The 125,239-nt window shown below is 43.5% G+C and overlaps 1 protein-coding gene across 3 annotated transcripts; it reads left to right on the forward strand.

The window, feature by feature from the left end:
• The first annotated feature begins 19,319 nt into the window (after positions 1-19,319).
• Positions 19,320-117,145, forward strand: LOC141994192 (H(+)/Cl(-) exchange transporter 5). 3 transcript variants are annotated; one of them, XM_074964370.1, is made up of 13 exons: positions 19,320-19,433; positions 62,840-62,992; positions 93,453-93,604; positions 95,950-96,049; positions 98,719-98,906; positions 100,115-100,237; positions 100,813-101,019; positions 102,342-102,422; positions 103,946-104,488; positions 107,302-107,488; positions 110,693-111,091; positions 113,575-113,791; positions 114,500-117,145. In XM_074964370.1, the coding sequence occupies exons 2-13, from the start codon at positions 62,857-62,859 to the stop codon at positions 114,588-114,590; spliced, it is 2,424 nt and encodes an 807-aa protein (XP_074820471.1). In that variant the 5' UTR covers positions 19,320-19,433; positions 62,840-62,856; the 3' UTR covers positions 114,591-117,145. The 3 variants fall into 3 exon arrangements, with proteins under 3 accessions (XP_074820471.1, XP_074820470.1, XP_074820472.1); XM_074964369.1 differs by having other exon boundaries at positions 19,346-19,502; XM_074964371.1 differs by lacking the exons at positions 19,320-19,433; positions 62,840-62,992 and adding an exon at positions 83,429-83,582.
• The last annotated feature ends 8,094 nt before the right edge of the window (positions 117,146-125,239 follow it).

Genomic DNA, 125,239 nt, shown 5'->3' on the forward strand with positions numbered 1-125,239 from the left:
AGAACAAGCCCCGTAGACATCGAAATAGTTTAATTCTTGATGAGTTGGAGAATTTAAGTCAAAGTGTCCCTGAAAGATCTAGCTGAAGCACCAGGGCAGATTGGAAACCAGTCCTGCATTCTTCACACAGAGAACAGGGCCAGAATAAAACAGGAGCTGAGGTACAGAGCCTATCTCCTCTAGATCATTGGTCCCACTGCAGGTAGATGGTAACTGAAAGCTGGCTGTTTGGGAGCCTTTGTGAAGTGCAGTGTTGGGTGTCAGGCTAGTTTTTAGAGACTGGTCTCCACAATCTATTCAGCCCTTGACCTCTCTGCTGAGAGAATCGGTTATGGTGGGGTTTTGGAGGTGTGAACACAAACGGCGCTCTCACCCCGAGCGGTGGTCCCTTCATTGGTAGGCCAGGGTAGTGGACTTGTGTACTACCACGGCCAGTGCAGCACTTGTTCTAGGGACTTGAGTCTCCAGCATTATCGATCTGGCACCTTTCATCAGTGCTGCATGCACCAACACCTACGCTAGAGCGTATGGGCTCAAGGAAAGCGTCTTTGTTGCACCTCAAGAGAGTCTCACTTGGCATGCAGTGAGAGAAATAAGAACATGCTGGAGACTGGAGTGGGTACCTCATCCTGAAACTACCCAGTGTGAGTAATTTCCTGTGTGGAGCTGGGAAAGCAAAGTGCTCGTATGGCCACACGTCCTCCAGCTCTGTGCTTTCACCATGTCACCATCACAGCTTTCCTCGGTGGAAGTGGCAGACCTCAGCAGCATCCAGGGAACAAGGGAAGCCCCTGGGGGAATGAGCTTTCAGGGGGGTTGAGATTTTATATGGAAAGTAGTACACAGTATGATTTGTCCTATTAAGCATGCAGCAGTCTGGGTGATCTTGTAATTCACATGGGGAGACAGCATTCACTGAGAATCAACTATACATACAATATAATGAGGGCTAATTTAGCTACAGCTAATCAGGAGAAAGATCTTGGAGTGATCATGGATAGTTCTCTGCAGACGACCGTCCACGCAGTGTGCAGCGGCAGTCAAAAAAGCAAATGGGATGTTAGGAATCATTAAAAAAGGGATAGAGAATAAGAAGGAAAATATCTTATTGCCCTTATATAAATCCATGGTACGCCCACATCTTGAATACTGCATACAAATGTGGTCCCCTCATCTCAAAAAAGATATACGGGCATTAGAAAAGGTTCAGAAAAGGGCAACTAAAATGATTAGGGGTTTGGAACGGGTCCCATATGAGGGGAGATTAAAGAGGCTAGGACTTTTCAGCTTGGAAAAGAGGAGACTAAGGGGGGATATGGTAGAGGTATCTAAAATCATGAGTGGTGTGGAGAAGGTGAACAAGGAAAAGTTATTTACTTGTTCCCATAATATAAGAACTAGGGGCCACCAAATGAAATGAATGGGTAGCAGGTTTAAAACAAAGAAAAGGAAGTTCTTCTTCACTCAGCGCACAGTGAACCTGTGGAACTCCTTGCCTGAGGAGGTTGTGAAAGCTAGGACTATAACAGGGTTTAAAAGAGAACTGGATAAATTCCTGGAGGTTAAGTCCATTAATGGCTATTATCCAGGATGGGTAAGGAATGGTGTCCCTAGCCTCTGATTGTCAGAGGGTGGAGATGGATGGCAGGAGAGAGATCATCATTACCTGTTAAGTTCTCTTCCTCTGGAGCACCTGGCATTGGCCACTGTCGGTAGACAGGATACTTGGCTGGATGGACCTTTAGTCTGACCCAGTATAGCCATTCTTATGTTCTTATGTTCTGATGCTGGTATGTCTGAGACTGGCTAGACAGTGCACAGAGTCAGCCATTAGGGCATGGCTTGCCAGGGAAGGGGGCCCTCAGGGGCCACTTGTGAAAGGCGCAGATCTTCAGAGGGTGTCATTCTAGCAGGGCCTGGGGTCAGGCTTCTTGGGTGGGGCTGCATGGAAATCTGCTCTAGCCAGAGGCGAGCAGCAGTGGGAGAAGGGGACGGAGAGAGACACTTGGACACTAAGGCCAAAAGAGAGGACAGCAAAGAGAGAGGAAAAGGCAATGTGATTTGAAGGCTGCATATGGAACAGCGACCTGGAACCATGGAGCTGGGTGATAACGATCCCTCTCTATAGGGCTCTGATGCCTCGTTCTCTGGAACACTGAGTTCAGTTCTGGATTCCTCAGGACCGGAAAGATGTCACAAAAAATGGAAGCAATTCAGAGAAGAACAAAAGTAATGAACATAAGAATGGTTATTCTGGATCAGACCAATGGTCCATCTAGCCCAATATCCTGTCTTCCGACAGTGGCCAGGGCCAGATGCTTCAGAGGGAATGAACAGAACAAGGCAATTTATCAAATGATCCATCCCCTAACATCTAGTCCCATCTTCTGGCAGTCAGAGGCTAGGGACACCCAGAGCAGGGGTTGCATTCCTGACCATCTTAACTAGTAGCCATGGATGGAGCTATCCTCCATGAACTTATCTAATTCTTTTTTGAACCTTGTTATAGTCTTGGCCTTCACAACATCCCCTGGCAATGAGTTCCACTGGTCGACTGTGCGTTGTGTAAGAAGTACTTCCTTATGTTTGGTTTCAGAGTAACAGCCATGTTAGTCTGTATTCGCAAAAAGAAAAGGAGTACTTGTGGCACCTTAGAGACTAACCAATTTATTTGAGCATAAGCTTTCGTGAGCTACAGCTCACTTCATCGGATGCATACTGTGGAAAGTATAGAAGATCTTTTTATACACACAAAGCATGAAAAAATGGGTGTTTACCACTACAAAAGGTTCTCTCTCCCCCCACCCCACTCTCCTGCTGGTAATAGCTTATCTAAAGTGATCACTCTCCTTACAATGTGTATGATAAGCAAGTTGGGCCATTTCCAGCACAAATCCAGGTTTTCTCCCCCCCCCCCCACAAACCCACTCTCCTGTTGGTAATAGCTTATAAGTGAGCTGTAGCTCACGAAAGCTCATGCTCAAATAAACTGGTTAGTCTCTAAGGTGCCACAAGTACTCCTTTTCTTTTTTCTTTTTACGAATACAGACTAACACGGCTGTTACTCTGAAACTTATCTAAAGTGATCACTCTCCTTACAATATGTATGATAATCCAGGATTTGTGCTGGAAGTGGCCCACCTTGATTATCATACACATTGTAAGGAGAGTGATCACTTTAGATAAGCTATTACCAGCAGGAGAGTGGGGTGGGGGGAGAGAGAACCTTTTGTAGTGGTAAACACCCATTTTTTCATGCTTTGTGTGTATAAAAAGATCTTCTATACTTTCCACAGTATGCATTCGATGAAGTGAGCTGTAGCTCACGAAAGCTTATGCTCAAATAAATTGGTTAGTCTCTAAGGTGCCACAAGTACTCCTTTTCTTTTTCCTTATGTTTGTTTTAATTCTGCTGCCTATTAATTTCACTGGGTGACCCCTGGTTCGTGTGCTATGTGAAGGGGTAAATAACACTTCCTTGTTCACTTTCTCCAGACCAGTCATGATTTTATAGACCTCCATCGTATTCCCTCCTTAGTCGTCTCTTTTCCAAGCTGAACAGTCCCAGGCTTTTTAATCTCTCCTATGGAAGCTCTTTTGTGCCCCTCATCATTTTTCCTGCCCTTCTCTGCACCTTTTCCAATGCTAACATATCCCTTTGAAGCTGGGGCGAGCAGATCTGCACCGAGTGTTCAAGGTGTGGGCGTACCATGGAAGAAGAGGGCAGGAAAGCATGAGTTTCACGAGGAAGGGTCACATGGACTGAACAGCTGATTCGGGACCGCAGTGGTGAGTCAGGCCCTAGATATGTGCAGTTTGGCTGGGGATGTGCGAACCATCCACAAGCATCTGAAGAGGGTGACCCTTCACGGCTGGAGCTGGATTGTTTAGGGCGGTCCATGGAGTGAGGGTAACTGGGAGCAATGGGATGAAACTGAGCAGAGGAAACCTCTGTGGAATCATCTGCCAAGGGAAATGACGGCAGCCCCATTGCTTGGGACATTTCGGCCTGGCTTAGTAGTTGGGGATATACCGAAGGGAACAATTCTGCAGTGCCCAGGAGGGAAGTGGCAGACTGGATGGTTTCTCCTCATGGCATCCCATGGGAGTTGTGATCACGAGGCACTCGAGCTAACAGTGCTGGGACCGCCAGGAGGGACTGAAACCTGGGACCCCTCTGCATCTGCACCAGCTCCATCCCCAAACTGAGCAGGTACCCGGAAGAATCTTGCCCTTTGGTGTGAGGCAGTGCCGGAGACAGCACGGCCTGCGGGAGCTTTAATGCGGCTGTGCAGGGACTGGTTATAAACTACAGCATGGGCTCTGAAGCCTGCAGTAACCCCACAGTGCGTGGGAGTGTTTGGGACTGGAACCAAGACTGTATGGTGCAGCACCCAGAAGGAGAGCACTGGAAAGAGGGCGTGAGTGGGTGTGAGCTATACTCTGCTCCAGAAAGAGAAGTGGTCACGGCCACTTGCTCCACCCTCGGCTCTGTCCCACGGCAGTTCCTTTGGCTGTCCTGAATGTGCCACACTCTCCTGCAATGTGTCTCAGTGTCCTGCTCCCCCAGATGATCCTGTGACAGTCACTGCTGCCGCTGACTCACTTGCCATAGCCTCCTCCCTGGCTCTCTCTCCAGCCGGAGGGGGTTTGGACGGAGCCGTGCTCTCCCCACAGCTTGGCTGTGACCCTGCTGTGATGAGCAGTCCCCTGATCAGGAGAGAGGAGGAACATTGCTCAGCCAGGCGAGTCACAGCTGTCACTTGGACTCAATGTTTCTATTGCTAATGGGGAGAGATGAGTTGCAAGCTGGGTGTGGCCACCCCTTCTCCCCACTTTCTGGCGCTTACAGTGAGCCACTTTAACAGAGGAGGGGTTGGGGCAGAGGATGTAAAGAGAGGTTGCTGCGGGGTGGGGTGGGGATGGTTACATCTCACACGTACACATCCCAGCTGCTAATCTACCCCTCCTATCACATCCCTTCCCCAAAGCCACGCCCTTCAGTCACATAACAGCATCCTCCTCTGGCATCTCACCCCTTCTCCCCGGTGCCAGTCCCCAGACACCCTCTTTCCTTCCTGGAGAGATATGATGCCAACAGCCTGGATTTGGGCTCAGCTATGGCACGCCAGCTGGTTTACACGGCCTAGAGATAAACAATGCCTTAAATAGTAGGGAAGATGCTGAACACTGGGCCGCTGGTATCACAGACCGACTCCCACAGTCCAGGCATTGCTGCTGTGTTATGTCACGCACCCTGATTTCAATCACCAGGCTCTAAGGTAAAAGTAGATGCAGCCCTATCTCCCCATCCCATGCCATCCTCCGGACAGCCTAGGATTGCAATAGGAAGGGGTCTATAGTAAGCCTCGGTGTATTAGAGGAAGATGATGAAGGGTTTTCAAAGGGTACTTCAGGCAAATGGCCTCTGAGCAGAGTGGGTTTGATATACAGCTGCCCTGCCTGGCCAGGAGGATCCACATTTCACACCGTTCCTCTGAGCTCCCAAAGAGCTGGGGGCTGGGAGTTCTCCCAAACAGGTGTGGTATTGCGCCTTCATCGCATCCCACCAAAAAGACACAGGAGCACACGTGCTGACTTTTATTTTCCTTGGTGGGCGCTCTACCCCCGCTTCTTCCTAAGGCCCCGCCCTCACTCTGTCTCTTCCCGCCCCCGCTCTGCCCCCTCCCGCAAGCGCCTCCCGCCAGCTGCCAAAGAGCTGTGGCTGGTGGGTGCTGAGCACCCACTATCTTTTCCCGGTGGGTGCTCCAGCCCCAGAGCTTCCCAAATGACAGGAGTTTGCTCAGTGCACAGGGCTAACCCAATCACCACAGCTCAGGGGCGAATGCATTTCCCCCTGGGGTGTGCTGGAGTGGATTGTGGGCAGGGGGAGAGGATCACTTGATTTTGGAGCACGGGGCATGGATCATCTGTTAGGGGGAGTATCCTATATAAATGATTTCCCATGATCACAGCAGAGGAAGGGGTATTTGTGACCCTTGATCCTTCCGGCCTTCTCCCTTCCCCCTTCAGCTCCCCTCTTACTAGCAAGGCTGGAGTCTGACTTCATCCGTGAGGAATCCAAAGGCACAATGCAGCCTGCAGTGCTGCTGAACGGTATCCTGTCCCCTCTCCTTGCTGGGTCATTTCCACAGATTGTTTTACTTCGATTCTGCGGGGCCCGGATGTCGTGAGTCCCCCCTGGGAACTGTGGTGATGCGTGATGCACACTGCATGGTATGACGGTAGTTCACTCAGACTCGGCGCGCGCTGCTTACCCCGGGGCCTAGGACAATAGAGTGGAAAGGCCATTCAGCCACTCCTGGTCTCTTTCCCACCTGGCTTTCCGCTGCCACTTTTACTCCTACCTTTTCCTGCTTAAAGGGACCTTAGGCCCAGATCCTCCAAGGTGTGCAGGTGCTTAACTTGCACTGATTTAGGAGCCTAAATACCACTGAGGGTCTGGGTTGTAGTGCTGGCGAAAGCTGCTGGCTTGGCCACCCTGGGACTGGACTTCTGCAGTCACAGCACGTGGGCAGAAAGGGCAGCAGTGGTGCAAGCGGCCCTCACAGGGAGGGAGGTCAATTCCCATTCCGCCCTGGGCCTCTCTGCTGAGACTGCCTTGAAGGGACCAGTCTGTGCCAGTCTGGATGATGTGCGCTGGGAGCCAATGTGGGCCCCCAGCTCATTTCCTATTGGCCACTGAACAGCCATGAGCTAGGAACAGCTTTTGTCCTCTGCTGATCTAGGCTGGACTGAGATCAGTGACGGAGAGGTTGACACTGCACTACCGCAGCGATAGGTGCTGTATGAAAGCGTAAGGTAGATAAAGAGGCAGTAGGTTCTATATCCTCTTTGCTGCCCTGTTCTCGGGCTCCCATGCTCATCCAGGAGAAAAGAAGAAGAACTGCTCCTGTGATGCTAATGAACGTGAGCTCTTCCTTGACTGTCCAACGCCCTCTTAGATTGGACCCAAACTCAGCTCTGCTTTACTTCTTGTACATTCCTAGGTACACATCAGAGCTCTCTGTCATGGTGGTGGGTATAAGAGGCCAGGGGAGGCTAAGCCTCCCTAAACAGCCGGCCCACTATGTTTGATGCGCACTGCTGCTGAAAGGGTGCCGGGGCCATGGCCCTGCCCACGCTCCGCTCCAAGGCCCCACTCCCACTCGTCCTCTTCCCCCAGAGGCCCCGCCCTTGCTTCACCTCTCCTGGTCCCCGCTCTTCCCACATGGGGGTCTTGGGGAGGGGATGAAGAGGCGTGTGTAAGCAGTGAGGGGCCGGCTGGCTGGCTGGCTGGCTGCCCAGTCAACAGGCAGGCGGGTGGGGTGGAGGGCCTCGGGGGAAGAGGTGTGACAGGCAGGTGAGGGGAACCTCAGGGAAAAGGGCAGTTGTAGGGTCGGAGTGGGGGCTGGCCTTGGGGCGGGGCCACAGCCTGCAAAAGGAGGAGTCACGTGCCACCCATACTTTCTGTCCATAAATAGTAACCTTGTGGAGCACAGGGGACTGGTTATTTCTTTTTCCAGGGTCCTCCACGGAGAATATTCCAGTTTACCCTCCCCTCAGCACACACTTAAACTTCCCATCAAGGTTGTGAATCACAGGGAATTCCCTTCGGCCAGACAGGGGGCTGGATCAGCAATGCCAACCTATACCAGCCAGCAGCAGCAGGAGGCTCTCCATTGCCCATAGCTCGGGGTGCTGTTTCATCAGTCCCAACCTCTGCTGGCGGATTAGTGATTTCGATTCTTGACTCAGATTTGGCTCAGAATGGAGGGGAGTAGCCGCAGAGCCCCCAGCACCATGGATGGACAACTCAGCTGGGCAGAATGTTCTACAGTGCAAATGCCATGGGGGAGGGGAGATTTGCAGGGTTTTTGACAAGTTTGCAAAGCGGTGACATCAGTGTGACAAGGCCAAGCGCTTACTATGAGTGTGTGGGGCTGGGTCTGTAATCAATGGGCACAGCGCTCCAGCATCCACAGTAGCTCTTCTCTCTGCACACCAGCATCGAGCCGCACACTTCCGGTCTCCTGCTATTTCAGTGCTTCCCTTTTACAATAAGCGGTTTCCTAGCACACTGGAGGCAGAAGGGGTGGCAGTCGGGCAGAGGTTGCCGTCACATGATTTAGTTCTATCTTTAATGTTGAGCCAGGGGAATTTTTCTCTTAAAACAATGCCCAGTCCTTGGATAGGAAAATGCAGTGAGAAAGTTGCCTTTGACTTCCCATCCTCAATACAGCCTCACTGTCCACAGACCACAGGGATGAGGCAAGGAGACCCAGAGCTTCTGTTAAAGCTCCCACATGTAGCTGTATAAGACCTTTGGTGAAATGTATATCTCATCCGAGTAGGGAGCGGTGGAACTAGTGTAATTCCTGGAGCTGTTTGGAAAATGGCAGTTTTTTCCTCCCAGGGAAAATTTCAATGAAAATGAAACTTTTTTGTGTGTTTTCACTGAAATTTTGCACACTTTGTTGGAAAACTGAAAACCCAACAATCCAAAATGTTTGGCTGAAATTTCAAACATTTCCGGTTGCCAGGTTTGGGGTTTTCAATGAAATCCAAATTTTGGGGGGCAATCAGGCACTTTCCACACATTTCCATTTAAAAAATAAATTAGCAGCAAATGTCCAGCCAGCCCCAGCAATTCCAGCTCCCCCCACCGTGCACACAGAACACAATTGCATGACAAATATTGACACTGATCATTGTCCATTTCCATGCCTTTTCCTCTGGGTGCCTATTGTTCCTGAAAAGCAAATGGCGAAGAGCTGCCCCCTGTTTAAGGGTGAACGGTATTAATGCTCACACACACTGCTGGTTGTTTGCTTCAAATGATCTGACCACTGCCCTGACAGCTTTTGGGAGTGGATGCCTGTCACAGCATGGCCTTGCCCTTTAAGGGAAGTTAGGCTCATCCTCACCTGTGCCTAGGTGTCTGCCTCCCAGGTGATGGGTTTGGGACTGGGCTGGGGGTTGGGTCAGGTGACCAGGCATCATGTGATGGTAGCCCCAAGGTGGGGCTTCCTATATGAGGAGAAGAAAAGGGGAGATCCAATACTAGGGAAGGTCTAGCTTGAGAGTCTTCTGGTGGAGCTGGTAGAATGCATCTGCTTAGATCTGAGAGTGAGACGGGACCTGATTCAAGGGTAAAGAGGGGAGAGACCTAGAGGAGATGCAAGTTCAGATTATCCCAGGGCAGAAGCTCTTTTTATCACAGAGAGGGAAAGGCTAGGCTAGAGCTACCTGGAGGGAGGGGTTGGAGGAAATTAAGAAGGCATTAGGAGACTGGTGAGCCTGGAGAAGAAGACTGGGCATGTCTATTGAGTTAAACTTTTTGCATGTTAGTAAATCAGTCCCCAGAAGGGGAGAGTAATGACAAAGTACCAGCTGTGGTGGTTTTGTTTGGCTCTGACAGTGAGGCAACTGAGGCAGCAGCAGGGCGTTACCTCTGATGAGGTAAGGCCTTGTCATGCTGCCACTTGTGAATGTGTTATTCAGGGCGTTGGTGAATTCAAAGCTAATTTTGTGTGCTATGGAGGTGGGTGGAGGCCAGGACTGACCTCTGACATATTGCCTTTCGCTGGAGATTAGGAATGTTGTGGTGGTGATACGGTCTTGAGCTAGGAAACTCTGGCTCCTGTAACATTCTCCACTGGCATGTCCACGCTGGCTGCAATGATAACTTCAATATTCTAGAAAGATCCTCTCCATGTTCCTGATGAAGACTTCAAAACCATCAAATAGAAATGTCTCCCAAACAATTGCAGGAAACCCAGCGCATGTTGCACCATTGAGGATGTCTATTCTAGGCAGACTCCAGAGGAGCTGGATGGATTCAGTAGAGCTGCCAGATCTCAGAAGTGAATGCTGGGTGTGGGCTGTCAGCAACAGAGCTGTGCAGACAAAGGTATTTCCGGTTTGTGGAGCATTTAGATATTTTGACATTGGTTTCAGAAGAAATTCAAAATTTTCCACCAGAGGGACAGCCCACGGGTCCCAGACTCAGTGGCAGTCTGCATGGTGGAGCTTCCTTGGAGTCCGCAGCCCACTCCACATGGCTTGCTCCAAACCCTGGAAAATCAGGACTGGTGAAGAGCCGGGCAAGCTGGCAGGAAACCAGGCAGGTTTTGAAAGCTGCCTGACAGGCAGGGTTCCACTGGATCCCTGTCTGGTTTCTGGAGGAATGTTGTCAAAATCAAACCCTTCCTGCAGAACCTTTCAATTCCAACAAAACTGTTTCATTGGAATTTTTCCAACCAGTTCGGGGGGCAGCGTTGCTCACTGCACCCTCCAAGGTAACGGCAAATAATCCCCCCCGGTAGCTGCTGGGGCAAGAGACGAAAGACCTCTCAAAAGGCAACTTTATTTTAGCATTGCATTTTAAGAGTGGGGCCTGATATGAGGGGCACGGGAGACAATGGGAGTTGAGGATGCTCACTGCATGGCAGGATCAGGCCCTTGGAACAGAGGGCTGGCACGTTGATATAGGCTGCATGATGCCATCTTACACCTCATTTCTTCACAGTGATATCCCTACTCCCTCTTCTACTGCAACAGTACACTACTATGTTTATTTCCTCCTTCTCCAGTGGTGAACCTGGTGAAAGCTGATGGGCTGACTCACCCACCAGTGCAACAGATAAAGCTCCCAAAGGAGGCCGAACTTCAATCTCTTTCTTCAGGGATGGGTTTATTTCTCAGACACCACAACAGCTCCTTTCCCAGGACCCAGGGACTCCTGAAGGCCTGTCTCAATGGGGCTGCTTTTTGGCCTTTCATCTAAGAACCAGGGCCTAGGTCCTCAAAGGTATTTAGGTGCTTCACTCCCATTGAAATCAAAGGCTTTGACTGATCCCTGGCCTCCCAGGTGGAACAAGGCTCTTAAAGGGCTAGTGGCCCTGTAACAGGAAGCTTGTTAAAGTCAGTTTGGGGGAGAGAATGGATCTGAAAAGTAATCCCCTCCCACCACCCACTGTCCAGATCCCTCACCCCAGCGATAGCTCGCCAATCATTTCTCTGCAGCAAAAGTAAGTTTTGAAGGGAGGGTGTTGACACTGAGTCCCTTAAGCTCATGGTTCAGAAGTGGGCTGGGATCCAAAGTGTTATTCAGGCCAGAACTAACCAAGCAGCTTCTGAGGATCACATTGTTATGAAGTAATCCAGTTCTGCCCCCAGTGCCTGGGAGAAGTCACCTGCTTCCCTGTAATGAGTGTCAGCGGCATCAGGGCTGCACTGTGGGAAGTTACAAAACAGGATCTCAGCAGAAGTCTGCAGCATGTCTCACTTCTCTACATGTTCCTCCCACAAAGCGCCTGGAATTTCCACTGAGGGGAGGCAACAACTAGGGTAAGTAAAGAAACTGAATGGGCCTGCGGGTCACTTGGTTACTGAAATGGAAACCAGAGCAGAAGAGACCCACTGATTCTAACCAGGGCTTGATTGTTTGGGCCAAATTCATCCTGGGTGTGAATTCCTTGGTGTTCTTTGTCCCCCACAGATCCTGGGATGCCTGTCTCTCCTGCAGCCAAGCTGCATGCACCACATTTTGGGAGGGTCTTTAAGCTATCGTTCTGTGCTCTTGAGCCTTTGGTCCTGCAGGGCAAGCCGGAGGGCTACTCTAACTTGTGCCAGTTGCCAACAGCCTGGAGGGACCATGATGGCAGATGGGAATAACCAGGGTGGCCCATTTAACCCAGTATCCTGTCTCTGACAGTGGCCAGCACTGAAGGTTTTAGCAGAAGGTGTAAGAATGCTATGACAGGTAGATATGGGATCATCTGCCCCTGCATTAGTTCACCTCCTAATCTCTGATTGCCAGAGGTTGGTTTAAGCCCCGCAGCATGAGGTTTAGTATCCCTTCCAAAATTGTTGTTGGCAAGAACTATTATAATTTTGCATATTGTATGTGCATTAGTATTCAATTCCATCTTGAATTTTGCCAAGTGTTTTGCCTCGACAATTTCCTGTGGCCATAAACTCCAGAGCCGAATTAAGTGTTGTGTGAAAAAGTGGTGCTCTGCTCACAAGTTCAAGCTCTCAGCAAATTCCAGAAAAACTGAATGTTTCTGCTAAAATCATTGGCAGTCAAATAGCTCACAAGTATTTAAATGATCATCATTAGGTTTCAGGGTTAACACTCCACTCCAGGGATTGGGGCAGTTTACATCTCTGAGCTATTGTTTCAGGCAGGGTTGCAGGGAGGTTAGTTGTCAGTCCTTCTAGGTCAGGAATTAGCCCTAATGAGTTGAAACAGGGATTTCCTAGACAGAAGAATGGCCCTTTTGCGACAGTACAAGGTTACAGGAACAGTCCATGTTAGCCTCCTCACCCAGCATTCCTCGTACTCCCAGGTCCCTAGCTGGGTACCTGTGCAATTTGAAAGGAATTCCTGGCTAGCACAAAACAGGGACTGCTAGGATAGATGGCATGGAAACCAGTTGTACACGGGGCCTGGGAAGGGCTATGGAACCTTTTTAGGGTTGCCACCTTTCTAATTGCTGGTAACTGGACCCCTAAGACCTGTCCCTGCTCCGCCTCTTTCCCAGAGGCCCCACCCCTGCTCTGCCTCTTCCCTCAAGGTGCTGCCCCCTGTCATTCATTCCTCTCCCTCCTTCCGCCGTCACTTGCTGGATTATCTCAAGGAGCCTGCCTGCAGATAAGAGGCAGCCCTGGTTAGGCAGGGGTTGTACGGGTTAATGACCTGGCGCCTCCCCACACCCCATGGTAATGAGACTTTTGGTTTGGGTGCCATTTAGGGTTGCCAGGTCCCCTTTTCAACCAGACTTTCTGGTAAAAAAAAAAAAAAAAAAAGAGGCACCTGGCAACCCTATGGCACCTGGACACAGAAGCCAAAAACCGGACTATCAGGGTAAAACCTGGACGGATGCAACCCTAAATCTTTCACCCTTAGGGCACCAGATCAAACCCAGCTCAGTTTAGTAGGCCCAGTTGTTACCAGCTGACTGCCTGGCAGTCTCTGTGAAATGAGTGGGGTGAGTGTGCGTGTCTGTCTATTTCCTGGTGGATAGGCGTCCCCATTACAAACATCACCGTTCCAGCTGAGTGTCGTTGATAGCAGCACACAGGCCATGGGCTGAATGGGTTATGGTGGCTACTGAGTCCTCTCTCCCTCTTAAGCACGGGCCTTCTAGCTCAGGGCTGAGCGTGCCTTGCTGTTGTTTAGGGGGTAGCTGTTGTGGAGATGACTCACCCCCATCAGTCTGCCAGGGCTATCAGTCCAGCATCTCTTGCCCACACAGATTCACTGTCAATCAGTTTTGCTGGAATGACTGCGTTAGTACGTAGCATCTATCTGGGGGGAATTCACACCAGAAGTGGAATCGGCTCAACAGAGAGAGATCAGAACAGGGGGTTGTACACTCTGCTGCATTATTACATGGCAGCCCAAGATCATGCAGGGGGGAATGCAAGTAATGTGCACTGGAAACCAGCAAGTTGGTATCAGGCTGGCTGTTTCTAAGAAAAGTGTTCTGGAGTGGAAGCGAAGAACAGGTGTTGTTTATTTCCTGACACTCACCATTCACCACTCCTCCCCATTCAGGGGGATCCAGCTAGGGAATGAACTTCCAGTGGAGAAGAGGCAAATCCAGAGTGTGACTATATTTAGTAAATGTGGCAAAACTCTCCTCTTTGAAAAGGCCTTTCCACAGCACTGACACCCCCTTCTGCCCCTAAATCCCAACCACCTAAACCCTAGCACAAGCAGAGTTCTGACCCTCTAAAGAGAACAGAGCCAGAGACTCCATGAAATCCACTAGGGACTTATTGCTATTTATCATACATGAAAGGTGCTCAGATGCTATGGTAATGAGCAGTAGGTTAAGACCCTTACATTCTGAACCTTGGGGCTTTTCAAAGTCACATGGCATTGGAGCAGAAACCGTTGAACCCTAGGACCAGCATGTCATTCTCTCGCAGGAGCAATTATGCCATTGAGGTGACCTGGGGGACCAATGCGGGTCTCCAAAAAGACTGCAGCAAGCTGGGTCTGATTGCACAGAGAGAAAAGAAAGCAGCAGATAAGATAGGTGCCCTGACCCAATTCTGTCTCAGTCAACACACACAACCACGGCACCATGCACACACAAGTTATCCCTGTAGGGAGAAACAGCTTTAAGAGAAAAAGACCTGACTTTTTTCCAGTTCATGCTAGGGATGTAAATACCGTTTCAAAAGTTAAACAATTAAAAAATATTTTGTTTAAACAGTTAACCGGCTGGGGCTGATCCGGATGGCTGGTGTTGCTGGGGCAGCTCTGGCTGGTGCGGGGCTGGCCAGCTGGCCTGGGGGGTTAACAGTTAAGGCGGGTTAACCGGTTAACATTTTACATCCCTAGCTCATGGTTCGTCAACTGACTGAATTCTAATTGCTTATTTTTATTATGACTGATGCTGTAAAGGGCAGAACCCACTGGATTTTCAGTCCCCAGGAAGAGTAAGAAAAAACTCTTTGACTTGTAAACAAAACTGATTTCCTCTGGAATCACTGAGGGGTGAGGATAAAGACTGAGCCCCTTGATGACCTACATACAGAGTCATTTTTTGACTGTCCTTTACCACTGCTGCTTAGTTATACAATATGCTGTGACCTCTGCAGCTGGTAGGCAGCCAGAGTTTAAAGGTATTTTCCTCTGATCTCTCTCTGGGGACAAGCTGTAAGTTCAGACAAGTGCTTGCTCCAATAAAAGGGAAACTGTCCAAGCCTCAACTGCAGCAAACCAGATCTTGTGTTGAAAGCCGTGTTGCTCACCAGACAGCCCCAGAGAGAGCTTTGTATCTGTAAAAAGAAAAGGAGTACTTGTGGCACCTTAGAGACTAACCAATTTATTTGAGCATAAGCTTTCGTGAGCTACAGCTCACTTCATCGGATGCATAATTGGTTAGTCTCTAAGGTGCCACAAGTACTCCTTTTCTTTTTGCGAATACAGACTAACATGGCTGTTACTCTGAAACCTTTGTATCTGTGTTACAGCTGCCCTCTAGTGCCAGGAAAATATATTTGGGTTAGTGCTGCCCTCTCCTGCCAGATTTGGAGGATGAGCTGTGCCGATTGGGAACTCCTACAAATGCGCTTCCCATCATGCCCACAATAAAAGTCTGCTGGAGCCCAAAGCTTGGCAGCAAGAAGCATCTGAACTGTATTATGATGAAAAAATAATGAGGAGTCCTTGTGGCACCTTAGAGACTAACACATTTATTTGGGCATAAGCATACAAATACAGGGAAATTTAATAGCAATCAAACCAGCACAGAAGCTACTGTGCTGCTTGTGGATTCATTTATTGGGGGGGAGAGGGGAGGGATAGCTCAGTGGTTTGAGCATTGGCCTGCTAAACCCAGGTTGTGAGTTCAATCCTTGAGGGGGCCATTTAGAGATCTGGGCAAAAATTGGGGATTGGTCCTGCTTTGAGAAGGGGATTGGACTAGATGACCTCCTGAGGTCCCTTCCAACCCTGATATTCTATGATTGCCCTGTCCATACAAACCTTCACTGGCTTCTGTAAAGCTCCTGCAGGATTTCCAGTCTGTTGTGCTAGAGAAATCACAGAGCTTGCTACAGAATTTAGATCCAGCTTGCTAAATAGTCCACAAGGCCCTGGATCTAAGGGTCCTGCAGAAAGCACCTGGGAGGGCTACTGCTTCATGGCATTCCAGTCACTGAGACTAACTTAATAATTATAACGAAAAGAACACCAGCAACACAGATGGGAAGAGGATATTTGAGAAAGTCATGGAGGCTGGAGAATGTACTGTGCTGCTTGGAAACCCACCTCCTCAGCCACCGACCTGGAGAAGCTGAGGAACTGGAGAGAAATTTCCCGAAATCAGAGGAAATGAAGAGAAATCCACCTGCTTCTGTTGCGTCCAGTATGAAGTCCTATAACTGCAGCTCATTCAACTCATTCAAACAAGACCTGTGTAGACCAGGCAGCTGGGAGCTTCCATTCAGTTCCTGCTGGAAAGAGGAACTCGCCATCAGAGTTGATCACCATGTTTCATCATCACAGAGACAAAAAATGTCAAAGCTATTCAACCAAGTGTGGAGTCACCCTCTAGTGGCTAAATGCTACTATGCAAATTATAGTACAGTCCTGCTCCTGTGTGTGTGTGTGTGTGTGTGTGTGTGTGTGTGAACTTTAATATATGACACCCAATTTTCTGACAATCTGGCCCTATGAAAGCTGAAGTTAATTACACATTAGACTCTGCATAACCCTCTTTGTTGCCTTTACCTCACTGTATTGACAACTATCCATTCCATTCCAATAGCCTCTCTACATTCAGTGTCATTGAGTTAAAGAGAAAATCTGTGTAGCTTGTATGTGCTGCAACATTATTTAATCACAAACACATCTGTCCAAATCAGGGTTCCAGTTTTAAAGTCTTCTATTGTCAGACACCCCAATATCTCCTAGCAGCCCGTTACAAGAAGAAACATGCACTAATTTGCAGCACTTTACAGGGGCTTATTGTATACCCTAAGCTTACTATAAAGCATCTGACTGGTTGCTCTAAGTTGCCTGCTTATTCTCAGACAGTATAGTAATTCTGGCCCAAATCCACATTCAGTGATGTTAGGAGTCCTAAAAACCTGACCCAGAAGATTATTATAGTTCCCTCCTCTTTTCTTTACAATATTTTTTTTCTTTGATCCTCTCTCCTGCCTCCCAATGTGCTCATAAAATGGAGAAACAGCATTGGAAAGAAACAGGTATGCTCTTTGCAAGTCACCATGCACAGTTCTGCCAGTTTCCCTCCATTGCGTTCTGCAGCCGTCCTCTGCTATTCCAGCTTGGGGTTCCCCACACACTGTTCTCCTGATACCCCTCAAACTGTAGCCCACCCTGCTATCCAGCCCTGAGCTTCTCCCCTGACCCACAGCTCTGCCAGTGCACCTCAGTCTCGACCTGATGCATCTCCTGCTATTCCAAGAACACGTTTGGTCTTCCAGGACAAATTTTCAAAAGGCAACACCCGATGCAGAGCGCACAATGGCTGATCACTCTGTGAACAGTCCCAGTACTTGAAGAATTTCACATCTGGCAAATGCTTTAGGATGTCAGAAATATGAAAGGTAATTCTGTTCTATTCTATGGGACAAACAAGACCATTTGGAACCTTCCATTGGATCAGTATATAAATTTTAATGTGTATACCAATATTTTGCTCTTCTCTAGCATCTTTCCTACAGGCATCTCAGAACACTGTACATGCATTAATGAATTTACCTCTTGGGTATTATAATGAATTTACCTCTTGAGTATTATAATCCCCATTTAACAGATTGGGAAACTGAGGCACAGAGTGGCTACCCACATTCTTATAGCAAGCCAGAGTTAGGGATGGAATCTAGCTTTCATGACTCCTAGGCCTGTGCCTTAAACATAAGATCATCCTTCTTCCATTTAAATTTTCTGGCCCAAACTAAGCAGTGTGATCTAGTGAATAAGGCACTAGACAGGTGGACGCAAGTAGAGCCTGACAAAATTTTTGCACTGTAACTTTTCTCGAGTGAAAATAGCATATTTGGTGCCACCGAAACATTTAGCAAATTTGGGTCAATTTCACCAAATAGTTTCATTTAAAAATTAAAAAAAGCTCCTAATACAAAAAGCTCCACGAAACCAGTGTTTCATTTTGACACTTTCAAAATGAAATGTTTTGATTTTTTTAATTTGAGATGACTTTTTGTTGCAAAATTTCCTTTACTTTTATTCTTTGTAATATGAAAACATGCTCAAAATGGAAATGAAATGTTTTCTTTCACCCCAAGCAAATTTTTTAGCTTTTTGATATGCCAAATACTTTGAAAAAGATGGTTTTCAAGTTTGACCCATTTCCCCCCCAGTTTTTTGAAATTGCTAGTAAACCAAAAAATCTATTATTTGCCCAGCTGTAGTCAGGGCACCTGAGCATGCAGGCCAGAGCCATAAGCTGCTTCTAGCTGGGCAAAGGAAGCCCAGATAGAGGGTCCACAGAGAAGGCATAGGATGGGAACTGTGAGAATATGTGCAAATTTATATTATTATAGTGACACCTAGAGGCCTCCGCTGAGATCAGGGCCTCATTGTGCTGGGCGCTTGCACACATGTAGTACTAGACAGTCCCTGCCCCCAAGAGCTTGCTGCCAGAGACAGTAACATCTGCAGTGGGGCTTAGGTCTACCTAACTACTGTCCACGGAGTATGAATTTTTTCACAGCCTTGAGTGATGTAGCTAGGTTGATCTAAGTTTTAAGAGTAGACCAGGCCTGAGTTATCAGCACATTGTTTTTATACTACACTGTAGTTGCCTGACAAGTTGTGACAGTTGTTGGTCTGGCACACCTGCTCACTGTGTAATGAGCATGGCAGGGCAGCGCACCAAGCATGCAAAGGAGGATGGGTGGCAGTGAATCTCAGAGGCCTGGTGAGTTGTTATTACAATGCCAGGGCACTCTGAGTGATGTAAAGAAACTCTGAGAGAGTTCAGGTGTCTGGGAAGAAGCTCTGGAGACAGTGGGACTTCTCTGGAAACGGGTGAATGCATAGGTGCTGGAACTAGCGGTGCTGGGGTGCTGCCGCACCCTCTGCTTGAAGTAGTTTCCATTATATACAGGGTACATAGTTTATAGTTTGGTTCATTGGCTCTCAAAACCCCCACTCTACAAATTGTTGCAGCACCCCTAGCTGTATGGTCTCTACCTCTGGCAGAGTGACTGATTTTTAACCATTCCAGGGTAGGGTGAGGCTGGGGATATGTGGACAAGTGGGACTGCCGGCGAGCTGTACAGTGTCTCATTTAAGCTGGAGACGGATTCATGCTGCATCAGCAGAATGCAGATGCTGGGGGGGGGGGAGAGGGAGAATCTGGATTTGGCTCTTTATAAAGCTAGAATCCAGCTGTGAAATTTGGCAGAGGTTCCACCCATCCTGCCCTGTGCTAGGCCTGATGAGAGACAGTTCGGGCCCTGAGAGCTCATGTAAGCTGCTCCCCCCGCCATTTCACTTTATTTACACACATGTTATGTTTAGGGAGCACCCTGAGCTCGGCCCCAGTACAATTATCCCCCCTTTGCCTGTGTCCATAACACCCACAAACTCCTATCCGCCTAACCCTCTCTACCCCATGATTGAGGAGAGAATGGGATGACGGATCAGACGCTGATTCCTCTGCTATACACCAGGCAGGCTGCAGAAGGTGCGTGAGCATGGTGCCTCCCTGCCAACAGCAAAGATGGCGGCACAGCGGCTTCACGGGGCGCACTGCTGCTGCGCCAGCGCGCCTCCCTTCCCCCCCGGGAGCTGGCGGCAGCGCGCTGGCTTCCTGAGAAGGGAAAGTGGGTGGTAGCGCCCGGGATGGAAGCGCCTGCGACGGTCACTTGAGCCGCTTCCCACCCCCGCCGCGAATGGAGTCTCCCTCCTGCAGGTACAGCGCTGCGGGGAGCCGGGCGGCCCGCTGAGACACGCCTTCCCGGGGCCGCTGGCCCCCCGAGAGGTGAGCGCCCCGCTGCGCCCGGCCTCCGAGCAGCCCCCGGGGAGACCCGCAGCCGGCCGCTGGCCCCGGCAGGGTGCTGGGCATTGTGGAAAGGAGGGGGAGGGGCCCCGGGGCAGGCGTTTGGGGGTGGGGGGAAGCTGGAGGGGCCCCGGGGCAGGCGTTTGGGGGTGGGGGGAAGCTGGAGGGGCCCCGGGGCAGGCGATTGGGGGTGGGGGGAAGCTGGAGGGGCCCCGGGGCAGGCGTTTGGGGGTGGGGGGAAGCTGGAGGGGCCCCGGGGCAGGCGATTGGGGGTGGGGGGAAGCTGGAGGGGCCCCGGGGCAGGCGATTGGGGGTGGGGGGAAGCTGGAGGGGGTCTGAGGTATTGGAGACCCCCTTCCCCTCTGGCCAGTGCTGCCTCTTCAGTGACCGTGCTGGCATGCGGGGTGTCAGCGCTGCAGGTTCCCTTCTCCCTAGCAGAGGGCAGCAGGGTCCAGGCGTGTGCTGGGCAGGTTCGGCGGCAGTACGGTCTTCGAGCTGCGCGTTATCTTGAAGCTAGCCAAATCCCTCTGCAGATGCTGTCTCAGCAGCGAGCTTCTGTCCCTGGTAAACGGCCCAGGTCGATCACCTGGTATCGTGTCCTTCCAGATGTGTCACAGAGCTGGACTGGGATCTTCAGTGGTGCTTTGTGCAGGGGGGTGGCTTAGGCTGCTGTAGGTGGGGTGCTTGGGGCAAAACCAGAGTGGCCTGTTGAAAATTGTCTTGTCACATGGTGCTAGCTGTTCATGAAAGGGTGTCAGATAAACAGCTATGGATGCATCACTTGCCTGATGTTCTTTTCCAGTGTAAGCAGCCATTGTAGTTGCCACAGGGTTGTCATGGGATCACATATGGGCAAGTAGGTTGTTTTGCAGACCAGCTACCTGCTTATTCACAATCATATTGGCAATCTCTTAAAGTGGTCCCCATCACTGAAAAGTTTGGGGCCCATTTGCTTTATACATACTTTGAAGTCCTCTTAAAAATATAAGACCTGCAGCAGCTTTCTGGTTTGCCTGGGCATAGGGAACATTTTGCATTTACAGTTCAGACTCCATATAGTGTGTCAGAAAGGGTGTGGCTCTTGTGTGAATTCTTACAGGAACCAAGTAACTGCTTCTAGGATGAAAAGTTTTAGCTGTAAATGGGACTATGGGGTCTTGTGATAGGTTCCCAAGTTCCTTGGTCCTTGTTGAGCAAAGCGGCAAAAAGGACATTTATGAAACCTTTTTTCATTTGTCTCAAGGTGTAATATAGCATCTTTCATTTAACATATGCCTAGACCTATATATCGTAGGGATATGTACTGCCTGCTCTTGTAATAACTGTGTGCTTGCTATATGAAACTGATCAGCAGTAGTGAACATCCTTGTGGAATTCATGGATATTTTGCCTCACCGTGTTCTCAGGACACACAAAGCTCAGTTTGTGGTGGGCTGTACTTTAAAAAAAAAAAAAAAAAAAAAAAAATTAGGGCAGGGAGACAGTTATGAATGTTGTTCTGGTGGAGAGCTTTACCAAATAGGAAACACTGCAAAACCTTCCTAAAGGTAGTCAGACTCATTTAATCTCCTCTGGAAGCTCATTTAACAACTGAATCCCTTCAGCTGAGTTCTTTGTCCCCAGCTGCCTCAAGATGCTTTCAAGGCTTTGTGGTCTGCAACTATCTGGTTCATATATGGAACTGTGGTCTCTAACAGGGTCCCAATACATTAATTTCTTTGAAGGTTAGCACTGAGGCTGTAGACTAGCATCAGAGGCAGGGTGGGAGCCCTGTGGAGGCACTGAGGCACAGGCTTGAGGTGTTTACAGCCTAAATCCTGGAGAACGCTGACAGCTGCAGTTTGCACGAGCTTGAGCCTTCACACTGTTTTCATGTTCAGATTCAAATGTGGTGAATTGCAATAATTCAATTTAGAGATGACAAATACATACGTAGCTGTGACTGGTTCCTCATCTGGAAGGAAAGGGCAGAGTTCGCCAGCAAACTAAAAGAACGTTTTCGTCACTTATGCTGCCTGGTTGTCCAACTTTTGTAAAAGAAGAACTCTCAACCAGTGATATGCGTCAGCAAGTCTTTGGTATTCAATAGCTGCAACTCTGAAAACTCAGGGGTTCAACGTCTAGTAGTGATGCTTGCACTTGGAAGTGCTGTGAACTGGTATTTGCAAGTGCTGCTGCTGCTGCTACATCAAAGAAGCGTGGTTTGCTAATACAAGTGCAAGCATCACTATTATTTCCACGTGCAGCTATCACCAAGGGACAGCTCTTATAGCCTCTGGCAAGTCGTTCATGGAATTTAAGTGGAGTTATACTTTAAGCACTGTGGTATTGGATCCGAAGTGAGTTTGAAGTACAGTGTGTTGAGATTCAATTAAGATTTATTGAGAGCTAAATGTGTAGCCACATTTTTTGTTCTCATTTTGACAAGGTAGATTTGCTTGTACGGTAAGCAAAGGTTACTAGTTTACACTGAATGTAAATTAGTTTATAAATATAATGCAGTGATGCTTAACAATAGCTTGTTTAACAATGTTTCTTTCAAAACAATGTAATGAATTTGTAACCTAGACACAAGTTACATTCATCTATGCGTCTTTAACTTCGGGAAAATAAAACAACCAGTCAGTGTAATTAGGTAACCGAGAGGCAGTGGTAGAGAAGACTACCATATTCCTTGGTGCTTAGAACAATGATAGCAATACAGCAGGAGATCCTGGGTTTTGTATGAAACATTGGAAACAGCCTTTCAATTGATGCTTCTTTTTAAAGCAATCCAATTTCCTTATTTTTCTGCACCCCGAAGAGTGTGTAAGTCTTCTGCAGAGGTGGCATTAGCAGAGGAAACTGAAGTGCCTTAGGTAAGGAATATCATAAAGACTTTACGTTTGTGTATGGCTGGCAGCAGAATGTACTCTTATTGCTATGAAAATGCAATTTGAGCGGTTAAACCCTTCATGGGTTTACAAATGAGTTTCTAGGTCACATTTTTCCTTTGCAGTTAAATATTTCACCATTTGCCTCTCCTGGGCTGTGGGATGACAGATTGTAGCAAGAAAGGATTTAAAACTTTCTCCTTTTAGATTCTTGTCTAAGCATAGTCTTCAGAATAAGTGGTGTGAAAATTGAATATTTCCTTTCCTTCACCCCCAGACAAGTACGTAAAGTTATTGTAGAACTTTAGGTAGTGAAGCTGTTTCTAAGCCAGGCTTTATTTAGGGAGTGAGGTCTAATAAAGACTTCATCGTACATAACAGAGTGAAGAGCTAAGTTTAAACTAAACAATAATATGTTGACTCATCAGTTAAAGTTTTGACAGAGCTTCCCTTAAAAGATTTTTTTAAACACATACACTCCTCTTTGGGACAGGTCACTTTCTGTATACAAATTCTCACATTCAGTCTTTTCCCAGAAGAAATTTTGTTAAAAGTTGGTCAATCAGATCAGGAGTCTGTTATGGGACTTTGAATAAGTATGTGTTGTATTCTATAAGTTTAAAAACCTCTTGTCCTCTGATAATTCAGACTGCTTGATATCAACACTTCACACTTGTTTTATGCACTTTACCACAATTGGAACTAACAAACAGGATATTTTTTGCCCTGTTGAAATATGAACCGTTTTAATTTATTACAAGTTGACTTTTCTATAGTCTCCACATTTTAAATTTCAGTTGGAGGCCTGGCAAATATCACCCACTTAGGGCTTATCTACATGGTGGGGGAGTGCATGCTATGGGGTGTGATTTCTAAAGCACACTAACCTTTTTACATAGACCAATTAATAGACCTTTCTGGTGTGCATTACAGGTTCCCTAGTGCACTTTCACATAGCGCTGTTTGAAATGCATCTGATGAAGTGAGCTGTAGCTCACGAAAGCTTATGCTCAAATAAATTTGTTAGTCTCTAAGGTGCCACAAGTACTCCTTTTCTTTTTGCGAATACAGACTAACACGGCTGCTACTCTGAAACTTGTGCTATGTGAAAGTGCACTCTGGAACCTTTAGTGCACACCAGAACGGTCTATGTGGACCAATTAGAATCATAGAATATCAGGGTTGGAAGGGACCTCAGGGGTCATCTAGTCCAACCCCCTGCTCAAAGCAGGACCAATCCACAACTAAATCATCCCAGCCAGGGCTTTATCAAGCCTGACCTTGAAAACCTCTAAGGAAGGAGATTCCACCACCTCCCTAGGTAACACATTCCAGCGCTTCACCACCCTCGTACTGAAAAAGTTTTTCCTAATATTCAACCTAAACCTCCCCCACTGCAACTTGAGACCATTACTCCTTGTTCTGTCATCTGGTACCACTGAGAACAGCCTAGATCCATCCTCTTTGGAACCCCCTTTCAGGTAGTTGAAAGCAGCTATCAAATCCCCCCTCATTCTTCTCTTCTGCAGACTAAACAATCCCAGTTCCCTCAACTTCTCCTCATAAGTCATGTGCTGCAGCACCCTAATCATTTTTGTTGCCCTCCGCTGGACATTTTCCAATTTTTCCACATCCTTCTTGTAGTGTGGGGCCCAAAACTGGACACAGTACTCCAGATGAGGCCTCAACAATGTCAAATAGAGGGGAATGATCACGTCCCTCGATCTGCTGGCAGTGCCCCTATTTATACAGCCCAAAATGCTGTTAGTCTTCTTGGCAGTAAGGGCACACTGTTAACTCATATCCAGCTTATTGTCCACTGTAACCCCTAGGTCCTTTTCTGCAGAACTGCTGCCTAGCCATTCAGTCCCTAGTCTGTAGCGGTGCATGGGATTCTTCCGTCCTAAGTACAGGACTCTGCACCTGTCCTTGTTGAACTTCATCAGATTTCTTTTGGTCCAATCCTCTAATTTGTCTAGGTCCCTCTGTATCCTATCGCTACCCTCCAGCGTATTTACCACTCCTCCTAGTTTAGTGTCATCTGCAAACTTGCTGAGGGTGCAGTTCATGCCATCCTCCAGATCATTAATGAAGATATTGAACAAAATGAGCCCCAGGACTGACCCTTGGGGCTCTCCGCTTGATACTGGCTGCCAACTAGACATTTAATAATTAACAGGCAAAATGTCAGTATGCTTTAGAATTCACACCTTTGCAGTGCATACCCCCACAGAGGAATTACCCCATTGTGTAGCCTGACTCTTAATCTCAGTGTTAAGTATCAGTACCTCTACACGATGAAATAGTTTTCAAAATGTAAACTGATCGTTATGTTTGGACCATAAACCTGAAGGTGATTTTTTTTCCCCTCTCCCAGAGAATATACACTGATTGATCTTGCTTATTTTTCCTAAAATAAAATCAATCACCTCCAGAACTGTGGTTTCAGTGTCAGAATCTTCACTGCCCTACATGGGGAAAAATGGTGACCAAAGAGCTTAAGGGAAAAACATAGCATCATAGTATTCCCTGAGTACCAGGACAAGCAGCTGTCTTTTGAGCTACCGCCACACTGTGTTGTCATCTCTCCTGCCCCACATTGTGCATCATGTCTGACTTGGAGGGGCCATATGTGGGGATGACCTTACCAGCAATGTAGCAAATTTTGATGTAGAGTCTTGGCCTAAAGCTGGTTCCTGAGTGATATCAAGTCATTCACAAAGATGATCAACCAGCCTTCAAAAGGTAATGATTTTCACTATTGACTTGGGTTGTATTTCATGTAGTGACCTAGAGGTGAAAGACTTTGTGTCCCATAACTAGGGCTTTTGTTTTCAGGGTATATTTAATTTTGTGGGACAAGGGTGGTTATTTTTAGCAATTTTTGAGTTCTAGGTAGATGTCCAAAACTTTGGTGGTTTTTTTTTGTGGGAGGGGCGGGCTTTCTCTTTGTATATACTGTAATGAGTAACTGCTTTAATTTGCCTGATTGCTCTTTAATGTAGTTCTGTTTCACCATCAGGGTCTGTGTGGAACAGTTCATATGCAAAATGTTGGTGCAGTTCAGAAATCACACCCCATAGTGTGCATTACTGTCGGTGTAGACAAGCCCTTAGATACAAGTAACCATTTCTGATGTTTTTCCTGGCATTTATTAGATAAATGTCAGTTTCTTTTTTTGTATTGTGGGTCTTTTATTGGTGTTACCGGTTAAAACCGAAAAGCAGATGCCTTACCCAAAACCCATCCCTGAAGCCTTTCAGTTTCCCTTGTTCTCTTCTAAGCAAGTTCACTTTTATTTTTATGCTACAGTGATAGCATAAGAATGAAAGGAGAATTCACTGAACCTGTGGAGGGGAATCTGAAGCAAATGAAGTGTGGTAAATGCCCCCCTTTTAACACATTAACCTCTCTTAGTATAAAGAAAAGGAGTACTTGTGGCACCTTAGCGACTAACCAATTTATTTGAGCGTGAGCTCATGCTCAAATAAATTGGTTAGTCTCTAAGGTGCCACAAGTACTCCTTTTCTTTTTGCGAATACAGACTAACACGGCTGTTACTCTGAAACCTCTCTTAGTATAAATGTTCCAGGTGAACACTGGCTATCAGACTAGAAAACTTGGAGTAACAATTAGATCAAACAGCCCCCTGTAATGTGGACTTTCAGAGTAAACATACATCTGATCCTGCACTACAAATCAGTGTCAGAGTGCATCTCAGCAGCAGAGAAGAACATTCTGTTCTCAGTTTCTCTGATCCTGTGGGATGTGCAATAATGGTAGTGCTGGTGGTCTTGTAAGATCAGCTGTCTGAAGAGAAAATCCCTCTGAAAAGGGAGCATGTAGGTTTACTTAGCAATATTTGGGGTATGGGTGAGTAAGGTTCACCCATTAAACTTTGGATATTGTCACTGTCTCATTAAAGGCTATACCACTTCTTACATGGCAGACTGACTAATCTCAAAGCACATAATTCAAGTCTCTGTGCAAGCACTCAGGGACAAAATTCAAATGCCCTGGGACCAAGTACCAAAAAATCAGGGATAATCTCTTGTGTGGGGACTGGGGACACTCTGAAAGCCCTTAAGTGTGCTTATTTAAGGAGGTCGTTTTAAAAGGAAGTGAAACTGATACTGTATTTTGTGCTGTTGAAGTTCCTATCTTTAAAACCTTCCTTAATGTGATGTTGACCCAAGAATTATTTTTGCAAGATCAGGGACTTTCCTGACATCTCTTTTTAGCGAACAGTAAATTACAATTGTAATTTAATATGTGAAGTAGAAAATCAGATTTCTTGGATGTTAGCAGGACTGTTGCTATATCAAATGAATAAAGCATTTCACCTAATACTCTAATGCAAAATATGATCACCAAGCTGTGCTCCAAAGTTGTAATACAGGTAGCACTTACAATACAGTTGATTGTGTATTCTTTTGTATAGCTCCCAATGTCCAAGGAAAAGCAGGGAATAGATATCAACAGGGAATCTTAATGTACCCAGTGTGGTGATGCACTATTTTGGAACCCAGAAAACTATCTTTTAAGAGGGCTACAAAGAAATTGGCCCATCTGTAAATACCAGGCCAGGTTTCAAATTACACAGTTTTCCACTGAGTTTTCTCTTTGTAGTTTACTTGTGTTTCTGTACGTAACTTATTGTCTGTAACAGCATCATATGTCTTCACCTACATATGGAAGAAATGCTTGTGGGTATAAACAGAGGTTTCAGAGTTTTCCTGAGTCTGCACACAGCTCTGGTGCTGCTGCTCATAGATTTGCCAAGTAGAGTGAAATTAACAAAACTCCAGTCTATTTTACTGTTACTTCTCAGAATCTTTTTGGCAGAAGTGAAACATCCTGCTGATTTTGGTTCTCTTTGAGAAACCGCTGAGCAACAGCATCAGAAGGAGGTGCTGGAGTTATTCACAGTAGAAAGAGGACCCAAAACCAGACTAGGATGGGGTAGCGTAGCAGAGACCTCTTTTCCTCCCACTTTCGTCCTTGCAGCAACCATTCTTTGCAGATGAGATGGCTTTATCTGTAACTGGCCCATGCCTGAAACTTTCACCTGCAAGTTATTAGAATCACCGCAAATCTCACCACCTTTTGAAATATAAACTGTATATCTTTGACCTTACCGTCACAAAATAGCAAAATAAACTGATCTGGGAGTAGAGGATGAAGAGTAGACTGATCCTTTTGTTTACTGATGGAATGTGTACATGCATTTAGGTGAGAGTGGTAGAAATTTGTGGCTAGGACCTTCCCTTCAAAGTGGGTAGGGGCTCTTGATGGGGTGAAAGAGGCAGAAAGCTCTTTCTCCTTTTCAGCACTGAAAGAGGGGTGAAGCTTCAATTTGATAAATGTCTACTAGCTAGATGCTGCTACAGGTGGAGCTCCCAAGCAGATCTAGGGTTATCTCTCCACTAGAATTCCCAGCAGCTGTTGTCAAGGTGCCTGTAACTCATTGTAGCATGCCCTTTCCCTAGTCTTCTGTATCTGCATTTGGGCTAGTAGGTTCTTTTTCTAGGAAGTGCCTGGCAAATTTTTCAAGCCATGGTTATAACATTGTCCTGCACTATTGCCGGGTAGGTTGGGCATAAAATTACTGTGCTTTCTGTGGCCACTTAACTTAGTGAAGTGAGCACTAAAAGTAAAGTTTACGTATCTTCTGTTTGTAAATAAATGTAATAAATATTCTTATTGCTTGAACAATAGTTGACTTAAAAAAATAATCATTATATCTTAGCCACCACATCACACTCATGATGAATTGCTTATCCACTGTGACCCTAAGGCCACTTCATAATAGCTTTCCAAAATACTCTCCACGAAGTGTGACCTATGTTCCTGGCTTCTAACTGTACAACGTACATCTGGATGTGTTAAAACATGGTGTTCAGAAGAGTCCAGTTTTCCAAGCAATTTTGATTGCTCGTTAGAACTGTATCACTTGCAAACTTCAGCAGCAATGATTTTTTTAGTTTTATTTCCAGATAATTGATAGAGCTGGAATAGCACTGAACCAAGAGCAGTTCTCTGGGCAGCTTTAATAATAAAAACACTTACTGGGTGATGTAATTGTAAATGGGGAATTTTTCCCCCATGCCAGTGAGTGGTGTGCTTATTTCCTATAACAAAAAGTAGTGGAATTAAAAAAGTTAGTAAACCACCATTGTCTCTCCATTACCAAACTTGATTTCTGTTGTCTCATATTGGAAGTACTACTTGTAGCAAGTTATTGGGAGGTTGTACTTCACTGTCATGCTGGGTTTTTCCTTTTTCCTTGCATAACAGCATTGATTATTCCTTCTATTACAATAGAAATTATTTTGCTAACTCAACTGCATTTCAAAACCAGAGTCATTACATTTTTGGGTCAAATTATGAGGCAGTGTTTTTGATCTAAATAAATACCTTGAGTAATTCCCTAGCCTCACTCTCCCTGATTGAGATTTGATTCAGTTTTATTGATTTGTGCAAAAAATAAGGTTGTGTATAGCTAAGGGGCAAGGCTGCAGCCCTGGTATTTCAGAAAGTGGTACTGCTTTCTGGTAGTATAACTATAATACTGATATGTCACTGGCTTTGATCTTTGCTAGCATTTTCAGCTGTGAGGCACTCCTGCAGTTGTTGCATTGCAACCTACAATTAGGAAATTGGGTCTCTCTCTTACTAGATAATCAGTTGCTGTTCATGTACAACTTGTTTAAATACAATGAATGGAATGCATTTATTTGCAAGATTTAAAGATGGGGAAGAGGGTCTAAAACATTGGTTGATTAGATTGCATAACTGAAAAGATTTTTTTTTTTTTTTAAACACTTGGTAGCTAACCTTTCATTTACTGGGCTAACAGTTGAGGTTAAGGACTCCAGGAGCTTGATGTCAGATGGGTCATCGCCTTTGTCTGGCTTTTCCATTGTTGTACCTGAAGTGTTAGCAGTGGGCATCACCCAAGGGGCATAGTTGAAATACCGATACGTAGTCAATATTCCTTACTTCAGATACAGAAATGATACATGCATACAAATTGGATAATCACATTCAGTAAATTATAACCTTTTCAATGATATTTTACAAGACCTCTCTTGCATAAAGTACATCTGTTATGTCATATTCATATCATAAGCATATTTTAATAAAGAATATGGAGTGAAACATCACAACGTACCATATTAAGGCTGTAGAACAGGGATACAATTAATATGCATAACTTAATATATACACATCCCATATACCCAGCTGCCCCTCTACCTAGCCATTATTATTTGGGCAGCTTCTTGCGGGTGTCTTGGAAGAAGTGAGTCTTGAAGGAAAGGGTAAAGTAAATTCTAACTTTTCATTTAAAAATCCGTCTTTGCAAGAGGCTGTGTTCTCTCGTTATGCTGTTCTTTGTATGTATTCAGTCTGGAATGCAAGCAAAAGTTTTATAGCAGCTGATGTTACCATCAGGCTGGTTTTAAAACTAATCCAGCTGGTTTCTTTCTCCCTCAAAACCACCAATAAACCAGGTGCCAGACTACAGCAGAAGCCAAACTTTTTAGCTCCAGCTAGCAGTCTTGCTTATTCCCAAACATCATATGCCAAACCACCCACTCTCCTTAATACCTCTTTGTAATCTCCTGTTTTGCATTCAGCAATGTCTGAGATGTGGGTCAATGTATGGAAGTGTGGCGGAGACTGCAAGAATTTATATTTGCAGGGTCAGAGTGGCAGTACATTGGATTAAGTAGTAACAGGCCACTGGTAGAGTAGAAGGTGACACCTTTGGGGACAGACTTATCAACAGTTGGTAGTTAGATTTCAGTGTCTAATGGCAAGTCTTGGGATGGGATACACAAAGTGTGTATAATAAGTATTTTGCATCATGCTCTTAATTATTCACATTTGAAATGTTGATTGGCACACCTTTCATAATGCAGAGTGGATTCATATACACAGCTATTGCAACTGTGCTTCTAAAGTACTATAAATCCTGGTTTTGGAAGATTAGATTTTGAATGTCCCTCCTGAGGATGGGACTACATACGGTTTTTCAATTTCTCAAATGTAGTTTGGAAAGTGATCAAAGACAAAACAGATGAGGCAGTTCCTAAAAAGACCCCTGTGAGTATACTACTTGATACAAACTAATCACAATAAGGTAAACTTGGGCATTTGGCATGTAAGGTTAATACAGGGAATTGGAAATCTCATAATCTGTTTTACTCTAATATATTATGGGCTCATTATTGTCATGGTGCAGAAGTTTGTACAGTTCTTAAACAGTTCTGTAGGCAAACCTCTTACAAGTGTCAAACAGAACTAAAACAAATTAAGATCTTAAGCATTAATACTACTCAGTGTTTGCTGTAGTGGGGTTGGCAGTACCTAAACACCATCAGTCATCGCAAGTAATTTGAGATTTTTCTTTGAAATATCTGGTTTGATTTTGAACGCCTGGTTATTTGTGAGATTGGGGTGTGTGTGTGGAAACAGAAGGGTCTTAATGATCTTCATAGCTTCTTGCCCCCCACCCTTAAACCTTCAAGGATCCATATCAGTGGTGGGTAACCTGCAGCCCATCAAGGTAATCTGATTGCGGGCCGTGAGACATTTTGCTGACCTTGACTGTCTGCAGGCATGGCCCCCCGCAGCTCCCAGTGGCTGTGGTTCACCGTTCCTGGCCAATGGGAGCTGTGGGAAGCGGCGGCCAGCACGTCCCTGGAGTCAACGTCAGCAAAATGTCTCATGGCCCACAATCAGATTACCTGATGGACCACATGCGGCCCATGGGCTCCATACAGCAGCCTCTGGTCTTCTGACCAAGGACTGGATGCCTCTGTAATTGGCTTTAGGGAGGGAGGTGTACTAAAGAGCAAGATGAAGCAATGCCTTCCTTTCTTCCCAAGGCTTCCACAGCATTTCTGCTTTTAATACTTTGTATCCTTGTTCTATAGAGCTTGCTTTGTCAGTGCCAGAAGTCCAGTTTTAGAAGCCAATTGACTAGATTTAATTCACTTGCACAAGAGTGGCTCAGTATTTCCATTGCAGTCAAAAGAAGGGTGCCATCGATTGCACCCATGTACTATAGTGATGGGAGCCATTTGGGGTACGTCTACACTGCAGTGGAGAGCGAGATTCCCAGCCTGGGTAGCACTCATGCTAGCTTAGCTTGAGCTAGTGGGCTAAAAATAGTCATGTTGATGTTGCCATCTGGGCAGCTGCTGGGGCTCTGAAGTCCACCTGACTCTGAGTCTCCACCAGAGCTGCAATGTCCACACTGCTATGTTTAGCATGCTAGCTGGAGCCCTGCTTGTGCAGGTCTATGTACCTGGACTGAGAGGCTCACTCCCTGCTGCAGTGTAGAGATACCCTTACATACCTAGATCTACACCTGGGTGGTTGGAAATAGGCAACTTCCTGTTTTGCTACATTTGAAGGGTTTTATTCAGTCCATGTTCCTTGTATCAAGTTCTTACTACAGCTGTGTTTAGTCCAGTTTTCTCTTCATTGGTTTCTTAAGCTTTAGTAGCAAGCTCTTTAAGAGAAGTAAGCATAGTAAATGAACCACATGCAGTGTTCATGACTTAGTCCTATGGTGCAAAAAATGGGCAAGTCTTTTCTGGATTAATGCAGCGCTTTGGGCAGTTTCAGGCAGCCTAGAACTGCATCCAGAAATACCTGTTTACAGTAGATTTCAGATGAGGTGAGACTATTGGTGGGGTCAATAGATCAATAGGCTTTTCTGTGACAGAAAAGGGTGAGAATATGATGTTGGTGAAGGGAAAATCCTTTGCTTTTTTTGTTTTTTGTTTTGTTTTTAAACAGCATTATGGTCTGTTTCAGAGTAACAGCCGTGTTAGTCTGTATTCGTAAAAAGAAAAAAGAAAAGGAGTACTTGTGGCACCTTAGAGACTAACCAGTTTATTTGAGCATGAGCTTTCATGAGCTACAGCTCACTTCATCGGCTATGCATCCGATGAAGTGAGCTGTAGCTCACGAAAGCTCATGCTCAAATAAACTGGTTAGTCTCTAAGGTGCCACAAGTACTCATTATGGTCTGTGTAGTGCTTTTTAGTCAAAAAGGACTGTTCCCCACCCCACCGAGCCTGCATTTAAACTGGACATAATTCAGTGAGGAACAACAGATAAGGATTACCATAGCGCAGCAGTGAAACATTATGAAAAGTGATTTCTATTGAGTATGCATCTTATTGATCCCCTTTTGAGATTTGGAATTACTTTTAATACAGTGGAACCACAATTATCCAATTTAATTGAGACTGGGGTCAAATCAAAATGATTAAAAATCTGGATAATCTGGAGAATGGGCAAAGAGCTTCAGCCCTGGGTGGTGGGGCTCGGGCTGCCTGCCCCAGGCAGCAAGGGCTCAGACTTCAGCTGAAACTGGAGCCCTGCTGTCCAGGGCTGTCTGCCGGAGCCCCAGTTCGGTTAATATGGAGAGCTGGATAATGGAGGCTGTGATGGTATGGACCCCTTGGGAAGTCACCTGATGTACTGAGATACCACTGAGTGAGTTTGTGTGTGTATGGGGATGGGGGGGTGAGAAAACCTGGATTTGTGCTGGAAATGGCCCACCTTGATTATCATACACATTGTAAAGAGAGTGGTCACTTTGGATGGGCTTCAGAGTAACAGCCGTGTTAGTCTGTATTCGCAAAAAGAAAAGGAGTACTTGTGGCACCTTAGAGACTAACCAATTTATTTGAGCATGAGCTTTCGTGAGCTACAGCTCACTTCAATTACCAGCAGGAGAGTGAGTTTGTGTGGGGGGGGGCGGAGGGTGAGAAAACCTGGATTTGTGCTGGAAATGGCCCAACTTGATTATCATACACATTGTAAGGAGAATGATCACTTTAGATAAGCTATTACCAGCAGGAGTGTGTGGTGGGAGGAGGTATTGTTTCATGGTCTCTGTGTATATAATGTCTTCTGCAGTTTCCACAGTATGCATCCGATGAAGTGAGCTGTAGCTCACGAAAGCTTATGCTCAAATAAATTGGTTAGTCTCTAAGGTGCCACAAGTACTCCTTTTCTTTTTGCGAATACAGACTAACACGGCTGTTACTCTGAAACCTGAGATACCACTGAGTCTATCTGTTCTGCCTGTGATGACCCCCTTTAACCTGTCTTGCTGAGCCAGGCTCTTGAAACCTCCTCTAACACAGTGGTTTTCAAACTGAGGGTGGCGACCCGGTACTGGGTCGCGGAATGGAAGGCACTGGGTCGTAGCGGCTCTGGTCAGCACCACCGACTGGGTCGTTAAAAGTGCCATTGACGGTGCTGCACAGCTAAGACAGGCTAGTTCCTACGTGTTCCAACACCGTGTTGCACCCCAGAAGCGGCCAGCAGCAGGTCTGGCTCCTAGGTGGGGGGATCATGCGGCTCCTCATGCTGCTCCCACCCTGAGCACCAGCTCTGCACTCCCATTGGCTGGTTCAGATTGTGCATCTAAAAATCTATGCAAGGCTTTTTTTAGAGATGTGATTTTTATAATCTTCAGCAACATACTAATAAAATATTTTTAAAGCAAATTTTAAACTAAGATCCTGTAGACTAACATGTTCTGAGTAAATATTACAGTAATGCACTCCTGTTTTTGTCACTAAAGTCAGAAACTGATAGTATATACCTAGGGGTTGGCAAATGCCTGTGAAATGGCTTCATTACCACTTGAATGGCTCTTTAACAGTTTCAATCTTGTGCTAATAGGTCTGGCAGGCTAGAAGGCTTTTTCACTTTTAAAAAGAAAAGGAGTACTTGTGGCACCTTAGAGACTAACAAATTTATTAGAGCATAAGCTTTCGTGAGCTTCAGCTAACTTCATCGGATGCATACGGAGGAAGATATAGTGGGGAGATTTGATATACACAGAGAACATGAAACAATGTTACTAGATTCCCTCCAGAGGAAGACTCACTAGGCTGCAGCAGCTAGCTGTGGGAGCCTGCAGGAAGGATCAGAACAGGGATAGAAAGAGGCGGTAGGGTGGACGCTAAGACCCCGGGGTGCCCCAAATTTTCGGGCACCCTATGCAGCGGCGTATGCCTAAGGATGGCCCTGCCTGTGGGCGAGAGCTGCGCAGAGCCGCCTTTTCACCATTTCTGGGGTGCAGTGCATTCCGCGGTGCCAGGACAGACTGGAAGCCTGTCTCTGCACCCGGGCTGCACTGCTGACCAGGAGCTGCCAGAGGTAAGCTCGCATTCCAACCCCACGCCCCAAACGCCTACCTCATCCCTGAGCCCCACTCAAATCCAGAGCCCCCCTTCTGCACCCCAAACCCCTCATCCCTGGCCCCACCCCGGAGCCTGCACCCCCAGCCCAGAGCCCTGACCCACCCCTGCCCCAGCCCAGAGCCCCCCCTGAACCTCTCATTTCTGGCCCCACCCCACAGCCCACACCCCAATCTCCTCATCCCCAGCTCTGTTGGGTCACGGACATCAACAATTTTCTTCAACTGGGTTGCCAGAAAAAAAGTTTGAAAACCACTCCCTAACAAAGTGGTTCCCAAACTAGGGGTGCCGCTTGTTCAGGGAAAGCCCCTGGCAGGCCGGGCCAGTTTGTTTACCTGCCGTGTCCGCAGGTTCGGCCGTGGTTCGCTTTTCTCGGCCAATGGGGGCTGCGGGAAGTGGCATGGGCCACTAGCCGCCTTTCCCGCAGCCCCCACTGGCCTGGAGCGGCGAACTGCAGCCAGTGGGAGGCGTGATCAGCCGAACCTGCAGATGCGGCAGGTAAACAAACCGGCCCGGCCTGCCAGGGGCTTTCCCTGAACAAATGATGCCCCTAGTTTGGGAACCACTGCTCTAACACACACACAGGCAGGGCCATACCCAGCTGCAGATCAGCTCTGGGAAGACTCAGTTTAAGGGACTTGCTCCAGCACTCAGATGTCCACCTCCCTTGGAGTACAGACCCAAAGAGATATTCACCTCTTCCCGTTGTGTGGAAGAGAGTATGCACAATTTCTTACTCCCCCACAGTTAGAAATCACATAAACTGGGTTATGTCATAAACCAGAAATAAATTTATTAACTATAACAGGTGTATTTTAAGTAGTTAAGGAGGTAGCAGCCAGAACAAAGCAGATTACTAAGAAAATAAAACAGAGCATGCAAACTAAGTTTAATACACGAAAGCAACTGGTTACATGTGAGTTCTCACCCTAAATATGGTTCTAATAATCTTTTTCACAGGCCAGATGCCCTTCCAGCCTGGGCCCAGTTTTTTCCCCTCCTGTTCAGTCTTAGCTGTTTCCAGTAGTCATCTTGGGTGAGGGTAGCAGGGGAGAACTGATGACCTGGATTACGTCAGTCCCCACCCTTAAATAGGATTCGCATAAGGCGGGAGTCCTTTGTTTCCTAGTTTGACCCCTCTTCCCTTACAGTGGAAAGTTACAAGAAGTCCCAGGTAATGTTTTAGTATCAGATGACAAGACCACCTGATTCTGTAAGGCCCTTGTAGCCGTTCTTCACAGGCTGACCCACACGTTGACAGAAGACTAAGGGCACGTCTTCACTGGCAACGTTAAGCGCTGCCGTGGCGTAAAGCGTGGCTTGTGTAGTTGCGGCATAGCGCTGGGAGAGAGCTCTCCCAGCCTGCTTAAAAAACCACTTCCACGAGGCGAATAGCTCCCAGCGCTGGTGCACTGTCTAGACTGGCACTTTGTAACGCTGAAACTTGCAGTGCTTGGGGGTGTTTTTTCACACCCCTGAACGAGAAAGTTGCAGCGCTGTAAAGCGCCAGTGTAGAGAAGCCCTGAGCTCTTTTACAATCCATTGTCCTTGTGGATGGGCCATCCACCCTGTCTGGCTTTTCTATTGTGGTACCTGAAGTGTTAGCATTGGGCATCACCCAAAGTAGCATAGTTGAAAAACAGATACATAGTCAGTATTCCTAATTTCAGGTACAGAAATGATACGTGCATACAAACAGGATAATTGCATTCAGTAAATCATAACCTTTCCAGTGATCTCACATGAGCCATCTTGCATAAAGTATATCTTGGTTATGTCCTATTCATATCATAAGCATATTTTCATAAAGAATATGGAATGACATGTCATACCTCTCCTCTGAGATTACTGCCAGAGGGTTGGTCACTGACCAATACAGAGGCAGTAGGCCTAAAATCCCTTTTTGGCTTTGGATATACAACCTCCAAGTGTTAGAGACTGGGAGTGGCTAAGTCATTATGCAAGGTAGCCTATCTCCCCTTGTTTTTTTCCTACAAACCCCCCCCCCCCCCCAAGACGTTCTGGTTAAACTTGGATTATTGCTGTGCACATTGTAAGATGAGCTATTGCCAGCAGGAGAGTGAGTTTGTGTGTGTGGTTTTTGGAGGGGTGTGTGTGTGTGGGGGGGGGGTGGTGAGAAAACCTGGATTAGTGCTGGAAATGACCCACCTTGATTATCATGCGCATTATAAAGAGAGGTTTCAAAGAGGGATGGGCTATTACCAGCAGGAGAGTGAGTTTGTATGTGTGTCTGTGTGTGTGTGGGGGGGGGGGAAGGGTGAGAAAACCTGGATTTGTGCTGGAAATGGCCTTCCTTGATGATCACTTTAGATAAGCTGTTAGCAGCAGGACAGTGGGGTGGGAGGAAGTTTTGTTTCATGGTCTCTGTGTGTATATAATGTCTTCTGCAGTTTCCACGATATGCTATGCATCCGATGAAGTGAGCTGTAGCTCACGAAAGCTCATGCTCAAATAAACTGGTTAGTCTCTAAGGTGCCACAAGTACTCCTTTTCTTTTTTCTTTTTACGAATACAGACTAACACGGCTGTTACTCTGAAACCAAACATTGTAATGTCATTCACAGGTGTTCTTGCAAAGTTCTGGGTGTCTGTTCCCAGGGTGCCAGAAAACATTGTGGTGCTTAGCATTGTGTACATAATGTAGATGTCACTATCTTTTAAAGTGTAGGTGTCTTGGCGTTTAGCCACAATGTCATGAGGTGGTGTGCCTCAGTTTCCCCTTCCCACAGCATTCTAGATTGGTTATGCTTTCTCTGCTCTGCCAAGCTTTAAGGATTTTCTTGTTACCGCTCCTAAACTGTACCAAAGATTTTTCCAAAAATCATGCATGTTACACATAGTTACCACTAGTATCAAATTCTTTGTCTTAACCCCCAGTGTGTGTAGTAAGAGACATAAAGTTACCAGCAAATTCATGACAGAGAGGCACTTTGAAGCATGATTAGACCCATTAAATTGACATCCTCTGCATCGATTGCAGCAGCATCAGTCTCCCAGTAGTGAAGACAAGCCCTTAGTCTCTTACTGCACTATACCCCTTCCGCTTCCTCGCTGCTCCCTTCCCGTAGCATGCCCTTCCATTTCTGGTCTGGTGAGCCACTGTCCTCTTCTCATTCAAATTCCTCTTAGAACTCTCTTCTTGTCCTGTAATAATGGTGATGGTGGTTGGGGGGCACAGATGAAACAGACATGCTTCCTAGGGGTACCCAGGGTTATGAGGCACTATGCTACTCCCTGCCCTTAGCATGAGGCATCCTTGTCTGTGCCTGCTGGCGTCACTTCCCAACTCCAGTGGCCACAGGCAAGGCAAGCCTGCCCCGCCAGACCTCACAGGCCCTGCTGTCATTCTACAGGTGAACGATAGGCACATTCTGACCCTTAGGTCCTCCTTCCATCCTTTGTTTCCAAGTTTGGAAACAAACCACTGCTCACTGGACAGTTGCAGTATTCGTGGAGCCACCGCTTCCAAAGAAGCGGAATACCCCAGTTGACCCGTTTCATCTCAGAGCACTGCTCTGCCAAACTCATAGCGCTTAGATTGACTTAGTGTGAAATCAGAAGTTTATTTAACAAATCACAGAGATTCAAGTAGCTGCAAGTACACATATTAGAAACAAATGATTACATATAAAATAAAATCATAACATGCATTCTCGAGCCTACACTAATTAACAAGATACTCTCATGTCTAATACTCTCAAAATCTCTGCAGCACTTTACAGCCAGGCAGGTTGCGACCCCTTGTTTCATGAGAGAAGCATGCTGTTACTTTGCCTCCTAGATGAAGGATTCAGTCTCTTTGCACTCCAAGATCTGCCAGATCATTTTGCAATTTCTCAATACACATCTGGCTCAGTATCAAATAGACATACAGTGTGAGGTGTACAATACACCATACCCAAATGGACAGACAAGGAGATAGGTGTCCATTACCTTCTGCTCGAAAGGAACATCTCTGAGGTATGTCACCTCCTGGTGACCTGTCCTAACTCCAGGATCTTAAGAGCATAATTTTCAGTATAGACACAAAACTCCTTAAATATTGTCGATACAGACATTTCACAATGATTATGGTGACCAGTGGGCTACTGGCTGTTTGCAGAGACCTCCCGTGCCATCCTTTGAACTATTATGCAGCTGTCCAACTCAGGGGATTCATGTACGACCCTATGCATCCCCTTGCCCTTTCCCAGTTGGCATCAAGGGGTCCCTGGGTCACAGTCTAGACATGTTAAGCCAAGTGAATGACTCAAAAGACATGCAGCAGGCACAGCGTGACAGACTGCAGTACGGGTTTCTCTAGGCACATGGAGGTGCATAACTGGATGTGTGTAAAGAAGAGAGCTTGGTTAGAGGATAAAACAGGCACAGCTAAGTAACCTGAAAAGTATAATTGGTACAAGTGAATGAAGAGAGGATGATATCTATGTACTAGAATACAGAAAGTCGGTCTCAGATACCTGGTCTGGGATAACAGGTGGTGGAGAATGTGTGCTTTAAGGGTGTAAGATGTGGACTGGTCAGATTGCAGAGTTTAAAACTGTTACCTCTACAGCATGTTTTGTTTAAATCAATTGTCTCACTATTCTTAATCTCGTTTGCATACAAAGTGTTCTTTCCCATAATATATGCTTTGGTGAGGGCTGGAGATCTCTGGTTGCATGGGAAACCCCTAATGTCTGTGGGCAAGAACAGTGTTTATGATGTGCTCTGGAAGTAACCTATTTGTGAGGAGGCAGTGCAGAGCTGAATGTTTTAATTTTGTGGGAGAAAAGTATCTTCTACCATGAAATCCGCTGGTTTGCTGAAGGTGTGACTGATCTGACGCATTTCGGGATGTCTTTAGCAAACCAAGTAGTCCCAAAGGGATTTCAGAGTGAGGAAAATATTTTAATTAGGGCTGTCAATTGCCGTTAACTCACGTGATTAACTCAAAAAAATTGTGATTAAAAAAATTAATCACAACTAATCGTACTGTTAAACAATAGAATACCAATTGAAATTTATTAAATATTTTTGGATGGTTTTTCTACATTTTCAAATATATCAATTTCAGTTACATCACAGAATTCAAAGTGTACAGTGCTCACTTAATTATTTTTTATTACAAATATTTGCACTGTTAAAATGATAAAAAGAAATAATATTTTTCAATTCACCTCATACAATTACTGTTGTGCAATCTCTTTATCATGAAAGTGCAACTTACAAATGTAATTTTTGTTTTGTTACATAACTGCACTCAAAACAAAGCAATGTAAAACTTTAGAGCATACAAGTCCACTCAGTCCTACTTCTTGTTCAGCCAATCGCAAAGAGAAACAAGTTTGTTTACATTTACAGGAGGTAATGCTGCCCGCTTCTTATTTACAATGTCACCGGAAAGTGAGAACAGGCATTCGCATGACACTGTTTTAGCTGGTGTCGCAAGATATTTACATGCCAGTTGCCCTAAAGATTCATATGCCTCTTCGTGCTTCGGTCATCAGTCCAGAGGACATGCTTCCATGCTGATGACGCTCATTAAATAATGCGTTAATTAAATTTGTGACTGAACTTCTTGGGGAAGAATTGTATGTCTCCTGCTCTGTTTTACCATCATTCTGCCATTTATTTCATGTTATAGCAGTCTCGGCTGATGACCCAGCACATGTTGTTTGTTTTGAGAGCACGTTCACTGCAGATTTCACAAAACGCAAGAAGATACCAATGTGAAATTTCTAAAGATAGCTACAGCACTTGACCCAAGATTTAAGAATCTGAAGTGCCTTCCAAAAATCTAAGAGGGACAAGGTGTAGAGCATGCTTTCAGAAGTCTTAAAAGACTTCAACACTCCAATGCAGAAACTACAGAACACTAACCACCAAAAAAGAAAATCAACCTTCTGCAGGTAGCATCTGATTCAGATTCTGAAAATGAACGTGCGTTGGTCTGCACTGCTTTGGATGGTTATCGAGCAGAACCCGTCATCAGCATGGACTCATGTCCTCTGGAATGGTGGTTGAATGGAATGGTCCTCTGGAATGGTGGTTGAAGCATTAAGGGACATAATCTTTAGCGCATCTGGCATGTAAATATCTTGCGGCACTGGCTACAACAGTGCCATGCAAATGTCTATGCTCACTTTCAGGTGATGCTGTAAACAAGAGGCAGGCATCATTATCTTCTGCAAATGTAAACAAAACTGTTTGTCTGAGCGATTGGCTGAACAAGAAATAGGACTGAGTGGACTTGCAGGCTCTAAATTTTGACATTGTAGAAAACATCCAAAAATTTAAATAAATGGTATTCTATTATTATTTAATAGCACGATTAATTGCGATAAACTTTTTTAATCACTTGGCAGCCCTAATGTTAATGTTGTTTTTTTGCAGAGAACACTCCCAGAGCCTGGTTAGTTAGCAGCTTTCAGCAAAAGTCTGTATTTAATTTTCATTTCACCTTGGGAGTTTTCCTTAAAATAGTTAGTCACCCCATCCATGTGAGAGAAATTCTGTTAATACTCACTGGTTCTTGCCAACCATCTGGAAATCTCCCCCTACAACGATATTTCTAATTGCAAAGGAACAAATTGGAATTCAGCACCCAGTTCCTATTGACAATTCTATGGGAACTGGATGCCTAATTTCCCTTTGTGCCTTTGAAAATATCTCTTAAATTCTCTCCCAGCCCATATTGCATTAACAAGTGCTTGCTGACTGCAAGCCAGAGGGCATGTTTACAGTCTTCTAAGGGTTAAAAGGCCTCATTGAGCCTGCTGTATATGTTGTCTGTGATCATTATGAATCTCAAAATATGCTGGTCATGTGAAGAATCCAGAGGATGATCTTAATGGTTATTTTACTGGAGCAGATCGTTCACCCAGAGCTAGATAAATACATAAAATGATTTGCCTACAGGCTGATATTTTCTACAAAATTAAGACCAGGTGGTATTTTATGGTACTGACCTAAACTTCTAAGATATTCATGGAAGTCCTGGCAACTCTCAGCTCCAGCAGGCCAAGTGTACCTGCCCCTTTCCACTGCCAACAGAATAATTTAATGCAGCAAATTTAATGCAACCAACTTAATGCAACATTTAAGATATTTAATTATGCAACCTTAAGCCAGGTAATGCAAAAGTTAAGGTTCCTACAGCAGTTAACTCTGCCTCGTTGCACTTCCAGTATATTTTGTGATATACTTCTTTACTAACAGGAAGAGAGTCAGAATCGCATCTGAACAGAGAAATATACATGTGCAATACATCTGAGTTAACATGGCTGTAGTAGCTTTGCATTTCTTGACTTTAAAGCTTTGACTATGGAATCATAATTATTTTAATTTCCTTGTTTTTGAAGCGGGAAAAATGTTGTCTCTTAGGCAGGCAAGTCATCCTTCATCTTTGGGGCACGGACCCTAACATATAACTTTTTACAGTTTACGGTACAATGGAGCTCCATCCCAATCCTGATTGGAGTTCATGGGAGATGCTGTAAAACAAATATTCAAGTAGTAATCTTCATCCTTTGCTGCTCCTAGTGCTTGGCTGGAAACAGTTCTCTTCAAGACTAAATTTGCAAAGCAGCAGCGTGTCAATTTACAGTGCAGTGATGTATTTTGGAAATGGGAAACCCTCTATAACTAGAATCCCAAAGTTCTTTAAATTTAAGAAGAGGTTTTTTAAAAGTATGTTTATTTAAACATGCATAGTGAGCCTTGAAACCTGAACCTTGAAGCTTAGATTTCAACAGAGCTAATAAAAATACTTAAAGGGCATTTTCAGACAGCAGTAAACCTGAAAAAAAATAACTTGTATGGAAAGCGTACTTGACCAATATTGTTTTTCTTCTTTTTTGCTGCTTGAAGACTGTTCAGTTTTAAGAGCTTCCTCTCCTGCATCCCAAGATTCCTTCTATTTATAGGAAACCCATCATCACTGTTTATAATCTCAGTATGTTGTGATAGACATTATTGTGACAAACCCCTGCTGGGACGTCAGAGTTGAATGTATCAAGTGAAACTGGGTTGTGGAGGAGGGAGTAAGCTTTGATTTTAAAATGCACGTTGCTATGATAATTAGTGAACTGGTAATGGTTTTGTGGTAAAATGGAATGAATATTTTTGAGCAAGTAAATAAAACAGGAACATTTTTATTCTCGTTGATTTATTTCATAATGACTCATCTGTTTCATGCAATACACAGGAGTGGCATGTTAATTTCAGTTCGGGCCAAATTGACTGCAGAGTTGCAAACTCCTGAAATTTAGTTGTCATAGAAACACTGATATAACCTTAGCTGTTCAACCTTGACTACAGCGTCATTGTTGTGGACCCGTGATACTTTCACTATGTGCCATTCTGATAGAGAAAGCAGCTTACTTCCAAGAAATATTATCTTGGTCTGTAGGGTTCTCTTGGTTCCTTGAGCTCTTCTACTAGGGCATTTAAGTAATGCATCCACTAGTGCAATTTCAGTTCAGAGCTACTTTAATAAACTTTGCCTTCAGAAGTAGAAAGGGGCAATTTGAGACCTTCTTCCAAGACTTTGATGTTGTAAAGATGAATAATTTTGTCTCTGATCTTGTCTTAGTATATCAATGCTGATGCAATTATTTTAATGGAAAATGACTTTTTTTTTCTGGCATGTGAACTGGAGGGAAATAACCAGTCTTCAGAAACTATTACTCCTTTTGCATAGGAGTTAAATGAACAGCAGGATAAATTCAAGGAAATATGGTCTCATCTTCCCTGGAAACTTGATAAACAAACTAGTAATCTTGCTGTATTGTGGAGTTTTGAGGTATCCTCGGTAAAGTTGTTTCAAAGCTGTTAGCTTCTTCTGCATGTGAACATTATAAACAGTCGTAGTGATTGTCAGGAGTGACTTTCATGATTGTTATCACTGCCTACGTGGGGGAGAGAGGCTATTGGTTGTGTCCTTTAGAATGGAAATTTCATTACAAACAAGAGGATTTAGCCAGAAAAATACAAAAACTATCAAGGCTTGTAAAAATTTGTTTCCGATTAAAGTATTTGGCAGCCAGATACTCCATTAGAATCATTTTTGGAATTGTCCAGCAAACTGGATTTTTTATTTTATTTTTTTATTTTTTTTTTGCATGTCAGTAGCAGCCTAGAAAGTGGGTTTGAAGTGGGAGTAAAAGCATTTAGACATGGGAGACAGATATTGTCAGTGTAGCAGTGAAGTTGTAGGGCCAGGAAAGAGTTGAGTGGGATGCTGCCCCAGACTGATTATATATATATTTTTTTTTGTTTGGCAGACTTATTCAGTTTCAACCATACACATTTTCTGGCTCCAGCCACCTACTTCCTGGCCTAGCTTAAAAAACTAACTATTTTTTTATATATATATAATATAAAAACTATCATTCTCATAAGAGACCAGAGTCTCTTATGTTACTTAGCTTTGTCGGCTGGGAACAAAGTAATCAGTGTCTTCCTTCCAAAAACGCCCACAAAACTGAGTTGCTCTGGCCTCACAAGATTGGCTAATTCACTCCAGATCAGATGCCAGATCTTAAGGTCTTCAGTGTATGTTGCATGTGGGAGAAGTATTTTCGGTTTGGGTGGTGGGTGGAAGGAAGCTATGTGGGAGAGTCTGCCTGTGGTCACCTCGGGACTGTCTTAGGGGCATGGTCTTTCAGTGCCTGCTTTCAGTGTATTTTTCAGCTTGCTGAGGAATGCCATTCACATCCTATCAGTCTGTGCTGGTGACATTCAGTTCATGGAAAATAATCTGTTAATTTTTTGCTGTGACCCAGTTTGAGCAGCGTAGGTGCCTGCCCGTCACTGAAGACAAAAAGTTGATGTCTTCAAATGGAGAGTGTGACTACGAGTATCAGCTCTGAAAAACACTTGAGAAATCTCATTGATTTCTACCGTGTTTGACCGTAGAGGAGGAGGAGCCAGTTCATCAGTCCACATTGCTGGAACCAGGTCACAAGAATTATATTTTGGCTGCCTGGGGCTGTTGCACAAGAGAACCTCCCCCAGGCGGTGAGGAATGCTTCAGGTCAGGAGTGGCCAACCTGTGGCTCTGGAGCCACATGCGGCTCTTTGTAGAGGCACCGACTCCAGGGCTGGAGCTAGAGGCACCAACTTTCCAGTGTGCTGGGGGGGGCTCACTGCTCAACCCCTGGCTCTGCCACAGGCCCTGCCCCGACTCCACCCTTCCCCACCCCCTCCCCTGAGCCTGCCGTGCCCTCGCTCCTCCCCCCCAGAGCTTCCTACACACCATGAAACAGCTGATCAGGAGGTGTGGGGAGGTAGGGGAGGCACGGGGCTGCCGGTGCAGTGCGTGGGAGGCGTGGGGAGGGGTGAGGGAGCTGATGGGGGGGCTCTTTGGCAATGTACATTGGTAAATTCTGGCTCCTTCTCAGGCTCAGGTTGGTCACCCCAGCTCCAGGTGAATGTTTGAAGCTTAAATCAGTTAAATCTATACTAATTGTGGCCAAATGAATCCCAGGTGTAAGTGGCAATGTTTAAGAAATGTCACCTAGCAACTCTGTTCTACCTTGTTAGGTGTGAGGCCTAAAATAAGTTACATTGGATCTTTATTGTTTAGACTAGTAAAGGCTGGCATTTTGAAACTCCTGTAGGTCCTTGTCACTTGGTCTTTAATGTCAATGATTTACTTGGGTTGGCGAAATAAAAGTTTGGCACACCAAAAGCTCATTGGCAACTCATCAGGAAACTGATGTCAGATCTAATCTGCATATGCATCTGCTAAATACAAATGAATCTTGCCAAATGACGTTGGCTATTAGTGCAAAGAAGGTGAATCTCCAGGAAAAAACTTTGTGGTGGTACGTTTGAAATTTTAGGTGCAGAAAATATTTTAATGTTCAGAGACCGACTTAAATTCACAGTGGAAATTTCACCATTAAACTTGCTTTACCTTTTCTCCTCCTTTCCCATTGACCTTAGCTCTTGCAAGAGGTCTGATTTGTACATGTACCTTATGAGCTGCAATACTTGATCAGACAGGGGTTGCAGAGCCTGTGCTCTCAAACAATCCCAAAATGTTTTGCAAACTACTTATTTACAACAGCCGTGCAATGCTCTAGGCTTGTAGCTAACTTGGATGTGTGAGCAAAATATTAATTCTTTCATCACTGTGGTGAGCAAATTTTGTGCCTGCACTTGCCAATATTCATGATTTTAGAAGGCTGTTGAATGGTATGATGTAATAAATATGGAGGGCAGTATCCAGCTACAGTGCAGAACAATGCACAGTGTTGCAGGTAGAAGAAACTTTAGCTGGATCACTGGGACAAAATCCTCTATCACGGGATCTTTTTTGACCATGCAGAGCAAACAGGACCTCTGCTTTTAAATTTCATAAAATGGGGGAGGGGAGTATTTAAATTGATTTTAAGATATGGTAACTTCCAGTTATCCAGTGTTCTCAATTACAGTATTAGCAGAGAAGCTTGGTCATTGTTTACACAATACTTGCTAACGAAACAAAAGGTCCATTGATCATAGTTCTGCCTGGCAGTAAGGGAAGTGACAAAAGAAAATTAAACATGAAGGGGGAAAAAAAGGAATGACATGTTTTGTAGATTTCAGAGTAATGAAATCTATTACATCCGATGAAGTGAGCTGTAGCTCAGGAAAGCTTATGCTCAGATAAATTGGTTATGTTTTGTAGAGTAGACTCTTGCTTAATATTAAATATTTACTTCAGCTTGAAACTTAACATCTAAAGATTAAATCCAGCAAACTTTCTGTGACATGCTAGATAAAATGTGGGTCAGGATTCAGATCAGGGCTGGGGAAAGCAGTTGTAATCTACCAAGCGCTTCCCGTAAACCAAACATTAGTGATTTGAAATGGCCCTCCCAGTAGATTCTGCAGACCATCGCAATATGGTCATCCCTCTTCTTATTTGGTATGTGCTTCAGGCAGTGATATCAGCTAACTGTTGGGTCTCTGCCTTGTGTGTGTTGGTCAGCAGTGAAATAGTTAATGATGTTGGCAAGTAAATCATTAGGCTTCAGAATTAACAACCAAATGAGATGAACAGGGGTGTTTTCCATCTTTGTACGCTTTTAGGCTGGCTGGCTATGGAGTTGAATATCAGTTTGCAATCTGTTCCTAATCTGAAGGTTCTCTTCACAGCCATGGATTTGTCTAGTTCTTGGTTGTATTGCAGCTCCACTGAATTAAAATTCAAGTTACAGCAAGACTAAAACCTGTAGTTTAGATGAATCCCATAAGAGTTATGGATTTAACTTTTTTTTTTTTTTTTTTTTTTTTACAGTGAATGCTCAGATTCTAGAGCTCAGGGTGGTAGCCTCCCCCCCCACCCCCCCCAGAAATTCAAACCAAACAGCAACAAAAAACCCTGTTCAGAGCCAGCAGAAACCAGCATAATTTGACCCCAGTTCTGGCTAAGTCAGGAAGCAAATACAGTCTTCTGTTTATCACAGTCTGATGATGTGTCTGCTGTAGCCAGGAAGCTTTCTTCTATGTGGATATAAAGCAAAACATGATCAACTATTAGTACCCAACAGGGCCGGCCCACAACATTTTGGCACCTGAGGCAGGGAGCTCAAATGACGCCCCCTCGCTTGGGCCAAAACTTTAAAACTCTGGATCCGAGTGGCAGCCCCATAGTCTGGCACCTGAGGCAGCCGCCTCAGTTCACCTCATGGCAAGACCAGCCCTGGTCCCCAAAGATTCATTAGAGTAGGTTTTCTGCCTTTCTGAAGTAAGAGTTACGGAACTTGCCAGGGAGGTTGGTGAACTAGAAAGCTTCCTTGATTTTTAATTGGCTAGAAAAGTATATTTCCAAATTCCAATCAGTAAACAGGAAGTGGCCTAAGAAAATCATCTACAAGATCCTGTCTTTCTCAGAGGTTACTAAACATGAGAGAAAGTGGATAGTGAGGAAAAAATGAAAGCATTGTGAAATGTTCCTAAGTACAGTAAAAGCTTTAGGCTCTCTCTGTGCCAGCACCCTGAATCAATGTTGTCATGGCTAATGTTTCTGCAGTTCGTTTTATTAGCCAGACTATGAATTCATAGTACAAGTTCTGTTTGTTCATCTTCTTGAGGATTTTTTTTTGTAGGAGGTACTTAAGAGTGATTTGGAGGAGAAAAAGATATAACCTAGAGCCTATAACTTCTAACTTCAGTTAAAAATAGTGTATACACAATCTCTTTCAAACAAAAAGATTAAATTCAAAATATGGGCAGCTAAATCTAGCCATTTGAAAATTGGGCCACTTCTATTTAGAGGGGTTTAGCACCCAGCATCTCAGTGGGTGCTCTGCACCTCTACAAAGTAGAACATTTTTATATGGATGAGGAGTACTTGTGGCACTTTAGAGACTAACAAATTTATTTGAGCATAAGCTTTTGTGAGCTACAGCTCACGACAAAAGCTTATGCTCAAATAAATTTTAGTCTCTGAGGTGCCACAAGTCCTCCTTTTCTTTTTGCGGATACAGACTAACACGGCTGCTACTCTGAAACCTGTTTATATGGATGCTTAGCTTTAAGAACCAAAGAGTAAAAACTTTGAACTAAATTTCCAACAGATACACAAATTGTAAGTAAAGTGGGTATAAATGTACACCGCAAAAAAGGATTGCTATGAATGTTGGTAGTTCACAGCTCTCAATTTGATGTTTCATGTGTTGTGTGTTTGTGTATCAACATGTAGCTGTAAGAACCTTTGCTTTTTAACTTGTAAGAATTGGAACTATTGGCATAGTAGTTAGAAAGATGCCATCAATTTGAACTCTAGTCAATGTAAAAAAAAAAAAAAAAAAAAAGTTATTTTAGGGACTGCCTTTCCTTGAATCTCCCTATCAGTTTTTGTGCTTTTTAAAAAAAAAAAAAAAAAAAAAAATTCCTACTTGGGGTGTGTTTTCCCCATGCATATATGAAAGGCCCACCTAGAGCTCACCTTTGCAAGAAAATTCGATGCTGTTGGACTATAACATCATGTTAGTTAAGGTGACTCCTCCTGACTGTGTTGAACATGACATTGCAGCCAGTGAAAATTGGGACCATTGTTTAACAATTTGCCAATAGAATTGACCCATATTCTGATCACATGTTAAACATGATAGTCCCTGTCTTCATTGACTGCAATTCATATTTAATATTGTTTTAACACACCTTCTTAAAATCAGGCTCCAACGTGACTTTTCTTTCTAGTGAAGGTAAAATGCAGGGCAGGAGGATGAGTGACTGTATAGGGGAAATGATGTAACTGACTAGGCACAAAGTAAATAAGATGGGTGGTAGTGGGGAGGAAAGATGGGTATTCTAACCTCAGGTGTACTAATGGTTTTAATCTGAAGAATAATAGGTACATTTTAGACACAATGTGACTAAGCTGAATATTCCTTTTAGCCATTCACTTCTAGAGGGGTCAGCTCAGATCCTTAATGAGGTCAGAAGCTCAGTGACTTTGGCCTCATTTCTGTGTCTAGAGACTACTTGTATATATTGCAAAATTTTGTTGCTTGTCAGAATTATTACTTTTAGAGCCTTGCTTGTGGTTTGAACCTATCCCAGTGTAGAAATCCTCCCCAGTTCCTGGAGGGGGAGTGCAGCTACAGCAAACGGGTGTGGAAAGCACTCTGATTTAACACGGAATACCCAAATTGGTGAAACAATTCGTTTTAGTATGGTCAGGATGATCTCTTTAATACCAATGTGTAGTTTAAAAACAACTCGTCCTTGGCACTTTTGTGTGAAGCAATAAGCATTTATCCCCGTTTTTATCCATGGAGAAACTGAGATGGAGAAATTATTAATTGCCCAAAGCCACTAAAGGAGTCATTTTCACAGCTAGGAATAGAATTCTAGAGTGCTGGCTTCTAGTGCCAAATTGTGTACACTCTGCTGACAGTGCTGCCTTAATTTTCCTAATCTTTCTGTTCTACTGTAGATCCTGAATGAGGTAATGGCACATTTCACACAATGGCAAATGTCTTTGCTTTCATTACAACTTTAATGTGGGAGTATACAAGAGAGACTAGTAACAAGTTTTTTGAAGTGCCTCTTTCATAGAAACAACTCTAGTCCCTGGTGATAAATTTTCCTGAAAACTCTGATCCTACTAGAATCCACAGGGCTCCAGGTGAATCTTGATTTGCTTTTAACTGTGGTCGGTGGGTAGAGGATCTCCATTAGATAATCACTTCTTGGTGTATTTTTAAGGGAACCATCAAGCACTGATATTTATTTGTCCTTTCCCCTCATTCTTCCATCTGAAAAACAGATGTTTCTATGATCCCCAACCCTTTCTGTTCTCTCTGTTTGTTTTCTTTAAGCACTTGGAAAATAAATTCCCACTTGATTTCTGTGTAAATGTGCTCATACTTGGGGATTAAAAGCAGCCCATGTAAAGTAGCTGTGGTTGGGAAAACTGCCAGAACTTTTCTTAAAGGTATTGGATAGCTTACTAAACTGATATTCTTATCATTGAGGCAAAAACTCCAGCTGACCATCCAGGTGGATTGTTGGAAAACTGCTTGTGTGTGTAGTCCACATTACTGGACTTTTTTTTTTAATGTGGTGTGTATGTTAGGTGGGGTTGGGGATGTCAGTTTTTGAGAGAGGTGCAGTGGAGCAACTCCCGCACTACTTAGAGTCCTCAGATTTCCTCAGCCCACTCTAGGTAATTGTTTTTGGCTCGTGTACAAGACTGCAACTACTTTGGTTGCGTCAGTGTCTGATCGCCTAGAAACTTGGGGCCCTGGTCCCTCGTAGGCACTATGCTAATACAAATAATAGATAGGTGTCTATATAGATGTAAAAATGATCAGTCAGCAGCTTTTGGTACCACTGACTTGTGAGGTTTAGTGTGGATGTAGTTAATGTGGAGTGTAGTTGCTGTGGCGTGGCTCTACTCTTTATGAGAAGCAGATTTTGGGCAACTGCTCTTCTTCTTTTCTCCCTCTCCCTGTTTCCTCCAGACTAGAGTGCTCTCCTGCAAAGTAGCTTAAGGTCTATTTTGGCCCTTCAATGTGTCTTCTAATTACCTCTTTTAGTCATTGAACTGTATGGGTGACATGAGTTGTGGAAATTCCTGGCAGGGCAGTTGGATTTTCTCTCTCCCCCCCTCCCGCCCCCATTTCTGTGTGTTTTTTACTCTGTACTGCACCTGGGGAATTGGTATGGTGTCTTATTAAATTACCATTAAAAAAAAGACACCAAGATATGTTGCTGCTAAAGATTCACTCTTCTGTCCTATTTAATGAGTAACAAATACCTAATAAAACAAAGGGGATTTATTCAAAAATACAAATAATAGGCAGAAGCCAGGCATTGTTAAACAAGAGTGAGGCTGAAAACCGCTCTCATGGCAATAGTTGCTCAAGTGTGCTGCTGCAGGGGCTGAATGGCACAGGGCTGTGAGAAGCAGTGATGAATTATTCGAGAAGAGCTGAAACTAGTATGCAAATAGAGAAATCCACTGTCCATCACATGTGCAGTAGAATTTGTCCTATTTATTAATGTCCCTGGGATGATGCATACTCAAGTATCTGATCATTATATACTACGTAATTAAAATCTTGCACATTAGGTTAGGCACGCAGAGATAAAGCTGTCCCAAATGCCGTAGAACCAAGGGGATCAGCCGTCTTGCATACACACGTATAACTTTGTAGCATTGATCAGGAAAGCACAGAGGGGTGTGTTGTCTTGATGGGACAAAACCACATCTCACAACATGACCTGGGGTATCCCAGTGTAATTACAGTTAATCTTTGCATATGTTTGAAAGTGCAACAGTTTGTAATGACTTGCACTGAACTTGTTCAAATGCAAAACAAAATTGAATTTTTTACCTTCATTTTGGTTACATAACTGATACTTGCCTTTTGTAGCCATTTCTCCACTATCTGTCTGACCACTCTGGGCAGCCCCAAGGGTTGCTAAATCAGCTGCCTTGTGGAAAGTGCACTACAATGCTTGAAGGCACTTGGAGATGTAGATTGGTGGCCTCACATTTCAGACTTGACTTACTCACCATTCGGAGGCCTGTCAGTCAGGTCTTCGTAGTATCTGAGCCCAGGCCGAGAGCTTCCTTTCCCCCCATTGACAGAGCTGAACCAGGAGAGGCCATCAAACTCCATTTCGCTCGTCTGAATTTGAAAGTAAGCAACCTTAATTTCCCAACAGAGAGAAGGAAGGGATGAGATGAACAGACTTGTTACAGTAGTAGATGAAGGGGTGGTTCTGCTTTCCAGAACAGGAAAAGCTGGGTAGCTAATGGGTGGCAGGTTAAATGCCTTTTGTAATTATGAACTTAAAATACAATAGAAGAGAAACATGTATGGTGCCAGTGTTGAACAAACCACTAAACCGCCAGGGTCAATTAGTTTATTCTTAAAGAAACTGAATCCGTTGCAACACATTTTATGTATTAAAGGAGCAGTTTTGTTTTAAAAATCACTTCAGATTTTTTTGCTTATACTATAATTAGAAGTAACCTGTCTCTTTTCAGTTTCTTTCTGTCCAGCAACCTTCCCTGCTCCCTCTGTATAGTCAGTTTCCTCTGTGTTCAGAGCAGTGGTGGGGAGGGGAAAAAAACACTTTCCAGCTCAGGATAATGTGATTATAAAACCACGAAGGTCTAGTATTTGAAATGACTTTGACTTGTACTTTGAAACTGGTTAGATTTCAAGTTGACAGGGTCCCTTTAAGAATTTTTCATACTATGTTATCCCTCTAGTATACAGTATCTTCATGTTTTTGCTACACCAGAAGATATTTGTAGTACAGTTCCTCTTGGCTGAGGAGGTGTATGTCTGAGGGTGGTAGATAAGCTTCACAAAGAGTAGTCTTATTTCTGGGAAACTCGGGTGTCTATCCTGTCACAAGAATTTGCTGTTGCGATCTGTTCTACTTTTCTAATGGTCAGAGTAGTAGCAAAAGAGAGCACTTGTCCCAGTCCAAGGGCTAAGAGCCTTTTATTTGACTTGGCAGTGATACAGTACATAAAGCTCTTTAGTCTGAATCTTGTTATAAAACTAGTCTGGCAGTGTCTAGATGCTGCAGAGTGTAACCCACATTATTTTAAGACACTCAACTAGATCAGTATCTATTGGAATTATATTTGTACTCGGTGCTTTAATTTAGATAATATCAATGAAATTACAGTGAGGCACTGTTCTCCGGTTACTGCTTGATGCAACCTGTATGTACAGGGTTTAATTGATTAGTGCTTTGGGAAGAGTTAACTAAATATCAAGTAAAGGGATCATGAAGTAGTTTAGGAGCAATTTAGGGTGCTTTAAGAATTTTTTAAAACGTGTCACTGAATTTGAAGAAATCCATCTTTTTGCCTGTTGTCATTCCCCTCAGCATGGTTGCCAATATACATAGAACAGCTTCATCATATTCAGAACCAGGGAGCGAATCGGCCTATAAACAGAACAGGCCTCATCCAGCGCCCACTTATGCCAGCGGGAAGGCTCCCTTTGGATTGGCCCCAATATAAGTGACTAGTCTAGATTCACTGTCCAAACTGAGCCAATGTATCATAATCAGTGACAACTATGTAGAGCTACCAGGTTGCTGTGATCACAGGTATGGCTAATTTATTTTAATTTTTTTTTATATCTACCTTTAAATTTTGTTGTGGGTCATTACTTCTTTATCAAATTTCATTTTTTAAATCAAAAGTAATATCTAAATTAAGGTTGCATATAAGGATCTGAAACTAATGTGTGGTTTTTCTCCCCTGTTATACGAGAGTCCAAAATAACTTATTTTGATGAACTAGCTCATTCTTTGAGGTCCTTTTGTAACGAGTTAAGTTTTCAGCTCCGAAAATAAGCATTTTATGTTTGAAATCACAGCACAAGTGTAAGTAGCAGTGTGACTGTGTTGCTATAAATCTTTGCTCTGCTGGCTTCAGGCCGGGTACTGTAAATATTGGCACAGTAATCCAGTGATGGTATTGTACTTTTTTCTAACTATTTGCAGTCAGAACAGATTTCTGTATTGTTGATATTTTCCTTCTTAGTGTTTGCATAGGGTTTTAAAGTAATTTTCCTAACTATTTGTGGTACAATATACATATCCACTTCAAGAGGCGGTGTGAGCTTTGAGATGAGGGAGCAAGAGGAGAACACAGGATTCAGGGATGAGCCAAACTGGGGGGTGGAGCGAGTCAAGAATTCCTTGTTAGGTGCTCTGATGGCTGATTGGTTTGGAAACTTACATTTGAATTGTCTTGGACTGTAAGAAAAGTACTGTCTCTCTAATTATCTGGATTTTCAAGTGAAGAGAACTGTAGGTGGTGAACTGTCACTCCTTTCCCCACCAGAAGAATGTCTCATGAAAGCAGCTGATCAGGATTAGAATTGTTCAGTTCTCTTGAAAGACATTTCTCTTCTCTGGCATAATTTCTGTGTACTAGCTCTGGAGCCAAAGTCAAACCTTCTATCAGATGGAGGAAGTGTGTGTTGGGAGCTGCATTTGAAATGTTCGTAGTCAGTAGAACTGTTTCAACATATTCCTTTGTTTAGAGCATTGGCCCTTTAAGGTTGGCTTTACAGAAGTGGATTGACCGGTGTGAGCTTGAATTGGCAGTTACTTCACTCAACCATATCAAACAGCTCTGTTGGGATTCTGGTACAGAAATAAAAGGAGTACCAGCCCTCAGACTGAGGTGGCAGCTGGAGTAAAACAGTTGAGTAGGGATGGGAAACAAATTCATTTCAGCGCTTGGCACATGATTAAGTATGAAATGGGAAGGAGAAAGAGATTGGGAGCCCCGGGAATTGTTTTTGACTTAACCACGTCCCTTTGAGTACTTTTAACATCACAATGAAGACAGAAAAGGACTAGAACATCCCAGCTACCTTCGAGACACCACTGACTTCCTGAGGAAACTACAATCCATCGGTGATCTTCCTGATAACACCATCCTGGCCACTATGGATGTAGAAGCCCTCTACACCAACATTCCACACAAAGATGGACTACAAGCCGTCAAGAACACTATCCCCGATAATGTCACGGCTAACCTGGTGGCTGAACTTTGTGACTTTGTCCTTACCCATAACTATTTTACATTTGGGGACAATGTATACCTTCAGATCAGCGGCACTGCTATGGGTACCCGCATGGCCCCACAGTATGCCAACATTTTTATGGCTGATTTAGAACAACGCTTCCTCAGCTCTCGTCCCCTAACGCCCCTACTCTACTTGCGCTATATTGATGACATCATCATCATCATCTGGACCCATGGAAAAGAAGCCCTTGAGGAAATTCCATCATGATTTCAACAATTTCCATCCCACCATCAACCTCAGCCTGGTCCAGTCCACACAAGAGATCCACTTCCTGGACACTACAGTGCTAATAAACAATGGTCACATAAACACCACCCTATACCGGAAACCTACTGACCGCTATTCCTACCTACATGCCTCCAGCTTTCACCCTGACCACACCACACGATCCATCGTCTACAGCCAAGCTCTGCGATACAACCGCATTTGCTCCAGCCCCTCAGACAGAGACAAACACCTACAAGATCTCTATCAAGCATTCTTACAACTACAATACCCACCTGCAGAAGTGAAGAAACAGATTGATAAAGCCAGAAGAGTTCCCAGAAGTCACCTACTACAGGACAGACCTAACAAAGAAAATAACAGAACGCCACTAGCCGTCACCTTCAGCCCCCAACTAAAACCCCTCCAACGCATTATTAAGGATCTACAACCTATCCTGAAGGATGACCCAACGCTCTCACAAATCTTGGGAGACAGGCCAGTCCTTGCTGAAGCGAATACTCACCAACAACCACATACCACAGAACAGAACCAGTAACCCAGGAACCTATCCTTGCAACAAAGCCCGTTGCCAACTGTGCCCACATATCTATTCAGGGGACACCATCACAGGGCCTAATAACATCAGCCACACTATCAGAGGCTCGTTCACCTGCACATCCACCAATGTGATATATGCCATCATGTGCCAGCAATGCCCCTCTGCCGTGTACATTGGTCAAACTGGACAGTCTCTACGTAAAAGAATAAATGGACACAAATCAGATGTCAAGAATTATAACATTCATAAACCAGTCGGAGAACACTTCAGTCTCTCTGGTCACGCAATCAAAGACATGAAGGTCGCTATCTTACAACAAAAAAACTTCAAATCCAGAGTCCAGTGAGAAACTGCTGAATTGGAATTCATTTGCAAATTGGATACAATTAACTTAGGCTTGAATAGAGACTGGGAGTGGCTAAGTCATTATGCAAGGTAACCTATTTCCCCTTGTTTTTTCCTACCCCCCCACCCCCCCGACGTTCTGGTTAAACTTGGATTTATGCTGGAAGTGGCCCACCTTGATTGTCATGCACATTGTGGGGAGAGTGGTCAGTTTGGATGAGCTATTGCCAGCAGGAGAGTGAGTTTGTGTGTGTATGGGGGTGGGTGGGGGTGAGAGAACTTGGATTTGTGCTGGAAATGGCCCACCTTGATTTTCATGCATGTTGTAAGGAGAGTGGTCACTTTGGATAGGCTATAACCAGCAGGAGAGTGAGTTTGTGTGTGTGGTTTTTGGAGGGGGGTGAGGGGGAGAGAGAACCTGGATTTCTGCAGGAAATGGCCCACCTTGATTATCATACACATTGTGAAGAGAGTGGTCACTTTGGATGGGCTATTACCAGCAAGAGAGTGAGTTTGTGTGTGGGGGGGCGGAGGGTGAGAGAACCTGGATTTGTGCTGGAAATGGCCCAACTTGATGATCACTTTAGATAAGCTATTACCAGCAGGAGAGTGGGTGGAAGGAGATATTGTTTCATGGTGTCTGTGTATATAATGTCTTCTGCAATTTCCACAGTATGCATCCGATGAAGTGAGCTGTAGCTCACGAAAGCTCATGCTCAAATAAATTGGTTAGTCTCTAAGGTGCCACAAGTACTCCTTTTCATTCTGGAAGTGCAAATTCCTATTGGGCAGTACTCAGTCTAGCTTTGTTATTATGGTTCCTATCTTCTGAGTCACTTCCAGCCACCAGAAGGGCGGATCTGCTTGGGTTTTTAATCCAGAGCTTCAGTACTGTGGTTGATCGAGATGGAGAAAATGGCATCTGGTGGCTGAAAGAGGTGGAAGAGGCTGATTGGAGAGTCTCTAGGAAGATGGCTTCTCCTTGGCTAGGCCAGCAATCTTTTGGTATGTATGTCCACCATGGGGCATGAGGGAAAGCCAAGTTGTATCTCTTCCAGTGATTTTTTTCTACCTTCTGCCATAAAGGAGCTGTAATTTTTATGTTTGGGGTGTATGGATTTGTGGAGGGGGGAAGGAGGAGCAGCTCTCATGTCTGGTCACAAGGTCATTATGTAGGGACAAAGCATGTGAACACACTTCTTTTGTGCACAGGAGGGCCCAGGAGGCTTAGTTTGGAAACTTAGGGTATGTCTACACTGCAATTAAAAACCCACAGCTGGCCCCTGCCAGATGACTTGGGCTAAGAGGCTGTTTAATTGCGGTGTCGATGTTCAGGTTTGGGCTTCAGCCTGAGCTCTAGGGCCCTGCGAGGGGGGAGAGTCCCAGAGCTTGGGCTGCAGCCCAGGCCCAGATATCTACAACATAATTAAACAGCCCCTTAGCCCGAGCCTGAGTCAGCTGGCACGGGTCAGCTGCGGGTGTCTTTTGCTGTGTAGACATAGCCTTATTGCTCACCTGTGAGGGAGTAGTCTCTCAAAATAAGGCAAAAAACAAGCATGGTTGTTTAGTTTCAACAACCTTCTGCTGTATTTTCTGTAACTGGGGACTTCAAGATCTATCACTGAAAGAAGAGTTCAGTTGTATTTTATAGTAAATGTTAAGTCAGCTGCTTGCTTCCATACAGAATTCTGAGCACGCACAGTGGCTGTTGCGCAGCGTTTATTATTGGACTATCAGGAAGTTTTCTTATGCAATGTCAGTGAATGAGAGCAATTCAGCTATGAGCCACATGTACACATCTAAAGACAGGATAGTTCATATCCAGGTCTCTTATAGCATGAGTTCAATAGCTGTTCAAAAGGTACGAGTAAGTTCTTGTGGATCCAGGGATTGATGTTCGGCAGCTAAAATTCTAAATAACAAGAATGATGATAGAGAAGAGGAGCAATCCATAGGCTGCAGCCATTGGTTGAAAGATCGGTACCAGTCCACTCAGCTCTGAGAATAGCTCTATCAGAAGAACAAGGAGTGTACATTTTCTAGTGTAATATTCTGGGAGGTGTATTTAATTAGCATAAATTACATGGTATGAATTTCAGACAAAATTGTCGAACAACAGGAATTTTTGTGTGTTGTTATGGTGGAACACAGAAACATACATGGCTGCTCTTGGAGGCATCTGGCCTTTTGATTTCATCCTTAGACACAGGGCGAGTTGCTTTGTGTTCGGGAAGCACAAGGCTTTCTGTAAACATTGAGATTACATTTGATAGCTAGAAGCTTGGGATAGAGTCATAGAAGTGTAGGACTGGAAGGGACCTCAGTAGGTCTTCTAGTCCAGTCCCCTGCACTCAAGGCAGGACTATGTAATAACTAGACCATTCCTGATGGGTGTTTGTCTAAACTGTTCTTAAAAACCTCCAATGATAGATTGCACAACCTCCCTAGACAATTTCTTCGAGTGCTTAACCACCTTGACAGTTAAGAAGTTTTTCCTACTGTCCAACCTAAACGTCCCTTGCTGCAGTTTAAGCCCATTGCTTCCTGTCCTATCCTTAGAGGTTAAGGAGAACAATTTTTCACCCTTCTCCTTGTAACAAACAACCTTCTATGTACTTGAAAACTGTTATCATGTACTCCCCCCCCCCCCCCCAGTCTTCTTCTCCAGGTTTAAACAAACCCAGTTTTTTTCAATCTTCCCTCACAGGTCATGTTTTTTAGACTTTTATTCCTTTCTGTTGCTTCATCTGGACTTTCTCCACTTTGTCCGCATCTTTCCCAAAATGTGGCACCCAGAGCTGGGGACACTCCTCCAGTTCAGGCCTTAGCAGTGCAGAATAGAGTGGAAGAATTATTTCTTGTGTCTTGCTTACAACACTCCTGCTAATACATCCCAGAATGATGTTTGCTTTTTTTGCAACAGTGTGACACTGTTGACTCATACAGTATTTAGCTTGTGATCTACTGTAACTCCCAGATCACTTTCCACAGTACTCCTTCCTACACAGTCATTTCCCATTTTTTGTGTGTGCAACTTATTGTTCTTTCCTAAGTGGAGTTCTTTGCATTTGTCCTTATTGAATTTCACCTCTTTACATCAGACCGTTACTCCAGTTTGTCCAGATCACTTTGAATTTTAATCCTGCCTTCTAAAGCACTTGCAACCCTTTCCAGCTTGGTATCGTCCGCAAACTTAAGTGTATTTTTTATGCCATTGTCTAAATCATTGGTGCAGATATTGAATAGAACTGGACCCAGGACTGATCCCTGCAGGACCCCTCTCAATATGTCCTTCCAGCTTGACTGTGAACCACTGATAACTACGCTCTGGGAACAATTTTACAACCATTTGGGATACTCATTTTTCATACTTATAAGTCACTTAATAACAGAAGTTAAAAATAATACTTCTCCAAAAAACATATGTACAAGAAATGAAAATCTCATTAAATGGGGACCTGGATAGTTAGAAGAATGAGTCTTTGACCTCAAGGTTATTTGGCTATCTCCCAGGGCAGTTGATAGACATTTCTCTATCTCAGCTGTCAGATGGCCTGTTTGAAACAAGTTGATATTTCATAGTCCATTTCGTGGTGGCTAGATAGCCACATAATACAGCCATCACTAGAGTTGTCCCCTTGCCAGCAGGCTTATTGGAGACCTATGCAGACTGCAATGTTCTCCCCACAGGGGTGGTTCCTGCAGATCAGAGATGAATCTCACTGGCAGAGATTAGTGTCGGGACATCTGCGTTCCAATCTGTGCTGTACCTTTTCTTTGAGTACATAGGACCTCAGCTTTCAGAAGGCTATTAGTTCAGCATCTTTACCACCAAGAAATTAATGTCTTTTTTTTTTATAAAGTTCTTCACATTTACATCATCCTAGTTGAGGCTCTTGATGCCTTGCTTCTAAGAAGTAAGGGGCATACATACAGGGTTCGCTTCGCTTATCCCATGTATGCAGCCTCTACTGGCTTGAAACATGTCAGCTCTTAAAGAACAGTGCAGATCAATTTTGGTCAGGAAATAGAGTTCCATATCTGGTGGAAAATAATGTATCCAAAAAGTATTTCTGAAGTAAACACTGTGCCACAAGAGGATTCCACTTGATTAACATTAGACTTTATTTTACTGTGTTGTAAATCTTTTGGCCAGAGGGAATACACAACAGGCCACAAATCCTCAACAAGTGACTTTCAGTTACATGGATAAAATAAACCTTAAAGCCAGCCTCCACTATGCACTTATATAAAGTACTGGAAGTTGTTCCATCTGAGGGCTTTCAGAGGGCTATGAATATGAAGGCACTCTGTGCATTAGGTTAGGGTTAGAGTACAGCTGCTTATTGGCTGTACTGAACATTGGGTTCAACTAAAGTGAATGTACCCATAGCATTTTCTCTTCTCTTGCAGTCTGCATCAGTTTAATGTGTTTAAAGTTTAAACACAGTTTAAAGGCTAACCAATGTATTGTGTTTTTAGGGGTATTTTTCTGAGAGAAGTTGTTTGTCATCTTATTGTGCAACGCCAGGATTGTTTTCCTTAACCGTAGGAAATTATTTTGCAGAACATAATTCATGCTGTTTGGGAGTGCTGTTTTTCCTAAAACAAGGCTGAGCTGCATATCTGGTGATGTGGCAGACAGGCCTCGGGGACAGGCGAACTCAGCATAGGGGTGCAGTAGTGCCATTCTGCCAGCATTTGCAAGGGGAATCGCCTTCTAGTATGTACTCCCTTGGGAGCCATTTCTGCTGGGCTTACAGCACCTTTATGCAGTTGGAGCAGCATGAAGGATTCACAATGGAAGAAAGAATCCAGCTTTGTAAATGCAAACGCTGGAGAGAAGAAAAGCCCAACATCTATTTTTCATGTTAGAGCGGTTAATGAGCAACATGTTGCATTGTTCTCCTTTTACAAAATGATTACCATTTAGGGAGGTGAAGGCAGAGTTTATTCAGGAAAATTACTGGCAAATGAGTTATTTTGCTGTCTTCCCTGTCCGGAAATACCAGGCTGAGGAACCCACTATCTTTCACCTGCTGATAACAGTACTGGTTTGTTAACCCCTCTTTGCGTGGGAATGTTCAGCAGCCATGTGCGGCTTCTGAGTTACAGTGCAAATGTTCCTTGTCATCCTAGCCAGAACTTTGAAAATGAAATACGCTGTGTATTAACTTCTTCTGCTGAGCTTTCTGATTCAGATGAAGTGATGGGTTTAGGATTCTGTAAATGATTATGGGCAATACAGAAATTCTAGAGCTAGTTCAAAGACATTTGGCTGTTTCAAAAATTTTTTTTTGCCATATGTCAGCTCTGTAGCCTTGATTAAAAACCTTTCTGTCATGACTGCTTACCAGGCTTTTTAAAATCCTTCTCTGATCTGTTGTGTACTTCATGCATTACCTTTTAAATCCCACTACATGATTGTATGTGGATTTTATCCCCACCTACTTCAGGATTTGAACTCCTGTTTTTAAGGGAATTTAATATTTAATTTTGATATGTAGAGCGCTGGGTGGCTGCAGTTTCTTGAATTAGGTGGATGTGTGTAATATCTTGATTTTTGTTGTTGAAGCTGGTTCCCTCTGAGTTTGGAGAGGGGGTGTGATGTTTTCAAAATCAGTTTTAAAAACATGAGCATTTTAGTATTACACTTTCATGGCATCTCTACAAGTAACCAAGGTGGATTGATTTAAATTATCAATTGATTTTAATCTTGTTTTGCATTTGTGCTATTTTGTTGGTTTTCAAAAGAGAGGCTTAGTCTTTTTGGTTAAAACATGTTGACATATAAGCAAATATAGCCTTTACACTAAATTTGGTTCTTTTTCCTAACTAGGAGGGTATATGATATCTATGCACATTTATTTAAAGCTGTATAATAGCTTAACATACATTTATTCAGATTCTTAATTTCTTCATTTTTTGGTTAGAAAATGAATGATGCATCACAACATTACTGAATGATTTTTTTTACTCATCATTTGTCATGCTACATTTGGATGGTAACTGAAATTCAATTCAAAATGCATAATAACAGCATATTCAAACTGTTTTTAATAGCTAAAATAACACTACCTCAAATGTACTGGATACAGAAACATGTTTCTATTAACATGTTTTGTTTTTAAAACCGATTGATTAAACAGAAGTATTAATGGTTAGTGAATTGAACTGGTTGTTTACAGTCACTGTGTCCTTTAAAATTTTAGAACGAGTAGGTCTCGTCCACTCGCATCTCATTTTTCTTTGTAGAATGGAAAAGGAAAACAAGCTTTCCTGCTTTTTCAGTTCCCAGTCTGTTTCTCAACTTTGAGAACCAGTCATTGGACTGAACGAGTGAAACTAAAATGAAGAGAATATTGTCTCTGCACCTGCACAAAGGGCTATTGTTATCGAGAGTTGGTTTAGCACTTTACAAAACTCTGGTTCGTAGCCAGTGGCTTCCACCAGTTCAGTGGTTTGACTTTCTTTTGAACTTTGGCAGCAGACTTGTAGTGCTTGAATATTGCTTTTAATTTAATTTATTTAATAGATGATAGTAAGTTTAGGCTTTAATAGGTTGTTATAATTTCAAATTTTATATTAAATAATTCATTTGTAAAGAGATTTAAATCCAGTTTTTAAAAAATCACTGATTTTTATGCACCTTGCAGATAACTCTTTGAAATGCTGTCCTCTTATTTTATGTAACTAAATCACTGTTTCTGGTCCATATGATAGCATGAAATATATCACAGGAACAACAGCTTGTAAATGTGGAAAATCCAGTCAGGTCCCTGGGCTAGAACAAGCAGCTGTCATACTTCATGTAGGCTTGCCATATTGAAAAAATAAATCTGTTACCTCCCTTCCTGTGTGTAGGATACCAGGTCTACCATTTTATTCCATTCAGCTAGTCAGACTGGATTAGCACATAGTCAAACATCAATTACTGTGGAATGTAGGTGTACACATTGGTGTCTTCAACCTTATACTATAGAAACTATCTTTGTTTTCCCTTCCATTCTAGGTTCAGAGGCTGTAGCCATGAATAATAAAGGCTTTCGGCGAGGGAGTTTCCAGAGCAGCACCAGTGATGAAGACATGGTGGAGATAGCAGGAGGAGCTCTGGATTTCTCCATCACAGATGATGATCCCCCGCTGGATAGAGAGATGTTGGGAGGTAATGCTCATGTTGCCATCTCCATTAAATTCTTCATCACTACAGTCTTTATGTAGATTTCAGGTTAATGTGTACTACTTTGTTTGACTGTCGCAAGAGCCGGTTTCTTGATGGAGCGGCCAGGTGGTTGTGTAAGGGCCATATGCTTTGCTGTCACACTCCTATTGTGACCTCAACACAATTCTCTACACTGCAGTATTTTCATCTGGGTGGCTTTCTGTACAGGCTGCTGTAGTACCATATAGCAGCCAAGTGTGCACTCACCTGCTTCCATTGGCTTCTGTCACTATAAGTAAACAGTGATTGAATTAGGACTTAGGTGCAGCACAAAGTAGAAGTAGCCGAGTGTTTCTTTAAAAGAGAAGGTAAGATAGACTACAGAAGGTAGACTAGTGACTATTTGTAGGAAAGAAGCCAGGGCATCTCCCCATCACAGTAAACGATCTAATCCTGGCTGTGCACATATAGTAAATTGTCATACAGGGGAAAGTATTTTCTCTTCTCAATATATTTTTCTGTTTGCATGATCGTTTAGTATATACAATAAATTAGCCTGCACTCTTTTTCTGTGTCTTCAAGGACTTGTTTTGCCTCCCCACAGTCCTTTTTAGGCACTTCACATGTTACCAGGGCAAGCAAGCAATTAATCAGTGGCTTGAGGCAGCCTGGTGTATGAGTAAAAGCCAACATGATCCTTGGAACAGTTATGGCCCAGAAGCTCTATTACTCATAATTGTTCAGCCCCCATTCAAAGATCTTGGTAGCCCTTCTTTAAAATGCAGCTATTATTTGAGGTACTCTTCAATATCAGCAAAGCCATCTGCTTTGGTTTACTGTTCTGTATATGTTGAAAATTGGGAAGTTCCCATCTATCTTGTTCAACTGATAAGTACAATGTACCTTTCACCCAAGGTGAAGTGACTCTTTGAAAGAGTTTGCATGTAGTCTGCATTGGTACAGTGCAGCCACTTCCGTAAATAGATAAAGGTGTTTTGACGTTCATCGACTTATAGAATGTGGCATAATGAACAAGGAGAAGAGGGACCCTGTCTATAGGGGACTTGTTAGAGAGAGCACTTAAAATACTCTGGGACCTCCATACCAAAAAGATGTGCACAAATTGGAGGGGAATTAGAGAAGAGCCACAAAAATGATAAAGTGGATGAAGAGACTTGAAAGATCAAATTCAATATATCTTGACTGAACAAAAGCTAAAGGAAATGGGGTGTAATGGCCTATAAGTATTTAAAGGGGCAAAATGGCAGGGAGGGAGAGGAATTGTTCAGGATAGTTGACTGGGATGTAAGTAAGAGTAGGGAGACCGATCCAAGGAAAATTTAAGTTCTTCAGAAAATATCTGAACAGGGAAATCTATTAGCTTGTGCAATCCCTGTTCCTGATGTCTTTTAAAACTGGGCTGAACAAAGGACTCGAATACAACTGTGGGGACCATACTGATACTGACTAGAGGGATTGTCTAGATCAGTGACTTCAAAACTTTTCCAGTCATGTCTTCCTTTTAGACCATAAATATTTTCCATTACCTCCTCCCACGGGGACATAAGATTGGCCATACTAGATTAGATCCAGGGACTGTCTAGCCAGTACCTTATGTCCGACAGTGGCCAGCATCAGATGTTTCAGGGGAAGGTTTAAAAATCCCACAGTAGGCAGATGTGGCGTAATCTGCCCTATGAAGATTTCAAAATCATCCCTAATACACTTCAACTCTGAAGCATGAGATGTTACATTCCTTCCAAAACTTGTATTATCTATAACTCTGGATACTCTTGTTTCCCATGTAAATATTCAGTCCATCTTTTAATCTTGCTAAATTCTTTGTCTCTAACACACAGTGGCAATGAGTTCTATAGTCCATGCATTGTGTGAAAAAGTATTCCATTTTATGTTTTGAATTTGCCACCTTTAATTTAATTGAATGGCCCCTTCGTTTTTGTTGCAAGACTGGAAGAATAGAAAGTGTTTGATGCACCACCTCTGTACCGTCCATTATTTTATTTACTTTTATCATGGCTCCTCTTATCTCCTTACTAAGGTAAACAATGCCATTTCTTTCAAGCACTCTTCATATAAATATTTCAATGTCTCTAATCATTCTTGTCACTTCTCTGAATCTTTCCTAATTCTGCCATATCCTTGGAATTATCAGAATAGAATACCAGGAGAAGGTGTACTATTAATTTATATGATGGCATTATATTTTCCATATTCTCAATCTTGTTCTGTAATCCTCAATCCACAGTTCCTTACCCCACAAATAAATACCTAGCTCTTATATAGCACTCTTCATCAGTAGATCTCCGTGTTTTACAGTGGTTCCTTCTGATCTTAGGGTTTGTCTACATTACCTGCTGGATCGATGGGCAGCGATCGATCCAGCGGGGGTCAATTTATTGCATATAGTGTACACGTGATAAATCAACCGCCGAGCGCTCTCCCATCGACTCCGGTACTCCACCGGGGTGAGAGGCGCAGGCGGAGTCGAGAGGAGAGCGTCAGCTGTCGACTTACCACAGTGAAGACACCACGGTAAGTAGATCTAAGTATGTTGACTTCAGCTACGTTATTCACGTAGCTGAAGTTGTGTAATTTAGATCTCTTTCCCCCCCCCCCCCCAAGGCCCCCCCGGTGTAGACTGGGCCTTAGAAACGATAGATCTGTGAACTAGGCCTCATGTCTTTTGTGCTATTCATGAATCCATGACTATATGTCTACATAATGAGGACTATAACAGCATACTTATGTTGGCATAGCCCCATAGTGTAGACACAACCTACCAACAGAGGTTTTTTTCTGTTGGTGTTGGAATACCCCCTCCCGAAATGAAGTTAGCTATGTTGACAGAAGCTGTCTTCTGTCAATATAGTTGTGTCTACACTGGGGATTTTGTTGGCATAGCTGTGGGTCAGAGATATGGGTTTTTTCACACCCTGTACTGACATAGCTATGCCAATATAATTTTTCTGTGTAGACCAGTCCTAACTTGTAGTTCAGAACCTTCTGTCTAATGTTACTGTCCTTCAAGGTGGATATGCACACTTATCATGCAGCATAGACTTCATCTCACCCACTGGTGTAGAACTATAATATTTCACTATACAGTAACTTTGTCTTTTATTTTTGAGAGTCAGACTACCAGACATGTCAGTTTTCAAAAGCATCAGAAATGATGTGGAATAAAAACTCAGGCTATCAAATTTGCTTTAAGGACTATATTAGATGCACTTTTGGTAACGTGTACAGAATTTTAAAATATAAAATTTTCTACCAAGGTTGGCAGTGGATTTATAGGTACCTTTAACTGATTACTAACATTTACAGACCAGCATGTTTTGCCAATGGACTTGTAAACACTGCTTCTTTCTTATATCTGGGTGCTGTTCCATCTATGGCAATACTTGGATTTCAGCAGATTTCAAAAATGAGTAACTCTTTTTAACTAGCTCTTGAAGAGCTAGTTGAATGCCTCTCAATTATATTCTGTCCAGTTAGGTCCAATTCAGAAAAAAGAAGGTAGCGGGAATAAAAATATTTTAATGCTTGAGATGCATTAATATTCTGAGCAGCTTTTTTCCCCTTTGCTTTCCTGCACACTGACAGAGATGGTCAGCTGTAACTCCTGGTTTTTTTTTTTCTTTCCACTTAAAGGAGTTGGCTTTTACACAAACCATAACTGGGTGGAAAACCACACAAGAGATCCATAGATGGTTAATGGAAACACTTTAAAGAGGGTGTCACTGAGACGTATATTTGCTTAGAGCTTGGGATTAACTTTAAAATGTCCTTTAATGTTCCCAAAATGTTTTTCTTAGTGAGCCTTTTCTTCTCCTTCCATGTTTCCCAGATTGAGCCGTATCTGGTGTTTTCTCTGTGTGCTGATACTTTCCTCAACTCATTTTGCCCATTGTGCATCTCCCATGTACCAATGTATGGCAGCACAGGGGGAAGTGGATAAATTGTGTTCTCTTCTTCGATCTCTTAATAAAAAAACAAAAACAAAAACAAAACAAAGAAAGCCAGTCCATGGAGCAGCTGTCTGGGTACACAAACAGCAGTATGGCCAAATTCCTTGGGATTTTTCCTGGCTAATGTCCCTTCTAGAATTGGGCAGGAAACCACATTAAAGTACGCTATGAAACTTTTAATGCAAGACGGAATGGTCCATGTGGACACTTAGTGCATGGCAGGCTAATGTGAGGTGGATTTAAATCCCGGCCTGCTGCAAACTAAGTGGTGTTGTTTTTGTGTAGACAGGCCCAAAGGGTGTGGTGAGAAATCTTATGATATTTTGATAACCGTACATAAAAATAAACTGCATAGTAGATACAGGAAAGATGTTTAGTAACAGGGCCATCTTCAGGCAGCAGCAGAAATACCTCCCCTTGTTCTGCTTTTCTTTACATCTGTCAGATAATCTAGACCTTGATTTCCTCACTCTTCCCACTGTCGGGCACTTCTTCCCTATTAAATAAATAGGCATTTTTTAAATTCATGGAATCCAGTCTGCACTGACCTCATGTTTGATGGTAGCCAAATTCTTCAGAATGATAAAATGTATTGTTGTTAACTCTTACCATTTTATTGAGAGTCTTATAATTGGAAGAACATAAGAGCTGCCATATTGGACCAGATCATATATTCTTGCCCGGTATCCTGTCTCTGGCAGTGGCTGGTACCGGAGCTTCACGGGGAGTGTACTGAATAGGGCAACTCTAGAATGATCCACCTGTGTCTTCTCTCTACCAGAAGCTGGGAAGGGGTTTAGGGTCTCCCCATGTGTGGGGTTGCGTCCCTGACCATCTTGGCTAATAGCCATTGATGGATCTATCCTCCGTGAACTTCTGTAGTTCTGTTTTGAACCCAGTTATGCTTTTGGCCTTCACAACATCCCGTGGCAATGAGTTCCACAGGTTAGTTGTGCGTAGTGTTGTTCGTCTTCATCTTGTTCATATTAAATCTGCTGCCTATTGATTTCATTGGGTGACCACTGGTTTTTGTATTGTGTGAAAGGGTAAATAGCACTTTCCTATCACTTTTTCCACACCATTCATTATTCTAGACCTCTCATATCTGCCTTTAATCAACTGTTTTCAGATGAACAGCCCTCATCTTTTTAGTCTCTCCTTCTTTGATAGTCCTTGTTGCCCTTCTCTGAACCTTTTGTATTTCTTCTACATTTTTTTTGAGCTGGGGTGACCAGATCTGGCCACAGTATTCAAGATGTGAGCGTACCATGGATTTATATAGTGGAATTACAATATTTTCTGTCTCAATTTCTATCCCTTTCCTAATAGTTGCTAACATACTGTTAGCCTTTTAGAATGCTGCCGCCCGTTGAGCAGTTGTTTTCAGAGAACTATCTGTGGCGATTCCCAAGATCTCTCTCTTGGGTGATTACTGCTAATTTAAACCCATTGTATATGTATAGTTGGGATTGTTTTTCCTGTTTGCATTTCTTTGCACTTATCAATGTTGAATTTCATCTGCCAGTTTTGTTGCTCATTGAGGAGGAGTTGTAGCCATGTCAGTCCCAGGATATTAGAGAGACAAGGTGGGTGAGGCAGTATCTTTGATTGAACCACCTTCTGCTGGTGAGAGAGACAAGCTTTCGAGCTCCTTGGAGCTCTTCTTCAGGTCTGGGAAAGATACTCAGAGTGTTGCAGCCAGATACAAGATTGAACAGATAGTTTAGCATAAGTAGTTAAGGGACCATTCAAGGTGAAGTGGCCAGTTAACACACCCCTAGTCATAGGACAAAAAGGGGGGTTAATGGGTTACAGATCGTTGTAATAACCCATAAATCCAGTGTCTTTATTAAGACCATGATTTTTAGTGTCTAACAAAGTTATAGCCTTGTGTCTCATTTTGTTGCCCAGTCACCTGGTTCTGTGAGATCCCTCTGTAGGTCCCTGAGTCTGCTTTGGACTTTAACTGTCTTTAATTATTTCATATGGTGACAAGTATCGGGGGTAGCTGTGTTAGTCTGTATCCACAGATACAACAAGGAGTCTGGTGGCACCTTAAAGACTAACAGATTTGAGCATAAGCTTTTGTGCATCTGAAGAAGTGGGGTTTTTACCCACGAAAGCTTATGCTTAAATAAATCTGTTAGTCTTTAAGGTGCCACCAGGCTCCTTGTTGTTTTAATTATTTTGTATTACCTACAAACTTTGCCACTTCACTGTTCACTCCCTCTTTCAGATCATTAATAATTATGTTGAACAGTACGGATCTCTGGGGGGGCTTTGCTGTTCACCTCTCTACATTGTGAAAGCTGATAATTTATTCCTATCTTTTGTTTTCTATCTTTCAATTGGTTACTGATCCATGAGAGGAACTTCCCTCTTATCCCAGGGCTATGTAATTTTCTTAAGAGCTTTTGATGAGGGACCTTGTCGAAGGCTTTCTGAAAATCCAAGTATACTATATTGACTGGATCACTCTCATCCACATGCTTATTGACTCCCTCAAAGAATTGTAATAGACTGATGTGGCATGACTTCCCTTTACAAAAGCTATGTTGACTCTTCCTGGACATAAAGAAAAGGAGGACTTTAGGCACCTTAGAGACTAACAAATTTATTTGAGCATAAGCTTTCGTGAGCTACAGCTCACTTCATTGGATGCATTCAGTGGAAAATACTTCTGTTCTTTACAATAGTTTCTTCCAGTTTGTCTGGTACTGAAGTTAGGCTTATCGGCCTGTAGTTTCCAGGATCGCCTGTGGAGCCCTTTTAAAAAATTGGCATTACATTAGCTACCTTTCAGTCATCTAGTACAGAGACTGATTTCAGTAACATAGGTTACATGCCACGGTTAGTAGTTACGCAGTTTCGAATTTGAGTTCCTTCAGAACTCCTGGGTGAATAGCATCTGGTCCTGGTGACCTGTTATTGTTCAGTTAATCAGTTGTTCTAAAACCCTCTTCTTATTGACATATATATTTGGGACAGTACTTTGGATTTGTCGCCTAAATAGAATAGCTCTGATGTGGCATGCTCTGCACTGAAGATCGATGTGAAGAACTCAGTTAGCTTCTTTGCAATGGCCTTGTCTTCCTTGAGTGTTGCTTTAGCACCTTTTGTCAGTTAGTGGCTTCTCTTTCACCAGCAGAAGTTGGTCCAATAAAAAGATATTACATCACCCACCTTGTTTCTCTAATGTCCTGGGACCAACACAGGTATGATGACACTGCAAACAACAATGAAACAGAACAGAAAGGCAGTTACGTTGCTGTGAAAAGGCAAAACTGAAATGGAATGTCCCTTTCCCACTGGTTTCAAAGGGAGGAAACATTCAATATTGAGTTGTTTCTGCAGCAAGATTCAGCAAGTATTTAATATTTATGGAGGAGAAAGTGGGTAAATGCAGTTTTGTTCTCAGTTGGTCCTTGTACGGAGTTAATGGGGATGGTAAATGTAATTGTCTAAGTTTATGCGAATATTTGCAATTTGCCTGGAAGGGTACTCAATTGTCCTCTTTCCTATTTAATTAATAGGAAAATTTACTTTCCATCTGTTTCATCGTTTTATGGGAACGTGGCTGCTTCTATGAGGAAAGCTCAATGGGATCAATCACTTACAGTGAAATATTGAAGCTTCCATAGGTATATCTTTAATATTAGTTTTGGATGTGTGTGTATATAACATGAAAATATAGGACACTTAATGTGGTATAAATGCGGTGTTAGCACTCATTTGGTATGACCTGACTGGAGTATTGAATGACTTTTAACTGCTTATTTTCTAGCATTTTGTAGCTTGTGTAGATGGGATGAGGAGTTTAGCAACTTTAACTCTAGGCCAGGATAGCACATACAATACATCTGTACATAGAAACTATGTGCATTTATTTATATATTCCACCAATAATATATCGATATAATTATTTGGGGAAACATATAAATAATAAATGCACATGGTTTTCATGAAACTACCTAGGTTCTTGTATAACCATCACTACAGGAAATCAGGTGCTAAGATACTAATAAGAATTCTTAAATCTGGACTGTGTTGTTAACATGGAAAGAAATAAAGCAGTCACCAAGAGGGGATTTTAAATATTTTGGTGATTGTTAACCTTACTAGCTTGTCCACTGAATTCAGGATTTTTTTTGTTTAGGAATACAGTAAGATGTTTGGGCACCAGGTATCTAACCTACCCTCTAAAACTGCAACAGCAGCACATACCTTTGTGAGCTAGGAGTCTTAATAATTGAAACTCTCTCTTAGCAAACAACCACTTGCAGATCGTGGAGAATGCGGAATCGAGCAATGGTGATTATAATATACTTACCCTGAACTCTGTGCTGGCTGTCTGTAAAGCTGTTGTGTTTTAAAGCTTCTTAATTTAGAATCTAACTGGTGTATCTTCTCTGATACTACATGTCTTTTTAGGGGTCTACTATTGCAAATTACATTGGCAAGTAATGAGATTTTTTGCTATGGCAGTTCCTGCGGTGAAGAACTTATCCCAAATATCTGCTTTAGGTCATCCTTCCCCTTTCTTTTATACATATAAAAACACTGGAATCACCTTTCTTCTGTCTGTCTCCCCCCCCCCCCCCCCCCGAGGCGTTTTAGTTATATGTAGGACCTACACTAAGTATCACATTTATTATTTAATTTGCAATACTGAATTGGAACAAGGCATTTCTAGCAGTTTTTAAAGGCAAGTTTACATCTGAGGCCTAAACATCTTGATGAAAAAAACAAAACAACTTGAGTTCAAAATGTTTCAGAAGTAGAATACTGTTATGAGCTGGTCAAAACCTTGTTATGGGTTGTGTTAAACCTCTTTAAGCAGATGTGTGAATGAGACCTCCATTTAAATCCATCGTAAGAGGCAGGGGCCACATCTAAAACAAAGTCTAATAATCTGCCCCAAACTAGGACCAAGTGGGCAAACTGTTTGCCTGGGTATAGTGACCAGATGGGTAGGTGTGAGAGAACACCCACACACTGAGAACAGGCTGGGAGAGAGAGCCTGGAAGAACAGCTGAAAGCATGTGGCTGCTCTGGAAGAAACTGAGGGAGTTTTTTGGGTTGGGATGTAGGCTGAAAAGACTGCTCTTGGTGCTGTGAGCTAAAGAAGGGCTAGCCTACACTACACAGTTAGGTTGACATAAGGCTGCTTATGTCGACTTAATTATGTCAGTGTCTACACTACAGCCTTCCTCCCGTGGATGTAAGTGCCCTACTACACCGACATAATAACTACTTCTCCACGAGAAGTGTAAGGCTTATCTTGGTGTAGTTAGGGCGACACAGTGTCTGTGTAGACACTGCATCCCTTACCTTGGCTTTTAGCTGTCTTGTCAATTTCACAGCAGGAGCTGTGAAATTGACAAGAAAGCCTGGTTGCTAGAGAGCCAGCTCCCCTGGAGAGCTGGGCGGCTGGACCCCTCTCCCTGGTGGCTTCCCCTGGCAGCCCTGCCTGGGAGCTGGGGCCAGAAGCCCCTTCATTGAACTGTGAAATTGACAAGGCTGCCCAGCTCCCAGCAGGGAGCAGGCGCTGGGGCTGAGAAGCAGGGGCAGCTGGACCCTAATCCTCAGGGGTGAGAAGCTCTGGGTGGCTTCCCTTGGCTCCTGGTGGAGAGCAGGGGTGGGGGCAGCCAAATGGAGCCCCAGAGCCTGTGTGGCAGCCGGGCTCCCAGCAGGGAGTTGCCAGTGGAGCTGAGAGACCAGGCTCTCCGCTCCCCCACATGGCCCTTCTTAGGTCGGTGGAAGCGCTCCTGGTGAGGACGCGTACCACTGATCCAAGGAGGAGAGCATGGACCTGCACCACTGCAGTAATTACTGCGGTGGCTGCAAGTCGACTTAATGTAGGTCTACTTACATTTCTAGTGTCAACATACCCAAAGCTGTTTCCTGCTCTTAAGTTCGATCTGTGTTCAGAGAGTCAGGACTTTGCATGTTCTTTTGTAAACAAGCAAAACTGCATCAGCGAAATACCTGGCAATCACCAATTTCCACTCCCACCCACAAAGCCCCAAACTTTGACTAACCACTCAGGTTGCAAAAGGGCAGAAAATCTGTTACTTTGTCCGATTTAAGGTTTCTAATGCTGCACTAGCTATGTCACCAAGAAGTGATTCAGTGATTATATAGTTACTCTGACTGCAGTTCTGTGACCTGAGTGAATCCTGTAACTTCCAATTTGGACTTTTGCCCAGGACTAAAGAGAAATGAGCCACATTCTCCTTGATTACCCACTCTGACAGTGAAGTTATGCCTGAACTGTAACTTCTACATTTGTTCTTCAGAAGAACCCACAGACACAGTCATCCAGTTGTGCCAAATTCTAACAGCGTTTCTCACACCATGTGGCAAGTCTAATTAATCTAAGCTGTTGTTCGCACCTTGGCAGCTGTGCTAACCTGGCACGGAGAGGGTTAGATTTGGAATGCTACGTATTTCTGTCTGCCTCTAATACTCCATTCGTCTTGCCTCCCTAAGTGCTGGATGAATCCAGAAGACAGCAACGTGGATTTTAATCTTAACCCTTTGGCTAATGGTGGTTGTTGCAGCCTCCTGGGACAGGGCAGTAGAATGCAGCTTTTCTTTGATGTCTTCCAAGGGGATGCACTGACAGGGTTATGCTCTGTTTATCGGTACATGAGTCAGCATGAGGTTGCCCATGCCAGATGTGAAACTAGATCTAGTAGCTTTGGTTTGATTCATTGGTTTGCATGTGAAACGCCAGCAGCTCTCTGTCCCTGTACACTAGTCTATTGGCTCTGGTCTCATAAGCTTGTTGGGATAGTGATGCAATCATGCTGTGTTTGAGTAGGAAATCTGAGGATGTGACATGAGTGCACTTAGGACACAGACATGCCTGTTCACTTAAAAAAAACAAAAACAAACAAACAAAAAACCCTAGTGTCTTGATGGTCTGTATTAGGTTGCTGAGGAGGAAAGGTGGGATTTTTCCATGGTTTGGAGGGTTGCTTGCTTTTCAATGGGAGAAAGTTGGTCTTTAAGGTGGGCTGCTGTTAAATTTTGAGCCCCCCAAGAGTTTCGGAGAGATGCTTATATGGATAACAAGATTTTCCAGAATGATGATAGCAAGGAATTCTGAAAGGGATATAAATCCTGCTGCAGGTAATAAGTTCCAAATTCTAATGTGGGTTAGGAAGAAATTTCCCCTGCAAGCAGATTATTTCATCAATGGCCTTCCGCAAGTTGTCTTGCACTTTCCTCTGAAGCAATTGGTGCCAGCTGTTGCTGGAAACAGGGCACTGGGCTAGATGGATCTCTGGTCTGATTCAGTATCTAAGAGTGAAATCCTGACCCCTTAGACATCAGTGGCAAAACTCCCATTGACTACAGTAGGGCCAGGATTTCACCCTGAGTTTCTTCAGTGGTTTGGGGAATGTTACTACAGTACCTTCCTGAAATAGAATGTATCCAACTGTGTGCAGATATGGTCGCCCCATCTCAAAAAAGATATATTAGAATTGGAAAAGGTTCAGAAAAGGGCAACAAAAATGATTAGGGACATGGAACAGCTTCCGTATGAGGAGAGATTAATAAGACTAGGACTTTTCAGCTTGGAAAAGAGGTGACTAAGGGTATGTCTACACTACGAAATTAGGTCGAATTTATAGAAGTCGGTTTTTTAGAAATTGTTTTTAAATAGTCGATTGTGTATGTCCCCACACAAAATGCTCTAAGTGCATTAACTCGGCAGAGTGCTTCCACAGTACCGAGGCTAGCGTCAATTTCCGGATTGTTGCACCGTGGGTAGCTATCCCACAGTTTCTGCAGTCTCCGCTGCCCATTGGAATTCTGGGTTGAGATCCCAATGCCTGATGGGGCAAAAAACATTGTCGCAGGTGGTTCTGGGTACATGTCATGAGCCCCTCCTTCCCTCCCTCCCTCCGTGAAAGCAAGGGCAGACAATCGTTTTGCACCTTTTTTCCTGAGTTACCTGTGCAGACGCCATACCACGGCAAGCATGGAGCCCATTCAGCTCACTGTCACCGTATGTCTCCTGGGTGCTGGCAGACGCGGTACTGCATTGCTACACGGCAGCAGCAACCCATTGCCTTGTGAAAGCAGATGGTACAATAGGACTGGTAGCCGTCATCGTCATGTCCAAGGTGCTCCTGGCCGCGTCGGTCAGGAGTGCCTGGGCAGACATGGGTGCAGGGACTACATTAGGAGTGACTCGACCAGGTCACTCTCGTTAGTCCTGCAGGCAGTCCTATTGTACCATATTCTGCCGAGCAGCCAAGAAATGTGGATGGCTAGCAGTCCTTTTGCACCGTCTGCTGCCAGCCAAAGATGTAAAAGATAGATGGAGTGGATCAAAACAAGAAATAGACCAGATTTGTTTTGTATTCATTTGCTCCCCCCTCCCTCCCTCTCTCCGTGAAGTCCTGCCTGAAATGCGAGAGGGAGGGATAGCTTAGTGGGTTGAGCATTGGCCTGCTAAACCCAGGGTTTTGAGTTCAATCCTTGAGGGGGCCATTCTGTGTGACAGTTGTTTTTGTTTCTCCTTGATGTAAAGCCACCCCCTTTGTTGATTTTAATTCCCTGTAAGCCAACCCTGTAAGCCATGTCATCAGTCGCCCCTCCCTCCGTCAGGGCAACGGCAGACAATCGTTCCGCGCCTTTTTTCTGTGCAGACGCCATACCACGGCAAGCATGGAGCCTGCTCAGATCATTTTGGCAATTAGGAGCACATTAAACACCACGCGCATTATCCAGCAGTATATGCAGCACCAGAACCTGGCAAAGCGAAACCGGGTGAGTAGGCGACGTCAGCGCGGTGACGAGAGTGATGAGGACATGGACACAGACTTCTCTCAAAGCATGGGCCCTGGCAATGCAGGCATCATGGTGCTAATGGGGCAGGTTCATGCCGTGGAATGCAGAATCTGGGCCTGGGAAACAAGCACAGAGTGGTGGGACCGCATAGTGTTGCAGGTCTGGGACGATTCCCAGTGGCTGCGAAACTTTCGCATGCGTAAGAGCACTTTCATGGAACTTCGTGACTTGCTTTCCCCTGCCCCGAGGCGCATGAATACCAAGATGAGAGCAGCCCTCACAGTTGAGAAGCGAGTGGCAATAGCCCTGTGGAAGCTTGCAATGCCAGACAGCTACCAGTCAGTCGGGAATCAATTTGGAGTGGGCAAATCTACTGTGGGGGCTGCTGTGATCCAAGTAGACAACACAATCACTGAGCTGCTGCTATCAAGGGTAGTGACCCTGGGAAATGTGCAGGTCATAGTGGATGGCGTTGCTGCAATGGGATTCCCTAACTGTGGTGGGGCCATAGACAGAACCTATATCCCTATCTTGGCACTGGAGCACCAAGCCGGCGAGTACATAAACCGCAAGGGGTACTTTTCAATAGTGCTGCCAAGCACTGGTGGATCACAAGGGACGTTTCACCAACATCAATGTGGGATGGCCGGGAAAGGTACATGACGCTTGCATCTTCAGGAACTCTGGTCTGTTTCAAAAGCTGCAGGAAGGGACTTTATTCCCAGACCAGAAAATAACCGTTGGGGATGTTGAAATGCCTATAGTTATCCTCATGAAGCCATACACAGGCAGCCTGGACAGTAGTCAGGAGCTGTTCAACTACAGGCTGAGCAAGTGCAGAATGGTGGTAGAATGTGCATTTGGACGTGTAAAAGCGTGCTGGCGCAGTTTACTGACTCGGTTAGACCTCAGCGAAACCAATATTCCCACTGTTATTACTGATTGCTGTGCGCTCCACAGTATCTGTGAGAGTAAGGGGGAGACATTTATGGTGGGGTGGGAGGTTGAGGCAAATCGCCTGGCCGCTGGTTATGCGCAGCCCGAAACCAGGGCAGTTAGAAGAGCACAGGAGGGCGCGGTGTGCATCAGAGAAGCTTTGAAGACCAGTTTCATGACTGGCCAGGCTACGGTGTGAAAGTTCTGTTTGTTTCTCCTTGATGAAGCCCCCCGCCCCTTGGTACACTCTACTTCCCTGTAAGCTAAGCACCTTCCCCTCCTCCCTTCGATCACCACTTGCAGAGGCAATAAAGTCATTGTTGCTTCACATTCATGCATTCTTTATTAATTCATCACACAAATAGGGGGATAACTGCCAAGGTAGCCTGGGAGGGGTGGTGGAGGAGAGAAGCACCTGGAGGGGTGGTGGAGGAGGGAAGGACAAGGACACACAGCACTTTAAAAGTTTAAAACTTATTGAATGCCAGCCTTTTGTTGCTTGGGCAATCCTCTGGGGTGGAGTTGCTGGGTGGCCAGAGGGCCCCCCCCACCACGTTCTTGGGCATCTGGGTGAGGAGGTTATGGAACTTGGGGAGGAGGGCGGTTGGTTACACAGGGGCTGTAGCGGTGGTCTGTGCTCCTGCTGCCTTTCCTGCAGCTCAACCATACACTGGAGCGCATTAGTTTGATCCTCCAGCAGCCTCAGCATTGAATCCTGCCTCCTCTCATCACGCTGCCGCCACCTTTCAGCTTCAGCCCTCTCTTCAGCCCGCCACTTACTCTCTTCAGCCCGCCGCCTCTCCTCCCGGTCATTTTGTGCTTTCCTGCACTCTGACATTGTCTGCCTCCACGCATTCGTCTGTGCTCTGTCAGTGTGGGAGGACAGCATGAGCTCAGAGAACATTTCATCACGAGTGCTTTTTTTTCGCCTTCTAATCTTCACTAGCCTCTGGGAAGGAGAAGATCTTGTGATCCTTGAAACACATGCAGCTGGTGGAGGAAAAAAAAAAAGGGACAGTGGTATTTAAAAAGACACGTTTTATAGAACAATGGCTACACTCTTTCACGGTAAACCTTGCTGTTAACATTACATACACAGCACATGTGCTTTCGTTCCAAGGTCGCATTTTGCCTCCCTCCCTCCCCCCCCCCCACCACCACGTGGCTAGGCCCTCACCCCTCCCCGTGGGTAACAGCAGGGAACATTTCTGTTCAGCCAGAGGCAAACAGCCCAGCAGGAACGGGCACCTCTGAATGTCCCCTTAAGAAAAACACCCTATTTCAACCAGGTGACCATGAATGATATCACTCTCCTGAGGATAACACAGAGAGATAAAGAACGGATGTTGTTTGAATGCCAGCAAACATACACTGCAATGCTTTGTTCTACAATGATTCCCGAGTACGTGCTACTGGTCTGGTGTGGTAAAGTGTCCTACCATGGTGGGTGGAATAAGGCTGCCCTCCCCAGAAACCTTTTCCAAAGGCTTTGGGAGTACATCAGGAGAGCTGCAAATGCCGGGGCAAATTAATCATTAAACATGCTTGCTTTTTAAACCATGTATAGTATTTTAAAAGGTACACTCACCAGAGGTCCCTTCTCTGCCTGGTGGGTCCGGGAGGCAGCCTTGGGTGGGTTCGGGGGGTACTGCCTCCAGGTCCAGGGTGAGAAACAGTTCCTGGCTGTCGGAAAAATCGGTTTCTCCTCTTGCTTGCTGTGAGCTATCTACAAGTTCATCATCATCATCTTCCTCATCCCCAAAACCTGCTTCCATGTTGCCTCCATCTCCATTGAAGGAGTCAAACAACACAGCTGGGGTAGTGGTGGCTGAACCCCCTAAAATGGCATGCAGCTCATCATAGAAGCGGCATGTTTGAGGCTCTGACCCGGAGCGGCCGTTCACCTCTCTGGTTTTCTGGTCGGCTTGCCTCAGCTCCTTAAGTTTCACGCGGCACTGCTTCGGGTCCCTGTTATGGCCTCTGTCCTTCATGCCCTGGGAGATTTTGACAAAGGTTTTGGCATTTCGAAAACTGGAACGTAGTTCTGATAGCACGGATTCCTCTCCCCATACAGCGATCAGATCCCGTACCTCCCGCTCGGTCCATGCTGGAGCTCTTTTGCGATTCTGGGACTCCATCATGGTCACCTCTGCTGATGAGGTCTGCATGGTCACCTCTGCTGATGAGCTCTGGCCAGCGTGGCAAGCTGCAGGTGACCATGCAAACAGGAAATTGAAATTCAAAAGTTTGTGGGCCTTTTCCTATCTACCTGGCCAGTGCAGCTGAGTTGAGAGTGCTGTCCAGAGCAGTCACAATGGAGCACTCTGGGATAGCTGCCGGAGGCCAATACCGTCTAATTGCGTCCACAGTACCCCAAATTCGACCCGGCAAGGCCGATTTAAGCGCTAATCCCCTTGTCGGGGGTGGAGTAAGGAAATCGATTTTAAGAGCCCTTTAAGTCGAAAAAAGGGCTTCGTCGTGTGGACAGGTGCAGGGTTAAATCGATTTAAAGCTGCTAAATTCAACCTCAACTCCTAGTGTAGACCAGGGCTAAGAGGGAATATGATTGTCTATAAAATCATGACTGGTGTGGAGAAAGTAAATAAGGAAGTGTTATTTACTCCATCTCATAACAAAAGAACTAGGGGTCACCAAATGAAATTAATAGGCAGCAGGTTTAAAATGTACAGTCAACCTGTGGAATTCTTTGTCAGAGGATGTTGTGAAGGCCAAGACTATATAACAGGGTTTAAAAAAACAAAACAAAAAAAACTAGATAAATTCATGGAGGATAGGTCCATCAATGGCTATTAGCCAGGATGGGCAGGGATGGTATTCCTAGCCTTTGTTTGCCAGAAGCTGGGAGTGAGCAACAAGGGATGGATCACTTCATGGTTACCTGTTCTGTTCATTCCCTCTGGGCCACCTGGCATTGGCCACTGTCGGAAGACCGGATACTGGGCTAGGTGGACCTTTGGTCTGACCCAGTATGGCCATTCTTATGTTTTTTTGATATTTCTCTTGGGCCAGATATAAAACTAATCACAATGTTCTATGGGCCATTTTTTAGTAGATCATCCAGTGACTGCATGGCAGAACATTGGGTAAAATATCTTAGGCAGAGCTTGCACACTCTGATCCATGCATATATCTGAGTCAAGCAAGGATTTGTGTATTCTACCATGTCCTTTTTTTTTTTTTTTTTTCCTTGATTACCACTAAGGATGTGATGCTTGGAATATTCTGATTTTGAACAAGTGGCAAAGCTCTTACTTGAATAGACAAGGAGCTTCTGGAGACATAACTGAAGAGGCTGTGTGTGCATCCATGCAGATGACTGTACTTAAGGTGTGCATATCTAATGGGTCTTGTGACCAAGAACACTTTAATGCCAGCTGGCAAGGGAGTTCACCAAAGAATGTCAAGTGAGGTCTTAAATGAAAGTCAGGGTCACACTGGTCATTGATATCATTATGAAATGTATGTTTTAGCCTATGGAAGAGTTTCTTGGTTATGCTAAGTAGAACTGTTAAAATGAAAGTAGAAATTGGGCTTTTGCCTAAGTCTAGGGGAGTATGGGAAATAGTTTGTTCATGTGAGCAAAAGTTAAGAGATAAGTTGGAGACAGTACAATGGGAAAGTTGAAGTTAGCCAGGATATGACTTAAGGTTATGTTGCAGATATGTTTTGGTTATAACTGGTTTTAGCATGGTTTTTTAATGAGCGTTTTAAAGAAGCTTGAATGTTTTTATTAAAATGCTGTCGATATTGATAATATGGGAAAGATGTTGATGTAGATGTTTAATCAATATGTGATTTAAAGAGCCAATAGAGAGGTGGCAGAAATGAGAATATGGTAATGCGTAGGCTTAATGTTAATTAGTATGATAATGGATTATAAAAGGAGTAGCTGTTCTAAATTGCAGGAGCACTCCATTTAGCATCAAAAAGGGTACCATTAGGTTACAGGATCATAAGGCTATACTTTCTGTGTCAGTGGACTGATTGCCTGTTGGTACACCATTACATCTCTGAATGTGAGTATAAGTGCAGTACCTGTGTAAATGGTAACTGTGTGTTTGCTTAACTAATCATCTTTCTTTTAAATAAAGTTTGGTTCTATCATTCGAAGGATCATCTGCTAAACTAAATAGTCTGTAACCTACGTAGAGGTTTGGCCCTGAGAACTAAGTTTGGTTTATTGCACTCTTAGTTTTAATGATTTAATGCTGATTGGGAACATTTAAAAGTCCAGGTTACAGTGTACAGATACTATGTCAGGAGTTATGTATACTGAAAATGTTAACTTTTGTATCTCAATTGAGGTGGGGAAACAGACAAGATATTTATTCATCTGTCTTTGTTGAGGTGTTAAGCATTGTAAGCTAATGAAATGGATGTCAGTGTACATATTAAGTCAACAGGGGGATGTGAAGTCAACAGGGAATAGTTCACAGGAGAAAAAGCTGTGGGAGTTTCTGAATACAGATGCACAAGTAACTTTGGGGATATTAGGAGAAGTCACCCCCTATTCCTGCATCTAGGAAATAAACAGGCAGTGTGTTGACATTCCTGAAAACGGGATCTGAGTCCTCTTTGAAGATGCTGCAGAAAAGAAGGTTTGTTAGTTAAGTTTAGTCTTTTGAAAACATGTTATGATTTTGTTTTATATGTAACCTTTTGTTTCCAATGTCCTTATTCGCTATCTCTTAAATCTTGAATCTTTTGATAAGCTTATTGTTTTTCACTATGAATATATCTCAGGGCTGTGGTATTAAGCAAGGTGCTGGTCCTGGGTTGAATCATACAAGCTGGTGTGGGCACTGTTGCCTTGGGGACAGCAGACTTGGTATTTCTGGGAGTGTTCAGTGGATAAGGGGCTGGATGCTACAGCGGGAGGCTTCAAAGGGACTGGCGTGCACCTACTGTTAACCAGCAGGGCAAAGTAAGGACTGGAACGGCACAGAGGTGGCTGACAGGCTGGTGGTGTCAGAGAGCTGACACCCAGTTTAGCACAAAGAAGTCTCCTTCACACCGGATGCTGGGGATAATGGAGTGACTCGCAGTCCTGAGTACCCCAAGAACCACCACAGGCCTCCACTCATTGTTGCAGATTTTGTTAAGTGCAGCAGAAAACTACAGGCTTGGCTTCATTCCTGGCTAAGTACCAATCTTTGTTTGACCAGGCATCACAGTCAGTTATGTCACTTGTATTGCAATGGATTTTGGTTAGCCTGACATCTTGTCAAACCCTGCTGTATGCAAAGCATGCTTTTTTAGTTTGGGGTCAGTGAGAACAGAGTGCCCCACAGAGCCTGGAACCAGCATGGTATCACACAAGACCAAAGTTTACATTCACCAGGGTGTAATGTTTCGGTGCCATAGAGCAAGGCTGAAATGACACAGGTTATCGCTAGCATCTCGGAGCTAGAGAAACGTTATCACTTTCTGTGCATATCTTATGGCAAGCTAAGATCACCCATGAGGCTCTGCAAAGAGGTTGCAAAAAGAATTGAAGCAATGCTTATAGTAGTGCCGCTTTACTGGGCTGGGTACTGTCTCCGTGTGGAATGTCAGGTACCCAAGGAGTGTTGCCTTAACTCTCTTAATGGGCAAAACATCAACTGGTAGACAGGAAAAGAGAGAGGTCCTGAAAAGCATGTAATTGTGAAATAGATATTAACCTGTGGGAAAACTTCAGTGGCAAACAAATCCCATTCGCTAAGCCAAAGTTAGCCATGGTACAGACCGCTTAAAAGCAAGATATGTTGGTCAAGAAGAGGATACTTCGTAAGCCAGCATAGTAGGAATGAGATGCAACTACCCTGCTGTGTCCAACATGTGGAAAGGCCTGTAAATTAGATAATGGACTCCTTAGCAGTCAGTACTTCAGTGTAAGTTCTTGTTAAAATGGCCATCTCTGACCCAAAGGATAATGGATGATGACATTAATTGGAAGAGGGGTGTGGATTCCTAGGACTGGAATGGCAGGGATGTTGGGAATTAGAATTAAGGGGCACAGAAGTGTAGGAAGTTTGCCTTAAGTATGCAGCATGTACTTGGCACTAGCTGCCACAATTAATCACTCGTTTTCATAAGCACGAGCTTGCTCTTGGTTTAAAACCAACGAACAGTCTCTTCAGCAGTTTAGGAGATGGGGTTGACAGTGAAATGTGCAGGCAGGCTTTTTAGTAATGGAGGATCTAATGTCTAGAGGAAAGGAATGAAATCACCTGCTAGCTCTTCTGTGCCCCCATTCTTCTCCCCCAAAACGAAGTTTTGTTTCTACTGTAGCTTTAAAAAGAAAAGGAGTACTTGTGGCACCTTAGAGACTAAGAAGTTTATTAGAGCATAAGCTTTCGTGAGCTACAGCTCACTTCATCACGAAAGCTTATGCTCTAATAAACTTGTTAGTCTCTAAGGTGCCACAAGTACTCCTTTTCTTTTTACGGATACAGACTAACACGGCTGCTACTCTGAAACCTTACTGTAGCTTTAGTTGCAGCTTCCTTCTGGAGGCTGCTTCCAATGACTGGAAGTTAAATTCTCTAGATGCCAGCTTCCTTTTGTCATTCCTAGTTTGCCCATCGTGAAGGAAGGAATACTGCATCTTTAACCTTCTTCTGTTCAGCTAAAATCCTCCCTCTTCAAAGGAGGTCCAAGAGTCCGCTCATGTGACTGTCAGCTGGTGACGACATGCTCAGTGCAGAGAGCCCAGCAGTGCTGGAAAGGGAGGGGAATGCAGCAAGTGCCACTGTAAAGGAAGTTACCCCACAGTTCTTTTTACCAGTCTCCTGGAGCCAAATGGCCATGAGACAGGCTTCAAAAGGTTTCTGTGGAGAGGAAAAAATCCAGTGAGGGTAAGGAGGCTGTTGAAGGGAGTGCATGTCTTGGCTAATTGTATCAACACACTGCAGCAGCTGTTAGGGAGCAATGGGTAAACTGCTGGTCATCGTGTTAAAGCTGCAGGTCTGATTTCTCTGCTCCTAAGAAAGGAGGGTGTTTGCAAAGGGCTGAGTGAATATTGGATTTCTGACCTCTAATGGTGTCATATAAATTGCTGTAAACAAGTGATTCCTTTCCTTTATGCAAAGCAGTTCTGTTACCAGATTTTTTCTAACAGAGGAAGGTTGGGGCATCCTGGAGAGAACTGTCCCTCCCAAGTGCTGTAACCTTTTTTTGCCACATTAATAGTGCAGTGGATACTGAATGATGCACTGTGTAGGTGCACATGCTGCTTTATTTTAAATTAGATTTGTCAGTATTGTTCACAGATTGTCTGAAAGAGATTTTAAACCAAGGAAAATTTAAAACTGGAGCATTGACCTATTTTTTTGGCGGGTGGGGAGAGGGGGAAAACATGCTAAAATGTCTCTTAAAATGCCTAACTTCTGGCTATAGGGAGTCTTCCTGTTCTCATGTCAGCTGGTGTATTTGGCTGCAGTCTCAAGTACTAATTGCTGGTCTAATTGTGCAAATTAGAGAAAGGGAAAACCTGTTTGGTCAACTGTGCTCCTCCAGTCTTACGGCCTCTCCTTTCTATTTTGGATCTGTCTGTAATTAGTGTAGTGTTTTGATCTGTGAGGAACAGGGACAGGAAATGCAGCTCTGGTAAATATTTATTACTACCAGCCATCTTATAGTTCAATATTGCTATTGGAAATGTAAGGATGTTTCTTTTTTTATATTGTGTTTAAAGATGAATGTGTCCATTTTCATGTTCTTGCTGTGCTTTGTCTGGACTCTTGGATCCTATTTTCCAATGCAAAAATGATTTAATTCTCTTAAAGATGCTCGAGTGATGCTCTGGTGAATGAAATTTTCTATCCGTGAAACAGGTGCCGCCTGGAGAGCAGTGCTATGCGCATGCATCCCTGACCTGGACAGGCTAGTTCTAGGGGTCCAAATGGAATGGACTATGAAGAGTGAATTTCCTGCTTGGCCTTTTAACTGAGACTTCCAACACCCATTGTGGTGATGGTGATAGTGCCTGTGATACACAAGATATCTGCTTGTCTACACAGCAAGTTACTGTGTTGCAAGCTGAGGTGTGAATCTCCAGCACACCAGCTCACTGCATAATAACATCCTGCGTGCACGTTGCTACAGTGCGTGTGGCTTAGTACGCTAGGCCGTGCTCCAGGATTTTCACTGCAGAGTAGCAGCATCCACGTGGAATGTTACTGTCCAGTGAGCTGGTGCCCTGTAGGTTCCCACCCTGGCTTGCTGCACAGTAACTTGCCCTGTAGGCGAGACCTTTATAACTTACCCATGATGCACAGGTATCCCAGGAGTTTCCAAAGAGCAGATGACTTAATCATAACTGAAGTATGCTTACCTAAGGTTTCCTGCAATGCGTTCAGGCTGCATATCATGCTCTGCTGTGTGTGTTCTTTGTGCTATTGTGTTCTGGCTGCTTTGCGGTGATCCTCAGCTGGGAGAAGATTCTGTGGCAGTTAGGAGCTGGGGCATATCCCAGGAGAGTGAATCTGATTGTGTCTTGGAAGGATGTAGGCTGAACAATAATAGCATTTTATTGATCCTTTTCAGTCACCCTTTGGCACTGGGAAGGGCTTTATGTTAAGTCAAAATACTGTGGTTTAATAGATGAGCTTTCCCAAGGACCACTGCACTGCTTTTGAAACTGTGGCTCACTTTTATTGAGCAAGAATTAATCCTTTACTTGCAGTCTTACATTTTAATTAGCAGAGTTTCCATGAGATTTTAATTTATCTGACTCTCTGGTATCCCCCAAGGATGGCATAGTTAGTTCTCTGTTCACTATTGCTGAACATAGTGACCCCATAAAACTCATACCAAAGTGTGTACATCAGGGCGCTTCCTAGCACATACCTAAATCTATCTCATTGCTTTGCTCTTAAAACTGTGATCTGAAGCTGTTTCATTCTTTGAGTCAATAATAACAGAGCAAAATAACTGCTTACTCCATTACCTGGGGGACATAGCAAGAACAGTTTTCTGGTGCTCCACAGATGGTGTCTGGTCACATAGGGTATGTCTACACTGAGATGAAAAAACCTATGGCACTGAATCTCAGAGCCTAGCTCAGCTGACTCAGGCTGCAGAGCTACAAATACCAGTGTATACATTTGGGCTTGGGCTGGAGCCAGGGCTCTGAGACTCTTCCCCCCCAGGGGATCTCAAAGCCCAGGCTCCAGCCCGAGTCTGAACATCTACACTACAATATTATAGCTCCAGGAGCCTGAGTCAGCTGACCCGGGACAGCTGCAGCTGTGCTGCAGGTCTTTTATTGCAGTGTAGACGTACCCTTAGTTCAGGTTGTCCTCTGTTCTAGTAGTTAAATAGTATTTAAAGCTAGTAATACATTTTCCTAACGTTACTTTTCCAGCAAAGCAATTGCTGTAGTTGCCAGAGGGATATTACGCAGTTACACGAGGGGAGACTGTCTCCTTGAGACAGTCTTTCTATTAAGATTTAGCCCATGCTATTAAAATTTGGGAAACCTTGAACTCGAATATTTAAGAGTGTGCACTAGTTTTATTCCTTGTTGTTTTGAAGCTGCTACTGTGACTGGAAGGATAGCCATTTGCATCAGTCACCTAAGTTGCTTTATTTTACCTTTTTTGCTTCCTCCATGTTTGTTTTAGTGCCCTGAAAGGGACGAGGGAGAAGTACTCCGGCATATATTATAGGTGGGATTTCTTTTTTGTGGTATAAATATACTTGGGTCATACCGACTGCAGCTAGCTGCATACTGATTGAATGTTATCTGAAGGTTATGGCCTGTAGCAGTTGTGTATCAGCTCCAAATGTTAGCAGTTTTTGTCCTTTATTTTCCAGGAGAGGGTAGTGCTTGGGATTTTTGTGGGGGTTATTTAAACAGCAAAGGCTATGAAGGCTGAAACCAGTTTACCCACTCTATTTTTAAGCGGCTGTCTGTCAAGTGTAAAGACACTGTCACAGATCACAGACAAAGCTAAATCTTTCTTGAATGCTTCCAATGGAAACCGGGTGTGCTCAGCACCTTTGCAAATTGGGCACAGGGGTTTCACAGCGAGCTTACAAAATCTGTGAACATTTCCGGAAAATCTGGCTTTAAAATAGTCAGTTTTGTACCAAATGAAAGGAACCAAATGTGTTTGATAAACACGCTATTCTGCCGTGTGCTGGACAGGCATGCTACAAGACTCACCTGGTGGTCTTTTTACGGGGGAGGAGGATATTGATTGTGGGGCTGTCTTGAGAACCTATGGAAAGTGGGTTTGGGAAGATACTGTAGGTTTGTCTGGTTTGCGGATCATGCTTTTCCTTAAAGTACTCTGTGTAAACTGCCATGCAGTCTGATAAGTACAGTAAACGCATTTGAATGCTTATTTCACCTGTTGTAATTATCTCCCTCTTTTCCTCTCCTTCCCACTCCCCTAAGTTTTTAAAAAAAATCTGATTTATGATTGTCCAGGAAAAGTGGCTGAACTGACTTCTGAAACCATGGCTTAGTCTATTGGTACACACACATTGATGGAAGATTGAGTGAATTTTCTCCTACTGCTACCCTTGCTGAACAAAATTAACCAAGGAAAGGAAGGACAAAAAGAGAAGAAATTCTTTAATTGCCTATACTCTAATGCTCAGGGTAACAGACAAGAGGAATTGAAATTGCTCATTTATGAACATAAATTCTATCTAGCTGGTATTACTAAAACCTGGTGGGATGATTCGCATGATTGGAATGTTAAAATCAATGGTTACATAACCCATTTAAGAAGGATCGAGTGGTGTTGGGAGATGGGGAGGGTAGTGGCACTCTGTCAAAAATGGCATTACTTGTTTCCGAGTTACTGATAACTTTGAAGAAAATTATCCTGAATGCTTATGGATCAATGTCATAACAGATAAAAGCACAGTGTTTGCTACAGACCCCACTAGGGAATAGGACAACCACCTCCTTATGCACCTATCTGTAATGTGTAAGGAAAAAAACCTGTATGATTGTGGGGGACTTCAATTTGAGTGACATGCTGGAGGTCTCATGCCGTCAGTACTGAATCATCCTTGGAATTTGTAAACCTCCTCGATGATGATTTTCCTAACTTAAAAAGTGTTGCAGCCAACATGGGAATTCTGAATTCTGGAACTGATTACAGAACTAAAAGTAATCGTAGCTTAGGTACAAGTGATCATGACTCGATCAGTTATAATGTGCAGGAAGAATAAAGTCCAGAACAGTGAGATAGATATAGATCGATATACTTGGTGCTTTAATAGGGCCAATTTCACAAAGCGGAAAACAATTCTGAGCCAAACTAGCTGGGAGGAAGAATTTAATAAGAAAAATATGAATGATGATAATTGGGAATAATTTAAGAACACCTTACTAGGTGCCCCAAAAGCCCCAATCTGAGGAAGAAGGCTGTGCTGGTTAAAAAAACAACTTGCTTTAGGGAAAAAGTGAAGGTTGCTGTAAAATATAAAAGTAAAATAACAAATGGAAGAAAGGGGAAGTTGATAGTAACGAATATTAATCAGAAGTTAGGAATTGTAGAAAATTGATAGGGGAAATGTAGGGACGCAAGAAGAAATTGATGACCAGCAGAGTTAAGGACAATAAGGAGTTTTTAAAATATGTTAGAAACAGAAAGAATCTTGACAATGGCACTGGTCCATTACTAGATAGAAATGGTAGAATTAGAAATAATGTAGAAAAGGCAGACGTGTTCAATAAATATTTCTGTTCGGTATTTGGGGAAAAAGCAGATGATTTAGTCTTCTCATATGATGACGATACATTTTTCCATTCCACTAGTATCTCTAGAAGATGTTAAACAAAAGCTACTCAAGTTAAACATTTTAAAATCAGCAGGTCCGGATAACTTGCATCCAAGAGTTTTGAAAGAGTTGGCTGAGAAACTTGTTGGAGCATTAATGCTGATTTTCAATAAGTCTTAGATCACCGGGGAAATTCCAGACGACCGGATGATAGCTAATGTGCCAGTTTTTACAAAGGTTAAATGGGATGACTTGGGTAATTATAGGCCTGTCAGCTTAATATTGATGCTGGGCAAGGTAATGGAGTGGCTGAAACAGGACTCAATAAATAAAAAATTAAAGGAGGGTAATGTAATAGAAATCAACATGAGTTCATGGGAAAATACATCCTGTCAGACTAATTTGTTACCTATTTTTGATGAGATTACAAGTTTGGTTGATAAAGGTAATAGTGTTGATGTAATATGCTTTAAACTTCTGTAAGGCTTTTGACCTGGTACCACATGACATTTTGATAAACTCGAATGATATAAAATTAATATAGCACACACTAAGTGGATTAAAAAATGGCTGGTAGGTCTCAAAATATAACTAAATGATGAATTATCAAGTGGGTGTTTCCCCTTTGGGGTCCAGCAGGGATTGGTTCTTGACCCTACACTATTCAACATTTTTTATCAATGACTTGGAAGAAAACAAAACCATCACTCGTTTGTGGATGACACAAATGTTGTAGGAGTGGTAAATAATGAAGAGGACAGGTCACTGATTCAGCACAACATAGTTCACTTGGTAAACTGGGCACAAGCTAACAATATGCATGTTATAACTGCTAAATGTAAATGTGTACATCTAGGAACAAAGAAAGTAGGCCATACTTACAGGTTGGAGAACTCTGTCCTGGGAAGCAGTGGTGGATAATCTATTGAATATGAACTCCTAATGTGATGCTACGTCCAAAAGAGCTAATGCGATCCTGGGATGCATAAGCAGGGGCATCTCGAGTAGGAGCAGAGAGGTTATTTTACCACTGGATTTGGCACTGGTGCAACTGCTGCTGGAATCCTGTCTGGTTCTGGTGCCCACAGTTCTAGAAGGATGTTGATAAATTGGACAGGGGTCAGAGAAGAGCCACGAGAATGATTAAATGATTAGAAAACATGCCTTAGAATGATACTCAGAGATCTATTTACCATAACAAATAGAAGATTAAGGGGTGACTTTATTACAGTCTATATGAGTACCAACATGTGGAACAAGTATTTAATAGTGGGCTCTTCAATCTAGCAGAGAAAGGCATAACACAATACAATGGCTGGAAGTTGAAGCTAGACAAACTCAGACTGGAAGTGAGGCATATGTTTTAAATGATGAGTGTGCTTACCCATTGGAGTTACTTGCCAAGGGCTGTGGTAGATATTTCACTACCAGCTTTTAAATCCAGATTGGACGTTCTTCTACAAGATCTACTCTAGGAATTATTTTGGGGCAGCTCTCTGGCCTGTGTTATACAGGAGGTCAGACTAGATGATCACAATGGTCCTTTTTGTTTAGAATCTCTGAATTCCTTATATCATAGAGCAGAACACCCTCTTTGGATAGCTCTTTAAGGGAGCTGTATCACAGTAGTGTGCTTGCGCTGGGTGAGCATATCCTAGATTTACCAGCTGCTGAGCCTGTGTTCTGAGGACTGCATGGGATGGCACTTGCTTTGTTACATGCTTCAGAGTTTGGGGGAATTCTGGGTGTTGATGGGCTGCTAAAGAGCAATTTGTATTACGTATTTTTAAGGGATCTTCAGATTCTGTGGTCCAGTGTCTGTTTGGGAGAGTAATTTGTGAAACTGCCTGCTGCTTTACAATACGTTTATATGTGTGGCTGAAATCTGTGCCCTGACTCTCCAAATCTAGAGTGCAGTGAGTGTGTCACCAATCTACTCCCCACATCCCCCCCATACCTGGGCCAAAACACAAAGGGGCAGAGTTGCAGAGAAGTGTAAAGCTGGAGTGCCATCACTGGCATTCAGCACAGCTTTTTAAAAGATCCTTAATGCCCCTGCCTTGCCCATTCCGTCCAGAGTCCGCAGTTTGGACATTCCACTGCATGAGATGCCTCCTTTCAGAAAAGGTGTTGGAATATTCTGCCATACGACCTGTCTGAGAATCTTTGGGTGCGTCTGTAAGTTACAAATCTTGCTGGATGTTCTTGTAAGGACTGTAAAAGAAGATCAAGGGGTCGTAACACCTTAAGGGTACTCTTACAGCCAACAGAGGTGCTCCAGAATGTGTGGTTCATAAAGTAATTTCTGTAAGTCATGGTTTTAAGGTAGTTTCTTTGGAAACAGTTTCTCTCCTATAATAAGTGATCTTCAGAGGGCAGAGGAAAATGCTTTATACTCATTTATGAGCTTAATCTAGCAATCAGTAAAACTAGATCAGCATGTATGAAGTCATCTTATAGGGCTTCTTGATGCCCATCATTCAGCGGCAATCGTTAGCTGGTAACAGTTCTTCCAAGCAACCCTTCCAAGAGCACTTTTTATTGTGCTTTTTGTCTTTAGTTTGGGATTAGATTTTTCATTTCATTCATGATTAAAAGCTAGTAACCAAGGCCTCAGTAAGAATTGGGAAGCCTTGAATTACTTTGTCTGTAGAGAGAACTTATGAGAGGGAATGCCTGTAACATGAAAGCTTCCTTAAAGGAGGCAAAACTGGCTGCAAAACCATTATTCATGGGTGAAACCTCCATTAACTAACTTAATTCTCATTGTAACCTGAGGAGTCCTTGCTGCTAGAACATCTATGGGCTTTAGAAGAAAAATATATATGGAGTAAATATTAAAGGAATCCACTGTTATTGACCAGGATCAAAGGTTTGTGCCTGCATACACAAAGGAATGAAGGCTTGGTCTGATTTACACAGGAAGAATTTGTTCCACATATATTAATCTGTCAAAAAGCTGCTTGATTTCCTTGGATAGGGTTTAAAAGACCTTTGTTTTACTCCCTTCTCCCCCTCCCCGCCCCCGCCCTTTATTCTAGCCCCTTCATATCTTCAAATCATGTGAAAAAGCACTTTAAGAAGCACATTTCAAAGGGGCAGAGAACAAATGTTAGTGATGTGTTTTAAGGCTGTTTTCAGATTAAAGGGGGCTTACATTTTCTCTAAAACAGAATATTAATGCCGCAGTGGATTAATGAACATTTTGCAGGTGGAGAAGAGTTCAATTTTTATCACATAAAAATACGTTTCATACTCATCACAAAGTTATAAGGGACACACTTTTCTCTTGGCTTCATGTTCAGTGGCTTTATTCTTGGGAGAGAACATGGAGAGGCCACTGGACCGAGAGTCAGGAGATCTGGGTTCTGTTCTCATCTCTGTCACCTTGGGAAAATAGTTTTACTTCCCCTCTGTGCCTGTTTTCCTTCCCAAGTTGTCTGCTCTTAGGGGCATGAACTCTTAGTATGTGTGTATACATTGGCTGTTACAACAAGGTCCCAGTCTCAGTTGAGATCTCTTTGCTGTGCTCTAATACAATTAATACACAGCAGTATCTCTTGTTGGTTTTGTTTTTTCTAGCATTATGTTGCTTGCTGTTGTTGTCATTTTCATTATGGGGCTGTTTTTCTTTCCCTACTTGCCTCCTGTTTTTGGCATGCATTTTCTTAAATGCCACTCTGTATAGGTCAGTGATACTGACTGTTGAAGATGTCTAACACCAGGACTCAAAAAATCCAGCTTTCATTTCCTCTCTCCCCACACCCTCCTAAAAAAAAATTCTAGTCTTTACATTTGGGAGTGGGGGAATTCTCTTCCAAATGCAAGCGAAGCATAACCCAGTGCTGCTTCTCCGGGTCAGCTGCTCTAGGCGCTGCTGTTAGCAGACGAGTGCCCTGGAGGAAGGGTGGGGTGAGGTGGGGTTGCAAAGCGCGACGCAGGGATCCATCCACTGGAGCAGAGGGCTCTTAGACTTGCAGGGAGGAGGGATGATATACCATAAATGGATTTATTGCAAGGAAGGGGCTGCACAACACTGATTTGTGTGGGGAGTTGCTATAAATATATCGTGGGGTGAGGGGCAGTTTTAACTTGATTTATTAGGAGTTGCTGCTTTTTGTGATGGGATGCAGCATTAATAGATTTAGTTGTGTTGGGAGGGATTGCTTTATCTGGGAGATCAGGGTTCAGTTGGTTGCAGACCAGGATCTTCCATTCTGACCTGCAGGAGATTGGGCAGGAGACAAAGTGGCTTGGGGCACCCCAGTGTATATCAGCCTGTTGAGGAGCCTTGGGTTAGCAGTTTGTAGGGTGAATTTTTCAAGCCTTTTGACTAATGCTTTTTGTGTGTGTGTGTGTGTGTGTGTGCTTCCTATGCCTCCTGCATCTCTCTAATCTGTCAGAGTAGCTACCAAATGCACGCCTCGCTCAGGACTTGCTCCCAGGGCTGCTCATCCTCTGCTCTGCCAGCTGCAACACTTTCATTTTTGATTTTTTTTTTTTTAAATATTTGCTGTAGTTTTAAATAGGACTAAGTCCCTCTCCACTCTCCCAAGAGAGAAAAGTATAGTTATGAATCCCTGCAGGGGGTACTGTCGGTCATACTCATGAAAGCCAGGGACTAGACAGTAGCTATTGCCAGACATTAATGCCACCCCCCTCCACTCTGTACTGTTCCTTGGTCACCCTTGGACAGACGATTGTAGTTTTGTCACAATACAGGGTGGTTTCATGATGTGAACCTCTGTTCACTATGGTCTGGGATGAGAACATGAGTGTATCTAATGCATGAGTATGTTGCGCCACTTAGTCATTGGTAGACTGACTTGTTTTCTCAACAAATCTGTGTGCTCAAGGAGTGATTGAATAACTACCTGCCTTTACCTAGGACTGCATTCATCACCTCTATTGGCATCCTAAGAAGTGGGGAATATTGGAATTAATGCAGATGCTCATACCTTTCATTCGTTCTGTTTTTTCAGGGTTCTCCTTATATAATGGAGGAGGGATGAATGGCACAAGCCAGATGATGGATTTTCTGGAGGAACCTCTGCCTGGTGTGGGTACCTATGAAGATTTCAATACTATCGACTGGGTGAGAGAGAAGTCCAGAGACCGGGACAGGCACAGAGAGGTAAGTTTGTTTCTTGCTGCTTTGCTTTTCGCTGGTCGTGCAAAGCAGAATTGTCTGCGTATAAACTTTATCTCCTTATCTCTGAATACTTTAATCTGGGGACACTTATAGGAGTATCTGAGGGTGGAGGGGTTGCTCCCAGTGAGTGACCCGAGCACTTTTCCACAGGTGATCTTTTAGTCCAAGGAAACTTAGGTACAAACTTTTACCAGTCATCAAAATGTACCAGCTGCCCTGCATCTCTATGCAAGGATTGTTAGACTCTCTGAATGGAACGTGGGATTGAAGAATTGGGATAAATTTTAGTTGGCTCATCTTTTCCTGAGTTTCTCTGCATCCAGGATATGGGAGGTTTCTGGGAACTGCATTACTATTATTAGGGGATAATATTTGAACTGGGGAAGATAGCGAACACACTATGTACATGGTTTTGTTTGTAAGGAAGAGCAAGATTTCTTTTTGATCACATAATGGCTATTATCAAACAATAAAAACTTAGCATTCATTTTCAGCCTTGAAAACACGTTCTCTGTCGAAGAAGACTAAAGTGAAGTAACTCATGAATTCCTTCCCCAGCGCTTTCTGGCTTTGTGCGGTGAAGGAATTGGATTAGAATGGCAGAGCATGCCTTAAATGGGAAATTAAGCTCACTGCCTCCTGTATCATAAGACATGTGTTGGCAGGCTTTTTATAGGGCAGTGACTGGCCTAAGCATATTAAATGTAACTCTGTTTGCCAAAGTATTCTTTTGAAAGTTACACTGAGCATGACAGTGGCCTCTGTCTTAACAAGTGAGGAGTCCCCAAATCTAAGACTGCCTGTCAGCACAGGAAATGTGCCAATCTTGTGTGATGCCTGGACTATCCCAAAGAGAAACAAGTGCTCAAAGACCCTGTAAATGGCTGTGTAGATGCTACAAGCATGATTCCTCCCACCCCCACAGCTCCTTCATCGCTGTCTATGGTGGGAACTAAACCAAAGGGATTGCATAGAAAAGAAAATGGAAAAAACGGTGATTGGCATGAATAGCCTAGTTGAGAGATGCCCAGACATGCGGCTAATAATGCTACCTCCTCTGTACAAACAAATTCAGACCAGGTCAAACCAAAAATTACTAACTGGCCAAAAAGATCAGTTTGCAACCGTAAAAAGAAACCTACAGCAGATAATTTATCCTTTCCAAAAACTCCCAGCCTCACGAGGTCAGTAGTAGCTATGCTCATAAACAATCTGGCTGTTGCTGCTGAAAGGCAAAATCTAAAGAAACAAGTAATTAAAATCCTTCAGCCAGAAAGATATCTGCTCACCTTATTTATTCCAGTTAAAGGGGATTTGTTGTTTGGCCAATGGGTCTTTTACCCTGGAGGAATAATGGACTGTGTACTGGGACTTGCACCGGAATTGTTAGTGCGCTCAATAGCCCCCGTTTGATCCTCTCATTCAGCCTTCAAGAGCAGTAAGATGAACAAACTTAAAATATTATCAAATGTTAGGTAAATTTTATAGGGCAGAGCCTTAGAAGAAGTTATCAGCTTTGATCTTGAGACTCAGAACTGTGTCTAAGCCTTAAGAGGCCTCCTCGGAACAGTTCAATACCTCTGAACCAAAATGTCTGGCCTAAAAAGCTGTGTTGAAATAACGTTTCCATTAACGGGGATTTACACACACAAACAAACTCAATTCCTGAGATTGTCAAGACCTTGCATATCACAGATCAGAGTCTACCTGAGTGCTCAAAGTAATGCCCAGCCTTTGTCATTCCTCCCATGGTCAAAGGACTAGATTGAACACACTAAGCATTTGCACCTTGCTGAAAAATGTGTATCTATCTAGGAATTCGTATACTAATTGAGGGTGCATGGCATGACAGGTGGACATGAAATGCTCTGAAGGTAGTTCTGTTTCCACAAACTGCTCAGGACAACAGTCCTATTACTAAAAATGCTGGGTTTGAGAGAACTAAAGAATAATATGCAAGTTTGTGTGTTTAAATGGGAAAAGACATTTAAGGTGAGCGTTTGATTTAATCTTTTCTTTGATTTTCCCAGTTTGGGGAAGCTTAATTGTCCTTGAACCATGTTTCTGTACCTACTCTATGTAATGCGTTGCTTGCAATACTGGATGTTTTGATTTTGGAAACCCTGCATTTCCTGGGCACAATCACGTGAATAAAGGATAGAGTGTGAACCTTTACTCTGATTTTTCTGTATTGGTGGGAGACACTCAGACCCTGATGTTACTATTAGTATTTTTTCAGGATTAATTAAAAAGATATGCTTCTAAAATAGACCTGTCTGTGTGTCTGCTAAAGAATGTCTGTCTGCCTTGTTAAACCTTTCCTCCAGATTGCTAGTAAAAGTAAAGAGTCAACGTGGGCCCTGATTCACAGCGTGAGCGATGCCTTTTCTGGTTGGCTGTTGATGCTCTTCATAGGGCTGTTAGCAGGTGAGAGGACAATACAGTTTTAAAAATGAATTCCCAGTCCTGCACTATAGTGTCTGCATTGATTCCTCCTAACCGAAACTCTTGTGTGACCAGAGCCTGTGACTTTCTGGCCCAGAGATGAGTGCTCCCAGTTCTGCTTACATGGTTTTGCAGTGGAATATGAAATTATATTTAAGCACTTACAGCCATAGTGGGGGAGTGTCATGATACAAAAATCAAACAAGCTAGAATCACCCTTACTGGGCATACTAAATCTGCTGTTCCCACTGCAAATAGAAGACTCAGCCTAACAAGGAGAAATCAAAGAGTAACATCTCATCTTCATCAGACCCTGTCGGTCACCAAAGAATGGCTCTGGCCAGCAGCCAAAGGGAGCAAGTTCCAAAGTTTGGGACCCCACACTCTCCTGTCAGTACTGGAGAGGCCAACTCCAGGGACTGACAGCAGGAGATTTTTTGCTCATTTTTAATTGCTGCAATGGGATAAAGGTGAGGGGGAGGGGCTGTCAGGTGGCCAGTTCCCAGACCATTCAGAGAGACAGATTAGCAGATACCTTTAAACTGCATCAGAAAGAACTGGAGCCAGTGGAGCAGTGATAAATCAACAGGAAGCAGCTAAACTCTTACAATAAACAATGCGGATATATTCATATTTACATAGAAAATTTGCCTATTGACACACGGAAATTACACTTTGTTGTGGCCCTTTTTCATTAATGTGCATTGGAAGAGTATTGCTACGTCTAGCATGACCTCTGGAATATACTGTACACAGACTTACTGATATAAATCAGGCTGACTCCATTCATGGTCGCCTTATTAAACAAACATGTGAAGTTTCCTGCAGTGTTGGAAGTTGGGGACAACTCATCTGAAGGCATCTATTCTAAGGATGTTAGGGATCATGGGAATATCACCCCAAAAACATAGACCTTGTTTCCTTACCAACTTTCTCCTACTTCCATTTGGCACATACCTGTAATTTTCTTGGTTTCTAATGGCTATTGGAAATGGCTTCTTTCGAGTCCTACATTGCTCGTGCTCCAGAGTCAATGTTGTTAGTATAACTGTAGATTTAGTGCTTAAGTTCTGTAGAGAGCACAAGACCTTTTTTGTTTAGGCACTCCATAAATGTGATCTCTTACCCCTTCTGCACCTCAAAAATTATCTGTCACACCATATTTATATTGGAAAAACTTACCTGCTAACCAAAATGAATTATGTTCTGATGCCTGGGGTGGGACTTGGTGCAATTTTTTCTGTCAAATGTTGAAATATTGGGGCACTTCTCTCCCACACACATTTAAAAACATCCGTTAGTGAATCTTACCTTTAGCTCTTCAAAGAACAAACATAAATTGTATGTGTGACGGGTTGGATCACAGAAACCCCCTGGAGGTTGCCAGCTGATGTGCCAAGACTACTTCTGCCCCTGCTTTCTCTGCCAGCTTGAGACTCCAGCGCCCTGTCTTACTGAGCCAGACATGCCAGTCTGCTCCAACACAGACCCAGGGTCTGAACCATGGGCCCCAAAGCTGCAGACTTAACTGAAAGCAATTTAAGAAGTGTTCCTGCCTTTAACACTCAGATGCCCAACTCCCAATGGGGTCCAAACTCCAAATAAATCTGTTTTACCCTGTATAAAGCTTATACAGGGTAAACTCATAAATTGTTCACCCTCTAGAACACTGAGAGAGAGATATGCACAGCTGTTCCCCCTCCTCCCCCCCAGGTATCAATACATACTCTGGATTAATTAATAAGTAAAAAGTTATTTTATTAAATACAGAAAGTAGGATTTAAGTGGTTCCAAGTAGTAACAGACAGAACAAAGTGAATTACCAAGCAAAATAAAATAAAACACGCAAATCTAAGCCTAATACAGTAATAAAACTGAATACAGATAAAATCTCACCCTCAGAGATGTTTTAATAAGTTTCACAGACTGGACACCTTTCTAGTCTGAGCACAATCCTTCCCTCGGTACAGCCCTTGTTCCAGCTCAGGTGGTAGCTAGGGGATTTCTCATGATGGCTGCCTCCCTTTGTTCTGTTCCACCCACTTATATATCTTTTGCATGAGGCGGGAATCCTTTGCCCCTCTCTGGGATCCCACACCCTCCTTCTCAATGGAAAAGCACCAAATTAAAGATGGATTCCAGTTCAGGTGACATGATCGCATGTCACTGTAAGACTTCATTACCCACTTGCCAGCACACATGTATACGGGAAGACGTACAAGTGAAACAGCACCATCTACAGACAGTTGTCCTGGTTAATGGGAGCCATCAAGATTCCAAACCACCATTAATGGCCCACACTTTGCATAATTACAGTAGGCCCTCAGAGTTGTATTTTATATTTCTAGTTTCAGATACAAGAGTGATACATTTATACAACTAGGGTGACCACACTCAGTAGATTATAAGCTTTGTAATGATACCTTACAAGAGACCTTTTGCATGAAGCATATTCCAGTTACATTATATTCACACTCATTAGCATATTTTTATAAAATCATATAGAGTGCCTCACAGTATGTAAATACTGCAAGGGTTGTGTTTGTCCCTACGGTGAATGTACCAGAATGCCACAGGAGATGTAACGTTCAGGAGATCCCAGCAGTCTGTGAGAGATCATTCCTAACTTTTTATCTTCATTTTCACGTTAGGTTCTCTAGCTGGTCTGATAGACATCTCTGCTCATTGGATGACAGATTTGAAAGAAGGACTGTGTATGTCAGGCTTCTGGTTTAACCATGAACACTGCTGCTGGAATTCCAATGAGGCAACCTTTGAGGATAGGGATAAGTGCCCAGAGTGGGAGAGCTGGTCGCAGCTTATAATTGGCCATGGAGAGGTGAGATGTAAAAAGAATTGATTCTGTTGCTGGTCTAGTTTTTGCACATTTACTTAGTCACAGGGTTCATTATGGCAGGGCAAGCATACTTCAAGCCTGAAGTGTCCATCAGTCTTAGTACCCAATGCTGGCATCTTTCAGTTGTATGAATAAAAATAACTCCACTACTTTATGTTTAGGCTTAGCAAATTCAATTTTTTAATTTTTTTATAATTTTGACTGATGCTATCAGTGTTTATTTTTAAGCATTTTTTGAAAATTTTCACCGTTGCGTAAAATTGTGGGGTGTGTCAGACAATCTGATGTCAGACAATTATTTCGTGACAGACACAGAGATTCAAAACTTAAAGTTCGCTAATTGTTGAGACGCAAATTTTCAAAATCACATGGCCAAATATATGAAGTAAATATCCTCAGAGCAAACCCTAAGTTCTCAAGTAGTATTTCTCTTTGCCTATCTGTACATTCTGATTATTTATTGATAGAAATATATTTTGTCAGTTTGGTGCAAATAGTGAAATTGATGTTTACCAACATTAACCAATAAAAATCGAATTCTTCCAAGCTTAGTTATGTTTATGTTCTATCCAGTGAGGGCAGCTGAAAGCTTATTACATTGTGTAAAGGTATTAGTGTGCTAACACACATGTGAGTTCTTGGCCTCGCAAAGTGTTCTATGCACAGTTTTTAAATCTTTTTCGGGCAATGCAGAATTTGCTGGTTTTTTGTTTGTTTTTGGTTTTTTTGAGAACAGGATTTAAGAGCTTGTTCTGTGCCAGCGTGTCCAATAAGTAGGACGTTCATATTTGTTCAGATGGTGGTGTATATCTTTATCCTCTAAGTTAAGCCTGTCCTAAAAACCACATGGTCCACTTTATTAGCCAATGTACTCTACGCTCACAAGATATCCCACTTAGGGTGACCAGATGTCCCGATTTTATAGGGACAGTCCCGATTTTTGGGTCTTTTTCTTATATAGGCTCCTATTACCCCCACATCCCCTGTCCTGATTTTTTCACATTTGCTGTCTGATCACCCTAATCCCACTGCTTCTGTATTGGCTTGCCATGTACTACGTGGTCACCGCATAAAACACAAATTCTACATGCTTCCCTCCCTCCCCGTCCATCTCTTTAAGTATTTCATAGACAATGTGATTTTGATTGAGGGTGACAGTCTTAATCAAGCAATTTTTTTCTCCATTTCAGGGGGCATTTGCATACATTCTCAATTACTTCATGTATGTTCTCTGGGCCCTGGTATTCTCTCTCCTTGCAGTGTTGCTGGTCAGGGGATTTGCACCTTATGCTTGTGGCTCAGGAATCCCAGAGGTGAGTCGGTCTGTCACTTTCCTCAAACAAAGCCGTCTGAAATATTTTCCATCATTTGGCTAAAGGTTGTTTCTGGGATTGAGGAGGGATGTAATTGTTCATCAAAAGATGACAATACCATGGAAATTTAAGGAAAATTGCACTTTTAAAAAATGTAGACTAGAAAAGAATCAGAATGGTCTAACTTTTTGCTTCATTTCAAATTGCAGTGTTAAAATATAACTAGTCTCCCATGTCTCCAAGTAGTGACTGCAAAAATATTTTAAAAAACACCTTCCCCATCAGCATGTCATCATAGAAGTTTAAACAAACAGTACTGTTTGTATAGCACTTAGAGAGTATGCTAGCCAGCAGCTTGGCAGAGATTAGCTGGCGTCAGTGAATAAACAGTTAACTTTGTTTACTTTCAGTGAAAATATGAAAGAAATTAACTGTTTAGCAACTATAAAGTGTTTAATAAAACTGTAAAACAAAGTCCTTGACAGCATAGTGGGCCTCTGATAAAATAGAGATCTAGCCAATTAGCAGACCAAGTATTTGAATGAAAGGCTGTAAAACTTTGCTTTGACTTTCAGATCAAAACTATCTTGAGTGGTTTCATCATTAGAAGCTATTTGGGCAAGTGGACCCTGATAATCAAAACTGTTACCTTGGTGTTGGCAGTATCGTCTGGCTTGAGTTTGGGGAAAGAGGGCCCCTTGGTGCATGTAGCTTGCTGTTGTGGAAACATCTTGTGTCACCTTTTCACCAAATACAGGAAAAATGAGGCCAAACGCAGAGAGGTAAAACAAAGATACTGTAACATTGTTTTAAACTGCAGGGGAAGATTTGTGGGCTTCGCACTAGGTGCTGAATGGCTTACTATTATTTCTAGGCCAATTTTTAAAAAATGTAGAATGGTGGTTCTGCAGATCATTGAGTAAAACAATTTATCTTTAGTATATAGTATGCAAACATACCAGTATGAAGGCTACTCTGTGCCTGTGTAATGTGTTGAGTATAATATTGCTGTTTATATATGTATATACACTGTCTGATAGGTAAGGAATCTAGCACCAACTTCTTAAACTTAATCAAATGCAACATTTATTTGGAACAAAAAATATTTGTTTGATTTTCCCCTGTGAAAATATTTCTACCAGGAAATGATACTTTTCCACAATGTACATAGGGTAGGGATTTTGCTGGTTTGTGAGATAAATATTAGCAAGTGATATAAACTTGCTTTGAGCCCAATTTCTGCAGCCCTTGAGTTCTAGTACTTGGACAAGTAGTGCTTTGTGGACTTGGATAGGAGTAAGCACTACTCAGGTTGAGTACAGGCTGAGGAACTGGGCCATCTGACACTCAAATACCATGGAGATGGGTGCATTATAAGAACCTAACTAGTTCAGGAGAGAATTCTAACATCTGAATTGATTTAAAATACGACCAAAGTAAACAGGTGAAATGACCTAAATAAATTGGAGATCTATTCCATAAGTTACTACAAAATGTTATCATAACATCCTATGGCATTTTATGGTAAATCTTGGAAAGTGATGACTGAGATACCTAGTTTCACCTTGTCTGTATAATCATCTGGCAGCCGTAAATACAACACTATTTTAAGACACAATTTAAGTATCATGAATGACTCCACACAGTCTTTTGTTTAGAATTTCACAATTAATTATTTCTAGGAAACTGGATAAAAGGTGTAAGGAATATGGATAGCCATGTGATCGTTGATTGTAGAATTAACAAGAAAATACCTTTTTGTGTTTTATGCTATTGAGATTGTGACTTTTTTGTACTGAACTTTTTTCCAAGACACAGATAGAACATGAAATCTGAGGAAGGAGGTAATTATAAACACATTGATACTACCAAGTTTGGGAATAGAGAGCTGTTTAAATGTTAATGGTAACATTTTGTAGTAAATTATGGAATATATCTCCAGTTTATTTAGGTCATTTCAGCTGTTTACTGTGGTCATATTTTAAATCAATTCAGATGTTAGGTGAGCTATACAATAGAAATCTGAGCTGTACAAAATGTACCTACTTGAACAAAGGAGTAATATAACTATTGTCCGTATCTGACTTCTAACCTCTTGATTTAGGTTTTGTCAGCTGCTGCAGCCGCTGGCGTGTCCGTAGCTTTTGGTGCACCAATTGGAGGGGTATTGTTTAGTCTGGAAGAGGTAATCTGAACTTTGTATTTACTCCTGGCAAGTTATTTTATTGCACACATACTAACTGCTCCTGCTCTTTTACCATACGGCACTTCAATCCCCTCTGTGGCTGTTTTGATGCAGAGGAAGCATACACAGTTAAATATCATTTGGAGTATTTATAAGTGTTAGCTAAGCAACATGAATGCTTGTGTGAGTCAGCTGAATGCTTTGAGTTTTGAAAGGTTTACTTCTGAATTAGTGTCTTTATTTTTGCAGCAGTACTGATAATTCCCCCACACAGCTGTGCCATTGCATGTGACCTGTGACCCCCCAGTTTTCACAGTCTTGTTTCCCAAACTGTCTCGCACTACTCCCCCCACCCCCCCAAAAAACGCTGATGGTGTACCTCAATCCTAATCTATATCCACCTTGATAATCCAGTCTTGGTTCTCTCCAAGGAGACTTCTAATTTAGTTGAGTTTTGGGGGGGCCACAAGGCACACAAATGGAATAGATCATTGCTACCGTTTTAAGAATTTAATGTTATGATTAGCAACCCTCTCATTCCTGTTCTGAGTGGCAAGATCGTGATAGCCACTGTAGCAACTGTCTTACAGCTCAGCTCTGATGCATCATGCCAAACTAATCAGTGATATGTAACCAGGCATTCAGCTCCAGCGGTCAGCAGTTTGTACCACAACATTCTCAAAGTAATATTCACTTACCCTGCGGGGGATGGCTTTCTGTGTAGCCAATGCCCACAAATGACCAGATTGACCACAAAACTTATCTTCCGTGCGACCAATCAAGAATGGAACTCAAGATCAGGCCTGGGTACCTGGTATAAGACATAGGTATTAATCAGTGAGGCCATCTAGATGCCCCTTTCCCCCTTACTAAATAAAAAGCATTGCCACCTTTATATTTTCAAGCCCAGAACCTTATACCATGTTTTGAAAAAAATTCTACATTCTGCCTAGTATTGCTATCGATTGCACCTCTGAAATAACCTTTCATAAACGTGTTCATTGTAAATATGGCTTAGAAATCATCTGACTTAATCCCAAATTGTGGAAGTAGTCTGAAGTCTCCAATGGATAGTATACATAGGGTACACACATGGTGCGCTCAGGGCTACTATGCCATTCATGTGTCACTTCACTATATAAAGGGGTGTTCCTTTTGAATGAAGCAGTAGCTTGACTGTTCCATGGCTTACTACTATTTCAGGGCCAATTTGGTATTTTAAGTAGCCAATTTTTTTAAGTTTTAGAATGCTTGGTGGCTCACTGAGTAAAACAATTTATCTGTAGCGTACGGTATTTAAACACACTAGTATAAAGGCTACTCTATGCATGTGTGTAATATGTTGAGTATAATATTGCTGTTTATATATACAGTACTGTGTGATAGGTAAGGAATCTCGCACCTACCTTCTACATTAGAGTCCTTAACCCTACTTTATGCAAGATGCAAGGGTAGCTCTTACTGGACAGTAATTAATGTCAGTTTACAATAAATGACTGAATCTGCCTTTCCCCCCTTTTTAGGTGAGTTATTATTTTCCCCTCAAGACGCTGTGGAGATCTTTCTTTGCCGCCCTGGTAGCAGCGTTCACCCTGCGCTCCATCAACCCGTTTGGAAACAGCCGTCTGGTTCTGTTTTACGTGGAGTTTCACACACCGTGGCATCTTCTAGAGCTCGTGCCATTCATACTTTTGGGAATCTTTGGTGGTCTTTGGGGATCTTTCTTTATTCGCAGCAACATTGCCTGGTGCAGAAGACGTAAGACAACCAAACTTGGCAAGTATCCTGTGCTGGAAGTGCTTATTGTGACTGCCATCACAGCTGTTCTGGCTTTCCCCAATGAGTATACCCGTATGAGCACCAGTGAGCTGATTTCTGAGCTGTTCAATGACTGTGGGCTCCTGGATTTCTCCAAGCTCTGCGAGTACGTGAATGACTTCAACAGCACCAAAGGGGATAATCTGCCGGACCGAGCCGCTGGCCCAGGAGTCTACACAGCTATGTGGCAGCTGGCTTTGGCCCTTATCCTAAAAGTCTTCATTACCATATTCACTTTTGGCATGAAGGTGAGAATGACAAGTAAAATGGTATGCAGATAGAAAGATTCAAATCCATGTCTTTTGTAAAGAATTGGCAGAAAGTGAAACTCAGTCTTTCTAAATGTTAAGGATCAAGTGTAGTAATTTTCAAATGAGCCTTAATCACTTAATAGCCTACATCCCATGGACTTCCAATGGGACTGACCTCATGCAAAGTGACTAGTATGCTCTTGCAAATTTTACCCCCATTCTAAACTCTTCGAACTGTGCCTAGTTATTGGTAGTTAGCAGTGTTACTGTTAGCCGTGTTTTGCAACACTCCACTGTCACAATTACTGGGCTAAGTGCACCTCTGACCCCTACTGGTTTCTTTGAGTGCACCCCTCTCAGGCTGTGAGCCATCACCTGTCTTTGGAAGGATCATGTGATTCTCTCAAACCAGGCCTCACCTGCAGTCCCCTATGATAATCACAGCAGGCCTGACTTATCTTCAGTGCCTGTGGATCTCTTTCCCCCAGGAGCAAGTGGTAACCAGTACCCAGGCAGCCTTCTCAAAGCAAAGGCATTTCAGAGAAAACAGATCTCAAAAGCAATAACCCAGTGTATATGCATGCCAGCCTTTCCCTGTGGCTTACCGATTCCCTGGATCTGGGGGGAAGGCCTTAATGCCTTCAGACTCCGCTGCAGAATCTTTCCCTGTGCCAGCCTGTCTTCTTGACAGCTGACCCATCTTCTCCTGAAAAGGCTTTCACTGGTTAATATCTTTTTGACCTGTAGTCTCCCAGACTGGCAAAATACTTCACCCTAGAAGTATGCCAGTGTCTTGTAATTGCCCTCAGTGTTTGCTGGGAGGCTGCTTATCTAGATCCATTGGGTTGCTTTCCTACTTGTTTTATCCGTAGCCTCTATTAAGCTTGTAAGTCTTATAACTCAGTGTACAACAACCTCACCGACCAGGCAACATAGTATTCACAGGGCATCTCCATCTCTGCCACACCCACTTCTTGAGATTACTTAAAAATGGAGCAACAAGCACAGTTCTGAATTGTCTTGCTTTCGGAGGCTTAGACTAGAACTTGACAGTGAAGTTGCGTGTATAAAACATAAGGTCTTTATATGCAACTTAATTGCAACTTAATTCTCACATCCTTCCAGCTTCTGCATTTTTTGCAGGCAGAATCAAAGTGCACTCATAAAAATGTAGCCCCTGGGAGTCTTTTTCAGCTTGATTTATTTTAAATGGTCATTTCTTAAGATAGTTATTTTGAAATACCCTCCTTTGGACATGATTTGCTTTGACAGTGGTTGTGAGCCATTTTCATTAAAAAACAAAAACAAAAAAAAAAACTTTTAGTATCCTAGAGTATCAGATGTGAGACCCTTTCATGCTTATTCAGTGGCAACCTTTTGAGCCACTAAGGTTATTTATGCACTTGGAGGCTTCCTCATAAGAAACTGATGGGGGCAGGGGGGAATTTGAGATGCTGGTTGTAGAACTGCAAACTAAGGATTTTTTCCCAGTATTTGAAAAGTGACTGATCATCTAATTCCACTAAAGGCAAACTTATGAATCACTAAATATATGCAAAACTACTTCCCCTTTCATGTTACAGTGAAGTGGTCCATTGCTACAATGGACAGTGCTCAAATGTATGAGAAAAGGATGTGATGCTCCCCAGCTAGTCTGACAGTTTGACTGAAAGCACTTTGTACTTTATAAGCCAAATCATGTCAGAGTAAATTATATGAATATGGCTGTGAGAATTACTAATGGTCCCTGTAAGACCTAATTCTGGGGACCACTGTGACAAGGCTCAGTTTGATTTTTTTCAGTCTGGGGAGAGGGATTTTTCTATTTTTAGCAATGGAATTTTCACTCCATTCGGGTGTTTCACATATATGACCACACACAGCAGTTGACCAGCTGGAAAGGCATAGGGGAACACTAATATATTGCGTGTGTAGCTATTTTGTTATATTCTCATAGGATAATGGCTTATTAGAAACTTATTAAACAGAGCAACAGTAACCAGGTATGTATGGGAACAAATCCTGGGTGTAGGGGGGTACTGTATGTATGCAGGTAAAATCCACCATAGTGTAAGTAAACACCAGTAAAGAAATGAAGACAGGCTCTGGAACACCCTACTCACAATAAGACCTCCTTTTCAATCTGCAATTGTGTTTTGGTGCTGTCACCATAGAGTTATCATAAACAATGCACATGGCTTAAGATCTGAGCCTAGTATACAAGTTTTCATTGGAAACTAATGGTGGAAGCATAAGACAGGAAAGGGGGGCAGTCTGTGGTACCTAAACCTTCCTCTGGGATGTCGAATGCCCCAGGTCTTTCCTTTAAATGGGGTGGGGGCTGGGGGTGATATTGTAAAGCATGGTGTCTGTCTCATTCAGTTCTTCTGTGTTTCTGAAATGATCAGTTGTCGGCTCCTCAGGCTAAAGCAAGGTTCTTTACAGCAGAGTTCTTCTCACAAACCTTGCACTGTTTTAGGTGTGAGTGACAGGTAAGTACAGTTGATTACGTAGGGAACTGAGAATGAATGTTACAGTAAGGGCTGTGTTATCCAGGCAGGCACCGTACACATTGTATTTTACCTGTTCATTCAAGATGTCCTAGCAGTGTCAGTACAGTATGTATCCTTCCCTCTGCAGGGAGCAGATCAGTACATAGTTTAACGATTATCGCCAACAATCATAGTTGATGATGACTGCCAAACTGATTCTGTGTTGAACTTCTAAGTCTGTTACCCCTCCATGTATGTTGACTTACTGTTGCAAACGTGCCTTTACCTTACACTGATGTGTTTGGATTTTTCTGGTAGGTCCCTTCGGGTCTCTTCATTCCCAGCATGGCAGTTGGTGCCATAGTAGGCAGACTGCTAGGTGTAGGAATGGAGCAGCTGGCTTACTATCACCATGACTGGACTATTTTCAGTGGCTGGTGCAGTCAAGGGGCTGATTGCATCACTCCTGGCCTTTATGCAATGGTTGGTGCTGCAGCATGTCTAGGTAAGCGATAAATATTTGCTGCTAGTTTAAAGGCAAAACTTAGTGTGATACTTTGTCAGTTATCTACAGAGCTGCCTTCAGAGTTGCAGAGAAATGATTTTGTGTGAAATGCTACTAGTTTTGCGGACTTTGAAACTGCTTTTATCTGGAGAGAGGAAACTTTGAAACTGCACTTTGTAATGCATTGATCATATTTCTGCCTGCTCTAGTTTGCACCATGATGTCCTTGGAAATGAGATGAAACACTTCAGTGGGAATTTCCTGAGTAAATACTTAAATCCCTGGTCAACCTAATTGATTTTAAGTCTTTCTCTAGGCTTTTAGTCCTTCTGTCAGCCTTTCTGCTTCATGGTACAATTCTTGTTTCATGTACTCTGTTGGGGGTTTTTGGGAGCATTTCATCCATTTAACAAAAACCCCTTTTTGTGAAGTAGAAGCATATCTGACTGGGTTCCATCCTGAGACACAATTCCCAACCTAATAGACTGCAATGTGCCTTATGCTTTCCAAAGATCTGTTTTGCCTTTGGTTTTCATCACAAGTCACACCAACTTCAGTTAACTCATCCAAGTGGAAGTAGTGTTGCAAACCCTGGAAATTTAGATTTATCTCGGTCCTGCTACTGCTGTTTTCAGAGAGGACACGTGTCTGAAAACTCAAAATACTTCCTTTTAGGCCAGTGTCCCCCAAACTTTTTATGTTGCACCGTTTCCCCCCCCCCCCCCCCACTCCAGGAGCCAGGGCTGGGAGCAGGACCACTGTTGGGGCCGGATCTGCGGCTGGGGCCACGGCTGGGGCCATTGGTCAGTGCTGGGGCTGGAGCCGCAGCTGAGCTGGGAGCCAGGGGCCAAGGCTGGAGCTGCAGCTGAGGGTAGGTCTAGGGCCAGGAGCAGAGCCGTGGCCAGATTGCGGTCTTGGGCAGATCTGGAGCTGGAACAGAGCTGAGCGCAGAGCAGGGCTGAGTGGCGCTCCCTTCCTACCCTGCCGTGCCCCCTAACGTTCCTCTACACACTCCTAGAGGGGGTATGCCCCACAGTTTGGGGACCCTTGTTCTGGTATTGGGGTTCTGTTAGGAAAAAAGAGTAATGCATTTGTTGAAATCTAAAATACTTCCTGGCTTTGGAGAAGTTCTGTAAAATAGGAGGCATGTAAACATGTTATTTTAGAACGTTATCAATCTTCTTGGAAGTAGATCAGTCAGTCACTTCCACTGTTGTTGGCAGAGTACTCCATATGCAATATTAAGCAATAGCATTAAATAAACAAGGTTGTTTTTAATGGTCTTTGTCACTGGTGGACAAATGCTGAAGTGGAGATGTCTCTTAAAGCAGAAGACCATTACTGGAGCAAAAACTCCCATATTATTGTAAAATGTAAAAGTAAAAAACAAAGCTTTAGAAGTAGCTGTGGGGACTCAGAACTCAAGAAGGCAGCTTCATTGGGTAAAATTTTCAAAGGAGCCCAAGTGCCATTTTCAAAAGTGACTTAGGAGTTTAGGTCACTCAAGCTCTTCTGAATGTTTTTTACCCATTTTTCTTTGAAAACCTATGTGTGTGTATTTCCCAGTGTTCAAAATGCTTGCGTGTAGCTAAACCAAAGAAGTTAAAAAGCCATTTGTATCCTCCCGTGGCTCTCCAAGGAACTGACGATGGCAACAATGACAGGGTCAGAATGCCACCTGGCTTGGCGGTACACCAGCCTGAAAGAAAGTAACTGATCATAAACAGTTATCTGTCCTTGTGGTTATTACTCAAATTGTTTCAGACCTATACTCTGCGTGTGTGAGAACAGTTTTGGGGCTAATTTGTACTCTTGTCAAGGAACAACTTTCCAACAAGCTGGGACTAAGAAACACTGGTATTTTATTTTTATATTTAAAAATTGTCTCCGGGGGTCCCACGTTTCCTGGCGGATTTCGCTAGCCTCAGGGGCTCACTGTGACCCTCCACATAGCCCTTCTCTCTCTAGAGGCAAGGGTCACAGCTTATTGAGCCATTTTCATCATAAGCCAGCAAGGGAGGTGAGGAGAAGCTATCCTCCCTCGCACAGTCTCTGTTGTGTCTCAGTGATTAATCGCGGAAGGGATGGGAAAGCTCTCTACTCCAGGCTCCAGCCCAGGGACCCTAATAGTAGCATCTATGGTAGCTGACTTTTTGGAAATAGGACATGTACAATTCCCTGGGCCACTTCCCCACAGCAGCCCCCACTCAATGTGTCCTTCACCGTTACCTCAGGACCTCCTTCCTTGCGCCTGATAGGGATTTGTACTGCTTAGTTCCTCCAACAGCGCAGCTTCCTCCTACAGCTCCTGACACGCGCACCTCACTGACTAACTGGGAGGCTTTTAACTAGTTCCAGCCAGCCCTTGATTGGCTTCAGGTGTCCCAATCAACCTAGCTATCTCCACTGCTTTCTAGAAGGATCTTAATTGGCCCCAGGTGTCTTGATGAACCTGGAGCAACTGCCATTAGGTTACCATGGTATCAGAGATTTGTTAGCCTGGGGCTAACAAACCTTTTCCTCACTACTTTACTATAGCCATCTGGCCTTGCCCTGTAACAGTAGTTACATGTATATTTATTACTAACTAATGGTTCTCAGTTCCTGCTTGCTGGGAAATTGATAAATAATGTAAATCTAAACTGTCAAAGGAAATAACATACTAAACCAATGTAGCTATCAGACACATTTCAGAGGTTCTGTTAGTTCCTCATGATAGCAGACCCACTGAATTTCATGATTCTGTCCACGAAAACATGAGGCAACAGTCCAGATCGGAAGTATGCCCAACCAGCTGATATGAATGTGTGTGGTTCCTTGGGGCTGCTTCTGTGTACTATGGGAGAGTCGAGGAACAACTCTGGCTTCGTGGAATTTAAGTGACACTGAGAACCAGATCTATCCGAAACAAACTTAATGACTCCTGTAATCCAGACTAAAATGTATAACCAATCTGCTGTAAAGCAGGGACATTTTGTAATTAAGTAACATTTACCTATATTCACATTTGTTTTCCAGTGTAACCTTGAAAATGTCCCGTCTATACGTAGAATGTGAAGACTAGGGATGTCCATCTGCTACATCTCAGGATGGCAGAGCTGACTTTAGTGTAGTATGCCTACATTGCACATCAGAAACAAGGGAGCTCTTGTTGGGAATCCCTAGGAGTGTTTCAAACTCTGAGACTTTTGTTCTCCTTTGCAGGTGGAGTAACCCGTATGACTGTGTCGCTGGTAGTCATTATGTTTGAGCTTACTGGTGGACTGGAATACATTGTTCCTCTAATGGCTGCAGCCATGACTAGCAAGTGGGTGGCAGATGCGATTGGACGGGAGGGCATCTATGATGCCCATATTCGTCTCAATGGCTACCCTTTCCTAGAAGCCAAGGAGGAGTTCTCGCATAAGACTCTCGCCATGGACGTAATGAGGCCCCGGCGGAATGACCCTGTTCTGACTGTCATCACACAGGACAGCATGATGGTAGAGGATGTAGAGGCCATAATCAATGAAACCACTTACAGCGGCTATCCAGTGGTGGTGTCCCGGGAGTCCCAGAGGCTGGTCGGATTTGTCCTCCGGCGAGATCTCATCATTTCAATTGGTAAGAGAAGTAAGGCAGAATGCAATGTGGATAAAAACTTCGCACTCAGAGACCAGTTACAACTTGTTAAATAGAGTGCAGTAGATATAGGCTTCAGTGAGCGTTGCCATTATACAACGCCTGTGATCAGGGCATGTAACTTCCATCACCCTGAGCATTGGTGTGCAAAGTGCCACTCAGCATGTGTTTGACTAAATCAATGCAACAAGAGCACTGCCATGGAGAATAAGGCTTTGACCCAGCAGCAACTAAAAATATTCTGTTTTATCGGCTGGCTTATTTTTGAAAGATGCTTTCTGCAGCTAAGCTTCAATGTGGTTGGAGTTTTGTTGGTTCCATGCATTTAAAAACAAAGCTTGAAAAGCACTTGAAAGAGTGGGTCTGGCTATTGTCTTATAGCGAGTTGTCAGTGTTTCATCCACACCCAGGGCCATTTGAGACTGTGCTGCCAACCCTGCAGATGGAGGGATCAAAGTCACAGGGTTCCCACCAACCTCCACTCCACCAGGGACAGGTTGAAAGGCTAGTGTGCTATTTGCTAGTCATGCTTCGGTGCCATTTGGTGGGAAGTGTGAGCAACTTTGTGTTGACCCAGAGCTTGAGAAATAAGGATTACTCCTCTTTCATCACAGCACTGTCTTGGGCATGTTGCAAATTCTCCTTACCCTCTTGCTTATCAGGAACTCTCCAATTAATTTGCAAACTGGACACCATCAGATTAGGCCTGAATAAAGACTGGGAATGCTTGGGTCATTACAAAACCTAAACCTAATGTCCCCAATACTAATTTCCCCATTGTTTCTCACACCTTCTTGTCAACTGTCTGAAATGGGCCACTCTTATTACCACTTCAAAAGTTATTTTTCCTCCGTTGGTATCCTGCTGTCAATTGAATTGTCTTGTTAGACTGACCTCACACTTGGTAAGGCAATTCACATCTTTTCATGTATATATACCTGCTCCTGTGTTTTCCACTCCATGCATCTGACAGAGTGGGTAGTAGCCCACAAAAGCTTATGCCCAGATAAATTTGTTAGTCTCTAAGGTGCCACAAGGACTCGTCTTTGTTTTTTCAAGGACACAAGCACTGTCTCTGGGCATGCTACCTGTTGGTGCCCTCCGTGGGATGGAATCCTTTTGCCTGGCGTGGCAGAGGAGTTTGCGCAGGCAGAGCAAACACATTCTCTTGAGCCCCCTAATGTAGCTTGTAAGGGGGGACCCAGATCTGTGTGAACCAGTCCTGTCCATGCTCGTGTTAGTGAGAGACTCTGTAGTGCACAAAAAACACCGGTTGATTTTGGTGGGAATCTGCAGGCTACATGCAGTACAGACTTCACTCACTGACTCTCAGTATGGGAATGCTTGTGCTTGATATGTATCTTTTTAAATATTTCAGCCATTGACAATGGGAGGGAAGGAAATGCAGGAAAGGTACATTACAGCTTAATGATTTCCTTCCTTGGGCCTGACTGCACTGGGGTACAACGTGGTCTCATTTAGTCAGGACTGCAGAGATTTTCCTGTGGAGTAGTTCCTGCTTGTTGAAGATGCACAAAAAAGAATTCATTCCCAGTGGTCAGCCTGACCTGATTGGTGAATGTCTAAGCTGGGCCCCATTCTGAATTCAGACTTTTGGAAGTCAGGCCAGCTGCTCTCCTTGTTATTGTAGGCAATAATGATAATTAAATGGTATCCAGACACTGTGGCTACTATCAGATTGGCCTATTGTGGTTGGGAGGTGAAGTCTGCTACTCTCATTAAAGTAAACTTTACAAAGGTGGAGAGTACCTTACCTGAGCCATGTCTTCAATGACTGGGGGGAGTCTTCTTTCTAATCAAGTGTACATAGTGATCCTTATCTATTAAATTGCTATAAAATATTCTTCTGTACTATATATGAAAGGAACCCGATTCAGTAGCTGGGTAAGGGTATTGAACATGTTGCATACCCCTGTGTGCCTCAGTTTGCCCATCTTAAAAAGTTCTGTATAGATGGGTAGATTGAAGGTCCTTTTATGACTAGTGCTATGTAAAGGCAAACTATTATCCCTCTCTCACTTCTCCTGAGCAGCAGATCTGTGCCCAGCACTGTCCTCTAGTCATCTCCAGAAATGCTCTTCTATAGGTGGGTTTCTTGGCAGCAACAAGGTGATGCAACTGGTCTGGCAGCACCAAAAAGTTAATCCATACTCTGTTGTGAATGTGTATGTAATGTGCTGAGCTGAAGTAGCATTCAGGAGTGGGATGATTATGGTGCCCCAGGGGCTGGGATATCTTCAGCTGAGAAAAGGGAGTTGGTGTCCAGTGTCGTCACCCCGCCCCCTCAGGTGGCTGGAGAGATGACTTGGGAGAGAGCCTCTGCTGCTCCTTTGCTTGAGTAGATGAAGGAAGGATCCTTTAAAGCTCTGTGAATGGGAACAGAGGGAGGAAAAACCTGTGCTTTAAATGTCTTCCCTTTATAACCCACAATGTCTCTCACTCAGAAAATGCCCGGAAGAAGCAGGATGGAATTGTGAGCACTTCAATTATTTATTTCACTGACCACTCTCCTCCGCTGCCTCCGAGTTCCCCATCCATGCTCAAACTCAGGAGCATCCTGGACCTCAGTCCATTCACAGTGACAGACCAAACGCCCATGGAGATAGTTGTGGATATATTCCGCAAGCTGGGACTGCGCCAGTGCCTCGTCACTCACAACGGGTGAGAACGCCGCACAGAGGAATTTGGGCTGAGAATCTAACAGGGTAGCGCTGAATGCAAAGCATTAAAAATTGCTTGTTGAGCTCAGGAAGTCAAATTCTTCTCTCCTTTTCAACTGATGTAAATCCTGAGTAACCCCAGTGATTTAGTTGGAGTCATTCTAGTTTTACATCTGTATAATAGAGAACTCAAAGCATAGAAAAAGTAAAAAGCAGGGGTAGCTCACCATCAAATTGCATTAAAACAATAGACCTTGCTGGTAAAGGCAGTAAACAGTTTGAGAGGGGTTAAAGGCATTAGGCACAGCACCATGTCAGATCACCGCACCTGAGAGACACAGTCCTCTTCCACTTGAGCTGTGTGGAGGAAGGGCAGAGGGCGTGCGCGTGTGTGTGAGTACATTGGTTTTAGAAAAACCTGTGGAAGATGGGTGTGGGGGAAGAATTAAAATAAATGGTTGACTAATATTTGTAGATCTGCTTGTTTAGATAAGGATATCCAAAGTGGATTGACCAGTGGTCTGATCAGACATGTAAATTCCACACTTTTCATAGAGTCTTAGCATTCTGAGCCAAGGAAACATTTGATGGTCATCATGGATTAGAACTGCCATAAGAGAAGCCATGGTCATAAAGAGAGAGAGTCACTGTGGGAGGAAAATCAGGGAAAGGAGCTCATATGCTAACAATCTGTTAATTAACTTTTCAGGAAACTACTTGGGATCATTACCAAAAAGGATGTATTAAAGCACATTGCGCAGATGGCTAATCAAGACCCAGATTCCATACTCTTCAATTAAAAACAGACTAATAAGTATTGGTGTTTAACACAAAAATGAAACTTTATAAAAGACCGTGGATTTTCTCTTCTATTTTTATTAAGAAACTGGAGCTATCTTCAGAGTTTTCCTGTATGGAGCTGAAGATCATCATGTTTTTTCTACAAAATAACCAATTGCACTACGTAATCTGTGGAAATTAATTTTCTCTTTAGAAGAAAAGACTATTATAATGCTTTTGTGAAGTTGCATTGGAAAGATTCCATGAAGGAGTAAAAGCAAAATGCTACAGAATTAAATCTGTTCCCTTATTTTATTTGAACTTTGATAACTAATGTTGGGAGGGGAAGAAAAGACTATCTAGTTTTAAGTCTTCAAAAGCCATGGAGGAGAAGGATGACTTTTGCACACAGCACTAAGATGCCTGAGAACGAGATTATCATAACTAAGGGCCACAATTCCCAGACAGCTGCTTGGTGAAAACACAAATTTGATCCTTTTTTTAGGTTTCTAAAAGCAATCAGCAAAATGTAAAGGGGGCTTTTTGAGTTCTATATTTGAACCCAAGGTGAATCTACATATTCCTGCATGCAGTGTCCAGCTAAATGAGGACTTGTTTTGGAAGCTCTGCTTCTAATCAGAATGAAGCTTCATTTTAGTCTTCTCTGAATGTATTAAGTTACCCTCGTTAAAAGTACCCAAAGGGAGAGCAGAAGGGCTCACTGGTTATATTCTTGCAACTCTCCCCTTGTTGGCTAAGACCAAGGATTTCTCCTTCTCTATAATGAGCAATTGAAAGGGTTAAGACAGAGTGCTAAGTTATTGCCCAAGTTTTACTGCACTCCTTCCAAATGATCCCTGATCACGTTACAGATATTGCACAACTGACTTCTTTCTTAATCAGCAGTGTCTTTATGTTGAAGGGTATGTCTATTTTATTGGAGTTTCCCAGATCCGTATTGTTTACATGTATGCATATTCTGTTCCCTTCTTCCATGCCCTTTACTGTGCCGAACTCAGGATGGAATCCTGTCTCTGGGAATGAGTAACACTGCCACTTTATGCACATTCTCCATCTGCTGTCTGTTTTATTACCACCAACTATGCAATAAAAAACCCTTCCTGTTCACTCCAGCAGGATAATTTATAACCTGGATGGTCCTTCCCAATTCTGTTTGTCCCAGATTCTAGCAGATTGAATTGGTGTCAATTAATGAGATCACTTGACCATTTACTGATGCTTTCCAAGTACTGAAATACAATCAGAAACCAGCCTATTCATTTTAGCACCCACCCCAGATCAATTTATAGACATGGCTAAGGATTAGCAATGGAATGCAGAGCTGCCATTCACCTCTTGCTCACCGATTTGAATTCAGGGAAGTGGCCAAAAGTTGACAGAGCGCCAAATACTTGGCCAGTGCTTTTGGCAGTTCAACTATCAAGCTGCCTATGAGAAATGAGTAGTGTTCTTAGTCTAGTTCCTGATGGGCAATTATTGGGCCATTAAAACAGGCATTACCTGTAGCACAAGTTGGCCATTTTTTTTTGGCAGTCTTGGCTGGGGAGCTGGGGGACTGAACTCCCCCCATCCTTAGACGAGGTCCATTCAGAGTAGCAGGCAACGTGGGAAGTTTACACCATCTAGGTTGCCTTTGATAAACCTGTTCTATGGGTAAATCAGACTTCCATGAGCACTAAAAGTTCACTCCAGTGTAAATGAACTAGTTTCTGTTTTAAGCACAAAACAAATGTTTTCAAAGCCTCTCCAGCAGTGGGCAGCTGTCACTGTTGCTTCAGCATCCTAACAAACAAGACAACAGCAGCTGCTACTTAAATCATATTGAATAGGAGAAGTCAAGTCAGCCGACCAGAATGTTATCACCACATCAGTATCTTCTGCTTGGAAAATAAAAGCCTTGACTTTGTCTTCAGCATTTCCTGTTCAGCAGGAGACAGCTGTTTGTTCCCTTTTTTACAGGAGGAGCGGAAAATGTTTTCAATTCAGAACAAGTAGGTTTTAAATTGTTATCCTCAGCTCTATCAATGGGTTGCCCTTGAAGTCTTGGTTTACCCTTGAAAAAACTGTTTTGTCCTGTTTTCCAAGTGCTGTCGCTGATTCCTCAACAGACTAATGCTTTATGTGCCCAGTGTTTGTAAGGAACACCATGAAAAGCTATTTTTGGCTAAATTATAATCAAGCCTGCACCCAACAAACAAATCTATCTCAGCTGGGGAACAAATGTCATTTTGTGTACTCCATGCCGTATTCCGAACACAGAACTTTGCTCCCTTTTCACACTTCAGTTCTAGGAAGAGACAAATGGCTTTAAGTTCACATTTCTTGTAGTTACCTTAGGTGTGGAAGACTCAGGCTCTCAAACATACACACCCCTTCGTCCTAATTTAGTCTCTTTGAGAGATGTTATCGTTTGGACCACCGTATTCAGAGGGGGTTTAAAATGGCTTGCAAGATTGCCCAGTCCTGTCAGTATGTTGCATTCAAATGGATTCACATGTTAGGTTCCCGTGTCATATGGGGAAAGGAACTGCTGTTCAAGCACACTGTGGGCCAGGGGAGGAGATGGAAGACAAAAACAGCAGCGTTGAACATTGCAGTGGGCTAGTCCAGTGTCGCCCATGTTCCAAGGAGAAGGGGAACAGAGAATCTGATGCCCAAACTGCCATAAGCCATAGGCATATATACCTGTTGAGTAGTGAAAACAAACCAGGATAAGTTATGGAGAGGAAAGGGTTTTCCTGGAATGCTGCTCACTAAATAAAATTTACTGCGCTGAAAGGCTCTTGGGCTTAACAGCAGGAAATATCTGCCTGGCATCCATACAAGAACGAGGTGTGAGCCGACAGATTGTTAGAATCTTGCAGCGTTTCATCCACCTTACGTGAGTTTACTTTGGATTTCAGACTGCACCAGCTGGCGTCCAAAGGGAAGTTTGCTCACTGCATTACGCAGTAGATTCCTCTTGGTTCCTAAAGGCTGATGTGGTCTCCCAGTGCGAGTGGCGCAGCCTGCCGTGCAGCTCTCTGCTGGATCCTCAGTTCTGGGAGCCCTTGCCTGATAGATGTTCTATTGCTAGAGCTGGGTGGTGGACAAGTCTGCGGCACCGCAAAAGGAGTGGGAAAGACCTGGTTCTGTTGGCCTTGGATGGAGTTTGATATTCCTCCCAAAATTCATGGGCCAGGGTATTTAGAGAGAGTAAATTATGTAGGAAGGTGGTGGTAGGATGGACTTAAAGACAACTTTTGAAGAAAAGGAAAGTGTGCCCTTTCTTTGCTGTTTTCTGATATAAAAAGACCTGAAAGATTTTTTTCAATAAAGAGGGTGTGTTCGTTTTATCAATCTCCCTGTTTTGTGGGAGGACTCCGGCGAGGGCTGGAGAACTGGTAAGAGCCTAGAAATGAGTGAAGCATTAACAATTGAGAGGGGAAGGTTGTTCTTTAAAAATGTTTAACGCCTCTGTCACACACGTTCCTATCAAGCACTGGGATGAAAAGTTCTTTATGCAAAGGGCAGTCCCTCTGCCCCTTTAATGGAAGGCTGAGAGAGCTCTAGTCCTCCAAAAATCCACTACCAAAAACAGGGAAGGAGGAAAAGACTTTATATTTCTAAGGTTAAAAAAAAATAACCAGAAACAATTTCTTAACTTTCCGGGCCTTCCCTCTCCCTTATGAGGAAGCAAGAAGAAGGCGGGGTGTGGAGAGGCAACATGATCTTTTTGCAGGATATCTTCAGGATGAACTGTGATGACTGAAACATGGATGGTTCTTCTGCAGCACAGATGAGCTTCTGGCATACAGTAGAGCAGCAAAAGGAACCTCAGTAACCGCCGACAGATAAGAACACCTGTAAATCATGTCTTAGTAGTTATGAATGAAAGAACAGGATCTCATGGGTAGTGATCAGTTTCTCAAAGGTTGCCTCCCTCTCTTGCCAAATACGCCACAGACATGGTCAAGGAGACAACGGATTAGTACCAACTTTGTCTATAAATGATGAACTGCAGCTAAAAGGGCACTGAATAAACGATCGCCAACCAGAGAGTTGAGCCGTGTCTGCACAATGAAGCTGTACTCACTTAACTAAAGCCATTTCAAAATTAATTTAGGGCCATTCTTGCTGGTGAAACTTACCAGCAGAATTATACTGGTATGCCAGTATAATTGTGCTGATAAAATTCACCATGTAGACTAGCCCACTATGTCTGCCTGGGTGAACACTTATTCTAGAAAGTGGCCATCGTGGAGTTATGCCAGTTTAAATATAGTCACATAACTATACAGGTGTAGTTCCACCAATAAATTTCTCTTGCAAAATGCAGCAGTCTTGTGTTCTGTGATTGGTGTTAAAAGGAGTAAGAAGGATGCACTAATGGATAGGGCATTGGGGAGCTCTATTCCCATCTCAGGCAAGTCCCTTAATCAGCTTTAGGCCTCAATTCGCCAACTACAATGCGGAGAACCCTTCCCTGCCTCGCAGTGCTGGTGTGTGAGGAAAACATAATACTCCATTAATGAGGGTGAGGTGCTCAGATACTATCATGATGAGCAGCATTTTAAAAGGGCACAATTGACCAATCGCGGGGTGTTCATAACCCTTGTATACATTGGTGCCCAGCCCACCACACCCATGCTGCCTACTCAAGAGGAGGTGGCTGCCCTACTTCTGTACATATCCTGGATCCAGTCCGGCAAGAGGGGCTCATGTCAGACCTATCAGTGTGGGACTTGTATAAGTGGAAATTGTAAATATTGGCCATGGTGTTAATTTATTCTTAATATTAATTCTCAATACTCAGGATAAAGACAAATGAAATGTCCCTTGAATGTAATTCTCTAGCATGGGGTTTACAGCTTACTTTGGTAACTTGGGTACTATGACTTTATAGGCTGCTTCCTAGTCCAGTTTTGCACTTTTTAGATCTGTGCTCTTCAGGACAGGATATTGTCATCATCTGTGTCTGTCCACCTTACTCTGAGCATTACCCCAATAGAAATCCTATATGCTGCCCTGGATTTGTCTGAATGAAACATTGCAGCATGATGAAATACCACTGCTCTCCTACCCAAGTTCCCCGTCTTCGAATTCTGTAGGGCTGTGCTCAGAACCTAAGGCAGGAAACTGATCAAGCTGCAGTGCTGAGGGAAGGCTGAGTTGTAGAACGCTGCTTTGAGGCTGGGGAGCTCTGGTTCGTAGAGTTTAGGGGAAAGATCAGCAACTGGTTTTTCTTGCCTCTGGAAGAGCTCACCCTGGAGGCCTCAGGTTTGTGGCATCTTAAAGACACTCCCCTAGTACAGTAGCAGGTTTGGGGATTTTTTTAGGTGGTAAGTGATAAGGATTGCGTGGATTTTGTTCCGGAAGAGGATAGAATGTGCTCTCATTGGGGATTTTTTGCAGGCCAGATTAAATGAAACTGGAAAGAGAGGGGTAGATGAAAGGGGCACCACGGAGGGAACCAAGTCTTCAGTGCTGTTGGTTGTCGTCCTTCCTGTACTGATGAAGGGAACATGCGGGGACTGTGCTGCAATGAGCAAGTGACTGGAACTGACCCTTGCTTTATATTAGGTTGTAGCATCTCTCCCCCATGGAACTGGAAGGGGAAACACTGGCCAATTAGTTGGGATGTTGATTGCCTTCTGAGTGGAGGCGCTAGGCTGGATTTAACCTGCTTCTGTGTTTTCTCCTATCTGCACTACTTTTTTATTGCTCCCTGTGGGACAGGAAGTATTTGGAAAGCCGGCAGCAGCAGCCCACGTGGAGTATGATGCTGACCACCAGATGGCAGTGCAGCCTGTGAAATGGGTAAGCGTTAGGCATAGAAATGAGAGGAAGAAGCAAGGGACGTTGTTTATAGTGGGAAGATTGAGACTCACAGCACCAGATAAAAAGGGCAATTTGCGCTTCAAACTGCTGCAGTATTGTGAGAGCACTGAAGCATTTGCAATCCATTCCTGCATCTGAACATGCTAGTGAACATCTAAATTAACAGAGGCGGAGAGCTCGCTGCAGCTGCCCCAATACGGGGGGTATTGGGGGGGGGTGTCGTTGAGTCTCTCGAGGAGCGCGCACAATACCATACCACCCTGATTTCCCGGACACCAAGCAGGAGAGCATTGACCTCCTAGGGTTGCACTGTCAGATGCTCCACAGGATGAACCCTGAACATGAGCTCTGCTGAGCTCTTAGGGACAGGGTGACCAGATAGCAACTGTGAAAACACAGAACAGGAGGTGGGGGGTAATAAGCACCTACATAGGAAAAAGTCCCCAAAAATGGGACTGTCCCTTTAAAAACGGGACATCTCGTCACCCTACTTAAGGTGAGATTCCACCCTATACACTGCTTTACACAGGCCCTGGCATAGGGAGCATGTGCAGGACAGGAGGGGACAGTCCTAGGAGACGTTCTGGTTTGTGCTGCATGCTGGAGGCTGCTGTAACTTAGAGCATCTGTGTGAAGCTGCTCAGTAGCTTAGAATGTTTCGAATAAGCCCCGAGGAGTCTAGGTTAGTGGGCAGAGTGCAAGGTGCAAGATTCAGTGCAATTTACCTGCCTATCACCACATGTGTGTGGATGCCTCAAATTTTAGGTGCCCAACATGAGACCCCTATTAAGGGGGTCTGACTCCAGATGGTAGTTTCAGGCCTCTTTACAGTGTCTAGAGTTAGGCACTCGAAATCCCTAATCTCACATTTACAAATCTTGCCCATAAAATACATATACACTGTTAAACTGCTTTATCTCTAACGTCCCTCGCAAAAAACCATTGTTGAGCCCATGGCAAGCATGCAAAGTTTAATAGCCAATTTTTGTGAAAAACTGTGACCTCGTTATGAGCAACTGACCATCCCAGTCCATAACATGGCTGGTAGCAACAGTATATTATGTTATCACAGTCCAAGCCTTTACCAGTTATGAAGGAATGCATGAGCAAGGCCACAAGATCCTACGCATCTCAGCCAAACCACTAAATCTCCCTGAGGATACAGACTGCACAATAACTGCACTTTGGCTGACAGTGGCCATTAATCATTAACTTTTGGCCAGAGGAATAGATACATTTTTGTTTGTTTGTTTTTCACCCTTGACTGCAGAGTTGATAATGGCAGATGCACAGAAAACTAAAAATTTTATAAGCAATATAAGCAGTCATGAACTGAAAATATGCTAGCATAGAATACATTTGAGAAGGGGCCAAATCATGCACAGGGTGACTGTATGAGATCTCTCCTCTGGTGCTTTAAATAATAACTAGAACTTCTCTGGTAAAGTCACAACCCCAGCAGCCTCAAATGGGACAATGCTTTCTGTAAGGTTTATTTACTGCTCCAAGAAATTTCCTGGAGTGTTGATGTGTTTTGCATGTGGATTTCCTCCTTATCTGAGTGAGCTTGCTTCATGTTTGGGACCTAACCCAGTTCAGTTTGGAAGGGAACTAAACAAAACAAAAGATCTGGCTGTTGAGATAATTGGTTAGAAAAATCACAAAAGGGGGAAGGCTTTACCTTGAGTATTTTTTTTTCTAGATAAAGCGCAAGCTGGGCTGCAGTGGCAGTTTGCCAGACAGCTAAGGTTGTTTGCCTGAGCTGCATATGTGCTTACACACCGTGATTTCCAAGTCAACAGAATCCCAAGGCAATGAAGATAAGACACTGTATTAGCAGCAGTAAAAGGAAAGGGGCTTGTTGAATGGGTTAAACGTTATGGGACCACAAGGATTAAAGTTAATCTGAATGTCTTCATCAGAGTCCACAGTTGAACCTCACCCCAGTTTTGTTTTATTTAAAAAAAAATAAATGTCTTCTCCCAAAATGTCTTATGACACCTGGGGAATTGGTTGTTCTAAGTTCAGGGCATATAAAATGAGACCAAATTAGAGAACTGAGAGGTTTCTGCTTTTGGAAGAACACTGTTTTAGGATTTTTGCTTACTTTGAATGTCTCTGACACTGCAAGTTTGTGCAATCCGGTTGCTCCCAGTGAATTCTTCATGCTGTTGGCTGAATGGCTGAATTTAGAATAATTTGCAAGGAACTCCTGAGCCTGTAAAATCTGTCTGGTTCGGGCAGAGATTAGAAATGTCTGTTTAAACTTTTTGGAGATCAGTGATCATCTCAGCTTTCACTTCAAACGGGAAGGTACATTTCTAGCCCTTTCCATTTCTGAGAGACCTTTGAAATTAGGGGCTAGTGGTGTGGATCTATCACCAACCCAGTTTGCTGAAATTCACAGGTTATTCGTGGGCCTCCCATCTCTTCCCAAGCCCAGCTGTGCTGTTTTCTCTGCTGTCCAGAACTGTAGACAGGAAATCATTTTTAGTGCACAACTTTATTAACCCTACAAACATGAATAACACAGCACACCGCATGGCGTGCGTGTGTGTGTACTAATTATAACCACATGCATACAGATACTGCTTTTCGTATACACCTCTTGTAACATCTACTCCAGCTGGTGCCTTGGACTGAACAAATACTCAGTTAAATATACATAGAAATACAACAGTCACGTTTATTGGGGCGACGGGAAACCTGATCAAAACTTTGTTTTTAATAAAGCTTAAATGGTAGGATCCAATTTTAAATTGTGACCCTTTAAATTCCCATTCAGCCTTGTTAGCCAACTGGGTTATCTTCTAAGAAATGCAGAATTGCAGCATGGATGGAAATTAGGCTGCCGTTTGCACTTTTCCTGTGCAGCAATGGCTGGGACTCAGACCCAGCAGCTAGATGGTTATCTATCTAAATTTTATTTAAATTCCGTATAAAGCATTGCCAACTCTCACAGTATTTCACGTTTTTACTTAAGGCCCCAGCATGTGGTTAAGGGACAATCTCAGCTTTCTTTTTTTTTTTTTTTTAAAAAAAAAAGGTTAATAGATTTCTTGGTTACAGTGAAAAGCCTGAAAACATGACCAATTAATTTCATGACTCAAATGAAAAACCAGATGGTTGCCAATAAGACTACCTTGTATATAACGCTTTTCATATGTAGTTCTCAAAGCATTCTACAAAGAAGATCGGTATAATTATCTCCATTTTATAGATGGGGAAACTGAGGCCACTCTAAATTTGGCTACAAAATCCTAAGATTTTAAAAATGACATGATTTGGGGGGGGTTCACTCATGATCTTTGAAGACTTGGGGTTGGCAATCCTGAATATATAATATCCATGCTGTAATATCACTTTGACTATAAGCTTGCTCAAAGAGCTGGGTTTTTTGTTTTGTGGGGTTTTTTTTAACAAAGCTTAAACGTTGGAGGTAAGTTTTAAATTGCAACCCTTTAAATTCCCATTCAGCCTTGTTAGAGAACTGTATTATATATTAACAAACCAGAAATGCAGCATGGAAGGAAATGAAAGTTAAACCTTTAGCAAGTGGGGTCAGATGTGTGATGAGCAACACGGTGGGTGCTGCTTGGCTGTTGGTGCCCTTTCTGTTGTGTTGGAAAGTATAAGCTTGTCTGAGTTTTGCTTTTAAGGTAGTGTTGTTAAAAAGTTCACCTGGTTATACTGAAAAGTGGAAGTGACTGCCATCAAGCGGATCTTTGATCTAAAGACAATCACACACCTACCTAAAGTGGATGGGTATGCAAAGCACGCTTCTTTCAGGCTAAATGGAAGAAGCAACTGACCCCATTTTACGTAGTGATAACTGGAAATAATAGAAGCCACTGCCCAAGGCTTGGGGATGCCAGGTAAAGCCTGAGCAAGAACTAATCCAGGGAGACTGAGGGAATTCCTGGAGACTAGCTTCAAACACAGTAGCTAAGGAATTGTTTGGCAAGCTCTGTGTATGAGAGAAGCAGAAAGCCAGCAGACAGTGAGAGAAGCAGTTGTGAGCATGGTCCTGAGAGGGAGCAGAAAGAGAGCTCCTGGGGACACAGGACTGGCTCAAGGGGCAGACTTGGAAATTGTGAGCAAGGAAACTGCCTTCTATGTTTCCTACTGTGTTCAGGGAAACAGAACTTTGTGCACAGTCTTTGCAAATAAACAGCGCCTAGCAGAATGAAGGCCTGGTGCATGAGAAGGTATCCTAAGGGCTATGGGGCAGGTCTTCTGGAATTCCCAGTTCATTTCTGTAGCTCTTCAGTTGGTTCACAGCTATGACAATCCAGAAGAGCCCCATCAGCTAAGATTTGTCTCTGTGGAAAGTAGAACCAAAATAACCACACACACCTTTAGTTATCCCAGTGCAAGTCTGTGTGTATGCATTTATTGCAGAGCAAGAGTGTCCCGTAATTTACTGTAGTAAAAAAATCCATGTAAACTACATCAAAATAATCTTATCTAGCACTTTTCATCAGTAGATCTCAAAGCCCTTCACAAAGGTCACATGTTTCACCATCTGACATGGGATGTCTACACCGCAATCAGAGGTGTGATTGCAACATGCATAGACATACCCAAGATAGCTTTGATGTAGCTAGATCAAAGCTAGCTCAAGTAACAAGAGCAGCATAGCCCTGACCACTATAGAGATTTGGTCTCCTGAGTACAGCCCAGCCCAGGATCATGGGTACATACTAGAGTGCAGATAGGGATGATGAGTTTACTTTTAAGTTAAGGGAAGTTTTATAGCAGCGGTGAAATCCTGGGGGCAGCTGGCTGAATAGCTCTCAGGAAAGGATGACTGAGCTAAGGCAGCCTC

This window comes from Natator depressus, chromosome 9, assembly GCF_965152275.1.
Source record: "Natator depressus isolate rNatDep1 chromosome 9, rNatDep2.hap1, whole genome shotgun sequence".
Lineage (NCBI taxonomy): Eukaryota > Metazoa > Chordata > Testudines > Cheloniidae > Natator > Natator depressus.

What these genes read in the sequence shown, in the direction of transcription:
- LOC141994192 (XM_074964370.1), top strand. Translation starts at nt 62,857, where the DNA reads ATGAATAATAAAGGCTTTCGGCGAGGGAGTTTCCAGAGCAGCACCAGT. An exon ending in TATTCACTTTTGGCATGAAG is followed by an intron (nt 104,489 to 107,301) that starts GTGAGAATGACA and finishes TTTTTCTGGTAG; the next exon opens with GTCCCTTCGGGTCTCTTCAT. An exon ending in TGCCTCGTCACTCACAACGG is followed by an intron (nt 113,792 to 114,499) that starts GTGAGAACGCCG and finishes TTAACTTTTCAG; the next exon opens with GAAACTACTTGGGATCATTA.